The sequence below is a fragment of the Cenococcum geophilum genome, assembly GCF_001692895.1.
Source record: "Cenococcum geophilum 1.58 unplaced genomic scaffold K441scaffold_64, whole genome shotgun sequence".
Taxonomy (NCBI): domain Eukaryota; kingdom Fungi; phylum Ascomycota; class Dothideomycetes; order Gloniales; family Gloniaceae; genus Cenococcum; species Cenococcum geophilum.
The window spans coordinates 240477-384655 of NW_027137622.1; the positions used below are offsets into that span (position 1 = coordinate 240477).

General features: G+C 39.2%; 14 protein-coding genes across 14 annotated transcripts; 8 read left to right on the forward strand and 6 right to left on the reverse strand.

Annotated features, from left to right (window-relative positions):
• Positions 1–58565: 58565 nt before the first annotated feature.
• On the reverse strand, positions 58566–62728 carry K441DRAFT_708639 (nucleotide-diphospho-sugar transferase). Its single transcript, XM_067653792.1, has 6 exons — positions 62164–62728; positions 61122–62080; positions 59923–60774; positions 59269–59866; positions 59044–59180; positions 58566–58988 (listed from the first exon to the last, which is right to left on the reverse strand). The coding sequence occupies exons 1-6, from the start codon at positions 62489–62491 to the stop codon at positions 58917–58919; spliced, it is 2946 nt and encodes a 981-aa protein (XP_067498247.1). The 5' UTR covers positions 62492–62728; the 3' UTR covers positions 58566–58916.
• Positions 62729–62917: 189 nt separating this feature from the next.
• K441DRAFT_681579 (C6 transcription factor-like protein) lies at positions 62918–65678 on the forward strand (the record flags this gene model as incomplete). Its single annotated transcript, XM_067651489.1, has 3 exons — positions 62918–63257; positions 63389–64853; positions 64958–65678. 3 exons carry the CDS (start codon positions 62918–62920, stop codon positions 65676–65678), a joined length of 2526 nt encoding a protein of 841 aa, XP_067498248.1.
• A 195-nt stretch (positions 65679–65873) lies between these two features.
• On the reverse strand, positions 65874–69013 carry K441DRAFT_668582 (uncharacterized protein). Its single transcript, XM_067650018.1, has one exon. The coding sequence runs from the start codon at positions 68842–68844 to the stop codon at positions 66160–66162; it is 2685 nt and encodes an 894-aa protein (XP_067498249.1). The 5' UTR covers positions 68845–69013; the 3' UTR covers positions 65874–66159.
• A 925-nt stretch (positions 69014–69938) lies between these two features.
• K441DRAFT_690398 (uncharacterized protein) lies at positions 69939–70713 on the forward strand (the record flags this gene model as incomplete). Its single annotated transcript, XM_067652380.1, has 3 exons — positions 69939–70000; positions 70047–70503; positions 70537–70713. 3 exons carry the CDS (start codon positions 69939–69941, stop codon positions 70711–70713), a joined length of 696 nt encoding a protein of 231 aa, XP_067498250.1.
• A 2045-nt stretch (positions 70714–72758) lies between these two features.
• Positions 72759–74568, reverse strand: K441DRAFT_586965 (uncharacterized protein; the record flags this gene model as incomplete). The annotated part of the gene is made up of 4 exons (XM_067644655.1): positions 72759–73645; positions 73705–74114; positions 74162–74416; positions 74468–74568. The coding sequence occupies 4 exons, from the start codon at positions 74566–74568 to the stop codon at positions 72759–72761; spliced, it is 1653 nt and encodes a 550-aa protein (XP_067498251.1).
• Positions 74569–77232: 2664 nt separating this feature from the next.
• K441DRAFT_668585 (uncharacterized protein) lies at positions 77233–78392 on the forward strand. Its single transcript, XM_067650019.1, has 3 exons — positions 77233–77587; positions 77647–77963; positions 78017–78392. The coding sequence occupies exons 1-3, from the start codon at positions 77530–77532 to the stop codon at positions 78074–78076; spliced, it is 435 nt and encodes a 144-aa protein (XP_067498252.1). The 5' UTR covers positions 77233–77529; the 3' UTR covers positions 78077–78392.
• Positions 78393–79751: 1359 nt separating this feature from the next.
• K441DRAFT_587008 (ribosome assembly protein-like protein Noc2) lies at positions 79752–82171 on the reverse strand (the record flags this gene model as incomplete). Its single annotated transcript, XM_067644657.1, has 3 exons — positions 79752–81156; positions 81206–81299; positions 81349–82171. The coding sequence occupies 3 exons, from the start codon at positions 82169–82171 to the stop codon at positions 79752–79754; spliced, it is 2322 nt and encodes a 773-aa protein (XP_067498253.1).
• A 174-nt stretch (positions 82172–82345) lies between these two features.
• On the forward strand, positions 82346–83261 carry K441DRAFT_737662 (vacuolar protein sorting-associated protein 28; the record flags this gene model as incomplete). The annotated part of the gene is made up of 3 exons (XM_067654327.1): positions 82346–82429; positions 82491–82727; positions 82781–83261. The coding sequence occupies 3 exons, from the start codon at positions 82346–82348 to the stop codon at positions 83165–83167; spliced, it is 708 nt and encodes a 235-aa protein (XP_067498254.1). The 3' UTR covers positions 83168–83261.
• On the forward strand, positions 83262–84707 carry K441DRAFT_303420 (uncharacterized protein). The gene is made up of 2 exons (XM_067641050.1): positions 83262–83397; positions 83455–84707. The coding sequence occupies exons 1-2, from the start codon at positions 83355–83357 to the stop codon at positions 84522–84524; spliced, it is 1113 nt and encodes a 370-aa protein (XP_067498255.1). The 5' UTR covers positions 83262–83354; the 3' UTR covers positions 84525–84707.
• K441DRAFT_303421 (GroES-like protein) lies at positions 84708–86400 on the forward strand. The gene is made up of 4 exons (XM_067641051.1): positions 84708–84902; positions 85003–85125; positions 85195–85872; positions 85940–86400. Exons 1-4 carry the CDS (start codon positions 84891–84893, stop codon positions 86198–86200), a joined length of 1074 nt encoding a protein of 357 aa, XP_067498256.1. The 5' UTR covers positions 84708–84890; the 3' UTR covers positions 86201–86400.
• A 965-nt stretch (positions 86401–87365) lies between these two features.
• Positions 87366–89920, reverse strand: K441DRAFT_587262 (uncharacterized protein; the record flags this gene model as incomplete). Its single annotated transcript, XM_067644666.1, has 2 exons — positions 87366–87712; positions 87775–89920. The coding sequence occupies 2 exons, from the start codon at positions 89918–89920 to the stop codon at positions 87366–87368; spliced, it is 2493 nt and encodes an 830-aa protein (XP_067498257.1).
• A 1504-nt stretch (positions 89921–91424) lies between these two features.
• Positions 91425–93143, reverse strand: K441DRAFT_700299 (uncharacterized protein; the record flags this gene model as incomplete). Its single annotated transcript, XM_067653238.1, has 2 exons — positions 91425–92973; positions 93083–93143. 2 exons carry the CDS (start codon positions 93141–93143, stop codon positions 91553–91555), a joined length of 1482 nt encoding a protein of 493 aa, XP_067498258.1. The 3' UTR covers positions 91425–91552.
• A 1275-nt stretch (positions 93144–94418) lies between these two features.
• Positions 94419–95819, forward strand: K441DRAFT_586972 (FAD-binding domain-containing protein; the record flags this gene model as incomplete). The annotated part of the gene is made up of 1 exon (XM_067644656.1): positions 94419–95819. The coding sequence occupies one exon, from the start codon at positions 94419–94421 to the stop codon at positions 95817–95819; it is 1401 nt and encodes a 466-aa protein (XP_067498259.1).
• A 4130-nt stretch (positions 95820–99949) lies between these two features.
• Positions 99950–100275, forward strand: K441DRAFT_737670 (uncharacterized protein; the record flags this gene model as incomplete). Its single annotated transcript, XM_067654328.1, has 1 exon — positions 99950–100275. A coding segment is annotated over one exon (255 nt), but the record flags the coding sequence as incomplete, so codon positions are not given.
• Between the last annotated feature and the right edge of the window lie 43904 nt (positions 100276–144179).

Consider the following 144179-nt stretch of genomic DNA (forward strand, 5'->3'; position numbering starts at 1 on the left):
GCCTCCACTTTTCCCAACTATTAGCTGCTTAATCCTATTTGTACTTAGTCTAACTTTAGCCAATACTTAGTTCGCTTTTTATCTTTAATATGCTATAGACACGTGTTCTCTAGACATTCCTACCACTATTATCCGTCTAGGCATTCTTCCGTAAAGAATCTTTCTAGTTAAAGTATTAAGTTACCTAACTTCTAAACTTCTACTAGATACTAACCATGCATATACTTAGCATTTTGGTATTTCGCCTTATCCGTTATCCAATACAATCTTCTTAGATATTTATAATGTTTATCCTTTAGTGCTCTATATATATTATACGCATTATCTACGCACGCGATCCATGCCAATATATAGTATGCTTAGTGTCTTAGGTTAACTCTTAGCTTGTCTTTATCCTTAAGTTTAATCTAAGCGTTGCGACTTTATTTACAGGTACTAAGATTCGCCTTTCGCTTCTCTAGTCCTCTAATTACTCCTTTAGACCTTTTAATATTATAATTAAGGCTCCTTTAATATAAGTTATAGCCTTTTCTATAATCAGGTGGTCTTGGATAACCTTTTCGTCTAGCTATATATAGAAATCTTCCTACTTATCGTTGCGTCGTTGCCTATACCACTTTTAGTACAGCTGCTTAAGTATATATAGCGTATCCGTAAGGAAGTATCTTCTTATTACTGCATCGTGATAACCTTTAGTGTGTCGTTCCTTAAACCTAATTAAGATCCCTAGATCTTCTTCTTATTCTAGTTCGGTAAGCTACTTAGCTCTTAGTATGCCCATTTTAGGCCTATTAGTAATCCTTTATACTAGTGCTCTGTCTCGTATACGTCCCAATATGCTAGATCTCTTATCTAGTTTCTGTTCTTACCATAAGGTAATTCTCGCTCTAAATTCATTTATAGTTTCTTTCCTTTCGCGTCTTATAAGTAGATCCTTAAAGTCTTCTTGCTTCTTAATCTGTGTATTAGTCTTCCGATCTTTAAACTAAATACTATATTCCCCTAGTAAGTCCTCTAAGTCCATATACCTATTTCCTAATCTTATTACTATTTATGCCGTAGATTCTCTAATCTTATTAATAGTCCTTATTTATGTCTTAAAGTCTTAGTTCTATAGGATTCTTAATCCTAAGCTTGCTTCTAACTTAAGCTTAGCTCCAGCCTTAGTCTAACTAGGCTTGCTTAGTATTCTTATCTCGTCTTAAGAGTCTTATGCCTATAGGAAACTCTATCCTAAGCTTATTTGTATATCTTTAAACTAAGCTACTGCTCTACTCTAGCGGTTGCTGTCTGTTATAGGTCCTTAAGCTTGCCTTATCTCGTCTTGAGAATCTTAGTCATCTCTTATCTCGTCTTAAGAATTTTAAGCCTTTGGCCTTTTGCCTTTATTAAGTGCCAAAGTAGTTCACTATCCTACTTCTTTTGCGTCTTGCGAAGCGATAGATATCGTATTTAGTGGGGTCTTAATCCCAACTAATATTCCCTATTCTGTAGTGGAATTATCCTTTACCTTTTATATAACATTTTTAAGGTCTATATGCTTTTAGTAAGCTACCTTTATTGCCTTATTATTATTGTAACGGAGCCTTATAGCAGGAACTACGGTGGACTTGTTAATAGGCTAGGTATATAGGTGTGAGGGGATTTTGTAGACAGGGGGCTATAAGGACATAATTGGAATAGGATAGATTGGTAAAAGAGACGAATCCTTGAGGAGGTAAGGCCTCTGGGATTGTAGAGACTATATACTACGGGTACGTGCCTCTAGCACGTAACCGGCGACTATCCGAGGGGCGTCTAGGGGTTGTCCTAAGGGCAACCCAAGGTGTCCGCAATAATATCCCTTATATTACACCCCCCCTTCTTACGGTCGGCCCCTAATCGCTATTACCTTGCGGTAGGGAGATTATAAGGGCTCGTCCTAGAAGAGGTTCGGAGAGATATCGGAGAGGTGTTGGCATACCGCTGTATATCATCTATCTATCTAACCCCTGCTTTAAACTCCTAAAAAACCTCAATAAGAAAAAAACATAACTAGAGAAAAGACGTAAGGATTACTAGGAGACCCATTAGAAGCCTACTAGAAGTATGCTGGTAACTACCTAGGCTAACACAGGGATTTTTATATAACTCTACTTCTAAGCCTTTATGCCGGTCTGTAATTAATTACAAGTATTATAGACAATTTAGTGTTCCAGTATAGTTCCGTAAAACCTTTAGTATGGGATTTAACATATAGAGCCTTAGCTTGCCGTCGTCTTTAACTACTAAGATATAGTCTATAATCTTTTCTTATAATCCTTTTCTTATAATCCCCTACATCACTAACGCATTACTCCCGCATTTACCCTCAGGTTATTAAATACGGTTAGGGTATTAATTAGTTAGTTAAAAAGACTTATCTCTTAAGATTTGGTGTATATAGTTTTAAATCTAGTGGTCCTATGCCGTATATTTAGTATAGCTCTACTGCCTAGTAAATAGGGATATTTCGCGATAGCAATTATAGCTATTATACAATTATTAAGAACGTCTATAACGTTGTTCTTTAATACTATAGTATTATTTTAGGTCTAATTTAACGTCTTAATTACCTTCCCCTAGCCGCGTAGTTAGTTTTTATAAGGAAGTAATAGTTAAATAACTTATACGCGTGTTTCCTTCCTTCTAAATAGCGCTATTATAACGGAGTTATATCGGTAAGGTTGCGGTTATTCACTAAAAGGGTATTAAAAGGTAAAGTATAAAGACACCTTACTTATTAAGCTGCTCCTTTTCTTAAACACCTTACTTCTCGCCATTAACCGTTGTCTAATTTTAGACGTATCTTCAATATATTATTAAGATTTTCTTCTTTTTTATTAATAATTTAATATACCTCTTTATTATCCTACTAACTGCTCTTTTAAGTAAATTCTATAGCGTATCCTAGCCCTGCCTTTGCATATAGAACCCCAACCCCTACTAACCCGCAACTAGTGCTAGTCCTACCTAAATAATTTTGCTTATATATCTTTAAAAAACCAGAAATCTAATAATAGGATTCTGGAGGCTTATAATAAAACGCACTGCGTTAGATCTAATACCTTCAGTCCTTATAATTAATGCATGCGTACTAAAAGTGGCAGTTACATTAAGGTAAGTTTTTCTATCCTTAATAGATTTCCATTGCTGACCCTAAGCTTTAATAATAGCCTAGGCCTAAATAGCGACGTTTCTTTAATGTCCTTAACTACTACATCGCCCGGGCTCTCTCTTATTCCAGTGTAAATACTAAACAACTTAGCCAAATTTAAGACTATATCACAGCTATCTATACTGCCTATAATTCCTAATAAGCTAGCTAGCAACGCCTAATATAAAAGCAAGGTTAGTATACTAAGGATAGGGTAAGGGATAGGGGTAATAAAAAGAAGGTTGCCGTCTACTACAAAAAGGAGTTTGCGTATACGCGTTAAGTTTCAAAAGAGCATAACATAATGCGGTATTAGGTAGGTTACCCTTTAGGTACCTAGCGGATAGATAACTAACGGTTGCTATAGTAAGGTCTCGGTAGTTCTGGACTATACTAGCCAGCTAACATCTCTATTTATTCTAGGCTTAAGCGTATCTTTATTAATTATAAGCTTACGCCGCAAGAGCTTTATTAGTATTGGTTTGGACCTAATATTGGTATTAAGCGTTTAAGAGTCTCTACTCTAGCTACACCTCATTATCCTACCCCTGTTTTTATGCCTACTTATACGCCTACTAAGGCATCTAGATCCTATTCTTGTTAGCTATTACTTAGTAGCCCGATAGATACTAATCCTACTCCTAATAATAATGAGGCGTAGTGGCTTTTTAGATTGGGCATTTGTGGTTTAGATTTTTAGGATTCGTTCTTATACATAGTAGCAATTAAGGACCTCGATTAGGTGCTTAGGAAGGCCTTAAAAGGCTTTTAGAAAGGGCTTAAGAGCCCTAAAAACAATGTTCCTAGTATAGATTAATGAATAGGAATGCAATTCTAGCAAAATGCCCTATTAACTCTATACTATATACGTAAAAAGGCTAAGGACCTATCCTACCTTAGGCTATCTAGCCCTAATCCTTATAGTTTCCGGAGCTTGTCCGTTCTATATCCAATTTAACCTATTTACTCTTTTCGCAAGCTTTTTTTATAGGTCGCGATAACACTATAGTATTAGAGCGCTTTCTGCGATTTATAGATTGTAGACCTTAGTCCTAATATTCTTTTAGAATATCTTCGCAATAATTAAGGTAATCCTCTGGTTCCTATATAAAGTCCTTAGCAGGCTAGCCTAGCCATTTAACTTTAAATTAAAGCTTATTCTTAATAGACTTATAGCGTAGTATAGCTTTAACCTTATACCGCTCGCCTACTACCTTAGGGTGTTTAATTAGGCCTAGACGGAAGTTCTTTTCCGGCGGTAGTCTATGCCATAGCTTTAGTAGGTTTATATAAAACACTAGATATACACGGGCCATAGATAAGGGTAGCTAGAGACAATAGGCTAGCTTACTAATTCGTTCCTTAACTTAGAAGGGACCTAGGTATCTTATATTAAGCTTCTTTAATAGTTAATGGGTCTTAATATTCGTTAAACATAATAGAACCTTACCGCCTACTCTAAAATGCTTATTCTAGTGCTTGCGGTTATACTAAAGTCTCTACTGCTCTTAGGTATTTTATAGGCTCTGCTTTACATACTTCTATTACTCCTTCCATTTTTAAAGGTATCCTTATACTCTCTAGTAGATGTCCTTAGACTTCCCGGTAGGATCCTATAACTAATTATACGGCCTTAGCTAGTAATTGTTGGGTATACTATTAAACCTAAATAGTCGGACGCTATAGGCAATCTAGATTGGTGTATACTTATATAATATATATTACTTTAAATTGTAAGCATACTCCGCGTACAGAAGTAGCTCGCACTAGTTGTCTTGCTAGTAGTTTAAATACATCCGTAGGTAAGACTCTAGTTCCTAGTTCTAGCGTTCCGTTTACCTATCCGTCTATAAATAGAAAGCTATATTATAACGGTGGTCTATCTTTAAATAGAAGCATAGATCTAACTAGTACTAGCTTATAAAGACGCTGCCCCTATTAGTAATAATAGAGTGCGGCTAATCTACTTTAAGAAAGTATTTCTCCTTAATTAGGTTGGTAAGCTCTTATACGTTAATTGTCTTATTAACGGGAAGGTATTAGACATACTTTAAAACCCTATTAATAAGTACGAGAACCGAATTATATGTTCGTCCTTAGCTATCTTTAGATGGCGGGAGATCCGTAATAAAGTCTATAGCGTAATATTGCTATAGCTTACTAGTAGGGGGAACTAATTTAAGTAGACCCTATAGCTTATGCCTGCGGATCTTATATACTTAACACTTTTTATAATAGCTAATATACTCCTTTACTTCCTAATTAAGCCTTAGCCAATAGTATTTGCGCTAAAGTAATTCCACTATCTTTGCTTAACCATAATGGCCGCCTAAAGGATTATTATAATTCTTTATAAGAATCTTCTGTTATAGATTTACTTCTTATAGCACCCAAACCTTACCACCTCTATATAATAGGCCTATTAGGTCTAGTTCCTAATAGTGGCGCCTAGTAGCTTCCTTTCCATTACGTTTCTAGTCTACTTCCGTATTAAGAATGGCATAGAAAGCGTCCCTCTATTATACCTCACAAATGAGATCTATTAACCCTTCAGATAGTTCCTAGGTAAAAGCTATTTCGTCCCGTACTGCTTTAAGTATAAGACTAGATAGTACTATAGATCTTATAACTCTTTAATACGCGTACATTAGGAAGGCCGCTATAAGGTTAAAGTCCTTTAGTTATTATAGGGCTCCGAGTTCCGATTGCTTTATAGCTTCGCTATTAGTTTAAGGGGATAGCTTAGCAATTAGGGATGGTATATCACCAAGTTCTGAGAATGTATTAGGGACGTCCTATCTAGGTATATTTGGACCCTTATTAGTAACAGACTAGGTACTAGCCAAAACGTTAGTGGAAACCAATAGGGCTTACACCGCCTAAGACTTAGTGTATAGAGCTATAGGTGCTTAAACATCCTATACCTAGAGCTTGTTCTACAATATAGGGAGTAAGATATCTATTATTTGTTTTCCTTCTCCCGTTTTAAAGCTTTTAGTATAGTCTGGCCGTCATAACGGTCTATTAGCAGGGTTATTTTCCCCTAGCTTATATTTAATCTTAAAATTAAATCGTATAAGCTCCTCTACCTATTTAGCTTATTAAGGTATAAGCTCCTTTATAGTTATAAAGTAGCGTAAATTATGGTAATCTAAGAGTACACGAGTGGTATAGCTCGCGTACTTAAGGTAATATTACTACTGTTTAAAGCAGTTAACTATAGCTAGTAGTTCCTTATCGTGGGTATAATACCTAACTTTAGGTCCCTAGAATTTTCTACTATAAAATGCTACTGGTCTCTAATGGAGCTGGGTAGCGTCTGGATACCTATTAAGTTATAGTAGGATACCGGTAAGGGTAAAATTTAATATATTAGTGATTATTATTAATAGCTAATCTAGGTCGAAATGCTATAGCAATAGAGCTTTTATAAACTTTACGCGAAGTTCTTAAAAGGCCTCCTAAACCTTTCCGGGCCATAACTATAGCTTATACTATTTAGTTAATCCCTTCTTAGTTTTCTTCCTTACCGCCTTTAAGCTTTTTACTCCTTAAGTTAGGTCTTAGGAAGCTTCTATAATATAGTTAAATAGGTATTAGGCGACGTCCAAGTAGTTATAGATAAAGCGCCTATAGAAATTAGTAAAGCCTAGGAACACTTAAACATCCTAGTAGCTCTTTAGCTCTGGCTACTCCTAGATTATCTACACCCGTACTAGGTCTATAACTATACCTATAGGCGTCACAATATAACCTAGGAACTTAACCTACTTAGTGTTAAAGATATACTTTAACGCTTTAGCGTAGAAGCCCTAATTATCTAAACGTTCTAGCACTTCGTAGATATATTACTTGTGTTAATTCTTATCTTCTAAGTAGATTAAGATGTTATCTAAATAGATGACGTATATATAGTTAACTAGTCCCCCTAAGGCTCTATAAATATACAATTAAAATGTTATAGGCGCATTGGCTAGCCCAAAAGGCATCACTAGATACTTAAAGTGGCCGTATTAGGTCTTAAAAGTGGTCTTTTACTTATCCCCTTCTTTAATACGGAGCCTATAATAGGCGTCTCGTAAATTTAACTTTATAAAGATCTTCGCCCTAAATAGTTAATCCAGCATTTTACTAACTAGTAGTAGTAGGTAACGGTTCTTAATTATAATCTTATTAAGACCGTAATAGTCTATATATAGCCTTATAGTTCTATCTAGTTTTAGAATAAAGAGGATCAGCACGCTTAACGGCAACTTACTAGGCCGGATCTATCCCTTTTCTAATAAGCTATTAAGGTACTCCTATAGGATCTTAAGCTCTTTACGCAAGAGGTTATAGATAGAAAGATTTAGTGGTTATTTACCTTCTTCTAGATTAATTATGTGATTGTACTCCGAGTTCTATAGTAGGACTTTAGCTCTCCTACCCAAAAATACCCTTAGTAAGTCCCTTAGGCCTACTGGAATATTTAACAAATTGGGATTATATTTGTCCTCTACGTTATTATTAGGTAGGTCCCGGAGCTCCTTTAGGATACTTACGGGCAGTATTATACGCTATAATAGTTACTTATATATAGTTGCTACTGTATATTAAACCGTTTTATATAGTAGCTAATAGAGGGTAGGAAACTCCTTAACGTAGCGTTTAAGGTGCTGTAGTATACTCTCCGCATATTACTTAAGCTAGAGTAACCTATAGCGGTTAAAGTATCTTATAAGATCCTTAAGATCGCCGCCTCCCTATAATATCTCTACGACCTATCCGGTAGTTCCCTATAAGGTCTCCATTATAAAGGGGTTGTCACCTATACTAAACTCTATACCTATCTTGCTATTAAATAGGGGTTAAATCCGATACTCCTTTGGGTATAGAGCGTATACTATTTTACCTAGGGCTACATTCTCTAGGATATCCTTTAGGCTTATTAGTAATATACACCCTTCTAAATCTTTATTATTCCACCATTTAAAGGCTTCTGTCTTAAAGTATATCTTAGGATCTATTTCCGTAAGCCAAGGGTATCTAAGGATAAGGTTATAACCTACAAAGTTAGCCGCCCAAAGGGTTGCGGGCTAACCGCCTTAGTGCGGTTATACATATCGGCCACTAACACTATAAGCTTATAGGCACTATATAGCTTAATCCAATGCTTATCTAAGAAGCTTATAATAGGTTTCCGCCACCTTTATAATAGGATAAGTTTATACTCTTTTACCAAATCATATCGTATAAGATTGATTTCGGCGCCGCTGCTATATAGTGCTTAGAACTGTTATACCTTACCTATAGGGAGTATCATTTCTAGCTTAACAGCAATACGGAGAGTCTCTCCTTCTATATCTTACCCTAGTTATAGCCAGAAGAGGTCCGTGACTAGGGCTTTTCTTTTTTTAGATTATTAATGCGGTTATTACCCTGCTTATTTTTCCAATAAAATCTACCTCCGGAGTTTTCTCTTAACTTCTTAAAGTGTTTCTGTAAAGGTACCAAATAGGTATTGGGTTGGCCCTAGAAGTCTTTCCCGTTATTTAAGGTTCCTAACTTTAACCCTTTTAAAGTTCTCTTTAAGAACGGCTTCTTTAAAGGTTAGGTCTGCCCTATATTACTACTAAAGTGCCCGCGCTTCTAGTAACCCCCTAGCTTTCTACCGGAAGAGGTCTAATTCCTTACCGCGTCTTTAGCGTTTAGAACTGCTTATTTAAAATCCGTATATATGGTAATCCGCGATAGGGCTTCTACGCGCTTTATTTCGTTATAAATTACTAGCTTAATTCTAGCCCAGATAAACCTAATCTTCTCCTTTTTATAGATACTACCGTCCTTATTTTTAAAGGGCTCTAGATCCATTTATTAAGCATAAGTTTTTATAAAGTTTATAAACTGGCAGAAGTCGTGGCGGTCTAGCTATGTCCCATTCTAGAATAGCTCTGTATTATTATATTATACGATATACGGATCTTAAGTCCATTTCTTTAGAAAGGTTTACAGCTGTAGCTATATAGTAATTTACTCTTTATTAAGCTAATTAAGTGCAATCTAGTTTAGCAATCGGTTTTTAATCTTGCTAATAATCTAGCATATACGCTCTTTAGTATTATCTTATATTATCAGCATCTTAAAGAAGTTATCTACCTCACAAACCCAATCGTCTAACTGTTGGGCGTTAGGTCTATAGCGGAGTTCTAAACTACTAGAGGCCTTAGCCAGTTAGTCTATATCCTTTTTTTGTTTATAGTATAGATAACTCTCTAAGTCTTTTATACCTCCTTAGGTAGATACTAGGTAGCTTTTAAAAAGCCCTTAGCCTTAACCAGGTTATAAAAGAATTTACCTAGCTTAGATTAGACCCTACTAGATCTAAATTTGCCCTTAAAGGGTTCTAATATGTTTATTAGTAGCTTTCTCCCGCATAGCTTCCAAGAGCCTTGCGACAGCTTCCTAATATCCGTCTTAAAGGAGATTAGTATAGGGCTCTTAACCTTCTAAACTTAGGCCTAGGGAGGCTCTTGCTATAGAGGTAGTATTAGTACTAGTAGCTAGTATAGGCTTCCCAACGAGGCTCGGGTCCTAAGTTAGTAATTAGCTTAGATTACCTAAAGGGGTAGGCCTGCTTAGCTCGTAAGCAGTTTATGCACTACTACTATACCAATTATAGGCCGGTGGTCTTCCGGGAGGGTTCTAGTTAGTTCCCTAGTCAGACACATTAGTATATTCCTCTAGCATTTCTAGCTTAGGGGAAGATCTTAAAGTTGCCTCTAGCGCTTAATCTTCTAATTAGCCTAGGTGGGGCCGGAGGGGTTCTAGTTACTTTTTAGTAGCGTTGCGACCATTATAGAGGGTATCTGCGTTTTCCTTAGCGGTAACTATAGGTATATAAGAGTCTTCAAGCTCCTAGAGCATCTAGGTATTGGGGCTTATTCAGCCGTCTTACCTAGAGGGTTATATTATCGCAATCTCTTACTATCGGAGGGAACTTCCTGCCTTTGCGCGACGGCTTTCTATAAGGTATCCGTAGGGTTTCTATTTAGGTCATTACAAGATTTTTAAAGGAGGATAGTGGTTGTAAACAAAAGATATAAACAAACAATCTGGTCCTTAAAGCCAACTGCCCTTCTAAAAAAGAGTAGGAAGAATTTAAATATAAGGGGATCTTATAGATAGGGGGCTATAAGAACACAATTAAAACAGAATAGATTGGTAAGAGAGACGAATCCTTAAGGAGGTAAGGCCTTTAAGATTATAGAGACTATATACTACGGGCACGTGCCTCCAGCACGTAACCGGCGACTATCTAAGGGGCGTCCGGGGGTTGTCCTAAGGGCAACCTAAGGTGTCCGCAATAATATCCCTTATAGTAGGTATTGCAAGTAAGTTAACAATGTAATAATAACTAGTGGAGTGGTTGCCTAATAGATTAACTCTAATTATATTCTAAGAATTACTATAAAAAAGAAACTATCTAGGTAGGGATTAAGGGTCCTTAAATATACAACCGTACTCCTAAGAAAGTCGTTGCTTTATCTACTCTATCTACTCTATTTACTTTATTATAGATCTTATAGATTATATAGATTATACAGATCACATTATATAACTCTACTTACTATTCCTTATTATATAGTTTTATGGGTTCTATCCTAGACCGTGCTTATATTAACTAACTAGCTTTCTCTAACTCCTCTTTAAGTAGTTATAATATTGTACTTAAAGTGTTCGTAATACTATCTCCCTCCTCTCTATCTTTGTCCTTAAAGATACTTAGTATCTCTAAGTTGTTTACTAGAGGTGTAATATCTATCTAATTAATTTAGTTAATATTGTTACTTATAATACCTAAAGTACCTTTTTTTTCTTTAACTCTTTATTATACGCGTATAGTTTCTTCTATACTATTACTTAGTAAAGTAATACTATCTCTATGTTCTTATTGCGCGAAAAAGGGGTTAGTCTATATTACGTTAGCGAGTCCTTTATCTTAGCAACCCCTTTTTTATATAGAGTGCACTAAAGCAAACATTTAATTATCTTATAATGTTTACTTAATTTTTAATACTAAGTATACGCGTCTTATAACTCTTAATAGTCTCTAAGTTCCCTAAGTAATTTATTATAGGGTTTTATATTTAATCTACTGCTATAAAGCTTAATAGTAAGCTATCCTTAGCGCTGCTTACGGTCTAATATGCCTTAGAAGAGTCCGCATATGTTTTTAAAGCTTAGCGTCTAGCTTACGCCTATCTTTAGTATTTAGAACATATCCGTAAAAAGGTTTATTTAAAGGAGTAGAAACTTATAAAATAAGGTTTATAGGAACTTAGTAATAAAAGAATAGATTCTCTTCTAATAGAGAAGGAAACAACTCTAAGTAATTTAGCAGTCGCTCTTCCTAGGTCCCCCTTAGGTAACTTATTCTTTAGCGATTCCTCTTTATTAATATTACCTAACCTTTTCTCTTTTAATACTCCTATACCTTTCCTATAGCGTTTTTTAGGTTCTTTAATAGCTCTTAGGTAATCTTATTATAGCCTATTTACTTTACTTTATACTATATTTTATTATCTACATCCTTATAACTAATAATCTTTAAAACTTGCTATTTATTTTCCTCTTATCCTTTATACGTATCTGCTTTATAAACTAGTGACTTAATATTCCTATATACTGGCTTTAGTATTATAATATACTATATAGGGTAGATCTTTATTTTGGCTAGTAGGTTTAACTTAAATATAACTAATAAAATTTTTTATATAATTTTAAAAGGTCCTAGTCTAATATAGTCTAACTTCTTACTTAGTTATTAACTCTTAAAAATTCTGTATAGTAGCTATACTTTATCTCCCTCCTTAAGATCTAGTCCCTTAGATCTCTTAGTATTATAGTACTTTTTTATCCTTTACTATACTACCTTAGCTGTTTCTATAAGGTCTATATAAAGATTTATTAAACTCTTTATTCTTTATTTAGCTGTACTACTTATTTTTTTTACTTAACGTGGCGATAATAAGGTCCTTAGCTTATATCTGTAGTTTACCTTAAATAGTAACGTGCCCATTCCTTCTTATAGTATTATATTATATATAAACTATATAACTAGTAATAGCAATACCTAATTATTCTATATATAATTAATATAATGCCTTAGATACTATTCTAGTGTTTAATTTAATCTTTCCATCTAACTGTCTATCTGTAAATAATATACGGTAAAAGTTACTACTTAAACTTCTTACTCCGCTAAGAACACTTTTTAAAATGCTGCTATAAATCTTAGATCTCTATCTAATATAATTTTACTTAGTACTCTATATCTTATAAACACTTCTTTAATATAAATTCTAGNAATATCTTCCGCTAATATTTCTTTTAAACATGCTATAAAGTATCCCTACTTTATAAGCTTATCTACTATTACTAAGATTACGTTATAATCTTATCTGGTAATAGGATCTCTTAACTTTAGTAACTTAATAATAAAGTCCTGTAATATAACCTCCTATAGTCTCTTTAGTATTTTAATAGGTTATAGCTCTCTATATAGCTTATACCTTATTAGTTTATTCCTTTAGTAATTTAGATATTCTTTTATAACTTACCTAGCTAGTCCCTAGATTCCATTAATAATATACTTCTTTTAAAGTCTTAATACTAAGCCTATAGCTCCGTTATGTCCTTAAGTTAATCCTTTATAAAATAACTTAATAAACTCTTTTATAATAGATCTTAGTATATATATTACTTCTTAATTTTTATACTGCTTTAAGTCTAGATCCTTTATTTATATATTTAGGATTTTTTTATATCTAATTACTTTCTAGTAATTTATAGATCTTCTCTTCTTATATTACTATAATCTTTAGATAATTATACTTAATTAGTTTATCTATATCCCTTCGCAACAAAGCCCCTAATGGCTTTTTATTATTTTATAGTTTAGCTTTTCTGCTTAGAGTGTCTACTCGTGTATTCTCTATACCCTTAGTATACTAAATCTTAAAATGGTATTCTGTAAGTATATCCGCCTATCTAACCTGTCTATAATTAAGTTCTTTTATTATTAGGAACCCTATTAAGTTCTTATAATCCGTTTTAACTATAAATAGTTTCTCTATACCTTATAACTCCTTATTATAGATGTTATAGTTTAGTTCCGGTAGTATTATTTTCCAACTATAGTATGCTACTAGGTGCTATTTATCCTTATATTTCTATAGAAAGCACGCCCCTAGTATATAGTTTAATGCATCCGTTTTAACTACTATCTCTAACTATAGCTAATAGATTTTAAGAACTGGCTCCTAAGTAAACAACTGTTTAACTTTCTTAAATAGTTCCTTTTGTTTCTCTCCCTATGCCTATAGTTCTTCCTTCTTTATTAATTTTATAAATAGCTTAATATCCTTTAACTATTAAGCTATAAACCTTCTATAGTAGTTATAGAACCCTAGAAATAACCTTAACTGTGTTATATTTTCTAGTTCTTACCAATTTACTATAGCCTTAATCTTCTTTAAATCTATACTAAGTTAGCCTAGTTTAATAATAAATCTAATAAAATCTATTTTTTTGGTAAAGAATTTGTATTTTTTAATTACTACTAGCATCTATTCTTCTTATAGTCTCTTTAAGACCTATTTAATATATTCTCTATATTCTTCCTCATTTATTAAGTAGATAATAATATTATTAAGGTATACCATAATAAATTCATCTAAGTGTTCTCTTAATACATTGTTAATACGCTTTTAAAACGTTACTAGTGCGCTTATAAGCCTAAATTGTATAACTAGTAGTTTATATAGTCCTTCCTTTAACCTAAAGGCTACCTTTTATTTATTGCCTTCCTTAATTTTAATCTAATAGTATGCTTATTTTAAATCTATCTTTATAAAGATTTACGCGTTACTAATCCTGTCTTAGATTTCGCTAATTAAAGATAAAAGATACCTATCCTTTTTAGTAATACTGTTTAACTGTTTATAGTTAATATATAGCCTAAGTTTTCTATTCTTCTTTAGTACAAATAGTACTGGATATCCCGCTAATAACTGTAATGGTCTAATATATCCTTTTTAAAGATTTTTCTAGATAAACTTCTTAAGTGCCTATAACTCTTTTTCTATTAACTTATAAGTTGGGCAAAACCTTAGACTTATTTCTAGTTTTAACTCTATCTTATAGTCCTATACTATATAATCTAATAGCTTTTTACTTTCTNGTAACTATAGCCTCTTACTATACCTATGGTATCTCTTTAGTATATAACTTAATCCTTAATTAGTTTCCTTATATATTGCTCTAACTTAGTACTATACTAACTTAGTCTGTTATTATATCTTACATCGTCGTATATTTTTAATATTAACTTAACCTATAACCCAATTAATCTTTAGATTATATTCTTATAACTAAGGTATTCCTAATACTACCTTATTATTCCCTAATAGTAATATATTAAAAGACATCTTAACTTATTTCCCTTTAATAGTTATTTAAATAGGTCCTGTTTTAAGATTAATAATGCCTCCTCCGTAGGCTGTTAGATTTCTTAAAATTGTTACTAATAAATAAGGGTGCTCTTTTTGCCTATATAGTAGCCCTATCCTTTTAACTACTATTAGTAAGATATAGTTTTATATTGCTCCACTATCTACTAATACTTTAAATTATTAATCTTGCTAATTAACTTTTAAATTTAGGTATTATTCTTAAATTCCTTTAAGGGTCTAAAGCTCTACTACTAGCTCCCTCTAGTTTTATAGGCCTCTACTTTTCCTAACTATTAGCTGCTTAATCCTATTATACTTAGCTTACTCTTTAGCTAATACCTAGTTTGCTTTTTATTTTTAATATACTATAAATAGGTGTTCTCTAAACATTCCTACTATTATTATCTATCTAAGCATTCTTCTATAAGGAATCTTCCTAGTTAAAGTATTAAATTTCCTTCCTTTTAGACTTCTACTGGATGCCAGCTATATATATACTTAGTATTTCTATATTATTGTTTATCTATTATCTAGTATATCCTTATAAAGTATTTCTAGTTCTTTTCCTTTAGATTTTTATATATTTTATATATATCGTCTATATATACAATCTATAATAGTATATAGTGTACTAGGTGCTTTAGGTTAACTCTTAACTTATTTTTATCTTTAAGTTTAAACCTCTATTACACTAATCTAAATATTATAACTTTATTTATAGGTACTAAGACGCGTTTCTTACTTTTTTAGTCCTTTAATTGTTCCTCTAAATCCTTTAATATTATAATTAAGGCTCCCTTAATATAATTTATCGCTTTTTCCGTAATTAGGTGGTCTTAGATAACTTTTTTATCTAACCATATATAGAAATCTTCCTACTTATTATTATGTCGTTGCCTATACTACTTTTAGTATAGCTACTAGAGTGTATACAGTCTATCTATAAAGAAGTATCTTTTTATTACTATATTATAACAGCCCTTTATATATTATTCTTTAAACCTAGTAGGAATCCTTAGATCCTCTTTATTTTCTAATTTAGTAAGCCACTTAGCTCTTAGTGTGCCTATTCTTAGCCTATTAGTAATTCTTTATATAGGTGCTCTATCCCTTATATAACCTAGTATACTAAATCTTATATCTAGTTTCTTTTCTTGCTATGCAATAATTCTTGCTCTAAACTCGTCTATAGTTTTTTATTATTTACATCTTGTAATTAAATCTTCAAAGTTCTCTTACTTCTTAATCACTGTATTAACTTTTTGATCTTTAGGTTAAATACTACGTTTGCCTAGTAAGTCTTTTAGGTCTATATATCTATCTCTTAATCTAACTGCTATTTATACTATAGATTCCCTAATCTATAGTAAAGTCTTTTACTTCTTTTTTATGGGTGTCCTTATTTATACTCTAAATTCTTAACCCCTTAGATTCTTTAACCCTAAGCTTACTTCTTTCTTAAGCTGCGCTCTAGCCTTAGTCTAACTAGGCTTTATTAGTATTTTTATCTTATCTTAAAAGTCCTAGATCTCACTTATTTTGTCTTAAGAGTCTTATACCTTTAGAAGACTTTATCCTAAGCTTATTTATATATTACTAAACTAAGCTATTACTCTATCCTATTGGTTTTCGTTCGTTGTAGGTCCTTAAGCATACCTTATCTCATTTTAAGAATCTTAGTCGTCTCTTATCTCATCTTAAGAATCTTAAGCCTTTAGCCTTTTATCTTTATTAAGTAGTAAGCTAGCACTAGTAGTTATCTGCTTACTTAATCGTCTTTAAATATTACTCCTTCCGTCTTATAAAGTATTAGATGCCGTATTTAACGGTATTATAATACCCATTACTAAACCTTGCTCTATAGTGGTCTTAGTCTCTACTTCTATTACGTTATTAAGGTTTAGATACCCCTAATTAGTTCCTTTACTATCCTCGTTGCTATTAATTAATAAGTACTCCAACTCTATTATTATTATTACTAATTATTATTATTACTAATTATTATCCATATATTGCTATAATATCTTAATTTAGCTTATAGAGTCGATTGTATTCTCTATCTAACTCTTTAGTTCCTTTAAGTCCTTTTAACTCTAGCTCTTATAGCTAATAGCTTATACCATACTTAGCGTCTTTATAAATTTGGCATGCATTATTATAACAAAATATAAAACTTTTAATTAAACATTCTTTTGTTTTTCGCAGTATACTATTATCCCTTTATACGTATATATTATATACTACTAGTCTAGTTCCCTTTACTATATAATAACTCTAACTATTTCTATAGTCTCTAGCGAAATAACCCTGTTTTTTATAATTTATATAAGCTCTATTTTTAAACTATTACTTTTATTATAGAGTCCACTTAAACGTTTTCTACTGCTAAGATTCTTAGTTTAGCCTATGCTCCTTAGTCCTATAATTACTTAATCCTTAACCTTTAGGTTTCTATAGTTTCTTACTCTATCTCTTATAGGTTTCTTTAGTACTACTTAGGTCTATTAGCTCTACGCTATACCATATTTTCTAATTTAGCTTAGGTTATTATATACTCTATGTCTTATATAACTATAGAACTCTATCCTAGCCCTTCTTAGCCTATTCCCTTTAGTAGATCCTATTATTAATCTTTATTACTTAATCTATTAGTTCCCTTAGGGTATCCACATCTTTTATTAGGATAATTACGTTCTAGACTTTAACCTTAAGTCCCTATTTATACTGTGCCATAAGCGCCTTATTATTCCACTTAACTTATATTACTAGCGTTTAGAACTATATTATATACTTAATTACTAAAGTTTATTATATAATGTCTTAGAGTTTTCTTTCTGCTATAGTTATTGCCTCTAGGTCTCTAAATATTTACGTAAGTCGCTCTATAAATCCGCCCTAGCTTAAGAACATAAACCGTACCTTTTAGTTTATAGTTGTTATTCTATTTACTTATATCTTTATAAGGTAAGACTTAAACTATTTAAGTGCCCTTTCTAATAAGAATAATCCTGCATACGCTACTTAATCTATAGGTATTAGTAGCTTAGCTCCTTTTTATAAAACCTTAAAGTATATCTATATAAGGAATCCTTTAAACTTTAATCTTTCTCCTAAGAATCTTTTAATTAATAGTAGCTTAATCTTTACTGCTCCTATCCCGTTAATCCTATTTTTAAGTATTATATTATTTTCCGTTAGTTGGTTAACTATCTCTTATAACTATCCTACTGTTATAGGTTATTATAAGTTAGTATTTACTATACTAGTGTTATTACCTAATCTTAAAGTAGTTGCCGCTGTTAACGTCGTTATAGTGGCTGCTTTTAGTGGTATGTTGTTTAACTTATTAAAACCGTAACTGTAGTAGTAATTGTATAACGGAGCCTTATAGCAGGAACTACGGTAGACTCGTTAATGGGCTAGGTATATAGGTATTATAAGTAAGTTAACAACGTAATAATAACTGGTAGAGTAGTTGCCTAATAGATTAACTCTAATTGTATTCTAAGAATTACTATAAGGAAGGAACTATCTAGGTAGGGACTAAGGGTCCTTAAATATACAACCGTACTCCTATAAAATCCTCCTTATACGTAATATACGTGTTATATATATTATACATACGTTCCTCTTATACACTGCGTACACTGCGTATAATGTTATATAACCTTAGTTACCATCCTTCGTCATATAGCTCTATCGGCTCCATGCTGGACTATGCCTATATTAACTAACTAGCTTCTTCCGACTCCTCTCTAAGTAGTCGTAACATTGTACTTAAAGCGTTCGTAACAACTACAGAATAGGGAATATTAGTAGGGATCGAGACCCCACTAGATATAATGTCTATCGCTTTATAAGACGTAAGAGAAGTAGGACAGTAAACTACTTCGGCACTTAATAAAGGCAAAAGGCCAAAGGCTTAAGATTCTTAAGATAAGATAAGGTAAGCTTAAGGACCTATAACGGACAGAAACCGATAGATCAGAGCAGTAGCTTAGTTTAAAAACATACAAATAAGCTTAGGACAGAGTTTCCTACAGGCATAAGACTCTTAAGACGAGATAAGAATACCTAAGCCTAGTTAGACTAAGGCAGGAGCTAAGCTTAAGTTAGAAGCAAGCTTAGGATTAAGAATCCTATAGGACTAAGACTTTAAGATATAAATAAGGACTATTAAATAAACTAAAATTAAAAAGTAAGAAGACTTTAAGGATCTACTTGCAAGACGCGAAAGAAAAGAAACCATAGAAGAATTTAGAGCGTAAATTACCTTATAGTAAGAATAGAAACTAGATAAGAGATCTAGTATATTAGGATATATATAAGACAGAGCACTAGTATAAAGGATTACTAATAGGCCTAGAGCAGGCATACTAAGAGCTAAGTGGCTTACTAAACTGGAATAAGAAGAGGATCTAAGGATTCTAACTAGGTTCGAAGAACGATATATAAAGGGCTATTATAACGCAGTAATAAGAAGATACTTCCTTATGGATAAGCCGTATATACTTAAAGGGTTATACTAAAAGTGGTATAGATAACAACATAATAATAAGTAGGAAGATTTCTATATATAGTTAGATGAAAAAGTTGTCTAGGACCACCTAATTACAGAAAAGGCTATAACTTACATTAAAGGGGCCTTAATTATAACATCAAAAGATCTAGAGGAGTAATTAGAGGACTAGAGAAGCAAAAGACAAATCTTAGTACCTATAAATAAAGCTATAACGCTTAGATTAATATAAGGAAGGTTTAAACTTAAGGATAAAGATAAGCTAAGAGTTAACCTAAGACACTAAGTATATTATATATTGGTATAGATTGCGTGCGTGGATAATATATTTTTTTAAAATTTTTTTAATCCATTGTATTATACTACGTACAATACTGCGCATGCAGCCTTGGGCTATGGCGCTATAGTTCTATATATATAAATCCTTTCTAGGCAGCTTAATATGTACTAGTAGCTATGTCCTAGTAGTTTATAAAACTTCCTAAATTAGGAGTTTATAGTTTTCCTAGTAAAAATATTCTAAAGATACTACAACTTTACTAGGGAATGAGAAAAAAATGGTAAAAATAAACTATTAAGAAATATCTCTAACTCCCTGTCCCTGTTCCTTTTGCAAAAGTTTATTTCTGTCATTCTTTTGCTCTCTAAATTATCTTTTTAATGAGCCTAGTAGGAGTTACTCCCTTCTAGGAAATTCCTATCTGATTTATTCTTTCTTCTATAGAATCTCTTCTTCGCGCTTAACTAGTTTAGCAGCTTTAAGAGTCCTCGCAGTCTTTACTATTTAGCCAAAGTGTTTTTCTTTACAATTTAATGCAAATGAGGGTTTGGGTATTATGCTGGGCATCCACCATGGCCCTGCCTGTTATTATACATCCTCCTGTAAGAACAGGAATTAGTCTTTTCCCAGATAAATGTGCCAGCTGCACACCGCAGTATCTGCAATGTCCCTAGTAGAGCACCTATCTTTCCTATATGGCCAAATTTTTGGCAGCTCGTTACCACTGCATCTAAATAGGAAGACCTTCCGAGGTATTTTTACTACCTTGCAGTAAGCTGTAACCTGCCAATATAATATCTCTTTTTGCTTAAGGATTTCTTGTCTTTTTTCTTCGTTCTCTATAGTTAAAAACTATAGAGGCCAAAATCTAGTCTCGTAGATCGATGTCTTTTTATATACTAGAATAAGATCTATCTAGGGTATCCTTATAACCTTTATAGGATTAAATGGTCTTAAATTCTTCTTTTAGAAGCTTAGAGCCTCCTTCTCCTAGGAAAGGTAGAGTAGGAACCCCATAGGCTATAATTTGAACCCATGGTTCTAGTTTTTGTTCTCTTTAAAAGGTAAAGCAGTTATACCAGATTTCCTTATATTTAACTAGGAAATCCGCATTATACTCTTCTGTAGTCATAAGGAGGATATTTTGTTTTCCCTTAGTTCTAGCTATAGATGCTAAAATAGGTTTTTCTACTTGCAGTTTTGATGCAAATAGTTAATTGACTTTGTTTCGTATAGAGAAGGTATCTAGAGGTTGGTCCTTTTGGTCTGTAATTAGGACTAGCTATCTTTCTTATAGCCGCTTTTTTTTACTTCTAGTAGAAGTAGAAGGAGTAGGAAATGGTAGTGACGAGGAGGGTAGAGAGGACGAAGTAGGGAGGTCCTTCTTTAGCCTCTCTGCGTAGGTTTTTTTAGTAGGGGCTACCTCCTTATGGAGAGCTCTTACTTCTTCGACTAGTCCTTTTAGGATATCTTTTGTCTTTTCTTTTTCTTTTCCTTTTATAAAGGGGTTTTCTCCTACTAGGATACTCCTTGTATAGTCCTCTAGCTGTTTAACTTATTCTTTTTCTTTTTTTTCCTAGCCCTTTATATGCCTGGGTTAGGCTTTTTAGAGCTTTTTATAGGTGTTGTTCTGGAGAAAGGGGAGGAAAAGGTATAGGTGTACTAGGTGTGCCATCCGTANTAGTTATTNGTTTCTTTTTTGTANGTTTTTNGTTTTCTTTTTTAGGAGAAGTTTAAGGATGTTCTCTTTTCTCTCCCTTCTTAGATAAGCTAGGAGGAGAAAGAAAAGATGATGAAAATAGAAACTTATTATTATTTCTTTCTATAGGGGTTTCGCCTATAGACTCGTTGTCGTCACTTGTCTCTATAGGAGGTTTCTTTTTAGGCTTAGTAGGCCTTGGCATCTTGTAGGGGGAGTTTTCTAGTTTTTACTATCCTTATACCCTTTTTCCTTACTAATCCTACTAAAGGATTTCTGGGGAGATTAGGTTTAAAGGTAGTAGTAATACTAGACCCCTAGTATTGGTGGTGGTAGTAGTAGTAGTAGTTTTGGTGTTCCTGTCCGTGCCTCGCTTACAAGCTAGGACCACCCCTAAGAAGAATTTTCTGTTGGGGGAAAGGGGGTAAAACGACAATTAAATCCGCCTATAGCTCGCTAAGCAGTAGGAATTGGGTCTTGAAAGTTGGAAAATTGATTGTTTTTGGTGGTAAGATGGGTATACGTAAGTTTTGAAGTGCGGCGCTACCTTTTAGTAAGGTTGCATGTGTGGTAAAAGGTGTGGATAATATATATAATATACATAGAGCACTAAAAGATAAGAATCGCAAGTATTTAAAAAGAATGTATTAGATGTAGGATAAGGTAAAGTATAAAAACGCTAAGTATATATATAGTTGGCACCTAGTAAAAGTATAAAGCTAAGGGGACTTAATACTTTAATTAGGAAGATTCCTTATAGAAGAATACCTAGATAGATAATAGTAGTGGGAATACCTAGAGAATACGTATTTATAGTATATTAAAGATAAAAAGCGAACTAAGTATTAGCTAAAGTTAGACTAAGTATAAATAGGATTAAGCAGCTAATAGTTAGGAAAAGTAGAGGCCTATAGGACTAGAGGGAACTAGTAGTAGAGCCTTAGACCCTTAAAGGAATTTAAGGATAATACCTAAATTTATAAATTAAGTAGTAAGATTAATAGTTTAAGGCATTAATAGATAGTGAAGTAATAAGGAACTATATCTCGCTAATAGTAGTTAAAAGAATGGGGTTACTATATAGAAAAAAGGAGCACCCTTACCTATTAGTAATAATTTTAGGAGATCCAATAGCCTACGAAAGAGGCATTATTAATCTTAAAACAAGACCTATTTAGTTAACTATTAAAGGAAGATAAATTAAGATATCTTTTAATATATTACCATTAGAGAATAATAAGGCAGTACTAGGAATGCCTTAGTTACAGGAATATAATCTAAAGATTAATTAGATTACAGGTTAAGTTAATATTAGGGATACTTAATGCCGTAAGATATAATAACAAGCTAAGTTAGTATAGTACTAAGTAGGAGCAACTTATAAGGAAATAGAGAAAGGACTAAGTTACGTACTAAAGAGATACTATAAGTATAGTAAAAAGCTATAGTTACTAGAAAGTGAAAAGCTATTAAAGTATATAGCTTAGGACTATAAGATAGAATTAGAACTAGGAATAAGTTTAAGGTTTTTTCTAATTTATAAGCTTATTAAAGAAGAAAGTAAAGCATTAAAAGAATTTGTCTAGGAGAACTTATAAAAGGGATATATTAAACTATTGTAGTTATTAGTGGGTTATCTAGTACTATTTATACTAAAGAAAAACGGTAAATTAAGGCTGTGTATTAACAATAGATAGTTAAACAGCATTACTAGAAAGAATAGGTATCCTTTACTCTTAATTAGTAAAATCTAAGATAGGATAAGTAATGCGCAAATCTTTATAAAGATAGATCTAAGATAGGCGTACTATTAGATTAGGATTAAGGAAGGTAACGAATAAAAAGCAGCCTTTAGATTAAAGGAAGGACTATACAAACTATTAGTTATATAATTTGGGCTTATAAACACGCTAACGACGTTTTAAAAGCGTATTAACAATGTATTAGAAGAATACTTAGATAAGTTTATTATAGCATACCTTAACGATATTATTATCTACTTAATAAATAAGGAAGAATATAGAGAATACATTAAATAGGTCTTAAAGAGACTATAAGAAGAATAGATGCTAGTAGTAATTGAGAAATGCAAGTTCTTTACTAGGAAGACCGATTTCATTAGATTTATTATTAAACTAGGCTAACTTAATATAGATCTAAAGAAAATCGAGGCTATAGTGAATTAGTAAGAACTAGAGAATATTATACAGTTAAGATTATTTCTAGGGTTTTACAATTACTGTAGAAGGTTTATAGTATAATGGTTAAAGGACATTAAACCATTTACGCGATTAATAAAGAAAGAAGAACTATAGACATAAGGGAGGGAATAGTAAAAATTATTTAAATAAGTTAAAGAGTTGTTTACCTAGGAACCAGTTCTTAAGATCTATTAACTAGAACTAAAGACGTTATAAAAATAGATAGATTAGATTATATACTAGGGGTATACTTTATATAGAGATATTAAGACGAATAGCACCTAGTAGTATACTATAGTCGGAAGATAACACTACTAGAGTTAAACTATAACATCTATAATAAGGAGTTATTAGGTATAGTTATAGTACTAAAAAAATAGAGAGTATTCTTATAAGGTATAGAGAAACTATTTATAGTTAAGATGGATTATAAGAACCTAATAGGATTCTTAATAATAAAGGAACTTAACTAAAGATAGGTTAAATGGGTAGAGATGCTTATAGAATACTATTTTAAAATTTAGTATACTAAGGGTACAGACAACACATAAGTAGACGCTCTAAGTTAAAAGGCTAAACTATAGAATAATAAAAAGCTATTAGGGGCCTTACTGCGAAAAGATATAGACGGATTAATTAGGTATAATTATCCAAAAATTATAGCAACTTAAAAAGAACTAGAAAAAGTTTATAAGTTATTAGAAAGCTTTTAGGCATAAAGAATTTTAGAAATATAACTAAAAGATCTATAAGCGGATATATATAAACACTAAGAAGTAAAGTATATCCTAAGAAGCATAGTAGAACATTTTATAAGAGATTTCTATAAGGGATTAACTTAAGGGCATAACGGAGCAATAGGCTTAGTGTTAAGACTTTAAGAGGAGTACATTATTAACGGAATCTAAGGCTTAGCGTAAAAAGTTATAAAAGAATATCTAGATTACTAGAGAAATAAACTAATAAGGTATAAGCTATATAGAGGGCTATAACCTATTAAAATACTAGAGAGACTATAGGAGGTTATATTATGGGACTTTATTATTAAGTTACTAAAGTTAAAAGACCCTATTACTGGATAAGACTATAATATAATCTTAGTAATAGTAGATAAGCTTATAAAGTGGGGATACTTTATAGCGTATATAGAAGAAATATTAGTAGAAGATGTCGCTAGAATCTATATTAAAGAAGTATTTATAAGATATAGAGCACTAAGCAAGATTATATTAGATAGAGATTTAAGATTTATAATAGCATTTTAGGAGGTATTCTTAGCGGAGTAAGGAGTTAAAGCAGTAACTTCTACTGTATACTATCTATAGATAAACGGTTAAACGGAAAGACTAAATTAGATATTAGAGCAGTATCTAAAACACTATATTAATTATATATAGAACAATTGGGTATTATTGCTACTAGTTATATAGTTTGCATATAATGCAACACCTTAAGAAGGAATAGACATATTACTATTTAAGGCAAACTATAGATATAAGCTAAGGATATTATTATAGGATAAATAAATATTTACTTTAGTATATTTTAAGCAAGAGAATAGTTATTATAAAGATGGGTTCGCTAATGCAATATAAACTAACCCCTTTTTTAAGCAGCGAGAATATAGAGATAGTATAGTCTCACTAAGAGACAATATCACAGCGATAGTATGAGCACGACGAGCAGTTAAAGAAGAAAGAGCTTTAGGTATAATAAGTAATAATATTAACTAAATTAATTAGACGGATATTACACCTTTAGTAAATAACTTAGAGATGTTTTAAATCTTTAAGGACGAAGATAAAGAGGAGGGAGATGGTGTTACGAACGCTTTAAGTATAATATTACAACTACTAGGAGAGGAGTTAGAAGAAGCTAGTTGGTTAATATAAGCACGGTCTAGGATAGAGCCGATAGAGCTATATAACGAGGAATAGTAACTAAGATTATATAATATAATCTATATAATCTATATAATCTATAATAGAGTAAATAGAGTATGCGTATATTATATATAAGAAGGATTTTATAGGAGTATAGTTATATATTTAAGGACCCTTAGTCCCTACCTAAATAGTTCCTTCCTTATAGTAATTCTTAGAATACAATTAGAGTTAATCTATTAGGCAACCACTCCACCAGTTATTATTACATTGTTGACTTTAATTTGTATCACCTATATACCTAGCCTAATAACGAGCCTATCGTAGTTCCTGCTACAAGGTTCCGTTACAGGATGTCTTCTTTTTTCTTCTATCCTAACCAGGCCAGGAGAAGGAGAAGGGGGAGAAAAAGTAGATGTAGAATCTTTATCACTTATTTCTATAGGAGGTTTTTTTTTAGACCTATTAGGCCTTGGCATTTTGTATCTTATATAGGGGTTCCTAGTTTTTACTATCCTTATACCCTTTCTCCTTACTAATCCTACTAGAAGATTTCTAGGGAGATTAGGCTAAAAGGTAGTAGAAAGACTAGCCCCTATATATTTTTGGTATTAGTGGTAGTAGTAGTAGTTTTAGTGTTCCTATCTATGCCTCGCTTATAAGCTAGGACCACCCTTAGAGAAATTTTTTGTTAGGAAAAGGGGGGTAAAACGACAAATAAATCCACCTCTAGCTCGCTAGGCAGTAGGAATTAGGTCTTATAAGTTGGAAAATCGATTGTTTTTGATAGTAAGATGGGTATGCGTAAGTTTTAGAGTGTGGCGCTACCTTTTGGTAAGGTTGCATATGCAAGATAGAACTTAAACCTAGTATAACGTTAAAGTTTGGCCCGTTATATGGTATATCGCGAGAAGAGCTGCTTAAAATGCGATAATACCTTAAAGAGCACCTAGAGAAAGGATTTATTTGCCCTAGTTAATTACTATTCGCCTTACCTATACTATTTATTAAGAAACCTAAAGGAGGCTTAAGATTCTATGTTAATTATTAAGCCCTAAATATAATTATAATTTAAAACTAATATCTAATTCCTCTACTTTAAGAAATGTTTAACTGCTTAGTAAAAGTATAATACTTTATAAAGCTTAATATAGTTGCTGCCTTTAATCGAATCCGTATTTATAAAGGAGATAAGAAGTATACGGCTTTCCGTATATAATGGGGACTTTTTAAATACTTGGTAATGCCATTTAGTATAAAGAACGGTCCCAGTATATTTTAGCAATACGTTAATAATACGCTTCGCGAATTCCTTAATATATTTGTTATTGCGTATATTAATAATATCTTAATCTATTTATCTTTACTTTTTAAGTATTAGAAGCACGTCTAAATAGTCCTTAAACGCCTATAAGATGCGGGCTTATAATGCGACATTAAGAAATGCAAGTTCTATACGTCTAAAGTTATATACTTAGGCCTAATTATATCTCGCAACGGAATTAAAATAAACCCTAAAAAAATCGCTATAATTATAAACTAGGAAAGTCCTAGTAGTATATAAGACATCTAAGGATTTCTAGAATTTATAAATTTCTACCGTTAATTTATTAATTACTTCTTAAAAATTATTTAGCTATTAGTAAACTTAATAAGGAAGAATATAAGATTTAAATAGACTACTAAATATAAATAAGCTTTTAATAACCTAAAGTATTATTTTACGACTGCTTTAATTCTCGCCTACTTTAACCCGGACCTTAAATGCATTATTAAAATAGACTTATCTAATTATATACTAAAAGGAGTATTATTACAATATAATAAGAATAGTGAGCTACGTCTAGTAGCCTTTCTCTCTTGGAAACTTACCCCTGCTGAATTAAACTATAAGATATATAATAAGAAACTACTTACAATTATTAGATACTTTAAATAATAGCGTCCAGAACTTAAAGGATTATTATTCCTAATACGCGTATTAACAGACTATAAAAACCTATAGTACTTTATAACTATAAAGCAATTAACATAGCGCTAAATTTGTTAGGCTAAATACCTTTTATAATTTAACTTTAAGATTATATACTAACCTAGTAAACTTAATTAGAAGCCTAACTTATTAATATAATAATTATAGGACTTATTTATAAACGCCTTTAATAAACAGATTATAAATTAATTATAAATTCTACTACCCCCTAAACGCTTTAAGAAACTACGCCCTATATTTCTAAACGCGGAACTTAATAGGAATAAATTAGAAATTAATAAGTGGGATATAGAAATTAATAAATTAATAGAGCATAAATATAAGAATAACTTCTAGATAGTAGATATAATAAAAGCGATTTAAATAGGAAAATAGTAATATAAGGATATCACACTCGCTAAATGCGAAATCCGTAATAATCGGTTATACTATTAATAGAAAATAGTAGTCCCAAATTCCGAACCCTTACAATTTAAGATACTTAAATTCGTACACGATTCCCCTATAGTAGGGTATCTTAGCTATATAAAAACCTATAAGATTATCTAACAAGTGTATTACTGGCCTATAATGCATAACTATATATAAAAATACGTTTAAGTATATAGAATATACGTGTATGGGAAGACCTCTTATGTAAAGAAATAAGGAGTACTTTAATTGTTGCTAATTCTAATATAAAGATGGCGAGATATTTTAATTAACTTTATAGTCGACCTACCTAATAGTAATAGGTTTATGAATATTATAGTAGTTATTAACTGTTTTATAAAAATGTGATATATAATTCTTATAGACTTAATTAATATAATATTAGTAGCTGAATATTTTATTAAGTACGTCTTTAAGCTATATAGACTTCTTAATTTAATAATATCTAACTATAGAAGCTAGTTTGTTTTAGACTTCTAGTAAGCCCTGTATAAACAATTAAGTATATAAATATAACTCTTAACCGTATTTTATTTAGAGATAGATAGTTAAACTAAAATTGGAAACGCGATTATAGAATAATACCTATAAATATACTGCTCCTACCTACAAGATAACTAGGAAAAGTGGCTACCTTTAACTAAGTTTACTGCAAATAATATAAGAAATGAATTAACAGGCGTAACGCCATTTTACGTAACCTACGGATAAGACCCTTAACTTAGGTTTAAACTATAACCCAAAATTAATATAATAGGCCCTATAATTAAGAGGATTTAACTAATTAACGTATATAACTTTGCTAATTAAATAAAGCAGTTAACGGAACTATTACGAAGTAAATTAGCGTACGCTTAAATAGTATAGAAATGGTATATAAATAAAGGATAAGCTTCCGCGTAGGACTTTAAGGAAGGTAATATAGTTTACCTAAATATATAAAACCTAAAGACTTAATAACCCTTAAAGAAACCAGACTAGAAGTTTATGGGCCTATACTAAATTAAGAAGAAACTAAGCCTATACGCTTATAGGCTTAAACTGCTAACTAAGATAAAAATATATCTAATATTTTACGTAAACTTACTATAACCCTTAAAGGGTAAACCTATAACTTATAAAGTGCCACTACTACCTTTTATAATTGTTAATAACGGTAACAGTTTTTACTTTATTAACTTAATTAATAATATATAATGGAAAATATAATCTAAATAATTTAAACTCCTTATTAAATGAGAAGGATATAAAATATAAACTTAGGAAACCTATAACTAGATTAAGACCAACGCGCCTTTCCTAGTAAAAGAATTCCATAAAGACTATCCTTTGCGGCCTACTTTAGCTAAATAGATATAATATAAAAGTAAATAACTACTACTTAATATAAATATATAAAACATAATAGCAGAAAGCTTGAAATTAAAAGGAACTTAAAATACGTTATAACGTTTATAATACAATTACGTAATATATAAGATATTAAGAAACTTTAACCGCTAGTTAAAGTTATCTAATTAGTTAGATCCGCCTTGCTAAGACCTACTATAAAGATATTAGTTCTGCTTACCGCCTTAATTAAGCTAATAGTGATTTTCTATCCCGGGGATAGAAAATCCTAATTAGCCTATTTAACGATAGAATTGGTAAAACTCTATACTACCACTTAATGTGAAAACACGATACGCGATAAGTTATAAGTCTTAACTAAAATTAAATTATTTAGACCTTCGGCTAAAAGGGGGGGTACTATAACGGGACTAGCCTAGTTATAATAGGAATGTCTTAGTAAAACACTTAATATATAAATTCTAACGCTTTAACTAAATTCTGCCAGATTAATTAAATTTTACCGAAGTTTATTAAAGACCGTGCGTATATGCGCACGCATTAACTACTAAGCCCCTAACTATTTAATTATATAATTCTCTTATTATTCCTTTCTCTTTTTTACGTAACGTCTTGTCCTTAACAAGAACTATATACCCTTAGATTTAGATAGAATTTATATTATTCCTTTAAATCTTTCTAAAGTCTCTCCACGTCCTTACAGCAAAAGGGGCGCGTAAGCCTATATAATTAGATTGTCTATAAACGAGAATCTAAAGCTAGGGAAAGAAAAGGAGAAGGAGAGTAGCGCCGTTCGATGTTTTATAAGATCTTCGCGTCACGTGACCTCAATATGCGGCAATCTATAGCAACTTGCCAGTGCGAAGTTCTGCCAAGTTTTGTCAGTGCTATAATATCTAGTAATAAATATAAATAGTAAAAAAGTAAGTAAGTTAGCTATAAAGCGCTTTAGGATAAAGAATAGTATAGAGGTATATATAATAAGATAGCTTAAATAACTAAAGCCGCGCGGCTAGTACGTATTAGTAATTATTAAAGTAGCAATAAAAAAGAATATAAAGAAGCTATTTATATTAGACAACATATTATTTAGGGGAAGTATAATTATTATATTACTATTTAAGGAGCGACGTAACCCTATAGTATACTATAAATGTAAAAGGTTTAGATATAGGGCTAGAGACTATATATAGGCGGGGAGGCTATCTTTAGCATAAAACAGTTAATTTATACTATGTAAACTATTAGGGTCCTTACTAAGCCTTATACTATAAATACCTAGTATATAAAAAAGAGATAAATAGGATTCTTATATAATAGCGCTATAAATAGAGAACTTTAAATTATTTAGGCGAATATAAGGAAGTATAGGGAAGCGCAGTATGCGCTATATAACGATAAGGCGCTAGTAGACTTTTACTTTATTCTAGGCTAGGGACTATACTGCTTTCTCTTAAATAGGGAAGTAGTGCTAGTGGGCTTAAACCCCTAGTAGATAAGGGTTGTCCTAATAGGCAGAAAGTAGTAGTATTTTTTAGTTAGGTTATATATCTAGGCATCTAAAAAGCTAGCATCTATACAGCTGTAGGTAAATTTAGCAGATATTATAGTAGTAGTGGCGCACGTCGGCTAAATAAGACTTATAATTATATCGGTATATATCCTAGACAAATACTTAAGAAGAACTAAGGAAGAAAACCTAGAGAAGCTCTTTAGTAGGCTAGAGATAATTAACGGTCTAATTTAAGGTAAACTATTACGCGACCTATATACCAAGGTAGTAATTATAGGCAACTTTAATCGGTACAATCTACTATAGGGAGGAAGTTACGTTAGTACTATATTAACGTAGGAAAAAAGCGCGTTAATTATTAACTTTATAGCGGGCTAGTTACTTTAGAGCCTACTTCTAGTAAAAATACCTATATTTAAAAGCGACGCGGGGCGAATATTAATAATTAACCTTATACTTACAACTCTAGGCCTAGTAAGTAAACTAGTAAAGTGCGCTATTTAGAACTATAAGTACGGATTAGACTATAAAGCTATTTATACTAGCTTTTAGGTTAATATAGACACGCAGAAAAGCTAGGAGAGGTTACTTATTAAAAATATAAACTAGAATAATATTTAAAAAGATATAGAGCGATAGAAAGAAATAGGATTCCCTATAGAAGATATAGATAAAATAGTTAACTGCCTTAATAGGTAGGTTAATAAAGCCCTTAAAGCACACTGCTAGCGAGCTAATCCGTTGCTATATATAAAAAGATAGTAAAACAAAGATCTTATAACGCTAAGGAAGTTATATATATACTAGAGGAATAAGTATAATATAATATAAAAGCAAGGAAGGAATAACCCTAAGCTATATAATATTGTAGTAAGAGTAAAGAAGCTCTTTTATAGGACTATTTAGCGATATAAAAAGCTCTATTAGGACGAATTCCTTAGTAATAGTAATAATATATAGAAAGCGTCGAAATACCTTAGCCTGTAGGCTATATTTGCATTTACTAGAATACTATTAATTAAGAAGGCTAGAGAATAGAGAGAGGTTATTATAAAGAGCTATAATATTATAAGAGAACTACTCTAGGTATTCTTTCCGGTCCTGCCGCCATATAAATAAGAGGAGGACACTATAGCTAGCTATAACTAATTACTATAAAGCCTATCACTAAATATAAGGTTAAGGTAGCTATATTTAGGGCTAGCCTAAATAAGGCTTTAAAAAGGGACGGCCTACTAGCTAGGGTATAGTAAGAACTATAGCCTATACTAAGCGGTAAAATTATTACTTTCTTTACCAAATTACTTAAAATAGGAAAAGTACTATAGAAATAGAAGGTAGTAAAGATTGTATTGCTATAGAAGCTAAAGCGGGGGGACGATATAGTAGTAAATAACTATAGGCTAATCTCCCTCCTCCTAACGCTAGAAAAAGCACTTAAATTACTAGTAGTAGAGAGAATAGCATACCTAGTAGAAGAATATAGCCTACTACCTAAGATATACTTTAGAGCTAGGAAGCAAAGGTTAATAATATATACGCTATTATATCTTTATAAGGATATATTTAAAGTATAGAGAAAAAAGAAGACGCTACCCCTAGTACCTTCTAACACTAAGGGTGCGTATAACGATATAGCTATAGAGCTAGAAATTAGAAAATTACGGCAGCAATAAATACCTTAGACGATTATATAATAGGTATAGGACTTCTATATAAACTGTTAAGCCTATATTTTAGTTAATAGGTATATATTAGAGGTATAGGCGCTCCCATAGGCGGGTCTTCTATAGGGATTAGCACTAGCCCTAATGCTCTTTTTATTCTTTAATGCGGATCTTATATAAAGCATACCCAGAAATAGCAGCTCTATAGCCTTCGTTAATAACTACTTAGTATAGGTTATAGGCCCTATAGTAGAGAAAAATACATAAATTATACTAATGCTTAAGAAATGGGAGAGGACTAGTAGAGCTTAATTTAAAGCGAAGAAAACGTTATTTATTCACCTTACTAGATATAAAGAAGCGGGCAAAGATACTACTACGCCACTCTAATTTAAAGGAAAAGGAATCCCCCTAATACAAAATGTTAAAATCCTTAGGGTAATTCTTAATAAGAAGCTGCGGTTTAAGACACACCTAATAAATAAGGCAGGTAAAGCCACTAAGGTAGCGCTAGCATTACGTAAATAAAAGGGACTATAGTTTAAGAGCGTTAAATAGCTAGTTAAGAGCTTAGTCCTACTAGTTATAGATTACGCGTTACTAATATAGTACCTACTTATAATATAAGAGTTAATATAGCTCCTTTAGTAGGTGCAGAGAATTACAGTATAAGCTATTATTAGGGGATTCCGTACTATTACTCTATTAATAGCGGAGGTAAAAGCTAGCTTACTCCCTCTTAAGCAAAGGTTATGTAACTAGGCTATTATATTCTAGATATTAATCTATAAACTAGGTAAATTATATCCTTATTAGATAATTTAAAGATAGAGGCTCTATAGATAGCACTAATCGCCGCTTTAAAGGATAATAAAGATATATAAGGATGTCTAGGTAAATAGGGTGCTAGAGGTTAAACCGTATATATACCAGCGATAGGTAGCTAAGCCTAATATAGTAATATGTAAGAATGAAGAGTATACCTAAGCTATTATTAAAGACTATAAGCTAGGGTAGGTTAATATATACATTAATATATTAATTTATAATAGAAGGGCAGGAGTTAAAGTATATGCTATACTATCTAAAGTAACGCTTTTAAAAACGGTAATAAGCTTTAATTAGGCTGACGCCTACCTTATAGAGCTTTTAGTAATTAATAAGGCAGCTAACTAGCTATAAAACCCTATATGCACGGCTATTAACTAAGTAGGTTTTTGTTACGGCTTATATAAATACTATTAAACCAAAGCTTGCAGAATGCTGTATTACGAAGATACTAAGCTAAGGAAAAAGAAAAGGGGGTCGCTAGGACTAATGTAAACAAATATATAGGGTAAGCCGCTAAGGCGCTAGCTCTAGGCGAGCCAATCGCAGGTTAACAGAATATGGTAGAATTTGGCAGTAACGTGCGATAGCGCCATTACATCACCCCCCTCTTTAAAAGAAAGCCTACCCTTAGGCTTAGTTAGAAATAGAGTAGTACTAGGCTTATAAAACGTAAGACTATAAAATATAAGATAAAGAGAAATAAAAAGGGAATATAAGTGCGTCCTAACTAAGTATAAAAGACAATTATAGGTTAAGTAGAAGTACTAGGCTAGGAAGAGTAGCCGCTAAAAATCTTAGTAAGGATCTAGCTAATTAGACAACTTTAATTGCTGGTCAAAGTTCCTAGATATCTAAAGTTTTATAGTACTGGTAGAAAATGGCAGAATATAGTAGAATATAGTAGAATATACAGTCAAAACTCTTTATAACAATGCAGGTCGTATAGCCGACCGTATTGTAATACCAATAGTATTGTTATACATAGAGACACGTATTGGGTTAATAAGCAGAAAAAAGGAGGCTAAGGCGTGGCTAAGCATCCCAAAAGGGTATAGGGCATTTATTTCATGGGCTAAGTATAATCCCTCCCATACAAAATCTCTACTGGTTATAACGATTTTGGTAGAGAAAACTTAACGATATTGTAAATAGTCAGTATATCGTAATATTACACCAAAAAAATTTGGATTAAGGGGTGTAGATCGTAATATGGAGTATATCGTTATAATCAGATATTGTACTAAAGAGTTTCAACTGTAGCAGGATATAGCAGAATATGGCAGATAGCTATATTAGGGCTTTAGGGCGTTTTTATCTCAATATTCTTCCGGTAACTTATTATCTATTTGTCTAGGTACTTTAGGGGTCTAAGCGTATTAGGGTATTAGTTATAGAACTCTTTAAGCTTTTAGGGGTAGCCTATAAAGTTCTACGTAAGGTACTAGGTTAGGTTTAGATCATAGCCCTTTTATTAAATATAGTATTTTAACATTCCCTATACTATCTTATAGGCTAGTATTTTATTAACTTCCTATTTATTATTACCGTTTACTTAAACTAGTAGGGGAGGATTGTTCTTTTATCTAGGCAATAGGTTATTTATAGCTTTCTATAACTTATCTAGTAAGAAAATAAGGTAAACCCTAATTAAATCTAGGAGCTTTACCTTGTATAAGTTGCCTATTTTTTTAAGAATCTTATATAGTCCTACTATCTAGTAGTTTAGCTTATAGCTAGGTTGTTTAGTCTTCTAATTCCTTATTATAACCTAGACTATATCGCTAGGGGCAAAGTTAGGCTCTTAATGGTGTTTATTCGCCTGCTGTTCTATTAACCTTTAAGCTTTTTCTAAGTTTTTACGGGCTACCGTCTAAGCTTTCTCTAAGCGTTTAGTGTACTATTAGGCCTTAGTATAGAATAGCTTCTTTTATATAGTCTGGGGTTCTTCTAGCCTTTTTTAGTTAAAGCTTATATAGGGTAAGTATCCTATTTTTAGCTAAATCAGGGCAAACCCTATAGAGTTATAGAGTAGGGTTACTTAGGCGTAGTCTATTAAAGGTAGTAGTTTAGACTAGTTATTCTAGAAATAGTTAATAAAGGGCCTAAGCCTCTAGTCTAGGTACTAATTTACAATCTTTGTCTAACCGTCTGTTTAGGGGTAGTAAGCCGTAAAAAGCTTTAGCTTAATATCTAAGATCCGGGTAAACTTATTTTAAAAAGCCGATATAAACTATAGCTTATAATTAGATATAATAGTATCTAGTAGTTTATAGATTTAGTAAACGTTATAGATATATAGCTAGGCCGCCCCTTTAGTATTAATGTTCTTATAATAGGGAATTAAGAATAGGCGTTTACTAAAGTAGTTAACTATAACTATAACTATATTATATCCGTTACGGTCCCTAGGTAGTTTATAAAAGTCTATAAAAATATACTACTAAGGCCGCTCTAGTATTAGGTGTGGCTTAAGCAGTCCTAGGGTCTTATCCTATAAGATTATAGCTCTCTAGCAGTCTTTGTAGTTCCGTATATATTAATTAATATCTATAACTATTCTTGGCTAATAGTAGCGGTAGTTAATAATTTTACAAGTTTTGTTCTTACTAGGGTATACCGTAGAAACTTAGTAATAAGCTTCGCGGATTAGTTTAGTCCGTAAATTATTAACGTTAGAGACTATAAGCCGCTCCTAGTATAGGAGCAACCCTTCCTTTACTTTAAAATCGTGGTTTTTTTCCGTAGCTTAATCGCGAAGGGCCTTTAAGGCGTTAGCTATACGGTTTATAGTTAGGAGGCAGTTAATTAGCCCTATTAGTTTATCTAAGGTCTCCTCTATTAATACTAGCTCGTTTAGCTAAAAGTCTAGCTCCTTAAGAATCCGCGGGTTAAGCTATTTGGGATAGAGGAGGGCGTGCGTCTAATATTAGGTCTTTAGCCTATCCTAGGGTCCTACATCTTATTCTCTTTAGGTTAGGGTATTAACCTTAGAGTTTTGCTTGCTAAAACAATATATAATTATAAAGAAGAACTAAGAGAGTATCTTAGCCTACTAGGCTTATTATTTAGTAAGCTGCTTTATAGTTATAAAGTACTTTAGGGCTTTATGGTCTATATATATCTTAATCTAAAAGTTTATACCTTTAAGCTCTACACACTATTAGGAGAGTAATTAAATAATAGCTAGCATTTCTTTATTATATACTTTATAGTTATACTTAACTAAATCTATTATTTTTAAGAAGAAGGTAATAGGGTACTATTCGCCGTCTAAATATAACTATAATAGAATTCCTGCTATAACCCTATTAAAAGTATATGTTTTTAGTATTAATTTAAGATCTAGGTTATAGTAATAAAGGATTAGGGAAGAGATAAGCCGATCTTTTATCTCTTTAAAGACTTTTATACAGTTATTATTAAAGATAAAAGGCGTGTTCTTCCTAGTTAGTCGTATAAGAGGTTTTACTATAATTTTACAGCTGTAGATAAACTAGTAGTAGAAGTTATAAAAACTAAGAAAGGACTAGATTCCTTTTACTATATAAGGGGGCTTTTAGTTATAGATTGCCTTTACCTTCTTAGGGGTAACCTTAATTCCTTCTATAGTTATAATAAACCTAGGGTATTTAATACGTTTTACCCTAAACTTATATTTCTTAATATTAACTTATAAGCCCGCGTTCTGTAGTCTCTTTAGAACCTTTTTAATATAAACTTAATGCTTAAGTTCGTTATCTAAGTATATAAGAATATTATCTAAGTATGCTATATAGAATTTATTAACGTAATTAAAAAGAACGTTATTTATATACCTTTAGTATATAGCTAGTCCGTTTATTAGTCTAAAAGGAAAAACTTTATATTTATAGAAACTATAATAGGTACGGAATATTATTAAATCTTTAAATATAGGGTCTATCCTAATTCGGTAAAAAGCTTAGCGGATATTAAGTTTAGTAAAGATCTTTGCCTAGATTAGGCGTTTAAGGGTCTTATTAATTAAAAGAATAAAATATTGGTTCTTTTAAGTAATAGCGTTTAGCTTTTAATAGTTAATATAAAAATAAAGGCCTTTATTAGGCTTTTTTATAAATAAAATAGGGGAAGTAAAAGGGGCTTAACTTGGCTTAATAAACCCTTTATCTAGGTTATTAATTAAGTACTGCTTTATTACTTTTAGCTTATCCGTTAATTATTAGTAGAGGGGGCTATTGCCTAGCGAGTTATTAGCCTTTAATTAAATCTTATAATTATATATCTAGTAAGGGGGTAACTTATTTAAGGCTGCTTTTAAGAATATATCCTTGTAATCTATATAAATAGTAAAAAAAAGGCGTTTAACTAGTTCCTTATTAGTTTCCTTAGCCGGCTTTTCCTCCCTATTATTAATAATTTTGTTAATTTTATATAGGCTTATTATAAAGACCTTTTTTTAGTATATATTAAAGGAGAACACTATAGCGCTAATTATAGTAATATTTACTATACGGGGGTTATATAATAATAGGGGTATAACGTAATTGGTAAGTATCCTAGCTATATAAGTATCTTAGCCACCCTACCAAAAATCGCGAAATACGTAACGCGTTACTTAACTACTACCTCTATAGCCACGCTACGACAACAGGAAGCCCTTTTTTAAGAGGGTAGACTTAATCTAGCTATCTAAGCCTATAAGTAGGGCCAATTCTTAAGTTTCTAAGCCGCTATTAGTATATATAATATGCCCCAGAGCATAGCCTAGCTACATATTAAAGGCATTAAACTAAAACGCTATTCTATTAGACCAAATCGCCGTCTTATACTAGTATAAGAAGAGAGTCTTAAGTAGTAGATTTTATTAATAGATTAATGCGGTATACTACCTAGGATTGCTACCGTTCGGTAGATAGCTAGTCTCCTAGCTACCTAGTATACCAGATTAGCTACCCTATAACTAGTCGGCGAGAAATAGGCATATAATTTTATTAAGCGCTATAATAACCTATAGTTTAAATATAATCGTAAGTATAACTACTAGCGTGCTAAATTTAAGGATTTTATACTTATTCGGGCCTAGTTTAAACGCGTTTAAAATATAAAGATAAAATATAAAAATTCTTACCTGGAATTTTATTGAGACTGGCTTTTAAATAGGTGTTATTATAACTATAAAAGTTGTTATTAAAACTGACCGTACTGGCCGTCTTAAAATAGTATAGCTAGGCGATTAAGAATAGGTTATAATTATTAAAGCTGTTAATGCCCTAGGGGTTATAATTTCACTACTTATTATCTTTAAGGTAATAATATACTAGGCTGCCTAGTATAAGGACAATATTATACCATATAACTGGTTAATTGGTGTTAGTAATAACAGCTAGATAATAAATAAGATTGGCCTAACCTAGCTAATAGAGGTCTTTAATAAGCATATAAAGGTTTATATAGTTAGCATACATCAGCTACTAGTACTTAATAGCCATAACAGCCACGTATTGCCTAAATTTAATCAGTTCTACCTGGATTATTAAATAGTCGTCCTCTGTATACCAGCGTATTCGTTATATCTATTATAGCTACTAGATATAGGCTGTTTCTTAGTCCTTAAGAAATTATACGGACGCTTTATTTAATAGATTATAGGCTATAGTATTAATTATATTAATAAACGCGAATTTCTGCCACTATATAGATAGGCTAGGCAAATAGTACTACATCAGAATAATATATAGGTAGGATTTGCTGCTACTGGCCTAGTTCTATATAGCCCTAATTGCGTATTAGCACAGCTATATACTGAATATTAGACGCTATTACCCTAACGTCTACAATTAAATGCATCCTAGATAGCTGAGACACCCTATAATATTGCTAAACTATAACAGTAGACGGTCCTGCTAAAGCGTTATCTTAAATAGCGTATGTATAGCCTACTAAGTCTAATAGAACAAGCCCTTAGCTAGCTTGTTAAGGGGTGCAAAATGGCGATGTTAAGCGCTGTACTACTTGCAAGCGAAAATAAGAGGCTATATATAGAGAATTAGCGCCAAAAAAAGAAAAGGATATAGCGGCGCACGTATATAGCTAGGGGGGGTGTTCTATTAGGAGCGGAAGGGGCTTCTTATACACAAGCTGCCTAGGAGGGGGTAGTAGAGGCAGTGGCCGAGCGACCGTAATGGGTAATGCGCAAGTGTAGCATGTGTAAATTAACAGAACATAATGCACGTATGTGCCCTAGACGTCAAATAAATAGCTAGTAGATAGCTACACTAAATATAATTATTTGTGGTTAAGTAACGCGTCATGTATTTCGCGATTTTTGGTAGGGTGGCTAGGATACTTGCGTGGCCAGGATACTTACCGATTACGTTATATAACTTTAGGGGCTTCTAGGGTACTGGCGTTATTATTACTTCTTTTAGCTTCTATCGCATCTTTTAGAGGTTATCCCTTATATCCTATTAATACGTTCTTTTCTATACTAGTTAGATCTGCGCGATTTAGATATTATTTACGTTACTCTCTATCCTACTTTTATACGTAAAGTCCTCTTTAAATATAGTACTTTAGGAGAGTATCTTTACTAATATAGAGTTCTTTCTAGCTTTACGGCAGGCGTTTTTTTTTATAAAGGCTAGGTTATAGGCCCGGATATCCTACTAGTAGGTAGAGTTAGCCTTTATAGCTAGTGTCTTATAATTAGTTTAGATTTACTTAATAAATAAGGGTAGTTTCGGTCTATCCTCCGGTTAAATAAATTATCTTTATTATATATTTAGCCAAATATTAAAATAGGACATCCACTACTGGCTAAAAATTATATTGTAGGACCTTAGGTTTAGGATATAGAAAGGGATACCATATTAGTATTATCTATTAAGAGTAATATATAACTTTAAGACGTAGGTAACCAGCTAACCGGCTTAGCTATTATAGCCTTTTACTTAAATAGGCTTCTCTAATTAGGTGGCTTTTATATTTAGAAATTTAGCAATATTATTTATATAGGTAGTATTTATAAAAGTAAAGCTATTTACTCTAGTGTTAATAAAGGCGGTTATATTTACTCTATATTTATTTTATAATACTATATATAGAACAGTAAAATATTTTCCACCTATTAACTAACTAAGATTAATCTCTTTAAGATTAATAGGGTACCCTAGGGGGGAGTCTTTCCCTAGGGTTCTTCTTTTCCTAACTTATTAGACGTTTCTCCTTTCTTTATCTCCTTAATATCGCCTATATCCTTTAGCTCTAGGCAAGACAAGGTAAAGTAACCCTTTTTATTATAGTTATAGTATATAGCTAAGGTAGGGTTAATTAGGGTATTATAATAAGTACTAGTTAATGGTATAGTATATAGTTAGTTAGGCGAGGCTTACTAGTGCGTAGATATAACCACTTTTAGTATAAAAGCCGTTATAGCTTATCTTCCTACTCTAGCTCCTATAGGTGTAGTTAATAAGTTTTAACTACTATAAGCCTTTTTTTGTTAATTAGAATGGGTATTAATTTACTTTAGTTCTAAGTTAAGCAATAGATATTAGGCTGCAAGTTTTTAGTAGGTTGGTAGGTCGTTTAAGGCTACCACAATCTTCTCTTATAGTTAAACCATTAGCTTGTTATATAGGTCTAAATAATAATTCTTAAGGGGGACCTAGTATAAGGGTTATTTTGGCCCTTACTCGGCTGTATCGCCTAGGGGCTCTTAGGGGTCGCCAAGGCTAGCCTTCGGCTAGCCCTTGGCACCTCCTTATAAGCACCTTAGGCTTGCAGCCCTTCCCTCCTCATCGGTTCGTCTCTCTGTACTCAGGCTATTGCCTACCCTCATTACTATATCGTCCTCTTCCATCGACTCTCCTTGTAACTCATGCTCGGCTTGCCTACTCCCTACCATACACCCTAGCAATACTGCCTTACACCTAGCCTTTGCCTACTAGGTATAAGAATTAAATCTAGAACTTAGTAAAGGACTAGCTTAACTTTATTATTAAGCCATTATAGTTATAACGCGCGTTCCGTACTTTATTTAGATTTATATATATAGCGGCTAAATACTATAGTATCTTATTAATAGATATAAAGCGGATAAGGGAGTCGTCCTCGAATTTGGCTTAAAGGTAATATTAGGCATCTCCTATAGTTTAACTAAAGAGGTAAAGCATCTTAGCTTCTTCTAAGGGGAAGTAGTTGTGGTTAACGCGGAGTTTCCTTATACTTAGATCCTCTAATTCTTAAAGGTAGGGTCTATCCTATTAGATAGAGGTTAGGGGTTAAAGAGCTTAACAAACTTTAATTACTTTATTATTATATCTATACTCCCTAGTATATTATATTTAGTAGAGTAAATATATTAGCTAGGGCTTTAGGAAAGGGAAGCTAGGCTATTTTATAGAGCCGTAAGGCTTTCTAGGATCTCTTATAGGGTCATTTATATATTTCTTACTTTAAGATAATTGGCTTTTTAGCTAGCCGTAAGGGCGCGAATTTACTCGCGTATATCTATAATATTATTATTATCTTTAATTTCTAATCCTAATTAGATCTTGGGTTCCTCTTAGGTAAAGATAGCTCTTTTAAATAAGCTTACTTTAGGTGCTATTATTAGCTTCTTAGGGTTTATTAATATTATACGCTTTAGTTTTAATTCTGGGTATATAGGTCTAGTCCTATTTAGCTTATAAGGTAAGATATTATTAAGGCCTTCCCAGGTAATATAGAGTTATTTTAGTATTTAAGTATAGTGCGTTAACGTATTATTACAGACGAAGTTTTTTTTAGAGTAAGCTTAGTATAATATTACGGCTTATATAAATGCCTCTAAACTAAAGCCTGTAGAATGCTATATTATAAAGATACTAAGCTAAGGAGAAGGGAAAGGGGGTTACTAGGACCGATGTAAATAAATATATAGAGTAAGCCGCTAAGGCGCTAGCTCTGGGCGACCTAATTACAGGCTAGCAGAATATAGTAGAATTTGGCAGGTAATGTGTAATAGCGCCGTTACAGTTTTTTAATATCTGCCTTTAGTATAAGAATATTCTTTAACTTATAATTAGCGTTACTATTAGTATAGAGCTAAAGGGCTAAAGCCTACTAGGAAATAGTTACAAAGATTTTAAAAAAAGCTTTAGCTAAATAATATTACACTATACTAAATTTTAGGCTATTTAGAATTTATAGGAAATAAAAAGGCTAATAAGCTTACTAAAGTAGTAATAAGATTAGAGAGCGAGGAGCTACTATAAAGAGACGGCCTCTTATAGTACCTTATAAAGCAAGCCTTAAAAAAGCTATAATAATAATAAAACCGCTTTTAGTAGGAAGATCTAATACGGGTAAGTTTATAAGGAAGATTAATATAGCACTCTACCTTAAAAAGGCTGCAGGATTAACGTGTTTTATTACTTATCTAGTAATATTAGTCATTTAGTAGCCCCAAAAACCACTAAAAAGTAGAAAAACTGCACCCCAATACCCCGATAACGGCTTAATAATAAATTCCGAAATTTATAATTAGCCTTTTATACCTATTTTAAACCTCTTATTAGATTTATAAAATAATCTATTAAGCAGATCTAAAAATATCGCAATTTAGCTTAAAATTGGGGGCTAAAACCCAATATTTTAATAATGGCCAAGCTTATTACACTAGAACTTTATTAAAAGTCTTAATATAGGTATAAAAGGCCAATTATAAATTTTTGGAATTTATTATTAAGCCGATATCAAGATATTAAGGTGCAGTTTTTCTACCTTTTAGTAGTTTTTAGGGCTATTGGATGACTAATATTACTAGATAAGTAATAAAACACGTTATACTAGTAGCTAATTAGCTCTAAAGCTACTATCCTTACGCAGCTATAGACTAGTAAGTTATTTCTAAAGGAATATCTCTATAAAATTAATATATTAGAAACGGTGTTATATATTTATAGGCTTATAGAATTAATATAGCACTTCCTCTTCTCTTATAGGAGGTAGGTATAATAAAGGATTAAACTAAGAGAGTAGTATAGAGATCAATTTGGGGATCTATTATATACATTAGGAGGCTACTTACGTAGATAAAAAGGAGGTAGAAATATTAACGGCCTAATTAAGCGCTAAAAGCCAGATATTAGCGTAGTTAAGGCTATAATTAAATTTGTAAAGGAAACTAGATGTTTATACTTAAGTATATAAAACACAGGGGTTGAAAAACGTCTAAAAAAGGAGCTCTTGCTGCACCCGGCCCAAAAAAGACTAAAACCAACCAGAAGAACCCTGAGAAACACCTAGAGAATCCCCCTAAGATATATGCATCGCAGGGGAGGCACACGTCAAGCGACGGTGGTGCGTACCCGCGCGCGACCGTTAGACCCACGCCTAGCAATGGCCCTCCATAATAAAGATAGGCAAATACCACACTATAAAACGGATATACCTTTATTAAGAAGGCATCTAACAAAATATAAAGCCTATTAGACGCGTTTAGTATATAGAATTATAGGGGAGTAACTATTAGCTATAACGAACTTACGCAGCTAGTAGAATGGCTACGCTAGTCTAGTGGACCTTAGGCGCTCCTCTAGTAAACCCTTAATTAAATCCTCTAACGGCTAAGTAAAATTAAAAATAAATAAAACTTTCCCTTACTGGCGAACCGCACCTAGGTAGCTATAGCCGCGCTTTTATAATATAGGGAATCTACTCCCCTTAAGATAATAACCGGGTATATAATTACAATATAACCAAACATAGAAAAAGTAGAGGGGCTTAGGGGGCAATTAGAAATAGAAGTCCTTACGGAGATTTATAAAGAGGTCTATAACGCTATTATAGTCCAACACCTTAGAAGCGGAGATATTAGAGTTACCCTAAAGGACTAATAGGCAAAGGAACGAGCCGTAAGGGTAGGGGATAGGCTAGGAGAATGTATTAGCATAAAAGTGCTCTATAAAGATTACCTAGTTAAAGTCCTAGCGGTTCCTATAAGCTTTAGGGTAGAGAAGGAACACTAGGTAGACAATATAGTAACTATATAGAAGATAGTAAAACAAACGGAACGCCTTATACTAGGCCTTAAGATTACTTAAATCTAATAGCTTTAATAGGAAAATGTAAACTAAGTATATAATAAGAATAATAAGGGGATATAAGGGCCGCTAGAGACTTGCTAGGGAGACACCGGACGAATATATAGCTCCCTTATTATTAGTATATATATACTAGGGATGCAAAAACTTTTTATCTAAAAAGGAATAATTATAAATGGCCTTATATATAACACGAGGCTATATAACTATAGACTACGCCTAAAACGATGCTACCGCTATATATAATAGGGACATACCTAATCCACATATACTGTATAGGTGTGCTACGGCCACTATACAGGCCCCTATAATATAAGACACTGCTTAAACTAAGACTAAATAAAATGCGTAAACTGCTACAGAAGTATATATAAGGCGTATGAGAGAGAAAACTGCATTAAATATAGGAGATGAAAGGTAAGGGCTTAATAGCTGCGGGAATAACTATACGCTAGGTTATACGAATGGAAATAATAGGCGATAAGTTAGGGGGACGTAGGTGTCTTCCTAGCGTTTCCCACCTTTAATACTAGGGGGCTAGGCTAGCTATCCTAAGCCTTAACGGGCTAGAAGTAACGCCGCGTAATATTACTAGACTAAATAGGGATATAAGGGTTACAGGGAACATAAGGGAGAGGACGCCCTATAGGAAGACCTCTATAAACAGCTATAGTAAGCTTGAGACTAGGGCAATTAAGAATTAGACTTAACGCGGAAAATATAATATTTATAGCCGACCTATAAAGGGTATATAGCCGACTAGTAAGATTAGGGGAAGAACTAGAGATAATAATAAACTTAGATTTAGAAGGGCTAATAGGAATATAAAATATAGGAATGGAAAGCTCTACATAAAATAAGTAGTATTTAGGGTATAGACATAAGAGATAGAAATCCCAAATATCCTAGAGAAAGTAGAAATAGAAGAAGCGAGGAATAAAGGAAAGGCAAAGGACCCTCGCCGGGGGTCCGCCACCTATCCATTATATAGTATAACTGCGGCAATACAAACTACTGTCTTGTAAGGCCCCTCCTAGATAGTTTAGACCTAGAGAAATACTATATCCTTACTTTATAAGAGCCGTACTATAATTCCTATATATAATTAATATACTGCCCCTAAGGATTCTAGCTCCTATATAAACCAAAAGCAGCTATACGCATATGCTTTATAATTAGTAAGGCTATTAGCCTATCCTTATAGTTATAGCAGGCAGTTAACCTAGATATTGTAGTAGTAACAATCTAGATATATAGGGGACTGGTACAAATTATTAATATATATAACCCTAGCGTCGTAGGGGTCCTATAAACAGAGAATATTATATTAGTAATAAGCTTACTAAAAACCAAAGGCATAGAGTCTATCCTATTAGGAGATATAAACCTCTACCACCTACGGTAGGGGGGTATCTATATCACTGCTAATTAATAGGTAAACTATTTACTAAAAGCTATAGACATCTAGGGCCTTAAGCTAGCTACCCCCCTAGGAGCAATTATATGGCAATAAGGCACCGCTAGAAGTATAATTGACCTTATATTTATGGACGAAGGCCTACACTAGAGACTTAAAAGATATAACCCCAAAAAAGAATGGACACTCGCTTTAAACTATATCCCTATTTAAATATAATTAGACCTAGGTGTTAAGGCGCAACTAAATAGCAAAAGATACGCAATAAGGAAGCTTAAGACAGACAGTTTCCTTAATACAGTTAAATAATAACTTTAAGACCTAGAAGAAATCCACCTAATTTTAAATAAGCGAGGCTTAGTAGCTACCCCTAAGGAAATTAACCGAAGACTAAAAAGGATCTAGGTAGCGATTAAAGATAGGCTAAAAGAGTACTGCCCGATTTTAAAACTGGGCCTCTACGCGCAACACGCATAGTCCGTATAATACGCAGTCCTTATTACTAGCTAACGACGAGTAAGAAGGAAATATATAAGTAGCTATAACCCTAAAGATAAGAGATAATATAAAGACATAAGAAACCAGTTAAAGAATACCCTAAAAAAAGAAGTAAGGAATAACTGGAGACGGTTTATAAACAAGTATACTTTTAACCCAAGCCTCCCCTACAATAAGGGCCTTTGGGCTATAGCAAAATAGGTAAAGAAAAAGGCAGGGCGCCTAGTAGAAGACCTATATTTACCACCCCTATAAAGAGTAGGGGAGTTATAGGCCACTAATAACAATAATAAGAAGGCAAAGATCCTTATAGAAAGGTTCTTCCCCTAACTAGCTCCAGTAGACCTTAGTAATATTACAGGTAAAACACCAGTAACTCGCCTATAGATTAACAGCAATATAATAACAGAGGAAATAGCTAGAACTATTAGCCGCCTTTTAAATAATATAGCACTAGGACTAGATAGGATTCTAAATAAGGCCTTAAAGACCTATAGACCACTTATAGCACCTTAGCTTATAGATATAGCTAAAGCATACTTTACTATAGGCTACTACCCGCGACTTAGAAGATCTATAACGACGGTTATCCTACAAAAAGAAGGTAAAGTAGATTACTTAATCCTAGAAAGCTATCGCCCTATTGCCCTAGAAAACACCCTTATTAAAATCTTAGAAAAGGTAATAGCGGACCGTATAGTAGATATAGTAGAGGAATACGCCCTACTATTATAAAGCTAAATAGGAGTAAGAAAGAACCGCTTAACACTATTAGTACTTACGCTACTCGCTACCACTATTAAATCTACATGGGCGATGCGAAGGGACTTTATAGTATTAATACTTAGCCTAGATATTAGTGGCGCCTATAATAACATACCCTACAAGCGCCTCCTATATATCCTTAGGGCAAAGGGCTTCCCAGAATAGATTATTTAATTTATTTAAGGGTTTATAGGCTAAAAAGAAACATTACTAATCTTTAGCGGATACTAGAGCCCCCCTATTATAGTTACAATAGGAATACCATAAGGATTACCCCTCTTGCCTATACTCTTCCTTTTTTTTATAAGTAACCTACTTAGCGCCTTTAAGAAAGGGGCAACTTAGGGGATAGGCTTTATTAATAATATAAACCTAATTATATACGGGCTAACAGCCGAAAAGAATTGTAGAATACTAGAGAAAGCCTATAACACCTATATAGAATAGGCAAGATGGTATAAAGTCTAATTCTTACTAGAGAAATACTAGCTAATCTACTTTATAAGAAAATATAACTAATCTATAGACCTCCAACATACAATTTATATTTAAGGCTTTAGGGGCTAACTAGTTTAAGGCCTAAGGGTACTAGGAGTATAGGTAGACAGTAAGCTTTAGTAGAGCGTATATGCGTTATAAGTAGCCTATAAGGGCTAAGTATAGTATACTACAATATTTAGGATCGTTAATTCTATATAGGGTCCATACTTTTAAAGGTTACGCCTACTATATACAGCAGTTGTCTAGCTAACTATAATATATAAATCCAGTATTTGGGCTATAGGAGAATCTAAAAAGGGTCCCCCTAAATTACTTCTTAAACCACTCTAAAAGGTATAGACAGCCTATATCTAAAGTATTATAGGCGGGTATAAGCAAACGGCCACAGCACTACTTAAGAAGGAAGCTAATATCCCCCCCTATAATTATATATTAAAGCCGCTATAATATAAAGAGTATAAAAGGAGCGCAACTCTAACGTTATAAAGTACATTAAGACACGCCTAGAGAAACTATGGAGGGACCCTAGGGCGCCCTATAAGAGAGCAGCCTAACAACCTTAAAGTAGGGAAGATATATTAGAAAAACAGGTAGAGAAAGTAAAAGAAAAATAGTGCCGCGTTAGGGCCTAGGCTTATATAAAGGAGGAAGGGAGACATATAAGAGGTTAGTAAAGATAATAGTAAAAGAGAGATAGGAGCTAAAGTAAAGTATAAAAGAACACTAGGAAACTATCTACCGCGATATAATACTAGTTGGATTAACACTAGAGAGGTATATAGGAGTTAAAGGTACAGAAGTTAAATTAGGTAAGAGGAATATAAGCTATAGTATAATTAACGCTATAGGGGGTAAACACCTAAGGGCTCTAAGAAGGCCTAATAAAGGTAGAAAATATAATAGTAATACTCTTAAGAATAGGAATAATAGGACTAAAAGATTGGCTCTACTGGGTAGAGGTCCTAGTAGGTAGCCTAAGATACAAATATAGATAGCTAAGATAGACACTAAAGTATATAATACTACTCTGCCCCTTACGCACTAACCAAGAGGTAATACTCTTAGTAGTAGGCACAGAAAACTATAATACACTACTCTTAATATAAAAAGGTCTTAAGGCGGTTACTTAGTAGCTTATTAGCCAAAATATACTAAACCAGTTCTAGGTTATAAAAGAAATAGTAATAAAAGGCAGAGGGGTAAGTAATAGGTGCCCCCTAATAACTCTATAGTAGTAAAGTAAAGTTTATAATACTAGCGCGTCTATAGGCTTATTACGGCAGCAGTGGTTCCTAAGAAGGTTAAAAAGTAAGGTAGTAGAGCACTATAGGTAACTCGCAGGCGCCTCGCAGGCGCCTTATAGGCGAGTCCTTAAAGGCGGGGAGATGGATCACGGGTTTTTCTTAAATGGAGTTTTCTCCCCATATATAAATAAGGAGTAGTCTGCGTAGGCCTAATAGGGATCCGAATTAGACGTTAAGTAATAAATAATAATAATATATAAAATACAGAGAGTATAGAAGCTTATTAGGAAATTTTTTTTTTTAGGCGCGTTGTTGCAGCCAAAAATTGGGGTCTGCTTAACTCGCTTAAGTCGCAATTTTAGCAATTTGCGGCGATTTATAGCGATTTGCAGGCTACCTTATATAAATTGCTAAAATTGTGACTTAAGCGACTTAAGCAGACCCTAATTTTTGGCTGCAATAAAAATGTAATAAAAATTTTATAAAAATACTATAAAACTATATAAAGCGCTATACAAAGCTCTATACGAAGCTCTACGTATAGAGGCTCTATATAAGGCTCTACGCGAAGCTCTACGCATAGAGGCTCTACATAAAGCTCTATATTGGGTCCCCGCTATATTCCCAATAGCCTCTACACGTACCTCTGCTAAGTATACCCTCTATATACACCTAGGTAGCCACCTTATTTTTTACCCTTTCTTCCTTATATCCTCCCTACCTAAGGAGACACCAAAATGACAGCCAGCAGACGACCGTCGCCATCGCTAGACAACCGTCGTCAGAGCTAGACGTCTAGAGCTAGAGCTAGACGTCTAGAGCTAGAGCTAGACGGCCGGAGCTAGAGCCAAATAGCCGTCGCCAGAGCTAGACAACTGTTATTAGAGCTAGACAACCGTCGCCAGAGCTAGACAGCCAGAGCTAGAGCTAGATAACCATCGCTAGAGCTAGATAACCGCCGTTAGAGCTAAACGACCGGAGCTAGAGCTAGACGGCTAGAGCTAGAGCTAGAGCTAGATAACCATTACTAGAGCCAGATAACCGTCGCTAGAGCTATACGATCGCTGCTAGAGCCACATAACAACCGTTTAAACGACTAGCTAGCAAATACTAAACGATTTAATTAATTGATCAAATTAAGGTAATATAGACAGGTAGGTATAGGTAGGTAGGTATAGATAGGTAGGTAGGTAGGTAAGCAGGTAAGTAGGCAGGTAAGTAAGTAGGTAGGTAGGTAAGTAAGTAGGTAGGCAGATAGGCAGGTAGGTAGGTAGGTAGGTATATAAGTAGGTAGGTAGGTAGGCAGGTATATAGGCAGGCAGTTAAATAGCTTTATATTTTATATAGTTATAATATAAATATATTTAAAAGTATATTATAGCAATCTATAAAAATATATAATAATTTAGTTATTATATAATATAATAAAATTTTATATAGTTATAATTTGTACAGTTTATACAGTTTATATAGTTCGTATAGTTTATACAGTTCGTATAGTTTATACAGCTTATATAGTTTACACGCTATTTATTTATAGGATAGCAAAAAGCTAGCATTAGTTTAGTGGTTAAGCGTTTTACTACAATTTGCTAGCAGAAGCTGCAAATTTATTGCGAAATGCGCGGTTTGCGCGAATCGCTAACGACTATATACGACTGCCTAAATCGCAGTTTGCAGCAAATTGCCGCAATCTGCAACAACGCGCCCAAAAAAATCCTAATGCTAACGTTAATAAGCATAAACTCTTATAAATTTCTCCTCTAATTATCTAACTAAATATACTATAAGCCTCTATACGTGCCTCTACTAGTGCATCGCTAATTAAGAAGTATATAACGCTAGAATAGCCCTATGGACATAAGGTGTCGATAAGTACTTACTTAGGTTTGCCTTTAAACTCTAACTTTCTTCTAATAGTAACATATTTTTTTCTTTATTTCCTTAGTTAAGTATAGTATTAGGTAATAGATATATAGTTCTTATAGTTGGCTTCTAAACTAGAGTATGCATATTAATAGCAGAAAGTATTTAGTTAGCGCCCTATAATGGCTTATACCCTAGATAATATATGGCTATAATAGAATATATATATTGTTATGGCACTTTATATACAGTCTTATGCATAACCAACTTCCCCCTTTAGTAAGCACTCCAAATTTTTAAATTCGGTACGCGCATCCAATTTCGCTTAATCGTCACCAACTCTACGCGGTAATTGTAGCGAACGGCTATAGCTACACGCAAGGGCCTTTTTAGTTGTCCTGGAGAATCGCCTTAGTTAGCCAGAAGAATCGAATTAAAGTAATAAAGAGGTTACCTAACGTTCACTTCCTCCTCTCCCCTTTTCTACTTACGCCTCTATTATGGCCGCCAAAACTTAAATACAATGCTATTTCTACAGAGAGGTCGATAAAATTTGGTAATATCGTATAGGGTAAAAACCTCACGATATTTAACAAAGATCGCGACACTACGAAACTGCGGAGGAAGGTCGATCGCGAATAGAGGCGTTCGCTTATATAGAAATTATAGACGTAAAACTTTATGCAGTCTATAGGGCTTTAAAATATCTAAAATAATAAAGATTAGAAGAGAAACAAATCTATATCTTTATAGATAGCTAAGCAGCTATTAAAAGATTACAGCTTAATTATCTTATAGGGGGGTAAGAACTAGTCTTTAAAATTACGCAAAGCTACTCCTATTTAGCTAGTAAGAATATCCCTATTAACTTCTACTAGGTTCCTAGCTACTTAGAAATCTATAGAAACGAAATAGTAGATAAGCTAGCTAAAAAGGGCTTTTTTAAAAAAAATATATAATCTTTTTATATATCCCTAACCTATATAAGGAGAGCAGTAAGAGAAAAGATACTGGAATAGTAGAAAAATAATTAGCAATAGAATAAAAATAAAGGAAAACACTATACTAGAATCTCTAGAGGAAACTACTCCTTTTCTCTTAAAGCCCCTAAGGATAAATATCCTAAAAGGCTATAATTAGCTTTCTTTTAACTAAAACTAAAAAAAGGCTTCTTTAAATCCTTTTTTAAGACAATAGCAAAGAATAAAAAAGGTAGGTGCTTTATGGACTATAGCGCTATATAGACTCCTAAGTACCTATTACTAGAATATAGACTATACTAGGAAGAAAGAAAAGAAATACAAAGACAACTAAGCTTTTCTTTTACCCTAGAGAAGTTTTTTCATATAGAGAAAAGAAGAAAGGCGCTTTTTCTATTTTTAAGTAGGATAAAAATAGCTACTAAAAAGTGGCTAATGGAAGTAAGACCTTTAGAAGGAGGTAACTTTTACTAAACTTCTAGTAAATAGATAGTAGTAAGTAAAAGGATAGAAATAAACTATAAAAAGTATAAAGGCAGGCGTTAGAATTCTTTTACTATTTTCTTTACTGTTTTCCTACTGTTTTAATTCTACCTAATAGTTGTTATAACCTAGTATTTTACTAAGGAGCGGTAAATCTCTAGTTTAGAAGTTTATAAACTATTAGGCTATAGCTATTAGTATATATTAAACTACCTAGAAAGGATTTATATATATAAAACTATAGCGCTATAACCTAGAGGCTATATGCGTAGTATTATATATAGTATAATACAATAAATATATATATAAATTTTTAATAAAATCTCTAAGAAATATTTATACTTAACTTCCTATTAGGAATCTATTAGGAGGTCGCCTAAACTACTAAAACTACTAGGACTTTTAGGACCTCTAGCACTATTAGAACTATTAGGACCATTAGGACTATTAAAACTATTAAAACAATTAGAATTTAAAAAATATATATTTAAAATTTTAGTATATTAATGCTCTAGTATTTATAACTAACTAATAAATATAAAAACTAGTTTAAATAGTTTAAATTAATCCTTTTAGTCTACTACCTGTATTTATGTCTATATTTATAGTAGGAGCCCTACATTATTTTAAGGGGATAATCGCTTAGGTATTAAGCGATTAATTAAGAGAAAAGCCTTTATAGAGGTTCTAAATTGTTAACTAGCGGTGTTTCTAATAATTTGCCAGTTATATACTAATTTCCTAACTAGGCCTAGTACCTACTTATTTACCTACTTACCTATCTACCTACCTTTATACCTGCCTACGTTGCGATTAATTAAGGAGATAAGGGGGAAGGTTCTCGTAGAGGCTCTAAATTATCAACCAGCGGTATTCCTAATAATCTGCTAATTATATACTAATTTCCTAACTAGGCCTAGTGCCTGCCTACCTATCTACCTACTTATCTATCTATCTGTCTATCTATCTATCTATCTGTCTATCTATCTATCTATCTATCTATATACCTACCTATCTATACCTACCTATTTATACCTACCTATTTATACCTACCTATTAGTGCCTACCTGTTTAATATAGTTGGCAAGCTAATAGGCTATATAAGCCTCTGGGCTACCCTATTAAACTACTAAGGGCAAATATAGTAAATTACTTAACTATAAACGATTGTATTTGGTATAGCTATTTACTAGCTACTTATTTAACGTCTAAGGCACGTATATGCATTGTGTTCTATTAATTTGCATATGCTATACTTACGTACTACCCGTTACGGTCGCTCAGCCGCTACCTCTACTGCCCCCTCTGCTGCCCTTTCCTAGACAGCTTGTGTATAAGATAGGCCTTCTACTCCTAATAGAATACCCCCCTTAGCTATATACGTGCGCCGCTATACTTTCTTTTGTTTTTAGCGCTAGTTTTCTATATATAGCTTCTTATTTTTACTTATAAGCAGGATAGCGCTTAATATTGCTATTTTGCACCCCTTAATAAGCTGGCTAAGGGCTTATTCTATTAGACTTAATAGGCTATATATACGCCGCCTAAAATAGCGCCTTAGTAGGGCCGTCTGCTATTATAGCTTAGTAATATTATAGGGTGTTTTAGCTACCTAAGATATATTTAACTGCGGACGGCGTTAGGGTAATAGCGTCTAATATTTAGTATGCAGCTGTGCTAGTACGCGATTAGGGCTATATAGAACTAGGCCAGTAGCTATAAATCCTGCTAGTATATTGTTTTAATGTAGTGCTATAGGCCTAGCCTGCCTATATAGTGGTAGGAATTTGTATTTATTAATATAGTTAATACTATAGCCTATAAGCTGTTTAATAAGGCGTTTATATAATTGCTTAAGGATTAAGAAATAGCCTATATCTAGTAGCTATAGTAAATGCGACGAATGCGCTAGTATATAGAGGACAACTATCTGATGATCTAGGCAGTACCGATTAAATTTAGGCGATATGTAACTGTTGTGGCTATCTAGTACTAGTAGCCGATATATGCTAACCGTATAATCCTTTATATGCTTATTAAAAACCTCTATTAACTAGGTTAGGCTAATCTTATTTATCGTCTAGCTATTATTACTAACACTAATTAATTAGTTGTGTGGGATAATATCGTTTTTATACTAAGTAGCTTAGTATATTACTATCTTAAAAATAATAAGTGGTGGAATTGTAACCCCTAGGGCATTAATATATTTAATAATTATAACCCATTCTTAATTGCCTAGCTATACTATTCTAGGCCGGCCAGCCCTATTAGTTTTAGTAATAACTTTTATAGTTGCAATAATACCCATCTAGTAGCCAGTTTTATTAAAATTCCAAATATCCTCATTAAGAATCCTATATTAAAATTTTATATCTTAGACGTGTTTAAACTAGGCCTAAATAAGTATATAATCCTCGCATTTAGCACACTAGTAGTCGTACTTACGATTCCATTTAGATTATAGGTTATTATAGCGCTTAATAAAGTTATGTACCCAACTAGTTATAATTTGGTATGCTAGATAGCTAAAAGGCTAGCTATCTGCCGTACGGTAGTAACCCTAGGTAGTATACCACGTTAATCTATTAATAGAATCCACTGCTTAAGGTTCTCTTCTTATACTAGTGTAAGAAGGCGATTTAGGGCAGTAGAACCGCGTTTTAGTTTAATGCCTTTATTACGTTGCTGGGCTATTATTCAGGGTACATCGTATGTCTTTACGGCAGATCGGAAACTTGAGAATTGGCCTTGCTTATAGGCATTAAGAGGTAGAATAAGTCTACCCTCTTGAAAAAGGGGCTTTTCTTATTGTGGTGTAGCCATTGAAGTAATAGTTGAGTAACGCGTCGCGTCTTTCGCGATTTTGATGGGATGGCCCGGAGGCTTGCATGGCCCATTGGCTTGCCGACTACGTTATATCTATAATTTAGGGAAGAGGCCGGCCCAATTAAAGACTCTGCCTAATTTAATTAATCGATTAATTATATTAATTTAAATCGTTCTCTATAGGTATTCGCTAGCTATATATTTAAGGCCACTGCTAGCTATACACCCCTAAATAATACGCGTACACCCCCCAATTGATACGCATACACCCCCTACCCTATTTAGTTTAGACGCTCCATTATTAAGTTAGATGCTTCCTCATTAAGTTAGAATATCACGTACGTTTAACTTGTTTGCGCCTATATTATAAAAATTAAAGTGCGAGCCTATAGTATTTCGCTTAAATACTAAGGACTCTACAAGTAGATCTGTTAACGTAATTGGCAATTATAGAGCTAGTTGTAGAGTTAACTGCCCGACCGCCGCGACGCTCCGCAATTATAGGCTCTTGGGTGCGAAGCAGAGGTGTTTAATTTGGGTCTTACCGGGCGCAGGCGCGGGCGCGGGCGTGGGCGCGGGCGCGGTGCGACGCAGAGCTAGCAGCACCTAAATCAGTTTGCGCGACGCCTTAAAGTACTGCGTAATCTAATTAATCGACTTATACGCGATCCAAATTTAGACTCTACTACTTATACTATAACTAAAATCAAGACTTGATCGTAATGTTGCAGTCATAAAACTTACATGGCGCGTACTTTAATTTTCGCGATACAGGCGCAAACAAGTCAAACGCACGTAATATTCTAACTTAATGAGGAAGCATCTAACTTAATAAGGGAGCGTCTAAACTAAATAGGGTAGGGGGTGTATGCGTATCAATTAGGGGGTGTACGCGTATTATTTAGGGGGTGTATGGCTAGCAGTGGCCATATTTAAACGGTAGTTACTTAGGGTGCCTCCCTAAAAGGCCTTAATTTAGTTTGGCGACGGCTAATATTAAAGCTCTAGTTTAATTCGATTAATTAATTAATTAAATTCATTATAGTGTTTGCTCGCTAGTTATTTAAAAGGTTATTATCTAGTTCTAGTAATGGTTATCTAGTTTTAGTAACGGTTATCTAGTTTTAGCGACGGTTATTTAGTTCTAGCGATAGTTATCTAATTTTAGTAGCGGTTGTCTAGTCCTGGCGACAGCCCTTTACTAGCTGCTATTATTATGCCTTTTAAGGTAGAGAGGATATAAGAAAAGAAAGGGTAAGAAAATTAGGTAGCTATATAGGGATACTTAGTAGAGGTATATATAGGCTATTAGGAATATAGCGGGGACCTAATAGTACGTCAGGAAAACGGGAGGGTGGTAGGGGCTAGCCAGGGGCTAGCCCGGGGCTGGCCCGGGGNCATTTCAGCTGGATCCGCTGATCTGCTTATGTACACTTATTTACGCTAGCCCGGGGCTAGCCCGGGGCCATATTAGCAACATTAGCAACATTAGCATGTTTTATACGTTTTGTGCGTTTCGTACGTTTTATACATTTTATATATTTTATACATTTTATACATTTTATATAATATTTCCTATAGCTGCAATATTTATAATTATAAAATAAATAATAAAATTTAAAATTTAAAATTAATGGTAGCTATAAGGGATATCTCTCGNAGACTCCAAATCGTCAATTGGCGGCGTTCCCGATGATCCGCCGGCTATGTACTGATTTCCTAACTAGGCCTAGTGCCTGCGTGCCTGCGTGCCTGCCCTGCCTGCCCTGCCTGCCCTAACCTGCCCTACCTGCCCTGCCTGTCCTGCCTGTCCTGCCTGTCCTGCCTATCCTGCCTGTCCTGCCTGTCCTGCCTATCCTGCCTGTCCTGCCTGTCTGACTGTCCTACTTGTTTGTGCCTACCTGTCTGTGCCTGCCTGTCGTGCCTACTTGTCTATACCTACCTATCTGTATCTGTAATTCGGGATAGAGGTCGGCCCGATCGAAGGCTCTGCTTAATTGATTGCGATTGATTGTTTAATTCGAATCGTTCTCTATGGCGTTCGCTGGCTGTACGTTTGAACGGTGGTCGTCTGGGGTGCCTCCCCTAAGAGCCTTGATTCGATTCGATTTGATTTGGTAATAGGGTGATATTAAGGCTCTGGTTCAATTCGATCGACCCGATTGAATTAATCGTGGTGTTCACTGGCTGGTCGTTCAAACGATTATCGTCTGGCTCCGGCGACGGTCATGGTTCTGGCGACGGTCCTACCTGCCTACCTACCTGTCTGCTTACCTACTTACCTACCTACCTACCTGCCTGCCTGCGCCTGCCTGCCTGCCTGCCTGCCTGCCATGTCAGTACCTGATTTAATTTAGGGAAGGGATCGCCCCCGATTGAAGGCTCTAATTGATTCGAATCGATCGTTCTCTACAGGCGTTTCGCCGGCTGTACATTCGAACGGTGGTTATCTGGGGTGCTGCTCTCTTAGGACGGCCTCCTTGCGATTCTCGAATTCGATTTGGTGACGGCGTTGATATCGAGGCCTCTAGTTCGATTCGATCGATCGATCGAATCGCATCGTGGTGTTCGCTGGCTGGTCGTTGACGACCGTCGTCTGGTTCTGACGACCGTCGTCTGGTTCTGACGACCGTCGTCTGGTTCTGACGACCGTCGTCTGGTTCTGACGACCGTCGTCTAGTTCTGGTCACAGTCCTCTGCTGGCTGCCGTTCTGGTGCCTCCCTAGGTAAGGAGGGTGAAGAAAGGTTAAAAAATAAGGTGGTATTTAGGTGTATAAGGGGTATGTAAAGGCACGTGTAGAGGCTGTCGGGAATAGAATGGGGACCCGATGGTACTGTTATGTAGGACGATTTAAATAATTAGGAAAATTAAAGTCCTGCTAAGAGCCTGCTAAAAAGCCTNCTAGGAGCCTANAGNAGGCCTTTAGAATTTTAATACCCTAATAGCAATAAATGCAATAATAGTAATAATATTTATTTTATAGCCAGAAGCTGGCGTATAGCCCTAGGGTTTAGCTAATATGGCGAAAAGCCAGCGTACAGCCCCAGGGTTTAGCTAATATGGCGAAAAGCCAGCGTATAGCCCCAGGGTTTGGCTAATATGGCGAAAAGCCAGCGTATAGCCCTAGGGTTTGGCTAATATGGCGAAAAGCTAGCGTATAGCCCCAGGGTTTGGCTAATATGGCGGAAAGCTAGCCCTGGGCCCCAAAAGTACTTTTAGCGAAACCAAATTTCCTGCGCCACTCCCCGTTTTCCTGACGTACTATATGTCAGACGCTGAGCAGGCTGATGGAAATGATACATATGATACTCTATGAGGAAGAATCTCAGGGGTTCGAAGGCCCCGAGAAGGTATCTACACGATGGCCCGCGCGCTGTCACGTGACACGTCGCCGAGCTCAAAGAGACTGCCCAAGTACCCCCCCCCCCTACCAACACTATATACCGCATATATGCAGAGGGGTATCACTTAGAGAGGGGGTGTTACTTAAGGGGGGTATCGCTTAAGAGGAGTATTACAGGGGGCCTTTAGAGTCTCCCGATCATCACTGGAATTGCTTAGAATGGTCTTTATGATTGTCTCGCGTTCTAGCAAGCCACATAGACGTCTGGAAAAACGCCAACCATTAATAACAAGAATTCATAACTCTATACTCCTAACCGTGAGCATGAACCCATTTAGGAAGGTATATACCAATTTGTTATTGTATCGTATTTGTGAGATGAAGATCTGAATTCTTGAATCATGAAGGCAGAGTCGCAAGGAAATAACTAATTTTGGCTTTGTGGGGAAAGTGTTGATGCGAGGAACGAAAACGCTGAGTCTGGGCAGCTGGGAGGCTCGTCGAGATCACAAGAGTATTGTAAAACCTCTATAAATTGCAGTTATGGTATCGTTTTGAAGTTGTGTTAAAGTTTGGGTTCGAACAGCTGGCTCTTGTGATTGAAGCAGCCGGCATGCAAGGAATACATTTTTGGCGTTTGTGAAGATTTATTAGAATTGCAGAGCATTTATCAAAGGTGCACAGCAAATCGCTCTAGAAGTGAATGTCTTTGAGCCACACTATCTGGCCTTTTATTCTAGAGTTAACTCAATTCGAGCCACTGTATTCCGACCTTCAAAAATCAAAGAGGTCTATTTCATGCACCAGTTTTATTTTCATCGGACCACAAGTATTCATAAGGTCGGAGCCAAAAAAATTCGTGCATGGCATATGACGGCTGAGGCACCTTTACTCCTCCTTCTCGATGACGGCCGGTGCCTTGATTGTGCGGTCCTTTAAGAAGTCGAGTCCCTCGCCACCCTGAATCAATATTAGCACAACTACGCTTGAGTAGATACCTAGAGAGTTGACTTACATAGCTGATCAGAGGTGACACTTCGACACCGGTCTCCTCGCCCTCGCTTACCACGACACCGCCCGCAGCTTGAACCCATTTTGCGCCTTGTGTCATGATATCATTTTTGCTGGTATCTGGATCGTCCTCTCCAGTTCCTATAGAATGTTAGTCGGGAAAGGTGATTCTTGATAGTATTAGGTGATAAAGAGTCTTGAATCCTGACGGATATGTATCTGATCTTACCTCTGGCATTCTTCAGTGGTGAGAACTCATCTTCACGTCTCACCTCCATGCAGGCAAACTTGTCCATTGACAAGAAGGGGAAGCAATCGAATACAAACTGCTCGAGCTTGATGCCATTTGGTTTCTCAGGCTTGACGGTTTCGCCCTTTTCGATATCAACGTACGGAATCTTCTTACGAGCAACATGGTGAGGGAGACGACGGGCCCATTCAGGGATACTTTCAAGAAAGCGGTACGAATAATAATGGTTGACGATATTGGCCGCTCTGAACTTGAGAAGGTCAGGTTTGCTGTGATCCTTTGCTTCGGCCGTAGCAGCATTGATCTCGGAGTACTCAACGACGTCGGGCTTGCCATTCTTTTGCAGAATAAGACCGACAGATTCTTTGGCATTACGCTTGCGCACAACCTTGGTTGCAATATCCACGTCCTTTGAGGCCGCAAATCCGACAAACACAGGATCTGCCACCTTAACTAGGCAGTTATCGACACAGTATGCGTGAATATGCTGGATGCCTCGCTTGCCCATATCCGAAACAACGCCAGAGGAGATGAGAGCTTGGTAAAGACCGCCATTACCGTCTGGTGCGACAGCAACCTTGAGATTTACATTAGTAGAGTATACTCATACGGTCAAAAGGCGTTAATGCAAACCTTGGACTTGCTCTCCAAAAGGATCTTGCCGTCATTGGAGATGCAAGGCAGTACTCCCTGCTCAAAAATGACCACGTTCTCCTTATTCAGTCCAAAATAATGGTGCTCCTCAAAGAAATTTTCCGTTGGCCCTCTCGTAGGTCCACTGGTCATGACATACCACGGAACAATGACTTCGTCTTTACCGTACTTCTTCATCGCAAGATGCTGGACCTTACAGATCCTCTCCGCCTGAAGTTGGAATAGCGACTTCTTGCTTGGCAATCCGATATCGAAGCAGCCCTTTGGGGCAGAGCTACCTAGGCGCGTGCCCTGACCTCCTGCCATCAATACCACTGCAACCTTGTTCTCCGCGATAAGTTCCAGCCCTGACGTATACCATTTGGTGAGATCCTCATCTTTCGAGTCGAGGACTGAAGAGGTTGCACTGTCTGGCAGAGGCTCGAGGGACGGTTCGGTGTCTTTTGTTTCGGGTTTGGGGGGGTGTAAAGCTTTGTCGGCGATCTCGTTGATGTAGGTGGGGTCAAATTTAGACAACTGATCGAAGAGAGCAGCCTTCTGTGCCGTGTCTAGCTGATCGTAGAATGCGAAGACTTGGCCTTGCTCTGCCTTTTCATACTTCTCTCGAAGTCCTTTGAGCTTCTCTTCGCTTGGCTCTTTGGGCGGCACAGCTGGTGCACCAGAACCAGTGATGTGGAGTTTCTCGAGCAAAGTATTCATGGTGTCTTTAACAGCGGCAGCCATGGTGTAAGCGGGTGGGACAATTGGGGAAACAGGTAAATTTGGAGACAGGGGTACAGAAAAGAAGTAAGTATAACAATTGAGTAAGAAGGAGGATCTGGTGAGGATTTCCTTCCCAGCTTGCTTTTATGGTAGCATCGACAGCTGAGACAACAAAGCCCAGCTTCAGCCACTCACTTGCCCCACGCTGGCCCTCATCGTCCCCTGCATCGCGACAGCGTCAGCAACGCCAAAAAGGCTAAAAGCGCATCATCTCTAAAATAGGCATGAGAGTTGCAGATCATTGGCTAGGAGTACATCTGATCATGAATGAACCATGTATATTCCTATCTATAAAAAAATTAAATTTCCAGCTTCGCGGTTGCAGTCCAGCTTCGCTCGGCCACCAAAGACTCCAGTCCAACGCTCATTGCAATACACCGAACAAACCAGTACACTTAAGCGGAATGGCCATTGACTTCGCCATCAACCGGCTCCGGTTGATGCTCGATAACTGGCTTTAGAGGCTTTGACGGCGCTGGATTTAAGATGTTGCTTGCATCGATTAACCGCGCAGCAGGATTGAGCTCTAGCCCAAATCCAGGCTTGTCAAGTTCCGACACGTCTAAATATCCCTTCGTTGGAATTGGCTCATTGATAAATAGATCGCCGAACACTGGCAGCACCGACTTGCCGTCTGGTGAGTTCGCAAGATATTCTTGGAACGGCGAATTCGCCTGGGAGACCACAAAGTGATAGCTGTAGGGTCCGCTTGCATGAGGAACGACAGGAATGTCATAAGCAGATGCCATTGCAGCAACCTTGAGGAGCTCCGTCATGCCGCCAACCCACATCACATCTGGTTGCAATATATCCAAATTCCGACCCTCGATTAACTTCCGGAAGCCATATCTCGAGTACTCATGCTCTCCAGTGGTGAACTTCATGGTAGGGTGAGCACGCTTGATCTGCTCAAAGCCATCCGAATCGTCTGGAGACAAACACTCCTCCCACCAGTTTAGGTTAAGATCCTCGCAAGCTTTGACAACCTCAATCGTGTAAGGAACATTTAGGCTCATGTAGCAATCAACCATGATCGGGAAATCCGGGCCAACACTTTCCCGGTGTTTCCGGAGGAACTCGACATTTTTCTTTAAGCCCTCGGCACCCTCCCCGGGGCCATAAGGCAGAGGAACTTTAGCACCAAAAAATCCCATAGCTTTTGCAGCTGCGGGTTCTGGGCCAGTGCAGTAAAAGCTTAGTCTTTCCCGGGTCGTTCCGCCAATCATCTTATATACGGGCTCATTTCTGATCTTGCCTAGAAGGTCCCAGATTGCTAGATCTATGGCTGAGATCACAGCCACGGGAAGGCCTTTTCGTCCGTAAAACATGGACGCTCGATACATCTGCTCAAACAAGTGATTGGTATCTCTGGGGTCTGCAAGGCGTTAGGCGTAAGAGAAGGACTTTAATTATACCAAACTTTGAGAAATGGAGGTGAAGACAACATGAGGAACCCACCTGCACCAATGAGAAATCTTTCGAGATGCTCAGCAACTAGCCAACAGGCAGGCGGACCACCAAAGCCAGTAGCGAATCCTTTCGTCCCATCCGTCGCCTCAATTTCTACGCAGAAGGAGCCAAGGACATTGATTCCCCAACTTGTCCGCGACTTGCGATATTTCTCATATTGCGACATGGGAGTGGAGATTTTGGAGTCTATCAGCCAGTGTCCTTCTTTGACATTGTGATAATCTCCGCCAGAGCCAGGCCCTTGGGTGATGAAGGTCCTAACTTCTCTGATTTTCGGAAAGCCGCGTACAGCACTGGCCTGCGTGGTGGACGGCATGGCAAATTATGGAAACGCGCGAGAATTATGTTTGAAATGACAGGAAGAGTCTTGCGTGAGGAGCACGGCCGGAGAGCGTAGACGCAAAGGTTGAAACGAAGAACATGATGTTCGTTGTAGGTACTTTGGAGGATGGGCGATCCCATATCTTATATCGGCAGTATTCTTTCATTCTACCCGCTGCTCGGTCAATCTCGCTGCGCGGCAGAGAGCAGCAATACTGTGGAGCAATGGAGGAATCAGATTCAGCCGTTGACGAGATCTTTCTATAGTCCCTTGTCTGGCCTCGCTCGATGGGGAGGGTATGGGGATTGGTGTGTGAGAGTCTTGGCTGTTTTCCCCACTTGTAGCGGATTTGCTTCGGGTCAACACCGCCCGTCGATGCTATCAACCCTCCCAAAAAGTGAACGAAACAACAGCCTGACCATGGACTTGACTACCGCGACCGGCGCCGGGCAGGCATACGTTAGTCCAGATTCCAACCCGAAGCACTTCCAGCAGTCCCCGGCCGACGATGACCAGAATAATTGGAGCGGTGCCGATGCCTCGAGTCCAGAAGGTGCGGAAGACGGCCACAATGGCTCCTCCAAGCGCAAGCGCCCCATGAGCGTCTCGTGTGAGCTCTGTAAGCAACGAAAGGTCAAATGTGATCGTGGACAGCCAAGCTGCGGATGGTGCGTCAAAAATAGTCATGTGTGCGAATACAAGGAGCGAAAGAAGCCAGGCTTGAGGGCTGGCTATGGTCGCGAGCTCGAGGCTCGTCTTGGTGAGTTGATCAAACGCTTCCACCAGACCTGAACTCACCCCATTATCCACGACGGATTAAATGCGCGATGGGACGGGGGGGCTTTGTCGTGCGCGTCAACGCATGAAATTTCTATGAATACGTAAATTAAGCTCATACAACTTATCCGGTTGCCTACTTGACCAGGCTGTGCACGCTACACAAAGGCCGGACGGAAGCTAATTACATGAACATAGACAAGCTGGAGGAGATCATCCAACGACAGCAGAATCAGATTAGCCAGCTTTCCAATAACAGCGGCTCGCCCTCTGATCCATCCCCTCACCAAGACGGACCAGTCTTTAGGAGCCCTCTCATGCAAACGACTCATATCCCTCGACCAGAAACGGCTCTTTTTCTACAAAAGCCTTCAACCTTTCAATCTCCATCTTCGATACAACCAGATTTCGTGGGAGGACTAGGCGGGAGACAAACACCGGCACTTGGCCCGGCAAATGGATTTTCGGCATCTATTCCATCCGATGAAATTCACCCTTCTCTCCGCAACTTAGGAACAGCAAGGGACATATATGCTCCTGTAGCTTCGCCCCAATATGAGTCTGGTCGTCTCGGATTGGCTGCGGCTTCGATTCCTCAATCAATCGCTCAGCAACCGATTTGCCAGCAGGATAATGATTTTCCTCCTTACGATCTTTTATATAGCCTCGCGGACCTCTTCTTCAAGCATATTAATCCTTGGTGTCCGATATTGCATCGTCAAAGCACCCTAAATTCTTTGTTTGGACCTTCGAGTCTAGATGACGCAGATCGCATTCTTCTGCATGCTATTGTCGCAACTACTTTGCGGTTCTCAACTGATGCGCGCCTTACTGGCAAGAGTCGTGAGCGCTATCACCAGACTTCTAAGGAGAAGGTTTTACTGTACGGGCTAGAGAATAGCTCAGTGAAGTCACTCCAAGCGCTAGTTATCCTAGCTCTAGATCTTGTCGGCTGCTCAAATGGCCCTCCAGGATGGAATCTGTTGGCCCTCATCACGCGATCTGTCGTGCAGCTTGGCTTGGCGACAGAAACATATTCTACAATGGTTACTCCCCAGTATCCGTCCATTTACACGTTGCGAGCGATAGTCCTCCTAGAACCCAAGGACTGGATCGAAGAAGAGAGTAGACGCCGTCTATTCTGGGTAATCTATATCCTGGATCGGTATGCCACTGTAGCTACCGCTTTCGAGTTTGCGCTAGACGAAAAGGAAATTGACCGTAGGCTGCCATGCCGTGAGGATCTATTTGGCCGTAATGTGCCGGTCGAAACGAGGTGGTTCAAAACGTCAATTAAAACAGACTATACCGTGGACAAGCCGGAAAATCTTGGATCCTTTTCATACTACGTTGAGATCATTGGGTTGCTTTCACGTATCCATAATTTTTTGAAGAAGCCTGTCGATATTGGTTCGCTGTCAGATGTTGAGAAATGGCAAAGGGAATATCGCACTCTCGACAATGTTCTTGAGGCTTGGAAATATAATCTGCCTAACGAGTATGGGAACATGTCGCGTATATTTGGTGGGAACAAGAACGTCAACAGTGGTTGGGTGATGTTGCATGCTGCTTATCAGACGTAAGATACTCTTTCTCCTTGGTATTGAATTTGCTTGTGAAACCAGCTCCATCCATTATCTTACAGAGACATTTTAAAGGGTCATTTGACTAATTTTGATGTAGCACTGTCATCAGGCTCCATTCATCCGCTGCCTATCCAACTACTCGATCACCAATCTTTACTCCGTCGTTCAGCGCCAGCCAGCGATGTCTCAGCGCTGTCGAAAACATCACCACCATTTGCAGTTATGTTAAAGACAACAGCCTATTAACCAAACTAGGGCCGCCCTTCACCTTCTCACTTTGGGTAGCAGCTCGGGTGCTGCTCGTCCACGGCTCGACCATCGATCACCAAGTCGACTCATCCATCAACCTCCTCGTCAGCACACTCCACGAGATGGGTCAATACTGGCCAATCGGCACGCGCTACAGTGATCTGCTCTCGCGCGTGCTGACCGAATACCAAGAATCGCAATGCGCGCCCGCCGGCGCCAACGGCGAGCGGGCCACACCCTCGACCGTCAAGATCCTCGCCGATATGCGGCGCTGCGCCTTCGACCTGGACCTCCTGATCTCGCGCCAGCCAAAGCACCACTCGACGCGCCCGGCGTCCGTCACGCCCGGCCGCACTCCGGCCCCCAACGAGCTCGAGTATCTCGACGTCTTCGACTTCTTCAACATGCCCCGGCTGCCCGTCTCGCTGGATGGCCCGATAGGGTTCGCCGCCACCGCCACCGCCAACGATCAGATGCAGATCCATGATGGGGCGACGAGCAACGAGTTTAATATTACGAATTTTATGGTCGATGCTAGTTCAGATTGGTTCATGAAGAACACGACCTGAAGCTGACATCAAACAACAAACAAAAAAAGCGAATATTCCCTGGTTTTGAAATTCAGCTGGTGGGAGTCCTGTCACTTTTCGTTTATGCTTTCTTAAAATGGCGCACGCGATAGATACCCCGTTAGACCTATGACTTATTTGGACTTCACAAAATGGAGTATGTGATAGGAGCGTACTTATAAAGTGATAAGAGATTGTCTGAGAGAAGAGTTCGGTTTTCCTGATTGTTGTGGTGCAGTGATGTAAGGCCGATTAGGCTTACTCCTATGTAGTCTGTAGTAAAGAGGTCTGCCGGTTAAAGAACGTCTTTGCCCCCCAACTATACTGATGACTAGGACGACTTGGTGTAAATCTACAGGATGTAAAGCGGCTCTCGTCCGCGCATCAACACCCCGGCTACCGAGCCCAACCCTATGAAAACAAAACCCAGAAGTACTTCAGAAACGCCGCATCTCACATTATCAAACTCCAGCCTCCCCCCTCAATCCCCCAAATTCTCAACAACAACCCAAACCATCTCGGCCTCGGCTTCAGCCTCAGCCTCAGCCACCTCACCCCTCCCACACTTCCCCCGCCCCTTCATCTCCCGCCTCATCTCCTTCCACTGCCGCTTAGACGCCTTCTTCGCCTCGCGCCGCTCGCGCTTCCCCTCCCTCTTCAGTGTCCTAACCTCGCGCTTGACGTCGCGCGCCCCGCCACGCCCCGCCGCCTTGATCCCGCGCTTCTGGACCCGCGCCTCCTTCTTCAGCTCGCGCTTCTGGGCGCGCAACTCCCACTTGAGCGCGCGCTTCTCCTTCTTCTGCGTGAATTTCAGCTCCGCGGCGAGCCTCTCGGCCTGGGCGGTTGCGATGGCGGCGTCGCGCTCGGAGGCGATGGTCGCGGGGGACTTTTTGCCTTTTGCGGTGGCGGCGGCGGCCTGGGCGTTGATGGCGCGGACTTTGTGCGTGAAGAGGGTGGAGGGGGTGTCGTCCTCGTCTTCGTCCGAGGAGTCGGAATCAGAGGAGCTGGAGCTGGAGCTGGAATTGGAGCTGGAGATGGAGGCGCTGTCGTCGTCGTCATCGTCATCGTACACCTCCGTCAATCCCATGTTCTCTGCCGCGCTGTCTACGCCTGCTCCAGCTCCGACACCTGCTCCAACGCCTGCTCCAACGCCTGCTCCAACGCCTGCACCAGCTCCAGCACCAGCACCAGCACCAGCAGCCCCACCCCTCACCCCCTCCCCAGTAAACCTCCTTTCAACCCCCTCGCCCCACTCCTCGGCTCTCCTCCCAACACCCTCGCCCCACTCTTCGGCCCTCTTCCCAAACTGCTCCCCCCACTCCTCCGCGCGCTTCCCAAACGACTCGCCCAACCCTTGCATGCGCTTCCCGAACTCCTCGCCCCACGCCGCCCACGACTGTCCAACACCAGGACCGGTGCTGAAACGGCCAGGCGCGGGCGCGCCGAATGGGAAGGTCGGGCCTCCACTGCTGCTGCTACCGCGGCGGCCGCAAAAGCGGCCGCGCGGGGCGAAGGGGAAGCTAGGGCCGCGATGGCTGCCGAAGGGGCCGCCGAGGGGGTGAGCGTGGTGCGCTGGATGTGGATGCGGATGCGGATGCGGATGCGGATGCGGGTGTGGATGCGGATGCGGGTGCGGATACGGATGATATGCGTGTCCCCACGGCGCGTTCCAGCCCCAGCCCCAGCCCCTCCCCCTCGCGGGCGCCGTCGCGCTCCTGCCCAGCGGCGGCTTGGCATCGGCGTCGCCAGAATCCTCCCAGGCGTCGTCGGCGGCGCGTCGCGGCGATGCGGCGGCGGTGGCGGAAGCGGACGCAGAAGCTGGCGCGGAGCTGGTGGCGCGGAGCCGCGTCCCCATTTCGCGCAGCGCAGTTATGTGAGCGCTGGGCGCGGGGACGTCGAGATCCAGGCGCTCGGCCCACGGGTGCAGCGCGTTGCAGCGCTGGGAGTCGCTGGCGTTGGGATCGAGGGCGGTTGCGGCCGCAGCCGCGCGCTGGCCACGGTCGGTGGGGATCGCGAGGGAGGTTAGGAGGGCGTTGAGGGAGTGGATGGAGACGCGGAGGCCGCGCGGAGCGAAGAAGTCGGAGTTGGAGGTGTCGAGGTAGGTTTGGATAATATCGGAGGAGCCCGGGTGGGTGGATGTGGAAGGGGGAGATAGGGGTAGCAGGGTGGATGGCGTTGCGGAGGTGGCGTGGCAGAGGATGTTGAGGCCGTCGAGGAATGCGGCGAATTCGGCAGGGCGGATCGAGTGCGTGTGTAGGGCTTTGGCGTAGGCGCGGATGAATTCGACTGGGATCAACTCGGAGGGAGAGCGGTTGTGTTCTGGATTATAAGTATCATCGTGGTGGCCGTCATGGTCGTGATCATGGCGACCACGCCCACCGCGACCGCGACCATGACCATGACGACCGTGATCATGGCGATCGTGATCATGACGACCGCGATGGCCTCGATGACTGTGGCGTCCACGCTGTGCCCATGGCGGAAAACCCGCGCTTTCACCAAAGGGTGGGAAAGAATGGCGAGGTGGTCTGCGGCTGCTAGAGCAGCTCCGACCACGGGTGTTGGAATTAGAATTTACTGGCAGAGAGAGCTTCTGTGGAATAGCAATCTTACGCGTCAACCGCGGTGCATATCTGGTGTCTGCGTCCGGGCCATGGTGGGTAAAATCTAGCACCCGATCCAAAAGGAGTTTTGTAGGATCCGAGGGAGAGCTAGGGATTTGATGGACCGGGATGTCTGTGCTGTTGGGGAGTTCAGTGACAGGGACGGTAGTCCCTAACCCTTCTGCATTCCTAAGTGGTTGAGCATTGGTCTCTTGCTGGGGGACTGGAGATGGAATGGTTGAATCTGGACTTAGAACTAATCGATGGACTTGTAAATCGTTTGGATCTGGGTTTTGATAGCCCGCTCGAGCTTGTTCAGCGGCTTCTGCTTGAGCTTGTTCATAAGAGGGCGGCAGATCATCATAGTGAGGTCCTCCTGGGCTGTGAGCTGGAGTTGGTTCGAGTATATCGAATTCGGAATCAGAATCATCTGGAAAGGTGGAAGAGCGAGGACTGAATACTCGATTGGAGCGGGAATTGGTTGGTGTAGTTGGTGGTGGCGAATGTGCAAAAGATGAAGGATTTGGCTCATCGATGAGCGATGGCGGGTCTTGTTGGACCATTTTCAAGGTAGGAAAGGGTAGACTCAGATGTGAAGGTATGAAGTTGTGCAGAAGAGGATAGTTCCTTTAATTGTAGCTTCAGAAGCAGAGAGGGGCTTTGCAGAAGACAAGATGGAGCAGGTCAGTGTCGATGGGGTAATAAAATGTATATATGTTTGTCGAACTACACATTGGCCCCCAGCCGCATACGTTGTTGCCTAACTATCTGCTTTACCAGTGAGTGCAGCACGACCGCGTCAGCCCCTCGCTTTTCGTGCGAATCCCTGAACTTTCTCGCTCTCTTGCAACCACCGAGGTGACGAGCGCTATCCTCATCGAACACCAACGAACCAGCTCGAATACTACTTTGCCGCAGTGATACTGCTGTTACATTGCAGGTCGGGCATCAGCTCTGCCTATTCGCAATATTGAGCACACAGATGCAGTCTCCAGGTGGTTATGGAAGGGTGGCCTGAGGCATTTGTCCTTCAATGTTCCACCAAGTGCGGGGAATGAGTTACGCCACACGCGCGTCCTGCATCTTGGCCTCTCTCGAATGGACATGACTCTCTTATCCAGCATCCATAGTCGACTTATAGCAAGTCGGACTCTGAAAGAAAGCGTACTGCAAGCCTACGTCTCGCCATCTGGTGGTACTCTGCATCACACCGCTTTAGGATCACACTGGTGACTCTTAGGCAGATTCGCTGTCGCGACCTCGCAATGTCATCTTGGCCAGATAGTTCGTACAAGGACACATCCGAGTATGTATTTTAAGCATAAATATTAGGTTTGACTGAGATTTTGGATAGTTTTCATACTAATATTCCGAACATCTGTTAATATTTACGGGGTTGAAATGTTTTTAGAAAGGTTCATTCTTATCCCTTAACACGTCACTTCGTGTCCATCTGCCATCGATAAGAACTAGCCAATTATGTTAGACGCCGACGTGTTAAGGGATAACTCGTATATTCATTTCCTCACCGGGCAGGGCCTCTGATACTAAAATATCCCACCATCCCAACGTGCGCTCAACCCTAAGTGAGACTATCGCTGAGAGTAGTGGCCTTAACGCTTTGAGTCCGTACCTTATTCTACAGGGCCTAGACAACATGTCGAGTACTAATCCCGAGGAGAGAATTGCTGATACGCCATTCCAAGGCTTTGCAACTTCGTAGGTGACTCGAAATATTTACTGTTGGTTCTTACTAATATGATAGCCACCTCCCGCTGTACTCGGGTCCTCGAGTCACGATTCGCATTGGGTCTACAAACCGCAAATACAAGCTCTTGAAGACCCTCATCTGCAAGCAGTCCCCATATTTCGCAGCTGCATTTGAAGGGGGTTTTCGGGAAGGAGAAGAGCAGTCAATAACCTTGACCGAGATAGATGACGTCGTTTCAATCCGAAGTTTCGAACTACTGGTACAATGGCTGTACCTTGGGCGAGTTATCTTTGGCAAGTTAACACCAACGGAAACAATCACTGCTGCCATCGAATTCGTCAGAATTGCGGACATGTGTGGTGTTACTGGCATGGAGACTCTGATGGCCGAGCATATCAGGGCTATTATTATAGCTAATCCCGCTCCAGGCCCAAGAGGGTCGGATACCAACACCTATTGTCTCATATCAAAGCATATTATTTCAGCGGCGTCTCTACCTGAAGAGCATCCAGTGCGGAGTATATTAGCTGCTACTGCAGTTAAGGCATATCTCCTAGACGATAATTACAGGTTTCAAAAAGAGACTCAAGAGGTCCCCAACTTTTCAGCTGATCTTCTGAAAGCGGTGAAGGCTACACTCAAGAGTTTAGCAATTACCTATAGTTCTATTACTGTCAAAGATCCCGTTAGTGGAGGGAATGTGTATCTTGGGAAAAATTAGAATTGAAGGGTCCACTTCGCTTTAATTAAGATTTAATGCTTCTTCTTGGGTCAAACCTTGGTCGAACATGATCAGGGAGATAGGTAATTTGGTGGATGCGGGTTTAATAATAGATCCTCGTAGTTTGATACTATTCTAAGTGTGCACTAAAATAAATCTCCCCAAAAACTAATCACCTCAACAGAACAACTCTTAACTCCGCCGTCGCCTGTAAAACACCTCGCTGATCACCTCACTTTGCTCGTGAAGGCGAACAGCCCGGGTAACAGAGTAAGGAAGGTACAAATGATAATTAGCGCAGAGCCGCTGGTGGAAGTAGGGGTGTCCGTGACTGCAGGTGTTAAGGGTACGAAAAGTGCATTAGTCCATAGACCTGTAATGTTTTGAAGTGCACGCACAGGCTTTCAGCGGGGCTGAAGGCACTAAGGCATCAAGATTATAAACTGTAAAGTTGGATGAATAACACGCTTACTGTGGCACAGCTAACTACCTAACCATCCAACTTACCTAACCCCGCTAGCCGCCTTAAGCGGATTATCTCGGACCCAGACCTTCTTCCGGCGTTTAACCTTCGTTCCGGGGTCCCTAACAAAAGTTCTTACACCTTCCTAATTAGGAAAATTTGATATTGACGTACGCGCAAGCACAGGTGCGTATTTTACAGCCTATGTGGCGTATACTAGTCTACCCGGCGTATATTAAGGCACGCAAACTTTAAAGATTAATTCACTTGCTTAATACTATATATAGTAAATCTTTCTTAGTAGATTTAATTTATACTTTGTAAGATAATATAAAATATAAAAAGCAGTAATAAGTATTATTATTCCTAAAACTTCCTAAATTGGGAAGGCGCAAGAACTTTCACGAGCAAATTAGGCCAAAATACGCCTTTCTGCTCCCAAATATATCAACTACCACAACACTTAAAGTTATTCGTAATAGCTAGAATAACTAAATCAACAAGATCAACAAGACTGCATCGTTAGATTTCCTAAATTCGCGTTCGTTGTTGCGTCGCTGCATACGTTATAAAACTACAGCCTTTATTCTGCACAAGCACTGCACGAGGCTCTGCACGAAGTCTCCACGCACGAAGGCTCTGCGTGCGAAGGTTCTGCGTATCAAGGCTTTACGTAGAGAGGCTCTGTGCAGAGCTTTCGTGCGTAGAGACTTCGTGTAGAGCCTCGTGCAGAGCCTTACGCCAGAGCATCGTACGCAACCCCAAATCCTGCAACAACTACCTGGCCAAATTAGATTGTTTTTGCTGCGTTCGGTTTGCCTTATCCAGTTCTACAACGTGACGTTGGCCGTTAGTTTGTGTAGGCGTTGGCTGGTGGAGATGTTATTGTACTTTTCAAACAAATCGCCGCTCGCTTCTACTATTTTTCCGAGCGGCATCCAAGCTGATGTAAGCGTTATTATAAGTAGATTGTGATTGGATGATCGTCTTGGACCGAGGGCAAACGTCGAACATGGGCGCCTGGGCAACGGTTTCCTCCTGGGCAGGGCTGCGGCACCCTGCAGCAGCTTTCCTGTCTCGGCGCCTCCTCACGCCCCTCGATTCGCACAGGATGCACGGAAAGAGACGGGATCGTCCGACTCACGATGATACTCCCGGAGTCACAGCAAGCGCTTCATGCACCTTCCAGCCACCAACACTGCCACATTTCCGCCCCCCGTCAGCTCGTTATGCGCGCATCTGATAACGCAGCTTCAACTCCACCGCAGCGCTTCGCCAAACCAACAGGGCAAAACCATGGATAAGACGGTTGAGGAAATCTGATTCGATAGGGATATATCCGTGATACCAATCGTTTGCTACAGCTACAACACAGAACGCCACAACGCTGAATGTGATCAACCAACCGAAAAAAACATACACTCGTAGACCCCTACCCTCGTCCCCTTCCGCTCTCCGCCCCCAATTTTACCCCTCCCTCTCCTCCCCTCCCCTCCCCCCTCCCCTCCCATCCTAACCTGAAAACGGGAACAACACGTAGATGTAGATGTAGACAGCCGTAACCAAACCCAAACGCAACAGTCTAAAAATGCTCCTTCCAGAACTTGAAATTGACCTCCTGGCACGTCGCCTTCTTACACGCCTTCTTGATATCGCGCGCCGCGACGTTGGGGCCGCAGAAATACACCCCGACATCCGTGCGCAGCGAGCTCTCCAAGCCGCTCATGTAGCTGCGATCCATGATGCCGTCGCGCATGCCACACAGCAGCCTGGCGAAATCGGGCCGCCCGAAATTCGTGCGGCTCTTCAGCTCCGTCAGCGGATCCTTGTCCGTGCCGACCGAGTTGAGGACGATGTTGTTCGCCGTGTTGACGTCGACGCGCTGGGTGAGGTAGGTGTGGATGCGCAGGAAGTCGGCGCCGTCGGCGCTGGGCTCGCCCATGCTCTGGGCTTCGAGCGATGACAGCAGGGACTGGAACCACTCGAAGGAGTTGGTGTCCTTGCAGACCCAGATGAACTCGACGCGGCGCAGCCGCCTGGGCGGGTTGGGCGACTGCCGCAGGTGATAGATGTTCTTGAGGATGGACGCCCACGGTGTCACGCCGATGCCCGTGCCTATCAGCACCGCGATCTCGTTCTCGAACACGTCTTCGGCGGGAGCGCCGTAGGGGCCGTCGATGCGGAGCCGTGGCATCTCTTGCCCGTGCTGCAGCGCCACTTCGTACATGCCCATCGGGTCCAGCTCGTCGTACATCTTGGCTTGCGACTGTCCGGCTCCCAGGGCGTCGGCGAGGGCTCGTGTGAAGTCGCCGACTTGCCGCACGTGCACGCTGATGTACGGGTCGTAGGGGCAGGAGGTGATGGTGAAGGGGTGCCACTGGTGGTAGGAGACGTCCGGGCAGTTGAGGAAGAGCCACTGGCCCGCCTTGTACTTCATTGATGGTTTGCTGAACTGGATCTCCACGGCGTCTGTCTTGCATTAGCTTTCGCTGCCTCGGGGCCGCTCTCGTTGCGGGGCCTATACGTACCGTATGGATGGCGGACCACCCTGGTGATGGCCGTCTCTCGGCGTGATCTGACTTCTCTGTAGACTCTTTCGATTAGGTAGAACCCACCGCCGATCAATTCCCATCGCCAGCCTTCGTAACCGATGCAGTGGTTCCAGAAGGGCGAACCCGCAAAAGGAGAGTAGGGATTAGTAGTGTCGCGCACAAAGCAGCCGGTTGCGTGAGTATACGTGCCCAGTAAGAATGGGATGAAAAGGTGGTGCGTGTACCAAAACGTCTCAAATGACTGCTGTCGTATCCTGTGGTGAGCGGTCGTGTACATCAGGAGCATGCAGAGAAGCATGATATGTCCAGTAATTCCGCCAGCTTGCGTGTAATGGATCTGTACCGCGGTTTCTGGGCGGACTTGAGTCTTTTCGACGTTGAAGAAGCTGCCTTGATTAGTACGTACTCGAGGACTGGAGATAGAGCGACTTACTTGACGTAGTGGGCAGCCGTATGGATGCAGCTGAATAGTAGCAACGAATAGGCTACTTGTCTGTGGAACCACTGGGACTCGTCTAATGGTAGCCATCGGATCTTTGGTCGAATGATTCGGAGGATGTTTCTGCACATGGGAAGGAGGATCATCAGGACGTCTACCGATAACACTAGACCAGCACCTCGAGAGATCCAGACGGAGAACTTCAGCCCATTCAGCGCTGCCAAGCGTATGTCGCCTGCTTGTTTGTACCTGACTTTGTTAGCATGTTGTGGTTTGTTGTTTTCACGGTTATTTTCTTACCATCCATAAGCGAAAAGTCCCCATTGCATTCCCCAGAACAGGAAGTAGAAGATACACTTCCTAATGGAAAACCACCGCATCCACTGGTTTTGTGTAACCATGGTGGTATTTTTCCAGTAGAGAAAAGAAAATTCCAATCACAAGTAGATTAGGAAACACTCAATATCCCAGTATGAGGTCCAAAAGTATGAAAGGAAGGACCGCCGGTCAACGGGAGAACCGCTGCTATTAGAGTATTAAAGGACGTAACTTGGAAGAGTAGTTTCTCTGCAAAAGAGCAGCACCAGAAAAGAGAGTCAAGTGCAGAGTTGAACCCGGCCAGCCAGATAACGAAATGAACGTAAGTGCCGAAGGAACGGAGGGAGAAAGGCGGTGTTGACAGCTAAGCTTTCCAGGAATGCGAGGGATAATGAGGGAGGCCTCCAGCCGGACTATGTGATTTCGAGGTAGATCAGGTGGAACTCGGACGTGCCGTGAGAGAATTTTGTGATCGGCAGGTAAATGATGAAACCGATGGTCGAAAAAGTGGCTCAAACGGATGGTCTGGAATTCTGCCGTATCCGGTATTATGTGAAGGGGAAGAGATAATCTTTGATTTCGGAGAGAACGGGAAGAAAAGGCCAAGATTTGGGGATCAGGCAATCTTGAAGCACGGAGGCGGCTAGAATTGGGCAATCTGATATCTAGGGGGTGTCTTGACAGATTATATTTGGCTGCCGGACAAGCGTCTCAGATCTGTAGCGGCAATCGATGTACCATTTCTGAATCTGCTAGTTTTGAAGTCAAGCTTTGACTGATGGCTGTCCTAGGCTGATCTTATCACAAGAGCCTCTTTCCGCAAGGACTGGTTCTTATGCGTTAAGACTATGCGCCTGTAGAGGTCCGTAGCTGGGGCAGTGTTGCGGCACAGACTCAGTCGCTGGCGGTTGAGGGCTCGTGATCACACAACAAAACTCGTTCGAATGGCTCAGAGAAGCCGAATTGGGTTGTCCGCACCTGACGGGGCAGAGTGGCAGTGCGCGCTGGCAGGAGGAGTTCAAGATTTGACGATGGGGGGTCGTCAAAGGGTGAAGATGGGTTTCAATGCGCCTGGAAATTGCCAAAATCTGATACGGCAGGGATTGTGTAGACACGCCAGACACTACGTGTTTAGGCCAACACAGTCGTAACACACACAGTTCGGCTCGAGGGAAAACAGGGGTCGCAAGGTCGGGCTTTTAGAGGTGAGCAGATGCAATTGAGAGAGATGGTGTCGAAGAGTTGTTGAACGGCACTGATTAGGGTTGTGGTTCGGGAAGTTGGTCACAGACGGCCGACGGTGGTGATGAATTGCGATGGCACGCAGGTGGCTGCTGTGCTTCCGAGTGACCAAGACTATTCCTGGGAGCTTTCCGCTGCAGCTGTAGGGTTATCACGCTCCTTGGGCCCGATCAAGGCTGGGCAGCCGCCGGGGGCTTGGTCGGGAGGGGCACGACGCAGGTGGTTGGAGGCTCGGGCCAGCGAATTCGCAAAAAGCAAAGGCTGCCAACATCACCGAGCATCGCTCAGCACCCCAACATCAGCCGAGCCAATCTTCCCCGCCCTCGAAGCGCTGACAGCCCGCTTAACCAGGCCAAGACCTCCGCTGAGTCGTGCTCCTGCCCAAGTCTTTCCACCGCCTGTGGCTTACTATTTCTGGCAACGCGATCTGCACTTTCTAAACTATGCACGCCCAGCCATCACCGGACTCACTTTAGTGACCTTCGAATGAGATGCTTGAGGTTGTTCCGAGACTATTGCCGGCTCGTCAGCCTCAACCCCTTCGAAGATTAAGCAAATCCATCTGCATCTAATCTGCCACCAACATTTGATCGAAGCAGAGTTCCTGCGTGAAACCTCAAGCCGCCGTGCTTCCCAGAGACAGGCGCTTAGTGGTACATTCTTTCGGAGACAAAAGGACAAGAGTTGCTAAGCCTTCAGCCGAGCCTTGTCGAATAATTGTCGAATAAAAGTCCACGAGGTCATGCTCGAATGGGTGCATGTTCTTATCAAGGTTCTTGCTGTGATTCTTGGATCTGGCAGACATGAGGCAGGGCGTTGCTGTGTGATATCACATCCGAGCTAAGCACAAGACTGGGTAGCGAAGCGGGGGCCCTTGTTCAGTTTTCGAGATGACCGAAAATCCAAAAATCCGAAAATGTACCCATAACGCACCTCCCAAGAGACACCTCTCCCTTGGCTTGCATAGCATAGCGGAGGAAGAGGAAAACTCGGGCTGGGAGGCTAATGACGAAAGCACATTGAATTCTGGCTTCAATCCTTCAGTGAAAACTAGCGAATGCCGAGAAAAGCCGTTTGTCAAAAGAAAATACTTGAACTGGGAGAGCCTCGCCGTGGGAGAGAGACGGGCGCTCAACGCCATCAGGAGCTTGGTAGGTTACGCCACGGCGATTGGATGCATGATGATGCATGGGTGACGCATGGGGGATGCATGGGCAGACAAATTCACCGATGCGGCCAAAAGAAGGAATAGCTAGAGGGCGGTAGTCTGGCACAGAGCATGCATCAGGATGCACTCGGTTGTTAGCGATGGCTGGAGGCGCCAATCACCATGTGTATCACTTGTGCCTTTGGTGTGACAGGCATGGCTGGTCTGTGCGGATTACGGGCGCGGGAGGCGATCTTGCGAGTGATTCGTCCCGAGATGCCAGGGCGGTTAATCTCTGGTCCCTCATGCAAAGACGCTCTGGCACCACCACATTCGCGGGGCGCCAGCAACCGCCTCTATCCGAAAAGGCCGCATGAACCAAAAGCCCTTCATGCCTTCCGCTGACACGGATCAGGTTCGATATCCACCGTCCTGATACTTGAACACCCTCACCCTCGTCCCACTACCACTACCCACAGACTCCCAGCCTCCGCTGCGATTTGTATAACAAAACACAGCCGCCATCCCAGAAGCATGCGCCTTCATAACTTCTGGTAGCTCGATTGTGCCAAATCTACAATCGTTGAACATCTTCATTGATCAACCGCCTAGTCGGTAAATCGTCCTCTCGCTCAACTCTACAAATCAATACACGATGGGAAAGCTCATTAAGAACCACTGGGCACGCCTGATCATCCTCACCGCCGCAACTTGTAAGCTCTCACCGCTACCACCAACCCCGCTCCAATTGTGCTAATATCCAACTCTTCAGACCAAGTCGCCGCAGCCATTGAAGGCTTCTTCTGGCCCAAGATATTCTGGGACTTTCTCACGAAGAACCTCGACGGCGCTGTCAAACCTGTACCCGTCCTCCAAGTCATCAACCTTCTCCTCGGTCTCTTTGGAATCGCATTCGAATGGCCATTGAAGTTTATTGCCGGCACCTCAGTCCACCGATCCATCGAAGCACGCCTGATCGTGTTCCCTCTTAGCGCGCTCGCAGCGGTACTCCAATACCAGGCAACCAACGCGGCATTGTACTATATAATTGGCATGGGTGTATATTTTTGGGCATACAGCGAAGGCGAGGTAGGTTCCGCTTAACACTAGTTACTAAGAACTGTTGCTGATACTATATACAGATTGTCTGCAAAGAACCATGGACATTGCCGAAGCGGGGAGGGAGATCGATGGGAGTCTGATGCGCATATTTTTGTCTTTCAAGTTTCTTGGTGTAAACCTTCCAGTTTTGTGAATGCTACTTGGATAAGCATTATGATATCACAACCATCTAAAGCATAGCGGGGGGCGTCTGGATATCTTCCACCTATTAAATCATGACCTTAAGCTCATGTACCAACACAAAACAATATTAGTCAGGTAGTGCAAAATCAATTTATTCTACCATGACAAAAGTGCACGAGGATTGCTTTTATAGTGTTTACGGGTAGATGCGCAATGCTTCGACTAGGTAAAGTAATGCACATTTGGTTAAACCCAATGAGATCCCTTTTCCGCCTGGTTAAAGTTATATCACAAGAAATATTCGGTCTTAGTGTGGCTTAAGACCCTCTGAATCAATCTTGCATAGCCGGATATTGAGGTTATTCTATGTATGCCTTTCCTTCACAATTTATGTGGTGAGTTCCGTCTTCAACTGCTGCGCATCGGTTCAGAGCACTCAACGAATCCTGCTCCAAGACCAATCAATCCAGGCCGAGCAGCCAATATAAGCAGACCAGCAACTTTGAAAGAAGAAGTTGAAGATACTCCAACTCCAAGTTTCTGTCCGCACGAGAAGCGACAAAACCATCCGCCCCCAGTGTAAGTCACAAGAGACCATCACACCCTTTCCTCAAATAACAAAACGCATTCCATCCCGATCATCCAGCTTACCCTACCAACAGCTCTACCTTCCACCACAGCGAACTCATCACCATCCTTGTCGGCCCCGAAGCCCGCAAATTCCAAGTCCACAAAGGGCTTCTCTGCCACTACTCAGACTACTTCCCGGCCTCTTCCGCAACCCCGGCTTCCACGGCAGCGACAAAGGCACCGCAGCTCTTGCCCCCTCCTCCCCAGCCACCTACGAGATCTCCCACAGCTGGCTCTACACGAAGCGCTTCTTCGACGCCAGCGCCATCGGGCACAGCATCCCGCTCGACTCCCAGCAGCTGCTGGACCTATGGCTCCTAGCCGACTACCTCGTCGCGCCCGTCGTGAAGAACGCCGCCATGGACCTGCTGCGCCTGAAGGTCGGGTAGGAGTGGACGCGCTGCTGCGGGCGGATCCCGTTTATCTACGATAACACGCACGCCGGATCGCTGCTGCGGGGATTCGCTGTGGACATGGTGTTCGCGATGACGAGGTCGGAGGCGCTGCAGGACGGCTGGATCCGCGAGCTTGCGCAGCTGGATGACTGTCCGTTTGTGTCTGTGGCTGATTTGGTGCTGGGGTGCTTGAAGTTGAGGGGGCTGAAGAGTGGATTCATGCGGCGGGAGGGGTGGATACTGGCTGATAAGTGAGTATCATGATCATCTGGATGCCTGTTCGTCTGCGGATAGCAAGTAGATTGGTTGCTTGAGGCGTCTAGGATGTCTGAGACTTGGTATGACCCGATGAACGATCCCGGGAGGTAGGTCGGTGAAGCACGTTTGCAGGGGGCATCTCTCCCTTTGTCTGCCTAAAGTATTAGGGAATTTGATGAACTTCTTCGCGATGTCTTCGTTAATTCTAAAACTTTAGGGCCAGCAAGGCTTTACCAAAGCAGTTCACTTCCCGAATGGTCAGATTGAAATTTGAGACACATTTCGGATAAGAGGCACGCAGCCTCAATTGGGGAATAGTCTTTTGATATCATGACAAGGCGCCGGCTACCTACTCGTCCTCAGAACCTACCTCGTCTGCCTCTTCTTCGTCTTCTTCGTCATCCTCCTCACTGCCTGATTCCCCGAAGTCTTCAACCATCTCTCTATCCTTTTCTTCCCTTTCTTCTTTTCGCTTCTGTTCTTCCGCCTTTCTGCCCTCTTCCACCAACTCCGCCTTCTGGTCCCTAGCCTTCCTCTGCCCAACCACGAACGCGCCGAGAGGGCTCTTTTCCCACTCGACATCTTTCAGAAACCCCTCAACGCCCGCGCGATTATTCGGCGCAAAATTAACCTTCGTCCGCTTCTCCTCCACCCACCTCGAATTAGCTTCGAGTTTCTGGACCAGCAGCGCGATCGCCGAGTTGACCTTGCCGTTCTTGTTCCCGCTGTTCTTCTTCGACGCCTCCTTAACCCAGCGCTTGAGCATGGCCAGGACGGGAAGCGCCAGCTCGGGGAACGCGATGCTCTTGGCCCACAGGACGAAGAACTCGGACAGTAGCTCTGCGACCTGCTCGCCCACGCCGTCCTGGTAGACCCGCGTGCGCAGATACGACTTGGCGGCGCGGATCGAGGTGGTGAAGTCCAGCGCCTTGAGCGTACTGGGTTTGGGCGGTTTCTTCATCTCTGCGGAGTTGAGGACTTCGTACAGTGCTGGCGCGAGGGGGATGTAGGTCGAGGTGGCCAATGAGATACGGAGGAGTGACCGGATGAGCTGGAAGCGGAGTGGGTAGTACTGCGCTGTGGGTATTAGGCGTAGAGCACCGAGGGTGACTTGGACGACCGGATAGATCAACGGCCGAAGGGGCGATTCTTTGCCGGACTCTGCTTCGCGGAGCGATTCGCAGTGGGCGGAGACGACTCTAGACCAGAAATCGAGAGAGTGAACATACTGCCAGTTGTAAACTGTCTTATATGATTCTTTTGACTTGTTCGTAATGCTTGACCGGAGATGGATTGCAAGTTGTCGAATGAAAGTGAATCCAGTCGTATATCCGATATTAGGATCTAGACCCCAAAGTTCGGCCGCAGTATTCTTCATGAGGTTGACTCCTTGAATCGTGTGAATAGTAGTACTTCGAGCCCCTTTTACGAGGCCTTGATAGGCGGCTTTCAGAACAGCCTCCTTGATGCCTGGGTCGCCTATCACGACTAGCCTGCGTAATACCAAGAACGCCGACACCCTCGTGGCTTCAGTGTTTGCTGAGTCTGACCACACCCCAACGACTGTCCTCGCTACATCTCTTACTAGCTTTTTGAATGAGAGTATGTAAGGAAGGAGGGCGAGTAAGGAGTCTAAGGTAAGCCGCAAGGTAGCAGCATCCGAGAGGTTTTCGAGGAGATGGTGGACCGAGGTGATGTGTGATTTAAGAAGTGGTGTTAGAGTGCGATATTTCTTGGAGTCCGTACCTAGTCGGCTAAATGTATGTTAGCAGCTATAGGCTGTGAGAGTAGAACCAGACGTACATCTTTCCGGAAGCTGTGTCTTTTACTGGTAGATGATGTTGGAGGACTTTGGGGATATTTTGAAGCGCTATAAGCAGCAATTCATGATATACTACTCTTATTAGCAAATACTTGTCCATAGGGAAGAGCAAGATATGACCAACCATCCGAGTCAGAAACTGAGTACTTGTAGTTCTTGCCATTATCTTCGTTGAGATGGGCTGCAGCACGGAATGCGAGAACCACTTCCTTCATTGCCCGAAGAGAGTAGCTTTCAGCCGTTGCAGAGCCCCATTTTTTAGTCATAGCCTTCGTAAGCTCATTACCATCCTCCCTATCACTCTCATCCGACTCAGCCTGGGCCTTCGTCGCCTGTTTGCTCTTTTTCTGCTTCTTCCTGGGAGTTTCCTCGTCTTCGCTAGCACTTAATGCAATCTCAGCAAGATCAGCATCCTCAGCAAAGTCGAGGAGCTCGGCGTCATTTTCTCTCAGGTATTTGTAGAATTCCGGGTCCTTGCTTGCAAGAGCAGCTAGCTGTTCTTTATGCGCTTCTACTCCATCTTGTGAGTCCGCTTCGGGGTCAGATTCGTCCACAACTGGATTTTGTTCAACGGATTCGTTAGATGAAGTGTCGTCCTCAGTCAGCTCTGTACGCTTTCTTTTGCCTGTCGTGGTGGTGACTCCCCTGGTTTTGGTCTTCGATTGCTTGGTCTTCTTAGGCTTCTCTGGAATATCAAAACCACCCTGGAAGAAGTCATCCACACTCATATCCCCAAATGGATTCCTATTGGTGTCATCCTTGCTAGGTTTGTTGCTGCTAGCCTGTGGTTCGACGTCGTCTGCACGCTCGTTGTCCTTTGCATTCCTCTCTTTCCTCTTAGCCTTGATCTGTTGCTTTTGCTTTATTTTCGCAAATTCTTTACGCCGCTTAATTGTGTCCTTTAAGTGATTCTTTTCGAACTTCTTAGTCGCTTTGGTCTGCGCCATGGATGAGGTATGAACGCGTCGTGGGGTTGAGGTTGGCTTGCAGAGATCGTAGGAAATTTTGTGACTAGCGGAGCACGTAAAGCTCGCTTCACCGCCTGCCAAGACTATACCCTACATTCGAGGAGACCAGGAAGCCATTATCAACTCCGCATTCTACGCACATCGGCTCTCACAATGTATGCCCAACGACAGCTACCTTACGCGCCGACGACATATATCCCCCGGCCCGCTTTAGCTGCTACTATCAATTTCGATGAGGTGAGCCCCTGTCGCCTGAACAGTGAAGTACGGCTCCCTTTGCTCATCACAAGACTATCAGGAAGTCAAGCTATCTACGACAGTCGCAGAGAGGGATCTATACGACTCTTTGGCTGAGATCTATAGCATCATAATCACACTTGATGCCTTAGAAAAGGCTTACCTCAAAGATTCTATCCCTGAAAGCGAGTATACCGAGACATGCAGCCGGTTACTGAAGCAGTACAAGTCCAATCTTGCAGACGAAACTGTGGCTAAAGCATTTGGAGATCTTGACACATTTAAGAGGGAATGGGATGTCGGTAACCCTTATGAGGACCTGGTTAAGCAACGCTAATACATCCCGTAAAGATGGAATGCCCACGCGCAACAGAGCGCCTGCGTGTTGGACTACCAGCCACTATTGAGCAACCATCACACAAACCAGCAGCACAGGGATCAGATGCTGATGCAACTCTAGTAGTGGCAGCTACAGAGAATTTCATCACCCTTCTCGATGCCATCAAAATTGGCTTGGTGGAGAAAGACACACTGCATCCTCTCCTGGTTGATATCATACAGGCAGTGAATAAGGTCACAGACACTGATTTCGACAATAAGGGCAAGATTGTGCAATGGCTAATCACGCTGAATGCAATGAGGGCAGCAGAAAGATTGCCAGACGATCAGGCTAGAGAGTTACAGTTCGACATGGAGCAGGCATATCATGGCTTTAAAGCAACATTAAAGAGAGAGTAAAGAGGGTTCCGATAGGTATCGTTGTATACAAATCGCGGGGACCAATTGTTGGGCTTTTCTGGAACACTTCCAGAAGTACGACCGTCTTCCGCTAACGCACTGGCCACACCTAAATTTTTTGGAAGTTCTGACACGCGAAGAGAATCTTAAGGGTCTTCAATACAGAGCCCTGGCTCAAAGACTAGACATGGAAGCTTCAGCCCCTGAGGATGAGACGGAAATATTGCACGGTATGGGGCTAATACTCTTGCACAAGTGGTGAATAATTGCTGACGCTAATGTTCCAGTTTTCGATTTCCCCCAAATTTATACTAAGCCCTCCGCACAAGCGCTTCTCAATACCTTGACTCTCCTTACTTCTGCTCCACCGTCTTGGGAGTGCAGCGACTCAGAACAACGGTTGGAAAAGCCGGCAGGGCGGAGTAAGCGTCGAAGTCGCAAAGTTACCAAGACTGCAGCAGTGCGCGTCAACCCCGAGGGCTTGGCAAGATACCTTACACAATTGATTGGATGTGACTTCCGATGGATCGATAACGACGCTGTTAAGGAAGAGATCTGGGAGCAAGCCAGTCTCCGACTAAGCGAACGTTCAGGACGGTCAGCAATGCCTGCCATCTCCCGCAGCTTTGGCATTCCCACCCCATCGGCTTTATTTGATATTGTCATCCACGAACCGGCTCTTACTGCAGATAATCTTGGGTTGAAAACTTGGGCTGCCTCATACCTACTGGCGAAGCGTCTCCATACGCTCCATCTTCCCCAGCTAGGGTCCGCGACACTTGATATACTTGAGCTAGGAGCTGGGACTGGCCTGGTTGGAATAGCTGCCGCTGCAGTGTTCGGAGCCTCTGTTCTTCTTACTGACCTCCCTGAAATTGCACCAAATTTGTCACGAAATGTGGAAACCAATCGTGAAGCTATTGAAAGCCACAACGGCTCCGCTAGGACTGCCGTTCTCGACTGGTCCAACCCGCATGTTTGCCAATTTTACCCAGACGTTGAACAGGGCGAAGTTAAAAGCTTTTCTACGAAGCAAGCAAAGCAGCCGGATCCGTTTCCTGTTATTCTTGCTGCGGATTCGCTTTATTCACCTGAACATCCGCGACTCCTCGTTCAGACAATTGACTGCTGGCTCTCCTTAGAGAGCAACGCAAGAGTCATGGTTGAGTTTCCTTTACGGGAAGCATACACGCCAGAGCTCAATAACTTCCGACAATGCATGGCTGGCATTGGCCTGCACATGACAGAGGAAGGTGAAGAGTTTGGCTACGATGATTGGGGGTGGGATGGCGGAGAGCCCACCAGAGGTCGCGGTGAAGTAAAGTGTTGGTGGTCTGTTTGGAGACGGAAGACCTAAATGGGTACGCCGGATCAGCTGCAACCCCTCCTCGACGCCTCTACGTATTTTTACCTTTCTTTACTGTTTCCATGCATATATCACGTTCTGCTCCGGTAGAAAGAAGATAGAGAAATAGAGGTTCGGCTAAACACGCGGTTAAATTCGCTCTTCTATGCAAAAGATCCACCGACGCTAAACCATCGCGGCGCGTTCGCCCAAGAAAGCATGTCATCGTGATGCTTCCGGATACAAAACAGACTCAGCTTTCTTGTTTTCTATCTCCATCTCTACTCTGAAATTTCTCCGTTACCTCTCCTATCTAATTCCTCAATCTCACACCATTCAATTCCAACTCCCTCTACACCTCTCTTCCAGGCTCTTACAATGACGCAAAAGGTAACAAACACTCCAAACAGCCCCACCACCTCTCTTCAGGCTTCCTTCTAACCCATCCGCGCGCACTTCTTCTCACAGGACTGACAACAATTCAACACAGAATCCCTCCTTCGTTCTCCACTCCCCTGGAAATGTTCAATATGAAGACCGCCCAGTGCCTGAGCTCAAATCGCCCTACGACGTGCTCGTGCAGCCCCGCTGGACAGGAATATGCGGCAGCGACGTACTTCTTCCTCCCAACCCCCTCAACTACCTCCCCTCCCACCACACACTCTAACACGCTCCCGCTCAGGTCCACTTCTGGGTCGATGGGCGCATTGGACACTTCATCGTCGGAGCGCCTATGGTGCTCGGCCACGAATCCGCCGGCACCGTCGCCGCAATCGGATCATCCGTCAAAACCCTCAAAGTCGGCGACCGCGTCGCCATGGAGCCGGGGGTGCCATGCCGGCGCTGCGTGCGCTGCAAGGAAGGGAAATACAACCTCTGCGCCGACATGGCGTTCGCGGCGACCCCGCCCTGCGACGGTACGCTGGCGCGCTACTATGCGCTGCCCGAGGACTACTGCTACATCCTCCCCGCCCACATGAGCCTCGAGGAGGGCGCGCTGATCGAGCCGACGGCCGTCGCCGTGCATATCTGCAAGCAGGGCGCCGTCAGGCCCGGGGATGGCGTCGTGGTGTTCGGGGCCGGGCCCGTGGGACTGCTGTGCTGTGCCGTGGCGAGGGCGTTTGGGGCGACCAAGGTCGTGAGCGTCGATATCAATGAGGAGAGGTTGCAGTTCGCGCTGAAGTATGCGGCGACGGCGGCGTTTCGCAGCCGGAAGGAGAGTCCGGAGGAGAGCGCACGTAGGATGGTGGTGGAGTGCGAGTTTGGGCCGGGCGCGGATGTCATTATCGATGCGACCGGCGCTGAAGTGTGCATTCAGACGGCGATCCATGCGCTTAGGATGGGTGGGACGTTTGTGCAGGTTAGTTTTTGCGCTTTGCCAGCTGCGGTGTTGGTGAGGGCTGCTTAGGGTTGCTGACGCTGCGTAGGGCGGTATGGGCAAGCCGGAGATTACGTGGCCGATCATGGCGATGTGCACGAAGGAGCTGAATGTTAAGGGCAGCTTTAGGTATGGTAGTGGAGACTACAAGACTGCGGTCGATATGGTGGCGATGGGGAGGGTTAGTGTTAAGGAGTTGGTGACGGGGAAGGTCAAGTTTGGGGAGGCGGAGAGCGCGTTCAGGGATGTTAAGGCTGGGAAGGGGATTAAGGTCTTAATTGAAGGCCCTAGCGAGCAAGGAGTTGAGTAATTGGTCGTTCTGGTGAAGGTAGAGAAGCTAGATGCTTCTGGGGGTTAATACTTGGATACTCGGTGACAGTGTATTCGCAACTCAATATCGTTGCTGTAGGCTGATCTAATTGCAGGCCAACTTTCATCCGTGCTATGTTGGCCGTATCTTAGGATACTTTCCTTAACCAGACACAAATGCGAAGAGAAGTGTTCAAGACGTAGGTCTATTTATGAACGGCAATATCGAAAGCAAACTTCGGATCATATATAGGCGTGTTGAGCAGAGAAAGGAATATATACATGAGCCTAAGATAGCATCAAATTCCGTTCATATGGCAGGGAAATCAAGTTGACTCCTAGTATTCTATCCAACTCGAGTAACTGAGGCAGTACCGGTATCGTGCAGACCCTAAAAGTTTTAAATGGTCTTGAATATCTCTTTATCGATTGAAAATTTGTTTTGCCAATCCAATATGGCGGGTTTTCCCAGGTCGAAGCAAGAAGTTGAGTTAGTTTTCATGATGGACGAAAATGTATAGTACCTCACCAAAATCAATTCCTCAGTACTAGGACTAAGCCCTTCTGAACAAAACTGAGAGATAGACTCTATTGTATGCTGGTTCGTTTGTCTATAATATACGGAAAGATATATGCAAGACTGTGAAAGGATTGCTTCCCTAACAGCCAACATGCCCACTTTACACTGCAACAGCTACCAGTGCAGGCCCCTAACTCAAAATCCTTCACAGCCGTGATTCTTGTTGCCACAGAGAAGGTTTTGATAGCTAGTCCTGGTATCTCCTAATCACCAACATTGCCAAAGATGTCGCAGCGGGGCCAAAAGTTGTCGGAATATAGACCAGCTTACTAGACTCAAAAAGAGGTGTAAGGCGCTTCGCTCAGCATAACTGCACCTTCTGCGTGTACGGTGGTGCTTGTCGAGGTTGCCCGGCCACCTGCGCAACGTTCTGAGCATCAAGGCTGGTGGCTTGACCTGAGACTGTAGTAGCTGCACCAGCAACGAAGGAGTATTTGGAGCCGCTTAAAGAGATTATCATCCCTTCAATGACGTGCGTGGGATCCGTCTGAGTGAGGAAATCATAACGCTTTAGAACCTTACCAAATATAGCTCTCGCGTTAATCTAACCGAAATAATGGCCGGCGTTTAGACGCTCTCCGAGTGGCTAATTGGAGTCTTCGGTGTTGGAAGTCTCACCAGCGGGCGTTGTCGTAGGAGATATTGTGTCGTCGTTCATTGAACTCTGTGAGTACGCTGGTGGTGGCAATTCCTCTCCGGATTCGATCCACACTTTATTCAGCTCATCTTCAATCTCCTGCCTTCTCTTCTTCCATTCCTCAACCTTTGCTAGGCGCTCGCGTAATTCGTGGAGTTCCTTCTCTACGGACGACTTTTCGCTCTCCGTACCGATTCGTTGAAACTCCCATTCCTCGCCTGTTTCTCCACTGCCTAAGGTTAATGTGTAGGTGTGATAGCGTTTCAAAGATGCGCGTGTCGAGATCGTAATGAGGGCTGAGGATGTAGTCAGTATCATAGTACAAATAACAAATGGAGGGTGGGAATTGATGACTTACTTATTCCTTTAGCTTTGGCTGTTTCATAGAGCAGTCCCTCCACATCGCTACTAACAGCACTGGTACCTTCATCGATGAACGCGTAGCGTGGTTCATGATATAGTAACCTCGCAATACCCATTCGCTGCTTTTCACCTCCACTTAGGACGTCTTTCCAGTCCTTTCTCGTGTCCCATCCGCCCTCACGGTCAGGTAGATATCCTAAGCGAGCTTCCTCGAGTACCTGGCTAAGCTCGAAGTCGCGTCTCCCTGCATCTTTCATATCAATCTCAGTGTGAGGGTAGATGACCTGATCGCGTAACGTCCCAGTGCTGAGATAAGGTCGTTGCGGCAGGAACATAATGCCGTCGGTACCTATAGAACGAGGTCGGCTTACAAGTCCACGGTATGTGGGCCAGAGGCCCGCTACAATCCGAGAAACAGCACTCTTGCCGACGCCGTTGGGGCCAGTAATGAGAAGATGTTCGCCAGAGTGTACGATGAAAGATAGAGACTCTATGAGTTCATCGCCTCCCATAGGATAAAGGCTAGGAGCAACGACAGGGACGTGTTCCAGTCGGACTCCATCGAAGCCTTTGTGAACAGTGCCTTGCACATCCGATAGGGAGTAAATCTCAGGGCGAGTGCCTGGAGGAGGGAAGTACGCGTCTGCGTGGGCACGATGAAGGGTGCTAATCAGAGTGTACACTCGAGAAGTGTAACCAGCCAACTCAGATAGATCTTTTATCGAATACATCATACGCCCACCGGCATCAGCTGAAGAGAGCATAAGGCGCTTGTTAGTAATGAAATCCTTCATCCTGCTCCTTTCACGGCTTTGCCTCTCTACAGTTTCCGAGAGCTCCGGTATGCCGCCGAGACCGCCCCACGCAGGCAAAAATACCGGAAGAGACGTTATCAAGTAGCCGAAAGCTGACCACGAGTACTTCAATACGAAATCCTCTAGCATATTGTAGCGGATTTTCAAGCTGTAGATACCCTCCATCCAGTGTTTAAGATCTTTGAATCCTTTGTCTAGGAAATGTCTTTCCATTTGATCTCCGCCATAGAAGGCAACTTCCTCTGCATTTGCTATCAGACGCGAATGCAATGCTCGGAAATCGCCTTCGCGACGACCCTCCACAGCCTTCAACTTCCCAAAAGGTGGTGAAAGCCTCCGGAGGATAGTTGCTGTCAGGAAATAGTTGGCCAGAAGTCCGCTTAGAGCGAGTGGGCCCAACGAGTAGAAAAGTTGGTAACTAAATACACAAAGGTCGACGAATGGCTTCCCGAGCGAGGAATAGAGCGAAGCTGCAGAGGCACAGAAGAGCGTAAGGTCCTGTGTGATGAACTGGTCTGCACCCTGGCCAACCCCACAATCCAGATTGGACAGCCTGTAATAGTTAAGATGGTCGTTTAAGTAAAGATCATGGATATAGCGTGTGAGCCTTGTCCGGAACGCGATCGACACCTTTGACTGCAAAAACTTTATCATGGCATTTGTGTAAGATGCAAAGCTGCCAATTCCGCACCATTTCACAATTCCCCAAAGGAATGCTTTCCCATTGCCTGCTACCAGGTCTCGAACAATCTCGCCATCAAGGCGCGCGACCACTACTGAGAGATACGTCCGGAGAATGAGGAAGACGCCATGGCTCAGTAGCAAACCAGTCTCCTTACTACCCCATCGTGGTATCATAATATTGAGAAGGCTCAGGAATTGGTGGAGAAAGGCGAGGTTGAGGCCAGACTTCGTTTGGGGCGGCGGTACTTGAGGCGAGGTGCCATCACTAAGTCCAGCAGCACGCGGAGGCTCTAGGAACAGGCGACGGTGTGCATCGAAGGTGGTAGGCTTCGTCGGGTGGATTGTAACTTTGGAGGTGGCGTCACGGTACAGTACGTAGATAGTTCGAGAGCCGTCTTTGCCTCTCAGGCCTGAATTCCGTCGCAGTAGTCGTCGACCAGTCTCCTTTTCTGCCCGTCGTTGACGCCACCAGTAAACACCTCCATATCCGGCGCCAATTATTGATACAAGCAGAGCGAGAGTAGAGAGAAGCTTAGTAACCCTCGAGGTCTGCCGCACACGAGAGCGAAGGCCGGAGGCATAGCGGGTATATAGAGCAAGCAGAGGGTCTTCGCTATGGCGAAGAGTAGATTGAGCGGCCATGATTGCACATGATTGAGGTAGGGAGGGTCCGTGAAGGCAGGATGGGTTGATGGTGTTGCATTACCTCGTTGAAGAATCGTGAGGTCAGTTTGGAGCTTTGCTTGCGAAAGGAACCTCGGCCATGATATATCATGTGAAAGTAAGCCAAACTAAGGCGTCCACTACAATTATTTTAAAACAAGACTCTTAGGTTAAAATTTTTTCACATAATTGCTTTATATTTCTCATATTATACTTAATTACCTCCAGATATCCCAGAGACGGTGATTATCCTAAATACAAACTGCCGGTTTTGCCACCTCAAATGAATTTAGTGACGCAAAAGTGCTGTAAAAATTCCTTAGTATATTTGGTTCTAGGGTTCTTCGGGGGCCCGTTGAAGCGTATGTGAGCTCGCGAAGGCTTAAACGAATAGCTGGTCGTGCGAACGATTCTATTGAGACACTTAGGATAGTGATTGGGTGGCATGACATTCCTGAATTCTACATTCCGACTCATGCTTCGGAGACCGACATAGCATGGAAGTAAAATACAAATTTGTGGTAATTGCGCATGTTTTATTAATACAGTCTATCCACGAGTACGATACAAGAACATAATTTAAAGGCGACTCTTGCGTCCCTCTATCAACGAAGCCGTCCCCATGACCCTTTCCTAGCTGCTCTCAAATCATCTACATTCAACAGGCCTACCCCTTCCTCCACCAGAGCTTCCCAGACGCGATCTCTCAGTCCCCTCGGTCATCGCGGTGTACCCCAATATCGCGGGAGGAGCCCTTGTTCTCGAGCTTGACCTATTTGTTTCCGGGTTAAGGGATAGCAACGGATAAAGCTTGGGCTAGTGAATATTAAGAGAATTAAGTGCTTAAAGTTATAGATTTATACAGGGCTAGTGGCAGGATAGAGAAAGGAGCTTATAATAAGGCTTAATATACAAAAAGCGCAGGAAGACTTAAGAAGTTAATTAAAAAAGCGAGCTTAGGATGAAGATTAAATAAAACACTATGCTTAAGAGTCGTGATAAACGCTTTGTAAGCATCTTATAAATAAATGAATATTTGGTACGCTTATGAATATGAATTGAATATAAGGTCCATATTCATTCATGCGACCACTGGACTCAGTACGCCGTTGAGCCTCAGCAACCCATGCTGTAACCATCCAAGCTGTCAGACTTTTTCCAAGGAATAGGTAGAAGTGATTTCTCGACGACTCTAGTTCTTGCAATCTACGGGAGTTGACGATAGCTAAATACACAAACAGTAGGTGCAAGTCTCCAGATTAACCCCTATCCAGCTGAGACACAAGGGTCTGAGACGAAGATTCAAGCTGAACCGAACAATCTTGAGCTAAAGTATCCAAACAAGCAATCAATCAAACAAACGTTGTGATCCTAGAGCTAGATTTCAGCTAATATCTTCATCTCAGATGAAGACATGCGATCCTAATGAGTGGCTGAGGACTGAACATCATCGTCCGAGACATGCCTGTCCAGTTTCCTCATGTTGGCGGATTATGACGTCATCGTTTAAGACGAAGATACTCAGGTCTTGGCGACTAGCTGAAGCTACGCATTTATTTCTCGGAGTGAGACACCTGCCCCGAAACCTGCAGCATGTACGTCCGCCATCCCTTAGGCTGGCCGTCTAACGGCTTTCATGTACGTGCAATAATTCTGATAAGTTTGTGATGGATAACGCGGTGGTTGTTCTGGATCCGGAATGACACCAGCAGACGTCCCGATAATGACGTTCTTCCCAATGTTAGAGTCAGGCACGGTGTAATTGTACACTTCGTTGTAGACAGCGGCTTGCGGTGAATTGTTCTTGCCCGGATCGGGTATCACCCTGTCCACTGGGTTGAAGAGGATCGCGTACGCAGTCTCGTTAAGATTCTTAAACCAGGCTATCGGAACAGAGAAGATTTTCCCACCCGGAAGGTAACTGAGGATGTGGGCGTACATGTCCCCAGTACCCTTGCTTCCCGAAGTAATGTGTTCTTTGATGTCGGATATCGCTGTAGTGATGTTGCGCTCGTTACCAGCCATGTCATGTTGGATGATTGCTCCACCTCCTACACTGTTGATGCTTTCCAGCATCCATAGCAGGACAAGATCCGCAAGTTGCTTATTCGGAGAGACCGTTTTGCTGAACTTGTTGAGTATTGGAAAGAGGAGTTTTTCCAGTGTATTGCCTCCTTCCCGAAGAAACTGGAACTCCTGCCTTGCGAGATCGTAATGACATCCCGGGAACCACTTTTGGTGGATCTTGAGGTCTTTTCTCTTGTCGTGTTTGGGATCCCTCGATGCTAGACATGGTTGAAATGCCCAAAACCGATCGTGAGTTGCAACCGCATGATAGACATTCTCTACCTCGCTCGACACCTCGGTGTCGTAAAACTCGGGCCACTCGAATCCAGTTCCAGTGTGGTAGTTCAGCTTTGGTACGCCTCGACTTCCGACGGTGTCGAATATTCCCATGAATCTGATTTGAGGTTTCGACACACGATGGCTAGCTTTGTCTCTGAACTCGATCATCTCCGCTGACCACGGTTCATGAACGGTATGTGGGCTTCGGTAGAGGTCGTAGACTTGATTGATCAAGTCCTCTTTTGTTTTGTCTTCAATGATTCCGCAGTTATTGATCATGCCGGCGACGGATCTGACTATGTAGGCTCCTCTGCTGATCCCGAACATCCACACTTCCGTATGCACCTGCGGGCCCCAAGCGAAATTCTCCACTATGAACTTGTAAACTTCAGTACACTCTCTCTTCGCCTGAGTCGCAAATGCGCCGTTCCAGAGGTAGCTTATAAAGTCCCCACCCAAGCCAACTCCGTCGAAATATCTGGCATGGACATTCTCCGTCGGCGATGCGTATACCGCGGGATTCCTACAAAGATTGACTCCGATCATTTTTGCAAGGAAATGGATATTGCTTTTGGTGTTCGTTTCTCGACCGCACCAGGTTCCGTCGCAGAGCACGATAACCCTTCTAGTTGTTACCATTTTGACTCGGCCTTGTGTAGATGTGAAAATCTCAGTGGAGAGAAGGGCTGTATTGGAGTTATGAGGCCGGGCTGAACCAAAGGAATATGGAAGGCTGTGCTGCTGCTCATCACATGTCTTCTTCTCATGGAACTTTCCGCCGTTCAGGCTGCATACGATCGTTCTTGGAGCAGAGCTGAGAGGCAGCTGAAAGACCGACGCTTGGCTTGGCCTCCATTGTGGGGCAGAGCAGCCCCAGCCATTGCAGTTGCCCAGACTAAAAGAACGCACCTGATGTTTCGCAAGGCTTTCTTGAATCTTAGCATAATTAGCGTCAGCTGCATAGGGGATTCGGGGCGTAAAGGTTTAACGGGGGAGTAGTTGGGCACCCTACAATGAGGGTGTAGTTCTTACGGAAACAGCGTTGTGCATAATGCTGCATTGGGCTAGGCGCCCAGTGGCATTACATTTAATTTTGTCACTATTCTTTCATCGTCTATCAACTCCCTGTCCTTTTCCCGGCCTCCTTTACTTTTTTATCTATCATATTTGGTCGAACGGAATGCTGCACTGGTCACTTAGCTTGTCGTATGGTCGAACCCCCGGTTTCAGAAGCAAAGTAGTGTGATTTCCAAACACCGCGTGGTGCTGATGCGTGAAGTCAATGTCCAGATGCAGTGCTATACAGACAGTAAGCAAGCTGATACATCCTGGTTCCCAGCCTTACGCCTTACGCCCTTTGCCTTGTTGCATGTGATAACGGGCCGAAGTCGTACTACATGGCTAACAAAACCTGCTCTCTTCGCAATGCCTCAGTGCAGGCGCCATGTTGTGTCGCACCGTGTCGATGCGATTTCCATTTTACTGTTATCAAGCAAATGTCGAATTATACCACAACTCACGTTTTGATGCTACGACCACCGCTGAGGTTGTGTCGATCCAGATCGGATTTTGCCGATTACCCCGTTTCTGTTTCTGATGCCTACTACCCTACTGCATATTACCCTATGACTCACACTGTTTCTGTTGCCCGTACCCCCCTTACACCCCTCCCTTTGTTGCTTACACCTTCCTCATGTATATATAGCTTCTTTTCTTCATAGTTTGAATGGACAGAGTCTTCCTCATCTTCTTCTGATCTGCATCGGATCGACAGGTTGAGACATAGCTACACAGCCTCCCTGGAACTTAGATATGCTTGGCTGACATCATGGAACAACGACATCGACCTCTCAGATGGGCGCCGCGACAGGCATGCAGCTCCCTCTATCCGGATACCGGTACTTGTCTTATCACCCAGGGCCTCTATAGTCTTAACATCCGAAGGCATCCGCTGCTGCCATCGCCTTTGTCTTCTTCATCTTAAGATTTCTGCCTCCCCCTCCTCCCAGCAGGGGGTTCAAAGTTCTTGTCTGGTTCACCAATTTGAATTCCGGACAGGTTCACTTTTCTCTTTCTTTCACTCGAGAGGAATCAACTTTCAGGAAAGTGGATTCCCGACCGATCCCTGAACATGCCGACCTTGACCAACTGGAATGATACGATCCGTTGGGACGTTCCCGATGACCAATTCAAGACACCGAAACAAATCTCAGACGTTCAGGCTATCGTCAAGCAAGCCTTCGAGCGGAATCAACCGGTTACAGTGGTTGGGGCCCTCCATTCGACAACTGAATGCATGGTGGGCACCGGCATCGTCATTTCGATGAAGAACATGAACGAACTCCTGTCCGTGGATCGACGAGATCCGGAACGGTTGACCGTCACAGTGCAGGCTGGCATGAGTCTGCACCAGCTGTGTTCCCACCTCAAAGAAAAGGGCCTGCAGCCTCCCGTTATCTTGGAGTTCGGAAATTTTCAGATTGGCGCCGTCAGCGGCACGCACGCCAACGACACTTCAATAACACGAGAAGCGCAGTTCTCTTCGTTCATTCTCAGCGTAAAGCTGGTCACGCCGACCGCCGATGTAATGGAAATCTCGGAAACACAGAATACGGAATACCTGCCCGCCATTCGCTCCCATTTTGGCATGTTCGGCGTGGTATGCGAGGTCACGTTGCGCGTCTTCGAGAGCCAGCTGTTGCGGGTCAGTGTCCATACGACTGAAGTCGACACGTTCCTTGACGGTTTCGAGGGGAAGCTGGAGACTCTGAAGGCAGACCACGACCAGGTGTTCGGAATGCTGTTTCCGCACACTGGTAAACTGTTCTGGCAGTGCCGAAAGTTCGTGGAGCCGGGGACGCCAGGCCCGAGCCCCCCGGTGAGCTGGATGGATCGGATTGAAAGCAAAGGCGTCAATCTGTACAAGGATGTCTTGCTCCCGCTGGTGAAGGCAGGCACGTCGGTAAACAAGTCGGCAGCCGTTGCCGAGTTGCTGAGCACTGCTGTTATCGAGCTGCCGATGGGCATCTTCAGCCACGGTTCGTATGTCATCAATCCCTGCGATCGTGGCATTATTTACAGCGAACGTGATCCTGGTTTTGATTTCTACGATTGGGTGTTTCCCGAGCAGCACTGGGGTGACATGGTGCGGGGGTTTCTGCAGCTGAGCGACCATTTTCGGCGGGAGCGCGACTTTGCTCTGCCGTTGCCCGCCCTGATCTACTTCATCAGGAAGGACGAGGCGTCCCTTCTGTCGCGATCGCGCGGTGCCAACATGATGGCCATTGACCCGACGTACCAAGACCCGGAGGACCCCGGGTGGAAGGCGTTTCGTCTTGCATTCAACGAGATTGCTGTGCAACAGGGGGGTATCCCGCATATCAACAAGACGCGTGACGGCGCGATAAGCCATTTTGTGAGGACCCAAGATCCGGAGGTCATCCAACTCTACCTTCAGAAACGCAAGGAGCTCGACCCCAAGGACCTGTTCCTCAACGATTTCTTCAGGACCATGTTCGCCGAATATATCTAAAATGCATAGGAACGTTCTTCTTAGGTGCTGGTTGAACTTCTTTACCCTGCTCCCTCAATCTTTTGTGCACTCTCGATTTCTTAACTTAAATTTGAAACCCCTGGAAACAACCATAGGAAGAGGACTTCCTGTTCATCAATAGTCTGAATAGCATGATGGAAGAATTGTCACGTTTCCGATGACCTTAGTTTGCTTATATGGCTATGGAGTTATGGCGCATTTGCCAGGGGATTTCTGTTGCGAGGGTTCCCATGCGCTGTGGCTGTGTCCCTGAAGCAGATCCAGAACATCCTCTAATTAAGGCAGCCGCTCATGTGCCACCTTCCACTGCACCATTGCAGGTGGACCTGTAACGGACATCGCATCGACGTTCCGCTGAAATGAATTGCTTAAAGCCTGCTTCTGGTAATATCGCAAAAGCATCAATAGGGGTAGAAACCGTCCCATTTTTCATTCACCTCCATCTCATCCTATTCCAGATGCTTTCTCTCTCCTTTTTATTTTAATGTGTTTCCATTTTTCGAGCTGCTCTCGATGGTAAATGTAAAGTTGAAAAACCTCATAAATCCCCGCGCCTTGTACCATGGCTTGAAATTGAGCATCGCTGACATTCCTTATCTCCTTCTTTTGGTTAGCGCCGTCCCGTCCTTTATGTAAGCTGCGTGACTCTCGGCTCAATTTCGGCTCACCCTCGATCACTTTTGCACAGCCACTGCTCAGGGTGCTCACCATTAGGGGGGTTTCGATGGAACGATATATTCGTTCGATATGATCAACGTACTAAATATTTAGCGCTTACTTGACGTTAACTTCGTTAAATATTAATTTGTCATTTAGGGGTTTTGAGACAGATTATTTACCTTAGAAGCTCAGACTAAGAAATCGATTGCGGATATAGGAATATCCGCACCGTCCGCTAAGCTGATTTAGGACGGTAATCGTTGTTCTTAGTCTGAGGCCCTTTGGCGAGATTTGTAGAAAACCTAAACACGGTTTATATAAGAAGACCTCATTAACTTTAACAAAATTAATCTACCCTCCCATAATACCTGTCAACATAAAAATTACACCAAATTATAGAGAAAAGCCTACTCTATAAGTTATGAGATCTTCAGCTCCTTATACACGCGCGACGTTAAGAGGAATTCGTCGCCGTAGAGGCCCCAATTCTACCTCTGCACTGCTGAGCCGCGCAGTAAACACCAACGCTGAACGCTTACGCCTACGCCGCCAGCCCTCTCCATAGCCAGCGGATATTCTAGCGGATATTCCAGCGGATATTTTATCTATTAGTTGGACAAAGATATTAAAGGAAGAGAAGGTTTAACCTTGTTAAGGACCTTCTACGTTAATAGGGCTGGTCTTTTTATAGGCTAGTCTTTAAGTACTTAGAAAGTGAGAACGGGTATAGAGGTAATAGGAAGAAGAAAGTAGGGGACCTACTTATTTATTTACTAGAGGATAAGGAAATATAAGAAGAACTTATTAATAGGGCTAATATTTATATAACGCTAATAACCTATACTATCCGCTATATCCAGAAAGAGCTTCGCCAACTATAATTATAACGCGGCCCCTTTAATATATGGACTCTAGATATAGAGTTTTAGGATATTAACCTTAAGAATGCGGCCAAGTTTATTTAGTAGTATAGTCCGCTGCTGTTCTAGCTTATTAAGGGGATATCTGTACTAAATAAAGAGGAACGTAGTTAAGATCCGTATGGCGGACGTATAGTTATAGTTGCCTTTATATTTCTTCTAAGGTTCGCCTAGAACTCTATAAATAGTTTCGCCCGTCTACTTAGTCTATATCTTTAGGCACTTAGTATAAAGCGCCGTATACTATTTTTTCTATATAGCCTTAGTCTAATTAATAGTTATAAAGCTCTTAACGCTAAAAAGCTTAGGCTAGCTAAACGTTTTAAGGAAGGTTTTATTAATTCTACTAGCCCTTCTAGCGCTAATAACCTTTAAAAAACTAATTAAGTCTCTATCTATTTATAATAATATCTATATTATCTATAATAACTTTAACTATTACTAAAAGACTTAATATTAGGTTATTGGTAAAATTAGTAAGTTTACTTTATATACTACGGAAAAGATTTTACGCGGAGTATATATTCCTAAAGGGGGCCTTAAGCAGTTAATATTAAACAACACCCGTTAACTTAAGCTAGATAAGGTTATTAATACAGCTAGGAATAGGTTTAATAACCTCTAAAAATAGATATTTATAAGTTTTATTACGGACGCCATTTAATACGCGTATCTTACTACGGTTAATAGTATATTCGACTCTAACGCGGATATTAAATATCTACGTATACTAGCGGTTAATATTCTCCCTTATAAAAGGATAGAGTATATAACTCTAGGACCTATTCTAAATAGTAAGGCTTCTATTAACGGCAACTATTGTTACGGCACTGGCAGAACCTAGTAGAACTTGGCAGAACTTAGCAGAACTTCGCAGTCACGTGACTAGAAGACCGCATAAAAAGAACCCTACTTTAACCAGCGCTGCTCTTCTTCTCCTTTCCTTTCTCTAGCTTTAGATCCTCGTTTATAGACTACCAATTATACAGGCTTGCGCGCCCCTCTTGCCGTGCTCGTGCCTTGATTAACTAAGTCGCTAACATTATCTAAAGCTTAACTACCCTTTCTTCCTAAGAAGGAACTTAAATATATCTACGGACTATAAACCAGAATAGAATACAGAATTAGACCTAAAGAATATTACTAGAACTAGAAGAATAGAAAAGAATAATAAGACCTATAGAATACGCACAGACCAGAACCCCTGCAGAATCCTACCGGAGGTTACCCTAATAACTATACCACGATGCCAAGAAATACAGCAGCCGGTAAAGCAGCCATAGGACCCTTAAATACCTCTAACGGTAAAACAGCAACTAACTTAAACTCCTAAGTAGAGCTTATAGTAGCTAATGCCGAAATTAAATAACTTTAAGAGCTGCTTAAAGCTAGAGAACCCCCTACGCCTAGTAAGGAATTATTAGACACCTAGAGACTTACTATAGTCCTTAAGGCTCTAGCCCAACGTATAGTATTAGCATTGTCGTAGTCCATAAAGGTTGCGGACCCCCTATTGCTTACAGACGGAACCGACCCTATATTTAATAATTAGAAGCTTTAATTATAGGACAAGCTCAAAGTTAATATGGACCACTTCCCTACCACTTAGGCTAAAATGGCCTACGTCTTCGGCCGTACCAGTAGGGACGCATAGACGCACCTACGTCCGCGGTACGCATAGGACTTAGCAAAGCCCTTTCTCTCTAAAGAAGAGATAATCGTCTACCTGTCTTCTATTTATAAGGACCCCTTTAAAGTATAGAACGCCCGACTTAATTATAAAAGCCTAAACATAAAAATGATAGAGACTTTCTCGGCCTTTTAGACCCGCTTTCTGTACCTAGCTAGCTAGGCTCGAATTCCCTAGGAAGATCTAATACTAGACCTATTTAACAAGCTTACCCTAGACCTGCAGCGAGCCGTACTGCTAGTTTTTACTACTGTATAGACGCTAAAGGAACTTATGGACTAGTGCTTGGCTATTAACTAAGGCCTCTGCTGAATTAAGGCACGCGCCGAACGGTATAAAGCTAGAAACCCTTTAAATTAGACTATAAGCAATATAAGAACGGCCCGCAATGCCCCGGCACGATTAGCAACCCCCGTAGCACTACCCGTACAGCCCACCACCAATTCAGCAGCTAGCCGTGCGGCTAGCCCTGCTATAGGTCTGGCGAATGCTCGGCCTACGTACAGCAACCCCTATATATAGGCCCTTAGTGATTAAGGAGCTTGCTTCTCTTGTGGATAGAAAGGTTACTATGTAAAGGATTGCCTAATAAACGCGAAAGTGGATAAGGTTCTATTAATCTAGGAGGATAGCGCGGAGTCGGAAAAAGAGGAACCCTAGAGGAAGACTCCTCTCTAGGGTTAAAAGGGATTAATATGTTAGATGTTAATCTGGGTCGGCTAATTAGTAAAAGAAGCTGCACTATCCCTTATACTTTATTCCGCAATAGATACTAAGTTTTAACCTCTGCTTTAGCTAACTTTGGAGTAAATACCTTTACCTTAATAGACACCTAGTGTGCTGTAAAGCTGGCTGACTTTCTAAATATACCTATTAAAGAACTGCCCAAACCAATTTCTATCCGCGGGTACAATGGGCGGATAGGACCACCTATTGCGACTATCTTGCGGATTTACCTCCGTGTTAATGGACGAAGGCAGTATAACGCCCCCTTCCTTATTATAGACCTAGGTAGCTACAATATAATCTTAGGGCGAAAATGGCTAGCCTATTTAGGCTTACAGCTCGACGTACGGAGTAGACGGCTTACCTAGCCCAAAACCCTACCCCCGACCCCTTTCTTTATAAAAGAAATCAGCATTACAATAGAAAACCTCGTATAGCCCTAGATTAATACTATTTACCAGGCCAATGCTATACGTAGGGACTAGGCCTTTAAGAAAGATATATAGCTTAATTTGCAACGGATCCGTATATTACGTCGCCCCCAGACTACCTATGTCACGCCACCCGCATTAAAGACCTAGGAAGTCAGTAGTGACCCAGAAAAGCCCCCTATAGAGAGCTTAGGCCCTATACAGCCATAAAGAACAGTAAGAGACATTAGACGTTATACTAAACTAATAGATTGGAGGGATAACCTACGGAAGATAGAATAGGAGCTAAGAAAGATTATAAACCCTAGACCGCAAAATACGGTCCGGAAAACGGCTGTAAGGAAACCAGCGGACCTCCCACTAGTTAATGTCTACTATATTAGTGCCGTAGGATTCTACTAGAACTTGGTTCAGCCTAATACCGTTACCTTTACGACAAGCTTATACAAAATTAATCGAATAATTAAGGAAAAGGGAAATAAGCTTAGTGGACAAGAAAGCGAGCTTATGGATAAGGAACTAGTAGAACAAAAGCTGCCTTATTAACACTAGAAATTTAAGGACGTATTCTCTAAAGCAGCGTCTAATATACTTCTACCTTACCGACTATATAACTACAAAATTAAGATTAAGCAGGGCAAAGAAAACACCCTTAGCTTTAGCCCCCTCTATAAGCAGTCTATTACCAAATTATAGGCCACGAAGTAGTATCTCATTAATAACCTAAATAAGGGCTTTATTAAGCCTAGCTAAGCCCCTTTCGCCTCGCCTATTCTCTTTATTAAAAAGCTAAATAAAGGACTCCGCTTCTATATCGATTACCATAAGCTAAATAATATAACCCGCAAGGATCGCTATCCGCTGCCCCTACTTAATGAGACTCTAGCCCAAATAAATAGAGCTAAGGTCTTTATAAAGCTTAATATCCGCTAGGCCTTCCACCAAATTAGGATAAACCCCAGGTCTAAAGATCTTACTACGTTTTAGACCCGTTACAGAACGTATAAATATAAAGTGCTCCCTTTTAGACTAACTAACGGACTAGCTACGTACTAGCGGTATATAAACAATATACTCTTTAACTACCTTAACAATTTCTATACGGCCTATTTAGATAATATTATAATCTACTCTGAGAACGAGCTAGAACACAAGGAGCACGTCTATAAAGTCCTACAACGGCTCCACAAGGCTGGCCTCTAGGTTAACATTAAGAAGTCAAAGTTTAGTGTTAAGCGTATAAAGTACCTAGGTTTTATTATTAGTACGGACGGAATTAAAACTAACCCAGAGAAAACGGCCGTAATTAATTAGTGGATACCCCCACGGACCATAAAGGGGGTATAATCCTTTTTAGGGTTTTATAACTTCTACCGACGCTTTATTAAGAACTACAGCAAGATTGCCCGGCCTCTTAACCGTCTTACTAGAAAAGACCAGCCCTTCTACTTTAACGCTATATGTAGGCAGGCCTTTAATAAGCTTAAGAAACGGCTGGTATCGGCTCCCCTACTTGCCTATTTTAACCCAAAACGGCCCTTAATACTAGAAACTAATGCCTTAGACGGCGCGATAGCTGGTGTTTTTTTCTAAAAGCAACCGGACAGAGAGTGGCACCCTATTGCATACTATTCGAAGACTATAATAGATGCCGAGCTAAATTACTACATCCATAACAAAGAAATGCTGGCTATTATCTCTAGCTTTTAGCACTAGCGTGTATAGCTAGAGGGGACCCCTAAGCCGATTAAGGTAGTTTTAGATTATAAGGCCCTAGAATACTTTATAACAACTAAGGCCCTTACGGCCCGGTAGGCACGCTAGGCGGATACCCTATCTTAGTTTAACTTCTTAATTATATATAGACTAGGCGCTATAAACCGTGCGGACGCTCTTATAAGGCGTAAATAAGACCTAGATAACTAGACGGCTATAAAGATCTTACTATAGACCTAAACGCTACTATAACTAGAACACCTTAACCCCTAAATATAGGCAGAACTAAGCACAGACTCTTTAGGCGCCAAGATATGTCCTATTAACTCCTCTAAACTTGACCTTATTAATAAACTACTACAGGCCAACCAAACGACCCCCTCTTTATAGGAATACCGTAAAAAGGCAAAGAACATTGCCAGCCTATAGTCCCTTAAAAACGGACTACTTAAGCACTAGGAACGGCTAGTAGTAGCTAAGAAACAGAACTTACGGACCTGGCTTATTGCCGAAGCTTATACCTAGGTCTCTACAGCCTACCTTAGAAAAAATAAGACCCGTAAGATTATTGGTGACCGCTACTACTGGCCCGGAATAATTATAGATATTAACCGTTATATACGGAACTGCAACAGCTGCTATAGATCTATAATTCCACGAGATAAGACCCCAGGACTATTAAAACCTCTCCTAATACCCGACCGCCCCTAGCAGCATATCTCTATAGACTTCCATAAGCTACTAATAGACCGCGACGGATATAATATGGTTATAATTCTAGTTAACCGCTTTAGCAAGCGCCCATTCTTAATTCCCTATTATAAGAATATTAATGCTAAGGAGGCGGCCCGACTATATATCCACTACGTCTACTACATTTACGGACCACCAGATACTATTATATCCAATTACAGCCCGCAATTTATATCGGCCTTCTAGAACGAGTTTACCCGGATCCTAGGTATTAGGCTAAAGCTCTTTACAGTATACTACCCCCAGATAGACGGCTAGACGGAGATTGTGAATTAATATTTAGATCAGAGACTCCGGCCTTTTATTAACTACTTTTAGGACAACTAGGGCGAACTACTACCCCTAATAGACTACGCCCAGGCGACCCTACCCTATAACTCTACGGGATTTGCACCTATCTAACTAGAAATGGGGTATTTACCCTAAATAAGCTTTAACTGGGATAGACTAAAAGGACCACGGACCGTACGCGAGAAACTGTCTTATAAGGAAGCCTAGCAGTACGCTAAGCGCTTAGAGGAAGCCTAGACAGTAGCCCGTATAAATATAGAAAAGGCCCAGAAATTAATGGAACAGCAGGCAAATAAGTATAGGCGCGAACCTAACTTTACCGTAGGCGATATGGTCTGGGTTACGATAAAGAACTAGAAGACGGAACGGCCTAGCCGTAAGCTAGACTATTAGATAGCGGGACCGTATAAGGTCCTTAAGAAGATAGGTAACTTATACAAAGTAAAGCTCCCAGATTTAATTAAGGTTCACCCTATTTTCTTACCGGATAAGCTACGGAAAGCTATAAACGACCTATTGCCTAGACAAAAGAACAAACCTCCCCTACTAATTTAAGTCAATAGCGACAACGAATGGAAAATTAAAGAAGTACTAGCCTATAAACTAGTAAGGAAAACGCTAAAGTACCGCGTTAGTTGGAAAGGCTATAACCTAGATCCTACCTGGTACCCTATATAGAACTTTATTAGTAGTCCCTATAAGCTTTAAGAATTTTATAACTACTACCCTAATAAACCAGGACCCCCAAAGTACCTAGATAAGTAGATGGAGTGCTAGCATAGCGAAGATAATAAGCTACCGGAAGAATATAAAGATAAGAACGCCCTATAAGCATAATACGGACTACAAAGCCTAAGGGCAGGCTTTTGCGGAGGGGGGGGTAATATTACGGCACTGGTAGAACCTAGCAGAACTTGGCAGAACTTAGTAGAACTTCACGGTCACGTAACTAGAAGACCGCATAAAAAGAACCCTACTTTAACTAGCGCTGCTCTTCTTCTCCTTTCCTTTCTCTAGCTTTAGATCCTCGTTTATAAACTACCAATCGTATAGGCTTACGCGCCCCTCTTGCCGTGCTCGTGCCTCGATTAACTAAGTCGCTAACAACTATCGCATAATAGAGAATATCTTCTTAGAATAACTGTAGTATAATTATAAAACCGCTTTTAATAACTGGCTTTTTCTAGTATATAGAGATTAGAAAACCGCAAAGCTTATCTAATTATATAAAGAGGAGCGGGTTAAGGCGGAAGGTGCGTATAATAGCTATAAGTAGGTATTGCCTATTCTAGGGCTATAGCATATACAATTAAACTTCCTATATATAGTTATGCGTACGTTCTATAGGGGTAAGGAAGCCACGTAGTAGTTTTTAGCGCTTTACACCTATATAAACCACTTAAAACGGCGCAATATTCCTAGGGAAAAAGCTTTATTTTATTATATAGAAGAGCTAATCCTCTAAAGCTTTAACGCTTATATTATTGCGTTATTTCTACTTTATATCCGTAATAAGTACAATATTAAGGCAAATAGTAAGGCTGAGCAATATATACGAAACCTATCTCTACAGCAATTTCTAGAGCATATTAAGGATATCCGCATAGCGGCTTTTTTAAGAGATGTATGCCGCGATGCAAATTAGCGCACGTTTAATTATTTAGAGCTATTTACCAACGTACGTTAGCTAATAGTAACGTCGTCCTTTACGGATACATTAAGCTCTGCCGCTAATAACCATAATATAGAGTTCTTTAATTATATCCGGTTTCTATAGGTTATTAATACTTATAAGCTTCTAAAATACGCTATTAAGCATATAGATATCGGACTACTAAAGTATATAATCCCCTGCCTTTGCTTATACTTTGCTAGAAGCTTATTAAAGAACTATATATATAATATACTAATCCTATAGCAACTAGTTAAAATAAGTGCTTATAATCTAGTGCTTTAATAGGCTATCCTTACTAATAGTTTAGTTAACCTCTAAGGGTAGCCTAGATAGCTTCTTTAAGACAAATCGCCCTTAATAAACTACTAAATCTTTAACTTAAGGAGTTAATCTAGACGCGTAGGAAATTCGACTTTGTAGTATAGACGAGCTTATTTAAGTAGAGTAATTCTTTATAATAAAGTTACACTAGTATTACTCCGCAATATTTTTAAGCGGTATATTTAGCGAGCGTATAAACAAGCAAATATACGACTAAGTTCTCTAGCGCTAGATATCCGCTATTTTATAAATAAGATTAGGAAGGATTTAATTATATATAATATATACGGGCGCCTTAGCGGATTTTAAGGCTCCTTTGCTTTTATAGGCGCGGATATAAGAAACTTATAAAGGACGGCCGTAAATATATTTTAACGCCTTTCTAATTAACTGCAGCCGGTTTTGCCATTTAATCCCCTTATATACACAGCTTTAGTAACGCTAACCGAGAATATAAAGGGTACTAGGAGGAAGCTGCTAAATATATTTACATAGTTTTATTGTCCTAATATTACACCTATACCTCTACTGATATGTATAATAGTTAGTATAATAAGTTGCTTAATAAATGCTAAGAGTAATAGTAATGTATTTGTTATGGGACGGGGGCAGTAGCTATAAAGTGTATGTATTTAAGGAGTCTATAAGACGTTAACGCGATCGATCGTAAGGCTTAAGGGCGTAAGGAGGTAATATACATCGGCAAAATATGGTACCCTTTCAATGGCCTCATTGTTGGGTGGTTGACGCAATTGGCGCGCAGTTGAGGGCATTTGGCAACTCGACCGACTAGCCTATGTCGTGTTTTTTTGACACGCAGCCTGCGCCGCAACCCTGCCAGTAATCTGCGCATTTGGCAACCATAAATTATATTTACCTCCTTTTATACTAATAATATATTTTAAATAAATAAAAGCTATTTTAAAGCTATTTATAAGGCTAGCAAAATAAATATTATTATTTTAGATAATTTAATATTAATACAGCGATGGTTCTCTTCTACCTATCTACCTATTGACTTACCTACCTGGCTGCATCGCCTACCTATTTGCATCGCCTACCTACCTATCTACATTCTACCTGTCTACCTTCTGCACCTCCTACCTATCTACATCCGGCCTACCTATCTATATTTACCTTACCGTTAGCATCTTACTTACCTATCCTGCATCTGCTTACCTGTCTGCATCTACCTACCTATTTATATACTATACTTGTCTGCATCTGCCTATCTACTCTCTACTCCTATCTGGCCTACCCGTCCAGCATCTACGCTACCTGCCTATCTACATCTGCTTGCTTGATCTAGTCAATCTACCATCTACTTCTCCTATTGTCTGCATCTCCTGCCTGATATCGTATCTATATCTGCTTACCTTTTCCTGCATCAGCCTCACCTGTCTAGCATCTATCCTACGTCCCGTCAGCGTAGATCTACCTGTTTTATGCCTACCTGTCTGTGCTACCTTAATCGATCGATCGATCGAATCGTTTATAGTGTTGGCTGGCTAGTCGTTGTCTGTTGCTCTGGCGACGGTTGTCTGGTTTCTGGCGACGGTTCGTCTGGTTCTGGCGACGGTCGTCTGGCTCTGGCAACGGTCGGTCTAGTTCTGGTAACGGTCGTCTGGTTCTGGCGACGGTCGTCTGGTTTCTGGTAACGGTCGTGTCTGGCTGGCGACGGTCTCTGGTTCTGGCGACGGTCTGTCTGGTTCTGGTAACGGTCGTTCTGGCTGGCGGACGGTCGTCTTCTAGGTTGGTTCTGGTAACGGTCGTCTGGCTGGCGACGTGTCGTCTGTTCTGGCGACAGTCGTCTGGTTCTGGTAACGGTCGTCTGGGCTGGCGACGGTCGTCTGGTTCTGGTAACGGTCGTCTGGCTGGCGACGGTCGTCTGGTTCTGGCGACGATCGTCTGGCTCTGGCAACGGTCGTCTGGTTTCTGGTAACTGTCGTCCTGGCTGGCGACGGTCGTCTGGTTCTGGCGACGGTCGTCTGGTTCTGTGACACGTCGTCCTGGTTCTAGCGGACGGTCGTCTGGCTCTGGCAAGCGAACAGTCGTTCTTGGTTCTTTGTTGAACGGTCGTCTGGCTGGCGACGGTCGTCTGTGTGTCTGGCGAGCGACGTGCGTCGTGCTGTTCTGGTAACGGTCGTCCTGGCTGTGGCGACGGTCGTCTGGTTCTCTGGTAACGGTCGTGCTGGCTGGCGACGGCTCCGTCTGGTTCTGGGCGACAGTCCGTCTGGTTCTGGATAACGGTCGTCTTGCTTGCGACGGTCGTCTGGTTCTGTGTAACGGTCGTTCTGGCTGGCGACGGTTCGTCTGGTTCTGGCGACGATCGTCTGGCTCTGGCAACGGTCGTCTGGTTCTGGTAAACCGGTCGCGTCTGGCTGGCGGACGGTCGTCTGGTTCTGGCGACGGTCGTCTGTTTCTGGTGACAGTCGTCTGGTTCTAGCGGACGGTCGTTCTGGCTCTCGGCAACCGGTCGTCTGGTTTCTGGTAACGGTCGTCTGGCTGGCGACGGTCGTCTGGTTCTGGCGAACGATCGTCTGGCTCTGGCAACGGTCCGTCTGGTTCTGGCGGACGGTCATCTGGCTGGCGATGGTCGGTCCTGGTTCTGGTAACGGTCCATCTGGTTCTGGCGACGGTCGTCTAGTTCTAGCAACGGTCCCCTGCTGGCTGGCGTTCTTGGTGCCTCCCTAGGTAGGGAGGATATAAAGAAGGAAGGAAGGGTAAAAAATAAGGTAGCTACATAGGGTAGAGGCACGTGTAGCGGCTATCGGGGATATAGCGGGGACCCGATGCAGGGCCCGTGTGTAAGAGCCTCTCTGTACGCAGAGCTTCTCGCAGAGCCTCGTGCAGAGGCCTCTGTACGTCAGAGCTCTTCTCGCAGGACCCTCGTTGCAGAGCCTCTGTACGCAGTGCTTCGCGCAGACCCTCGCGCAGGAGCACCTCGCGCAGACCCTCGTTGAGAGCTTCGTGCGAGAGCTCTTCGTGCAGAGCCTCTTGTACGCAGAGCTTCGTGTAGAGCCTCGTGTAGAGCCTTATGCGAAGCTTCGTGCAGAGCTTTGTGCAGAGCCTCTATGCGCAGAGCTTCGTGCAGAGCCTCTGTACGCAGAGCTTCGTGTAGAGCTTCGTGTAGAGCCTCATGCAGAGCCTCTAAGTAATAAGACTGATAAGAATTATATGAGATTGTATAAAGATTGTATAAGATTATATATAATAGTTAAATATATAGTATATAACTTTACTTAATCGCACGTCAAGAAAATATACAGGTTAGCTTTTAAAGTTATTAAGTAGTGTTAACTGCATATTAAGTTAGTTAAATTGTATATTAAGGTAGGTCAACTACGTGTTAAGTTAGTTAAATTACATGTTAAGTAGGTTAACTGCGTATTAAGTTAGTTAAATTAACATGTTAAGTAGGTTAACTACGTGTTATAGTTAGTTAAATTATATATTAAGTAGGTCAACTGCATGTTAAGTTAGTTAAATTGCATATTAAGTAGGTCAACTGCGTATTAAGTTAGTTAAATTGCATGTTAAGTAGGTCAACTGCGTGTTAAGTTAGTTAAATTGCATGTTAAGTAGGTCAACTACGTGTTAAGTTAGTTAAATTGCATGTTAAGTAGGTCAACTACGTGTCAAATTAGTTAATTGCGTGTCGAGTTGGTTAAATTGTATGTCAATTACGCGAAACGCGAAAACCAAAGTCTACTTGAATCTCATCCTGCGAATATTTTCCCGATGTACCTACGCGTAGCTGATATAAGCTGTATGTAAGGTGTACGCAAGAGCACGGGGCTCTCCTATAGAGGCCCCTACGGTAGGGTTCTATAACACTACCCCCCCTCTTATAGAGGCGGAGCTCCGGCGACGCTGTGGTTACTATATATATATAAAAGAGATACTTAAGGTATAGAAAAGAAGAAAAGGGGGGTATTACTAAAGGCTTAAAATAACATTATGTAATAGGGCTTGGTATTTAAGAATCCAACTAATTAGATAACTTTAACCGCCGGTTAAAGTTCCTAGATATCTTAACAATATTCCGGTTATATAATCGCACTTTACCGCAATCTAACGGTAATTTAACGGCAATTTGCCCTTACGTAGTAATGTATAATGGTTTAACTCTATAAGGGCTCCTATAGAGGATTAAGTATAAAGTCTCTACTTAGGCCCAGTTTCTATAGGTTCGCGTAGTAAAAGTTGCTAATTAGATCCTTTGTATTTTTAAAGTCTTTCTATAGTTACCATTCTGGCTAATCTATATTGAATCCTATGTATATAGCTCTGTAGTAGAGCCGTCGTCCTTTGCCTTTGCTAAAGTATTTAGAGTTAATAATTCGTTTAATGGTCCACTTCTTATAGTTCTTGTCTTTGTTCTCGTCTTAGATTAGTACTAGTAGGGGTTTAGGCTGTATCTGCCCTAGTAAGGGGTTAGGCTAATGGAGGTATAGTAGCTATAGGTAAAATACGGGCTATATCCCGCGGGTAGCTAGGGTAAGTAGGAGTTTTAGCTTATATACGGCTCCCCTATTAATAACTTATTTAATTAAATAGGGGCTAAGGTTCTTATAATTAAGTGACTTTATAGGCCTCTGTGTAGAGATATTATATATATTTAGCTATACCTAGTCGCTAACACGCATTTCCGGTGGTGGCGTTTTATAATAGTTAGCGAAGTAAACCTATTTTACTTAAGCCTAGGCCATTTCTCCCTTATAGTAGTTGAGTAGATTTTTTATACGGTCTATATGCTAGTCGGTAAGTAGCATCTTAAGGTGTTTTTTATATAGTAGTTTCTTATTAATAGGTTCTGGTAGCTCTATGCCGGATTGGGGGTGATAACCCTTATTCGCGAAGAATAGGGTAAGTCCTGTAGTGGTTAAGATGTAGTTATTCGCTGCGAATTTACCTAGTGGGAGGTGATATATTTAGTTATCTTAACTATAGGCAACTACCTATTGTAGGTACGCTTTTATGCTAGTATTAGCGTTTTCCGGTTACCTAGTAGTTTTATAGTAAAAGGATATAGATATCTTAATAAAGATACTAAGGCGTTAGTAGATTTGTCTTTATATATTAAAGTTAAATTATATGCCTTAGTTGGACGTAATCGAGTTAGGTAACCTATGTAGTTAGTAAACTTTATAGAGGAAGGCGTTAGTAACGTTGCTAACGGCTACGCCTTTGGTTAGGACGTAGTGGCGCTCTTTTATAAGTCGGTATATTATTATAAGGATGTTCTTATAGGTACGGCCGTGTTATTTATAGGGTGGTAGGTTAATAACGAAATCTATGGCGATATCTGCCTATCGTTATATAGGTACTAGTAGAGGGTATAGTAGTCCTTAGTACTTTATATTGAAGGCCTTAGCGCGCTTATAACCGTAGCAGGCGCCTATAAAGCGTTTAACTAAGTCTATTATTTTTGGCTAGAAGTAGTATCGGCTAAGAAGCTTATAGGTTCCTCTTTTACCTAGGTGGCCGCTTAATTAGAGGTTATAGGCCATTTAGATTAGTTACTGTTGTAGATTTTTTAAGTTAGGGATAAATAGGCGGCCTCTATAATAGAGCCTATTCTCTTTTACTTTTAAGGCTGCTATATTAATCTAGCCTAAGCTTTAGAGGTTAGTAGGTAGCGTATAGGCGCTAGCGGTCTTTATAGTAATAAGTTAATATAGTAATAGGTTAATAGAGGCGTTATATGCCGTAGTAATAAGCTTATTAATTTTGGGAGGTAACTCTAGTTCTATAGTATAAAGCTGGGGTATAGTTAGCTCTATTATAGGTAGTATGCCTAGGGCTAAATTTTATACTTTTAAGATTATTTATTGTTGGAACTAATTATAGGAGTTATCTTTAGACTAAGAAAGGTCTTACAAGCAGCATGTTAGGCTATTAGGTTTAGTACCTTATACTCCTAGTCTATATACAATTTTAAAGTTAAAACTAGAGAGGAACTCGTTCTAATATACTTAGCGTTAGTTTAGCTGCTTTATAGTTATAAAGTACTTAAGGTTACGATGGTCTGTAAGGACTTTAGTTGGCTAGTTAGGCTCTATTAAGGAAAGTTCTAGTTAAAAATTTTTAAACGCTTATATAATTATAAGGAGTTCTTTATTATAGATTTTATAGTTATACTTTTATAGTATAAGCTTAGACGAGTAGAATGTGACTAGGTAAAGGAGACCGTTATTACTTATCTAGAAGAGGACGCCTACGTTAACGTGGTTTGAGGAGTTAGTTTTAAGGTAGAGTTATTATCCTAGTGTAAAGTAAGCTAGGATAAGTGCTTTAGTAAAGGCATTTTTAAGGTCTTAGAACGCCTTCTTGTATTTAGGCGTCTAGGTAAAGCATAGATGCGTTTTTCTTCCTTTTATAGAAAGGCCCTTTATTTATATTATTGCTATAAGTAGTACTACTACGCCTGAGAAGTTGTATATAAATTTTTAATAGAAGTTAGTAAAACTAAGGAAGGCTTATACATCCTTAATGCAGTTAGGGGCTTACTATTTAGTAATTATATATACCTTCTTGGGGTCTATATAGACACCCTTAGTAGTAATAATTAGTTTAAGGTATTTTACTTCTATAACTAAGAATTTGCATTTCTTTAAATTAATATAAAGTCCTGCGTCCCTAAGGCGCTATAGGACCTTTTAAACGTGTTCGGTATACTTAGAGGGGTTATTACTATAAATAAGTATATTATCCAGGTACGCAGAGTAGAAGTCGTTAAGGTAGTCTTATAAGGCGTTATTAATATAGCTTTAAAAGGTGCCTAGGCTGTTATATACACTAAAGGGTATAATAGTATATTTAAATTGGCTAAAGCGCGATGCAAATGCGGTTTTCTATTTATTACCTTTCTGTATTTAGAGATAGTTAAAGGCAGTAATAATGTCGAGCTTAGTATAGATTTTGGCTTAACTAAGCCGCTTAAGGGTCTTACGTATAAGCGGTACTAGGTATTAGTTTTTAATTGTAATAGCATTAAGTCCTCTATAGTTAACGTAGAATTAAATACCTTCTCTTAGCTTCTTAGCGAGAAGGATAGGGGTGGCTACTAGTAATATACTGGGATAAATAAATCCTTTATTAAGGTGCTTGTTAATATACTTTTTTATAACTAAAAGCTCGTCTGTAAGGGTTATTTTGGCCCTTACTCGGCTACATCCCGGGAGCTCTTGGGGGCTGCCAAGGCTAGCCTTCGGCTAGGCCTTGGCCACCCCTTATAAGCTCCTCGGGCTTGCAGCCTCCTTCCTCCCCCATCGGTTCGTCTTAGTACGAGGCTATTGCCTACCCTTATTACCATATCGTCCTCTTCCATCGACTCCCTATGTGACTTATGCTCGGCTTGCCTGCTCCCTACCGTATACCTTGGTAATACTGCCTTATATTCGAACCGATCCTATACCCTTGTGGGTGGTAGCCTGTAGCAAGTCGAGGGCTTCGCCCTTGAGTATTTCATGATTCTCTATTTTTACCTAGGACGACCGCGTACGCTGTAGAGCAGCTATACTAGCAAGACGCCTGGCAGATCGCATCCGTATAACGGTGTTGGAATACGGATTAGGTCCTTTACCTACCTAGGATAATCGCGTATGCTGCAAACCAGCTACACTAGTAAGACGTCTGGTAGATCGCATCCGCTTACGGTAGTAGATACGGATTAGGAGATAAGGGAGACGGTAGCTACCTGGCTAAGGGTTAGGGGCTATCCGGATCGTACGCGATTATCTCTTGACGCGATTGGTATACCCGCATACGATTGATAGTGTAGCGGTGCAGCTCTGCCCCAACGGCAACCCGAAGGTGATTTGATTGCTATCTAAAGGCTTTCTGGTAGGAGTTAAGGGGGATCGTGCGCGATTAAGCTTGTAATACTCTATAGGCCAACCACGGTTTACTTGCGCAGGGCAGTGCCACTAATAGAGCTTGGAAGGTTGAACGTCCTTAAAGAGATGTAGCTACCCTAGAGGCTATCCGATTGCTATTTAATGGCTATCCGAAGAACTAATGGCTAGTTTTTAAAGCTATAGCTACTACCCTTTCTTCTAGATTAAATGTAATTAAGGGCTACGGCCTAATTAGCCAAAGGGCTGCCGAGACTAAACCGTAGGCGGTTGTCTCTTATTAAGCTACGGCTTACCTTAAGAAGCTTTGGCTTAGAGATCTTACGTGATCTTATAAGCTACTGCTTGCTCTAAGAGCTATAGCTTGCCTAAGAGAATGGCGGCGGCTTAAAGATTGTACGTAATTATCTTTCTGTAAGGCTTTGGTCGCTCTAAGAGCTCTAGCTTGCATTAAGAGCTATGGCTTGTCTAAGGGCTACGGCCCAACCCGGAGACTCTCCGGTTGTTAGCCTAAGGGCTACTAAGACTAAATCGTACGTGATTATCTCTTCTAAAGTTATAAGCTTAGCTTATAAGATCCTATTACGGTTAAATACCATTCTTAAGCCCTATAGCTATAGCTTTAAGAGCTACGGCTTAAAGATCCTACGCGATTATCTCTATAAGGCTTTAGTCGCTCTAAGAGCTCTAGCTTGTATTAAGAGCTACAGCTTATCTAAGAGAATGGCAGCAGCTTAAAGATCCTACGCGATTATCTTTATAAAGCTTTGGTTGCTTTAAGAGCTCCAGCTTACTTTAAAAGCTTATAAGACCCGATATCTCTCCGAACCCCTTCCGGGACGAGCCCTCTATAATCTCCCGCTACCGTAAGGTAATGGAGGGGGTTAACCGTAAGAAGGGGGGGGGAATGTAAGGGATATTCTTGTGATTAAGCCGGCTCCAAGTAAAGACTATCTGGCTATCAGCTATAGAGCTGTCAAGACTTAATCGTAGGCGATTGTCTCTAAGACTGATCGTATATAATTAAGTCTTACCCACTAGCAGACACTCTTTTCCTACCTAAAATAGGCCCTTTTTCCTACTGGGTTTTGGCCATAGGTTAAGGTTTTTATTGAGGCTGCTTAGCTAGTCCTTTTCCCCTATTTCTTTACTCCCCTATACAAGTAAGGCTTCTGTACTGCTTACCTTTCTATATATAGAATTAATCTATTAGGATACGGGCTGGGGGCCAGCCCTAACTAAGGGGGGGGGCAATGTAAGGGTACTTTTGGTCCCTTACTCGGCTATATCCCGGGAGCTCTTAGGGGCTGCCAAGGCTAGCCTTCGGCTAGGCCTTGGCCACCCCTTATAAGCTCCTCGGGCTTGCAGCCTCCTTCCTCCCCTATCGGTTTGTCTCCGTACGAGGCTATTGCCTACCCTCATTACCATATCGTCCTCTTCTATTGACTCCCTATGTAACTTATGCTCGGCTTACCTGCTCCCTACCGTACACCCTAGCAATACTGCCTTATAGTTAGTAAGTCCTTTTTTAAGCTTTATAACCTTTTTAAAGTCTAAAGGTAAAAGTTTGTAGAGTTTCATAGGGGCATCGTCTTCTAAAAGGTTAACTATATCTATTCTGTTACTATAGAGGACGTAGTCCTATTCTTTATTAAGCTTATATAGTTATAATTAGGAAGCTATAGTAACGGTCTAGCCTTTTTTACGTGCTATGCGGTAAAAGGCTAGGGCACTTACGTAGTGGTAGTTAGTTATAGGTGGGGTAATAAGGGGTTCCTTAGGTTAATATCCTGGGGAGTAAATAAAGGTAGCTAGGCTATGCCCTAGGCAAGTCTCTCTGCAGTATTTAGAGTTAAAGGTTACTTCTCTCTTCTTCTAGTTAATGGTGGGGTTATATTATTTAAGCTAGTTTATTCTAAGGATAATAGGGTAGTTAGTAAGTAGTGTTATATAGGCCTAGAGTTCTTCTTAGTGCCTATTTATATCTAGGTGGAGTTGTGCTATATAGGTAATCTTCTATATAGTATAATTACCGTTAGCGAGTTATAGGGCGCGGGCTTTAGTAAGGGGTAAGGTAGGTAGGTTATAAGTACGTATAAATTAGGTATTTATAAATTTATTAGTAGCTCCGCAATTAATTATAGAACGGCTTTTATATTATTTTTTAGCAGTAGTTCCTATTATAGGTAAAACTATTTATTTCCGTCTATTTATCTTTATAAAGTTATCTATTAAGTAAGCCGATATATAGATCCCTCTATTATTAGGGCGTCCTAACCCACGACTTAGGGCTAGGACTTGGCGTTTTCCGTTTCCGTATCTAACTTTACCGCTATTACTACGTCTTTATCTTATACGGTAGTAGTATATAGCGACGTATTTAGTATTTGGGGTATTAGGTTAAGTATTAGGCAGCGGCTACTAAACCTAGCTATTAGGCAGTTTAGGTTATTACAATAATAGCCTTTTTAATAGCATCTATAGCAGCGTCCTAGTTTTTAGAGTAGCTTGCGCTCTCTATCTAGGAGTTTCTATAGGAAGGTTAGTATAGAGAAATTAATATTAGTTCCGGTAGTACTTAAGGTAGTAGGTGTTAGTGGCTTAGTATATATAGGTTTAGTAGGCCTAGAGGGCTTCTATAGAGAGGTCTTTAGGTAAGGGTTAGTAGTAGTAATCTAATTTAGTTATTATTTAATCTTCTATAGAGCTGCTACTATATTATAAATATTGTTATAGTTGTAGCTAGTGGCTGCGTAACTAAGGCGATAAGTAACTTTTTTAAGGAGGTCCTTTTGGTCTTTAGTATCGTCTTAGGTAAGGGCTCTAGTGTATTTCTAGAATTTAATATAGAATTTATTAAATAATTTAATAGGGCTTATCTTTAGGGTACGTAGTTTAGCTTAGTTAGTAGCTAGTAGGTTATAGTTGCGGTATATTAGGTTAAGATTATTAAGGACTTTTTAGTAAGACTGCTACTTTTAGGGGCTACTAGTCTTTTATTAGGCGAAGAGTCTATTAAACGGTGTACCCTTTATTCGCCTAATAATATAGCTAATCTTAGTGTCTTCTATAGGAAAAAGGCAGGCGCTTTAAGTTAGTTTCTCGCGGATTTGCATCTTCTAGTAGCTATATTCCTTATGGTCTCCCTAAAAGACTAGGGGATTAGGGTAGCGTATATTAAACCCTATAGTGGCAGTTTAAGTCTAATTATTATAGCTTTTATTATTGCTACTTTAGTAGGGGTTTTTATTAGGTGAAGCTGCTTAGCGCTAGCCCTCTATTAAGTGTTAAGTAGGTAAAGTTGCCGGGGGTATAGAGACTTAGGTGGCGTTATATATAGTAAAGAGGTATCTAGCGTTATTATAAATATGCTTATTAAGCTAAAATTATAGGTATTTAATTGTGCCTTCTCTTTTAGTAACTGTAGCAATTAGTATAATCTTAGCCTTCTTTAACTGTTAGACGTCGCGTTTAGATATACGGAGGTTGTCTTTAGTTTCTTAATATATGTTATTAGCGAGCGCCTTACGAGCTTATAGGTCTTGGATAATATTGTAATCTTAAGCAGTACGCATTTCGGCTTATATAAGCTTTAGGTAATAGTTCTATAGAAGGCGGTAGTATTTATTAGGGTCTCGTGCTACTATTTTTATAAACGTCTTAGCGTCTTATATTTCGATTTTAATAGGTATAGCCCTTCTATTTACTTGTCCGTAGTTATATAGTTAATAAAAAATAAGATATTATTAGTGTCCGTTTTCTTAGGGGTTAAGGCTAAGGTTAATAAATTAAATTCTCCTAGAATTGATTGGCGTTGTAGGTTAGGTATAGGTATTGGATTGTTTTTTAGGTTTAATATAGTAGCTAGTAAGGGATATTATCTTACTATTATGGGTTCCTTAGAAGTATAAAGTAAGGTAATTCGTAGATATACTGCTTCTAGTAGCGCCTACAGTATTATAAAGATATAGAATTAGTTGTAGGCTAAGCGTTAGTGGTAAAAAAGGCGTAACGTAATGTTATGGGACAGGGGCAGTGGCTATAAAGCGTATGTATTCGAGGAGTCTACAAGACGTTGCGCGATCGATTGTAAGGGTCAAGGGCGTAAGGAGGTGATATACCTACGTATAGCTGATATAAGCTATACGCGAGGTGTACGTAAGAGCACGGGGCTCTCCTATAGAGGCCCCTGCGGTGGGGTTCCGTGATAGTATTATTTTAATTGCGGATATACTTCTATTGTACGTCAGCGTATATAGAATATTAGGTTTAAGGCACCTACTATTCTTTAACTTAGATTAGAGCGGCTCTTATAGGGTAGTATTACTGATTTTAATATACGGATGTTTTATATTAGCGGTTTACTATATAACCCTTATAAGGACGGATTTAATAAGGCTACGGATAATATGCCAGAAGACTTTTAAATGCTTAGGCTTATAGTACGTTTCTGTCTTAATATATTAAGCGAGTTCTTTTTATTAATATTAATTCTAGCTGGCGTATAATCTTCTTAGTGCGTAGTATATAACGTAGCAGTTAGCTGTTTTGTAGTGCGGATATATAAATATCTTTATCTTAGCTTATATAGATATTATAATATTAATTAAGTATATCTATTAAATGTAAGGCAGAGACTTAATTCCTATATATATAGTAGCAAAAAGGTAAGAGCTACTATTTTATTATTATAAACCCGTAATAGTAGCCAACTTATAGCAATAGCTAACTTATATCTACTTATTCGATATTTAGTAGCCTAGTATTACGTATAAATATAATAATACCACGCCTTAGGAACGCAAGCTTATCCTTTATCTTACTTAGAGAATCTCTAAACTTATTTAACTGGCGGTCTATAGCTTAAACATCTTTTGCTATATTAGTTACCCGTTTATAAATTATATTAATACACGCAGAAATAGTAATTACTAAATATACCCTAATAGTCCTAATACTAGCGGAAGCGGTAGCAGTAATAGCAGCACCCGGCGTGCTAGCAATTGGTAAAAGAGTTAGAGGAGCAGTGGTAGAGCGGGTGCCTTTACGGCCGTGCGTACTACTATAAGTAGGAGTCTTAATAAGGGGGGAGGCCTTAGTAGGGGGAGGCGTAGTAGTGTAGGCGGGGATGGTATAAGAACAAAGCTATGCGGATATTAGTAATATCCGTATTATTAACACGTGGATACCATACCTTCTTAGTAGGCGTTTTAGCTAGATTACTAGTAGAAGCTAATTTCGCACGTTTTCTGCTCTAAGGTATAATTAGCTTTAGATTTAGTAAACTTTCCTATACGCGTATTAGCTAATAGAATAATAATATACTATTAGCACGTACCTTTCCGTACAACCTACTACCTATATAATATCTTAAGCACACACCCCTAAAATAAGGCCTAGAGTCCTTCTTATAAACGTGATATTTATAGCTATACTTCTCGTATAGAGTATATAGCGGATTACATAGCTTACTAAAGCTACTTTTAATATTCTAGACGTGTGTTAATATCCGCTAGCGACTTTCCTTTATATTTTCCTAAATACTAGCTTTTAGAGTGTACTATTTATTCGCTAGCGGTACTTAGATAAGAAGGCGCTTATTTATATTCGTGGTACTATAGAGATTAGGAGGGCTGTGGAGATTAGGAAGGCTGCGGAGATTATAAGAGTTAGCGTTATTAAGGTCTTTATTCTTATCGCTATTTAAAGATTCGCTATCCGAAGGAACCTTATATATAGTGTTTAGGTTACTATAAGAGGTAAATTAGTAGATAAAACGCTAAAACAGTATAACTAATATATACGATTTAATAGCTATCTTAAGCTTTATATTTATATCAGCGGCCTTTTTAGCCTGCTTTCTAAGAAAAGAAAATAAACGACCCTTGGTAAGCCTCTTTTTAGAAGTATTAGGCAGCGGTAGTAGGGAGGTAGATAGTAAAGTAGCGGATAGCAAGGTAGCCTATGGTAAAGATATAGGCAGCGGAAAGGTATCTAGTGAAAAGGTAAGCGGGTTTTTAGCGGATTTCGCTCTATCCTTATTATTGTCGTCTACTAAACCCTATAAAGAGCGCTTTAGTATATATTTGCTAAAATCATATTAGCTATAGGCATAATTTAGTATTAGAAAGCTTACTCTTTAGAAATAGAATCTAAAGGCTTGGTAAGAGCGGCCATAGCGTACTTAATAGTATTAGACTCCTTATTGTTAACGTTACGTATATTAAGTTCCTTAACCGCCTAGTTACTGTTGTTTATATTAATATCGTTTATAGATATAAATATAGATATTATAGATAGTAGTATTTTAAAGGACAGTATATAAAATAATAATAATAAAGTTTATAGTGCGGTACTATAAGGTAGAAGGTTAGTAGAGGAAGAAGAGGTATAGAGGTTAATTAAAGGTAAATATCTACGCTACCGATTTTATTAAATTAGCTCACTAATAAATAATCGCTGCTATAGTGACTTACCTTAGTAAATATTAACGGTGCGCGGATATAAATATCTTTATCTTAGCTTATGCAGATATTATTATCTTAGCTTATACGGATATTATAATATTAATTAAGTATATCTATTAAATATAAGGCAGAGACTTAATTCCTACATACGTAGTAGTAGAGAGGTAAGAGTTACTATTTTATTACTCTAAACCTATAATAATAGCCAACCTATAGTAACAGCTAACCTATATCTACTTAAGTTCTATATCTAGTAACCTAGCGTTATATATAAGTATAGTAATACTACGCCTTATAAACGCAAGCTTATCCTTTATCCCACTTAGAGAACCTTTAAACTTACTTAACCAATAATCTATAGCCCGAATATCTTTTACTATCTTAGCCACCCGTTTATAAACTATATTAACACGCGCGAAAACAGCAATTGCTAAATATACCCTAACATTTTCTATGCTAGTAGGAGTGATAGTAGTACCAGAAGCAATACTAGGTGTGCTAGGAATTAGTAAAAGAGTAAAAGGAGCAGCGATAGAGTGGGTGCCTTTACGGCTGCGTATATCGCTGCAAGTAGGAGTCTTAGGGGGAGGGGAAGTCTTTAAAGGGGGGATAGTGTGGGTATAAAGCTATACGGATATCAGCAATATCCATATTGTTAAAATGCGGATATTATACCTTCTTAGTAGGCGTTCCAGCTAAACTACTAGTAAAAGCTAATTGCGTACGTTTTTTACGCTAAGGTATAACCGGCTCCGATCTTAACAAACTATTCTATATACGTGTTAGCTGATAAGATAGTAGTATACTATTAGCATATACCTTTTCGCACAACCTACTACTTAAGCGACATCTTAAGTATGTACCTCTAAAATAAGGCCTAGAGTTCTACTTATAAACGTGATATTTATAGCTTTGCTTAATATATAAAGCGTATAGCGGATCGCGCAGTATACTAGAGTTACCCTTAATATTCTGGACGTAGGTATATATTCGCTAATAAGCTTCTTTTATATTTTCCTAAGCACCAGTTTTTAGGGTGTACTATTTATTTACTAACGGCACTTAAATAGAAAGGCGCTCGTTTGTGTTAATATCTAATATTATAGCTTAGGCCGTGTGGAGCTTATAAAGGCTACGGAGATTATAAGAGAATAGAGGAGAGCTTTTGGAAAAGTCGGCGTTATTAAGATTACTCTTTTTATTATCATCTAAAATCTCTAATATTTCTATTGGGTTACTATAAGAGGTAAATTAATAGATAAGACACTAAAATAGTATAGCTAATACATACGATTTAAAGGCTATCTTATACTTAATATTTTGCGTAGCAATTCTATTAGCCTACCTCTTAAGAGAAGCAGAAGCACAACAATAATTAAGCTTTTTAGAAGCAGCAGGTGGAGAAATAAGCGGCTTAAAGGTAGGCGGCAAAGAGGTAGGCGGTAAAGAGGTAGGCAGTAAAGAGGTAGGCAGTAAAGAGGTAAGCGGATTTCCAGCGGATTTTGTAATAGCATTATTACGGTGCTCTGCTATATCCGATAAAGAGTACTTTAGTATATATTTCCTAAAATTATATTAGCTATAGGCATAATTTAGTATTAGAAAGCTTACTCTTTAGGCAAAGATCCTAAAGGATTAGTAAAAGAAAGAGCGTCGTTAAAAGCGTCCTTAATTATTTTATCGTCAACGTCGCGTATATTAAGTTCCTTAACTAAATAGCTGTTAGACGTATTTAGAGGTGTAAATAAAGGTATTATAGATAGTAGCATGCTAATAGATAGTAGATAAAATAACAACGGTAAAGTTTACGGTGCGGTGCTATAAGGTAAAAGGTTAGTGGAAGAAGAGGTGCGGAGGTTAATTAAAGGTAAATATCCGCGCTGCTAATTTTATTAAGTTAGCTCGCTAACGAATAATCGCTGCTATAATTTACGTTAGTAAACATCAACCACCTTATATATACTTATTTGTAATACGCAAATCTTTTATAGTTAAGTTACTACTAATTAAAGTAAGTAGGTGCCGTCTAGTTAACTTACAAAGTGATATTAATATAGAATCGCCGCTTAATTGAGGTGCTAGAGAAGGGTTGTAAGCGGATATTAAGTTTACTTAGTAAGTAGATTTCTTACTTTTAAAGTGCGCAGATACGTTAAGAATCTAATAAACTATTTAAATGCGTATATAGAGATCGACACTTAACACCTAGATATTGATTAGAGCTCTGCCCTAGTCTTAGTTAAGTTAATAAATAAGTGGAACGCTAAGGAATATTAAATACTAACCTACTAAAGCTGCGTTATATCCAAACCTGAGGACGGAGATTAAGCACTAGGCTGCAGGTTCTGAGCTGCGCTTAGTTTAGAGAGTGGAGATCGAATATTAGGCTGTAAATTCTAAGCCGCACCCAATTTAGAAGGCGGGGATCGAGTATTAGCACGCGAATTCTAAACTGCGCCTAGTTTAGAGGGCGGAGATTAAGCATTAGCCTAAAAACCCTAAGCCTTAGAGTTTCCTAGGAGCTAAGATCTAGTATCGCAACTTAAATCCTAAGCCTTAGGATTTTCTAGGAGCGGAGATCTAATACTACGTTACGAATTTTAAATTTCTAGATTTCCTACTACCTGGGAACTGGTGCTACGCCGCAGATATTAAACTTTAGAATTTCTTATAATCGGAGATCTAGTGCTATATTGCGAATATTAAACCTTAGGCTTATCTAAAAGTTAAGACTTAGTATTATACTATAAGCTCTAACACCTAGGCTACCCTAAGGATTTAGATTTATTACTACGCTATAAGCCCTAATATCCGGATTGCTCTAAGGGCTAAGACCTAATACTACGCTATAAGCTCTAATATCCAGCGCTTTGGCTACGGCCCATTTATACTTATATTACCACTAATATTAGTAAATAGACGTCTCCGCGTCTTTTTTAAGGTTATACTGCTAGCTAGTATAGTACTAGAGGGGAGGATTAGCTAAAGAGACTGGCTTAAAGCCGTATTGGCACTAGCTATATAAGTAGAGATAGTACTTCTTACTTAAGTAGAGTAGCGGAAAGTGCTAGATTTACCTCTAGTTAATTCTACCGGCTAAAAGGGAGCTAACTCTATAGTGGCTAATATATTGGCCCAGGGGTTGGGTTTAGGGTACTACGGATATATACTAGACGATTTTTAAGTAGGTAGCCGTATATCTAGAGTATACGGATATTAAACATCTAGCTATTAAGATAACTGCGATAAAGTGGCATGCGTAGTCTAGGACTAGTTTGCCCGTAAGTCCTAAGTTAATATAAGCTAAGATATTTAAGACTTAGTTATATCCGTTTGCGAGCTAAATGCTAATAATAGCTATAAGGGCGGTAATGCTTCGGTTTGCAACGGTTAATTAAGGTAAGTACTTATAGTTAGTGCACTAATAGGTCCCTATTAACCCACTAATAGTAAAGGCGTTTGTAACGAGCTTCTAGATATAGCAAAATGTCTACTAGATTGCGACGCAACCTATAAAACACTAGTACTAGAGTATCGCGTTTCTTCCTTATGGATAAAGCGGATAAGCGCGTCCACTTTATCTCCTAGGAAGCTGTAATCCTATTTAGGTAATATCCGCTTAAGGCCCTTATAGGTTAGTAGTGGTTAGATATAGAGTATACGGATTTAATTATTAGATATAATATAACTGGAGATTAGATTTTAAACTATATCCTAGTATATTATATTAAGCCATCCTTTAATCCACTTCTTAATACTTATAAATAGATCCTTTAAGTACTTACTCTTCGCAATATTCCTACTATATAGTGTAATAATATTATACTCCTTATAAGCCTATAACGAATTATCGCAATTAGAGCAATAGCGTAGACCTCTAAATAATAGACTCGTCTCTTTATACGGCTTAAGTAGAATATTGCGTAAATATTTAGTAGCTTTATTCGCAAGCTCATACAATATATCTAAAAGTACCGCCCGTTTCTCTATATTAGTTTTCGCTCTCTTTTATTTTTCTATATACTTAATCAGTAGGGCTAATAATATTATATTCTTACTAAGTATTTAATCCTCCTCTTCCCAAGCAGATACCTGCGAGATAATATTACTATTAATTATAACAAATAAAGCTAGATCGCTGGCGAAATCTACTGCCCTATCCTCCTATATCGCCATCCTTATAGCAATAAAGTTACGGCCGAGTCGGGTAGATAAAGGGGCTATAGGTTTTTAAGACTTTTGCTTTAGCGGTGCAATATCCGCAAGAGCGCCCTTATACTAGTCTTTAATAAGGATAATTATATATCCAGTAACACTATTATGTTAGGTAGCCCGTTTAAATCGCTATAGTATTATATTTAGGCTTTTATCGGGATAATAACCATATATAATAGAACGGATAATATCTGGAATATCTATACTATGGGCTAGGGCGTCTAACATAATAAGAATATAGGTAGGTAAGTCTTCTGCATAGAAATTTTAATACTCCCTACTCTTATTACGTTTAGATAATATCGCATAATAACTCCACACTACTATTTTAGCCTGTTTAATAGTATAGCCCTTAGTTATAAGCCACGAATAAATAGTATTTATATACCTACGGATATAATTTTTGGCATAAAGAAAGATAATTATCTTAGGAATTAATTTGGGACTTAGAACCTTTTATCCCTTTAGCTATACAGCACCTCCTACCGGATTTTAGATCCGCCCGACTAATTAATAAATAGAGGTAGCGGATATTTAACTAGAAGATGCGGATATCCTACTAAGCGCTGCGAGCGCTTAACTAGATAATACGGATATCTTACTAAACCCTATAAATATCTAGCCAAGGGTTACGGATATATAATCCTCCTCTACTACTACCTCCTTAAATGCCTCTTTAATAACAAAGAATAGTGCCTTATAATTATTCTTATCCCTCCTCTTAATATAGCCCCTAATAATGGATAGGTTAGGCCGATTAATATCTATTTATTTAAGATCCGTTATACTCTAATAAAACCCTACTAGCTTTATTACCTTTATATACGTCTCCTTATTAAGTATTATAGTACATATAAACTACGGCACTATTAGACTAAGTAGTGATCAGACCTTAAAGAGCTGTACGTAATAGGGCCGGAAGCTCTTACCCTAGTTAGCAACTAGATAACACTTATTAATTATAACTAAGGAAATATATAAGCAAAAAGCGGGCTAAGTAAGGATATAGTGGAACCGTTTACTTAATAGTAACTCTAGCGATACTAGAATATATATAAACTAACCCGCCTTAATATGTTTTAGGATATCCGTATATGCTTTTATTACCTCCGCATATATAAATACGGGATTTGCTTTTAGAATGGCCTATATCTTTAATAGCTACTCCTCTCTAATTGCGTTTAGAGGAAATATAATAATAGTAACGGAAGCTTAAATTAGTAATAGAGTCGCCTATATTATTATGCTCTTACCCTATAATATCTTAGCCGCTAGGAATAAGTCCTTCCGCTTATATATTACCCGTCTTAACACCTTAATTTAACTAGGTTATCCGCTGTACGGATATAGAAGCTTAATAGCTCTATCTATCGAGCTTAACTATTTATCCTTACTTGCCTCCCGTAAGGCCAGAAGCTTATATTACACGTCCTATAACTGCCTCTCTGCTAGGGACGTAAGATCCTCCCATATACAATTATCTAGCTCCTATAAGCTCTGCGAAACCTACTAGCGTTCCTATTTAACTATAGTCTTCTAACCCTAACAACTAGTGCTTTTCTTTCAAGCTATAGTGGGTTTTCTATGCGGATATAACGCCTAGTAATAGTAGAGGTAGTCTAGGCCAAGGGAGGATATTTTTAAGGAAGGACCTAACTATAATACCTACTAGGTGTTGCAATAGCTTTAAGTAGTAGATATCTATGTATCTATATAGTTTTATCTATATTAGTAGACTATTTAATAAGATATAATATGTGCTTACGGTTTTAATAACGCGTTTTTTAACTTTAATGAAATTAATGTTAGGACTAAGCGATAGCTATATTATAAAATTTATACTATTTAGAAGCCCTAAGTCTTAAAAATATTGTATTAACTTTTAGTAATAATAACGCGTTATATAAATAAATAAATGAGATATCTGCAATATCTATTTTGCGGATTTTGCTTACGGTTTTAACAAATCTCGCTAAAGGCTCTTAGACGTGATTTTGCAATTCGGAAGACGGCGTAGGTTATTCTAACGCTAGCTAAAAAATTACGTTTAAGCTCGCTGAGGTAAACAGATTATTTAATAAGTAGTTATTACTAAAAATAGACCCTATTTCTTACTAAAATCTTTAACGCTAAAAGTCGTAATATCCTTATAGACGAGCTTAAGTACTAGGCATTCTTTACTGCTGTCTTTTAGCTAATCCAAATAAACAGCAGCAACGCCTTAGCAGTTATAATCGCCCTTTATAGCGACGACGATCTAATTTAGCCTTAGAAGCTGTATAAGCGACTTAGTTTTATTCGTAAACTAATTAATATTTAAAAACTAGAGGATAAAGGAGGCCTTAGCGACTACTTATTTAAGTTCTTTATAAAATTTACTAAAGATAAAGTTAGAAAGCTTGTATATAAGCTTAATTTACCCACTAAATTTATAATAGATCTACGCTCTAGCTAGCTAAACGCGTTAATAAGTTCGCCTAATAAATCCTTACTTATCTTCCTCTAGCGCTTAGCTTATTCTCTTCCTCTTAACTATATAATATTCTTCTTTAGTTATAGCCGACCTTAGCTATTACGAGTTTAAAATAGTGTTCTATAGGATATATCCCTTAACCCGTCAACTTAGGCACGTAGGTTATCAATAAAAGTCCACCAATTAGATTAGTAGGATTTGGTAGCCGTGCTTAGGAATATATAATTTGGGGAGTGGGCAAGGCTTCTGGGGGGTTTTTTTCGCCGTCTTATTTAGGGGAATCTTATACTAAGTCTTCTAAACAAGATCTATATCAATTTTAGCGTGATTAGAAGGTATAGTGGTGGTATATTTAATGGTTTAATTCTACGCGTTATTCTAATTCTGGTGTTCGCGCACGGGCCTTTTACTCTGCTCGCCCTAATGGGTCAAGGAATAGAATAAGTTTAGAGTAAGGATTTAGCTTAATAAGCCTATAATAACACCGGAAGGATTAAGTAGTATATAACGGCTATTAGCAGTTCATTAGGGGACGATTTAATATTTAGCTTTATTAATGGTATAGAAGTTTATATCTATTATCTAGGTAAAGAAAATTAAAAGCTTTTTTATAGCGGCTACTATAAATAGTATACCTATAGGTACCTAGCAATTATTCTTCTAAATGGTTTATTTAGTGTAATCTTTACTAGCTTACCTACTACTAGTAGTAATATTACGCTCTATATCTAGGTTTATCTTAGTAAAAGGTTAAAGGACTTATTTAGCTACTGTTACGGGATAGGGGTAGTGGCTATAAAGCGTATATATTTGAGGAGTCTATAAGACGTTACGCGATTAATCGTAAGGGTTAAGGGCGTAAGGAGGTAATATACCTACGCGTAGCTAATATAAGCTATACGTAAGGTGTATATAAGAGCACGGGGCTTTCCTATAGAGGCCCCTACGGTAGGGTTTTATAATACTACCCCCCCTCTTATAAAGGCGGAGCTCTAGCGACGCTGTGGTTACTATATATATATAAAAGGGACACTTAAGGTATAGAAAAGAAGAAAAGGGGGGTATTGCTAAAGGCTTAAAATAATGTTATATAATAGGGCTTAGCATCTAAAAATCCGACTAATTAGATAACTTTAACCGCTATATTAGGATTTTTTTTTTTGGGTACGTTGTTGCAAGCGAAAATCGGGGTCTGTAAAACCTACGTAAGTCGCGATTTTGGCAATTTGCGGCGATTTGCAGCAATTTGCTATAAATGTATAAGTAGCCTATGCAAATTGCTGCAAATTGCCACAAATTGCCAAAATCGCGACTTAAGCCAGTTAAGCAGACCCTAATTTTTAACTGCTATAACGTGCTTAAAAAAAATCCTAATAGTAGAGGCTTTTGATATAGAGGCTTTTGGGTTAAACGCTTTTAATATAGCTTTTATAGTTTATAATTAAAGATTACGTTAGTTACGAATCTAGTATATAGTTAGACTGCAGAGCTTTAATATAAAGACCTCTGCTTAAGATCTAACGGAGTAGTTAATTGTAATTTTAATTAGAAGCATTATATATTAAAAATTTTTAGTTACCTAATAACTAAGTTCCCGTAGCGTAGTGGTATTAAAGATAGTAGAATTAAAGCAAGTACCCTACCCTAATTTGATATGATATGCGCGCAGGAAGAAAACATATATAGACGCCGAGACCTCCCCTTAGAGCCTCCCCTCTGGGGGGGGTGTCCTAGGGGAGGTAGTATAGGCATAGTAGTAACGTCTCTAACGCGTCGTCCTGGCCACGTCGTTAATTACCTAGCTTAGACGACATAAAGGCTAACGAGTGCAAATTACGTAGGAACTAAAATCGATCTTTTTTTAATATTATAGAGCTTAATTAGAAATAATTTTTAATGCAAGAATAAATATCGTGCGATACGTCGTCGTAGAGCTATAATTTTTTAAAGCTATGGGAACGGGGTGGTCGATTTGGTTAAAGACGACAATCGCGATTGCCCGGTAACAATATAATGGCTTAGCGATAATATAATGGCTTGGTAATAACGCAATGGCTTAGTAATAACGTAATGGCTTAGCGATAATATAATAAGGCTCAGCACTAAGCATTAAAAGGGAGGAGAGGAATAAGAGGACTTTAGGATTGCTCGGCCGTTGCGAGAAAGTAGTAATACTCGCGTGGTGTTAAGTTTAAAAATCCTATCTTAGGAGCTTAATTAACAGCCCCTATGTAGAATGTTAATAACATTTAATTTTAAAGACTTAAATTAGTAGATCTTTTAGGAGTACCTATTACAAAGAGCTCTAAGTGCAAGATCTAGAATATTTAGTAGTAGTGTGGGTATAAGGGTGGGTATTAATTTGCGTTCCTAGACGTTGTTATATAATGCGATTTTCTGGTATAAATTACCAAGGTTATCTAAAGATAGATTATTTTTAATAGATTAGTTATAAAGGAAGCGGGTAGCGCTAAAGTCTTGCTCTCTTATAATCCGATTAAATATATAGTAGTAAAATAAAGAGTGGCGGCCAAATTGTCCATCCTTATACTTAAGTATATGCTTAGCGTACGTAACTAGGGTAACCATACAGCTTTATAGCGTATTAAAATCGGCCCTACTATAAGGAAATAAAGTAGGAAAGGCACCTCGCATAATATAATTAGCTAATTACTCTAAGAGAGGTGTTTACCGTATAGTAGGAACCTCTAAGCCTACCTATAGGCATTGCTAATAATAAACTTCGCGACTTAAAAGGTCTAATTTATTAAGATTAGGCACTAGATCGGGAACTAAAGTATCTAGTATATTGTCGTTAAATTCGCTATCTAATATACTATTACTAAGCCTAACAGGCTAAGGATTAATAGCACGAGTAGGATTGCCTATAGGAGCTAAAGTAGCTTATAATCTAGGAGGAAGGTAAGCCCTTAGGTTACTAAAGTTAGACTCTAAGTCGTTAATATAGGGCAGCTAATCCAATATAGAGCTATTTTTGGGTAAGTTGGTAAGCCGGCTACTATATATTTTAACGTCGCGATAATCCGGATGATTAATTTTTAGAAAGTAAAGTCACTGCTCTATAGTAGAGCGCCTTATAGTATACTGCTTATAAAACCGCCAACTTAGGTATTTACTACCCTCTACTAAAGTAGGCCTTACGATTAGCATACCGAGTTTAGTAGGTAACTATAGTAGTTGTCTTTAAGTCTTTAGTATATTCTGACTAAAGTAGAGACGTGCCCGGTATAGCGATATTGCTAGCCGTGTACACGCACGACTTGTAGATAAACGTGTACGCGCGCTATTAGAAGCTCCTCTATAGCGGTAAGTATAGGTAAGAAGCTAGAAATAGGCCCTAGATTAAGCTCGTTGCTTTTACTAAATAGAGAGGGAAGTACTAAATCTTTAAGGCTTCGGCGTCCTTAATATAGGCTTTATATATACCTATACTATTACCCTCCGTAGCTAGGCCTATTTGAAACTACCGCTCCTTGTAATGACTACATGTCTCTATATATTTAGCCTATAGCGTACTCCTAAACTTCTTAATTCGTTTTTAATTAATAGCTAAAATAAGGCGTAGTATAGCCGGTGCTGGAGCTTACCGCAAAAAAGGTGGTACTAGTACTAGAGTAGGTATTAGCGCTAGAGTAGGTATTGGAGCTAGTTCTGGTAAGGACGTATTTAGGCTCTCTTAAATACCCCTTTTACTATATAGAGCTTTATCTATATATAGCGGAGGAGTTAGTAAGTAAGCTTTATCCTACCGATTAAGAATGCGGTGCCCCTATTATATTGTCCTAATTGCCTTCTACCGCTAAGCTATTTTAGGGGTATCTTAACTATTCCGGCCGCGAGGTAAGAAGGCATTCTCGGTATTAGTTTTAGATGGAGCGTTTCGCTAGCGCTTTACAGGACAAGTCTTAGTAGTAGAACCTAGCTCTACCTAAGCTTTTCACTTATTTAAATCATATTTGGAGGCCTAGAAGAGTAAGCAGAAGTATAATAATATATAGGGAAAACGCGCCTTTAATTAACATAACTGGTAGAGCTTTAAAAGCTTCTTTAAAGGGCCGTCTCTAATAATATTAAGGCGGGGCTTGCATATATAACACTTACTATATTTAATTATAGTAGGTTCCGCCACGTTTATAACGTATATAGTGGTGTTAATAGAAATATCAATAAAAAGGAATGGTGTAATATTAAAATATTTTAAGGTTCGTTATGTGGATTCTGCTATAACTTACCGCGCGTAAGTTTTTTTAAGCCAATTAGAATCCTTAGTAAAGTTTAAAAATCTAAAGACTACTTATAAACTTAGGTCAATAACTAATATATAGGAAGTGTGACCGTAGGGTTAGGCTAGTAAACCTCTCTTATTAAATACGAAATTGCCGTATATACTAGGTATACTGCCTAGTTCTTTAAGCGGCAAGTTAGCAGACTTCGTTATTAAGCATAAAATTGCCGCATATTGCCTAGCATATTGCCCAGTTCCTTAAGCGGTAAGCCAGCAGACTTCTATTACTAAGTAAGAGATTGCCGTATATTGTCTGGTATATTACCCAGTTCCTTAAGCGGTAAGCTAATAGACTTCTATTACTAAGCAAGAGATTACCGTATATTGCCTGGTATATTGCCTAGTTCCTTAAGCGGCAAGCTAGTAAACTTCTATTACTAAGCGCGAGATTGCCGTATATTGCCTAGTATATTGCCCAATTCTTTAAGCGGTAAGCTAGCAGACTTCTATCACTAAGCGAGAGATTGCCGCATATTGCCTGGCATATTGCCCAGTTCCTTAAGCGGCAAGTTAGTAGACTTCTATTACTAAGCGTGAAATTGCTATACATTGCCTAGTATATTGCCTAGTTCCTTAAGCGGCAAGCTAGTAGACTTCTATTACTAAGTATGAAATTGCCGTATATTACTAGGTATATTGCCTAATTCTTTAAATTGCAAGCTGGCAGGCGTTGCCTATTAGTAAAGCATTCCGATATATTAGTTCGTATATTGCCCGGTTCCTCCATTATAAGCTAGTAGACTTATTATATATCGCCTAGTGCATTACTTAAGTCCTTAAATAGTAAACTAGTAGGTGTCGCTTATTAATAGAGTATTGTAATATATCCGGTCGCTTATTGCCCGGTTCCTATATGGCAAGCTAGTAGGCGTCGCTTATTAACGAAGCACTATGATATATTAGCTCGTATATTACCCGGTTCCTTAAATAGTAAGATAGTAAACTTTTCTCATTAATGAAATAATTGCGGCATATTGCCGACATACCGCCCTATTTTATAAAAAACAATCTAGTATATGCCTTTTATTAACCGTAAGACTATAGCACATCGCTAAGAACATTACTTATTCCACTAAAAAAAACCCTAGTATATTCCTTCCATTAGCTATAAAACTACGGCATACTGCCCACTATATTACCCAATTCTTAAAATAACAGCCTAGTATACTTCTTTTACCTAATAAGACTTTACGGTAAATTGCTTAGTATATTGCCCAATTCTGCGCCAAATATATTAGAAATACTTCGCTACTACAATCTAGAACATTTCCATTGGCAGCTCCTTTAAACTCCCTAGCTTATTTATATCTATATCTAGTATCTTATTTACAGCGGCCTTCTTAAACTTAAACTTATTTAGAATTCTAACCTTAATATAGGAAGCCGTGTTATACAAAATATATGCTTTTATAAGAGGATTTTCTTGGCTAATTCGGTAGATGCGGTATATAAATTGTTGCTATTTACTAAAGGATGGATTAAGTTCTATAAGCACAATAAAATATACCTTATTAAGGGTAATACCCTCTATAATAGCCTTTAGAGATAATAAAAGAATCTATGGTCTGTTTGGCTGCTTCTATAAGTTATAGATTATACTATTCTTTTTCTTTAGTGGTGTTCCTCTAGGGAGATATATAACGGCATCCTCGCTATATTTAGCAATTAAGGCCTAAAAAAAGTGTTAGCTTAGAGTTCTAGTTAAGTATACTGCTATTAAGAGGTAAAAATATTAAGTGTTTTATTACTTACTGCTATATATACCGCTCTAATAGTTAGGAAATCAGTGCCAATAACAACCTTGCTATAATACCCCCCGACGTTTTTTAATTATATAACTTCTTCGTAGATAACTAAAAGCGCCTTAAACTTTGCGTCGCCGCAAAGAATTTCCTCCTTATTCTTATCTAAGGTGCTTCCAATAGGAGACTTAATTAATTTTGCGTGAAATTTCGCTTATATATTAATTTTATTATTGTCTAGCAGATCCTTATTATATCTATCCTTCTATAAAAGCAACTTAGGCGTTATTGCTGCAATACGGCACGTAAAGTAGGTGCTTAAGGAGGTGCTAGCCATTCGTACTAGTTGTTTCCCCTTAGGAGAATCGTCTTCTTTCCATTTAAACATTTTTTGCTAAAATACCTCTTCTATTTCTAATGCTATTACACCTTTTATACCCTATAGCAATTTAATTTCTTTAGTTCTATACTTATAGTTTAGGTGGCAAGTTTAGAGCTCGCTTAAAACAACTTTTAATTTTTTTCCGTTAAAGCCGATGGTATTTAAGGTACGGCGAATTTTAAAGTTTATAAGTATTTCTTTACTAACCTAAACTGACTCTTTATATGCCGTAGACTGTAAGACCCCTTTAGGGTTACTCTTTCCTTATTTTAAAAAGTCACTCTATAGCCTCGCTATTTTTTTAATTTTAACGGATATATATTTTTTAAGAATGCTATTACCTTAAGCAATTGCCCAATCTAGATCTGTAAGGCCACTTATAATAAACCAATATATATCTATAACACCATTCTCTATTAGAGTCCCTAATATAGCCTAGGCAAAGAATTTAAGGTACCTTAGTATAGTACTTTTATAGTAACGAAGAAATTGGTTAACTGTAGTCTTTTTATTCTTCTTGTTATAAAACTTATTCTATAAAACCCTACCAAAAAACGTAGTCTTAACCGACTACTGATTTTTTTCTTCTTGCCTACCGCTAGATAAGAAGTGATAGACTCTTCTAGTGATTATAAAGTTGTTAAGAACACGCTGTTTTAGGTATTTAGATATTATAATTATAATAAATCTTACTGCTAAGGCAGCCGGGGTACTAACTAAAGGATTACCCTTTCTAAGTAGTAGGACACTGTTGGAGAACTAAGGGTAAGGAGTCTTTGCTTTATCTATAAGAGTTTAATTAGCATTTAAAGCATTATAGGCGGTCTAGTCTCCTTACGTTCCCATTTCTAGCCACTTATTTAAAGTTGGTCGCTCCATACCCGGAGAAACATCCGCCGTTAAATAGTATATTGTAACTCTTAGTAGTGCCTACGCTTACGTTATAAGTGGTAAGTCTTTAAATAATAAGATATAATTATCTCTCTAGGCAGTAATGATATATAGAACTACGATCACTAGGCTAGCACTATACTATTTACGCATTATAGATATAGCATTACGATTTACGCATAAGTATGGTAGAGGCACTTTATCCTAGCTGGGATACTTAGCGTTATTAGCCTGGTGGTCCTTTGGTAGATATTAAGTAGTATTTCTAGCCGCTTAATTAGTAGCCACTTTGTTTAGGTTTATAGTATAATAGTAATTAAGGACAATAGTTAAGTATGCGGTTACTGTTTTATTAGTCCCTATACTATCTATAAGAACCCCACTATTTAGCTCTATACATTCCTGGTGGAATATCTTAGATATACTATACAGCTAATACGGGAACGCCCTAAACTTTAGATTTAGACCCTATTTGCGGGAAATGGGGACTATATTATTCCCTAGGAGGGCCCCCTTAGAAACCCCCTACAGCTTAGCTAAGCGTTTATACATCCACTGCTCTATTCTCTTAACCTTGCCGCCTACTTTTGCTATAGCGGCTTTTTAAAATCTAAAAAAAGCTAACGTTAGTCTAATTTAAGATATACTCTATATGCTTATATGCCCATACCTTTACTTAATATAGTTGGCAGCCTCTACCTCCCTATTGGCTTTATTTATTATATTTTTAAGGGCCTCTTCTTCTAGGTTATTGTCTTCTACAGAAACCTGTATTATATTACTAGTTAGATCGTCTATGGTTACACTCTATAGTTAAGCTAGTTTAGGATCTGGAGCGGTTGCGCTTTAGGGGACATTGTGGTTGTCTTCGTTCTCCTTTATACTGTTAGGCCCCCCTATAGGCTAGGTAGCTAGACCACCGCGACCACCCTTAATAGCTTACCGCAATCTACCTTTAGATACCCTAGTAGGTTGCTCCCTTTTATAACTACGTTTCTTCGGGCTTAATAGACTTGGAATGCTGCTATATACTAATAAGGTTAATAAAGCATCGCTCCTACTTTTGCCGTCTTTATTAATAAACTTATTATCTAAGTACTCTAAGTACTTGCGGGTCTGCTTAGACGTAGTCTTCCGCCGTTTCTTATATGCGGGCTTACTACGCGAAGACTAGTGAATTTGGGTATTGGTAGTGCTGGGAGGGTTTATACTCTACTTTCGCGGTACTTAATACGGTGTTTCTGTAATTAAATGCTTAGCTATAATTGTTAGTATATAGATAGCCAGATGTTATCTAAAGAACTTATAGTTGGTAGTCTTAAGTAGAAATTCTACTTTGCTTCTGTGGTATAGTATATATCGCTAAAATACGGCTTATAATACTCCTTGCCAGGCAATATAAGCTTCCTTTTTAGATTTAATGTTGAGCCATATAATTTAACCTTTATTTAAGTTGAAGCCTACTAATATTATAACCTCTTAAAATAGCGAGAAACGGATTTCTTTAACTATTAGAGTTTCTATATTAGCTTTTATAATGTTATAGATTATATAAAGCTCTATAGTGTCTTAGGCGGTTAAGTTAATCTATTAAAATTGGAAGGTTATATTTTTAAGTAAAAGCGGCTTACCTAATAGTGTAGGACCTGGTGATTCTGAGATTTGTTTAGGAGTAAATATAGGTGCTGGCGTTACTATAGGTTCTAATTAGGTGGGAGTCTAACTTCTAAGTTTAGACTTTGCCTTTTTTTACCGTTTTATGGCATTAGTTCTCTAGGATGTTATTAAAGTAATAATAGCATCCTTGGACCAACTGTCTGAAATACCTTTTGCCTTAGGTAAGCTGCTAAGAATCTTTTAAATATACTTATCGCGTAGCAGTTTATCTCTAGTAGTATAAAACATAACTTTCTTAAGCCTGGCCTTTATTATACTATTTAAGACTATATTCTTAATTTCCTTAAGGCGACGAGTATTAATATCCTATCCCTTTATAATATCTAAGTCCTTTATAGTAATGCGTAAAGATGCTAAGATAGAATAAAGGAGTAGAGCGTTACTATATAAGAGCGGAAGAATCTAGTTAGTGTTTAGTAAAGGTGCAAGTCTAAAGTAGGTAGGGAAGACAAACTAATTATAAGAGTTAATTAACTAGGCAGATTGCCGCAGTTTTGGGAAGTAAGTCACAGCTTAAAGTAGCAATTAGTGGTTAAACTAATTAATTAACTGATTAATGTCGCGTAGAGGTGCCATGTAAGAGTTAGTTAAGGTAGTAAAGGTAAAGAGTGTAAGGTAAAGTAATAGTAAAGTTAGGAAGATTGCCGCCATCTAATGCTTATTAATGGCAAGGTAAATTAAGAAGTTCCGGTAAATACGTAGAATGCTAAGTCTAGCGGCATTTTGCAGTAGATTGCCTTAGGTAGTATAAGTCTTATATAGTTATAATCTTTAGGATTTAAGAACTAAACCAACTTATTAGTTTATTAAACTTTGTAAATCCTGCTTAGACTACTAATATAAAAAGGTAATAACTTAGCTAAGTATAGAATGCACGTATTGTTTTTAATTATTTTATAATAGGAGACTAGGTATAGCTAATTAAGCCTTTACTATAGCCTTCTTTAAGCCCTTCTCTACCGCCCTTAATTAATCCTCTATATTAAACAGCCGCTGGTTAAACCGTTTAACCGCTTATAACACTTAATACACCTTATTTAGTATATAGTACGTCCTCCCTTATAACCTTAAGCTAATCCTTTACCGAAAGCTCTTAAAACATTACCTTTCTTTAATTTATATCATTATGTGCTCTAGTTAGTTGCGAATATAGTTTTATAACCTTAGAGATGGTTTTACTTTATTACTTAGGCGTCCTAGATTAGATTAGCGATAGATATATTTTGAGCCTTCTTAGCTTTTTAAAGTTCCTTAATTTCCGTCTTTAAACTCTTAATATTCTGGCGATTAGCGGCTAACGCAGTCTATAAAGTATTCTACCCCTCCTTTATACTATTAATTGTTTAACTTATAATATTAGAGAGGTCCCTCTTTTATAGTCTTCTAGTTTCCATAACAGCTATCTCCGCGGCGCTATTTTTATTTAACTTAGTTCTCTTTAGACTATATACGGCGGCATTTCTAGCGACTAATAGGATAGAATGGGTTAGCGAAGGCTTCTTAATAGGTAGCTGGGCTATTTTTGTAGCTTTAGCTACCTTACTATTCTTCTTCTACTTAATTAGAAATCCTTTAATCTCCTTTTAGTAACTATCCGCCGTCTTCTTCTTTCGCGGCTTTAGACCTAGCTTAGTGGTCCTATCTCCGTTCTTTAGTGACGCCTTTTTAATATAGGGACGCTTAGTGCGCTTAGCTGGGGTAGCTATATACCTAGGGTTTTTATTTATCTATAATAACCGATTAGCGTAAGATATCTATAACTCCTTACTGGCATATATACTATTGTGACGTTTACTTTAAAAATAGGTTAAGTTAAGGGGAAATTGGTTTTAATGTAGAGAGTAGGTAATAAATAGATGGATAGTGTTTAGCAGTAAGATCTAAGAGGGAAGCTTATCCTTATTAACGTTAAGAACGCGTATAAAGTGGATAGGTAGTAGTAATTTAGGCGAGGACTCCGATAGAGGATTTTCCTATATAATTGGCAGCTGGTTAATAGAGGAAGGGCAGAAACCTATAGTTATGATATTATATATTATAACTTTTTGCCTAACTTCCTTAAATATATTTATATATATAGGTGGTGGCCTTCTATAGCATTTTATCGGCATCGCAATATTAACGTGTTTTGGTAAGGCTTGCTAATAAAATTACGCTAGCTAGGGTACCCGCAGTATGCTAACCTAGGTAGGAGCGCCTAAAGCGCCTAATATGAAAAGTCTCTTTTACTAGATAAAGGGATATGGAGCTTAAAGCTCCTTATTTAAACCTAAAGGGACTATTTAGTTATAAATCGCCTCTATTATAACTGTTTAATCTATGCGCCTTTTAGTGTCACCTATTTTATAATTAGTAGCGGCTACTATAGCTCATTTAAATCTATAATGGAGTTAATTATTTAGTAAGGCTCTAGAATAAGGCTTTAGATTTGACTTTATATATTAATACGTAATTAACTAATATCGGTAAGCGATTTAAATAAGCCCCTCTCTACCACTAGGCCTCTATCGCAACTCCCTACTTTGGTATAGTAATAGAGTCCTCCTCGGCCAACGTCCTCTCTGCGATTAGCGTTTCCTATATCTTTGCCTACCTCCTGTATAAGCCCCCCCCGGAAATAGGCTTATCGCGATTACGAAGGTTAAGATAATAACATTATATAAGGCATATAAATGTGACTGCAGTATCGCGATCGGGGTATGTGGAGTCGCCATATTATAAGAAGTTGTCACTTTGGCGTGTATGCGAGAGCTCTAGATTAAAATGGAATATGGAATAGGAGCTTAAAGCTATATATTAAAATGGTGCTAAGAATCTTATTTTAACTACTATAATCTGGAATAAGCTGTGTATTGGTATAAAGAGAATAGCAGTAGAATGAGTGGGTGTTCTAGATTCTATGGCTAATGCGCCCCTTAATAGACACCGAGTTAGTAGTAGAGCTCTAGGAGTTACTGATTGGCCTTATATTAAGTATAGAGTTATAAGTAATCTATTCTTCCTTAGCCGCATTTTAAATTAGGTATAGATCTAGAGCTCTAAGAGCTATATTAACTTTATATTTACTCTGCTCTACTAATTAAATGGTTAGATCTAAAGTTTATATCAATTTTAACTCCGGCTAGGAGCTCTAATTTAAACAAGATTACTGCCTTAAAGAGTAAGCTAGTAGCTTTAATTACTAAGCGCGAAATTGCTATATATTGCCTAGCATACGCCTAGTTCCTTAAGCGGTAAGCTAGTAGACTTTTATTACTGAGCGAGAGATTGCTGTATATTGCCTGGCATATTGCCTAGTTCCTTAAGCGGTAAGCTAGCAGACTTCTATTATTAAGTAAGAGATTGCCGTATATTACCTGGCACATTACCTAGTTCCTTAAGCGGTAAGCTAGCAGACTTCTATTACTAAGCGTAAGATTGCCGTATATTGCCTAGCATATTACCTAGTTCCTTAAGCGGTAAGCTAGTAGACTTCTATTACTAAGCGAGAGATTACTGTATATTGCCTGGCATATTGCCTAGTTCCTTAAGCGGCAAGCTAGCAGACTTCTATTACTAAGTAAGAGATTGCCGTATATTGCCTGGCATATTGCCTAGTTCCTTAAGTGGTAAGCTAATAGACTTCTATTACTAAGCGCGAGATTGCTGTACATTGCCTAGTATATTGCCTAGTTCCTTAAGTGGTAAGCTAGCAGACTTTTATTACTAAGCGAGAGATTGCTATATATTGCCTAGTATATTGCCTAGTTCCTTAAGTAATAAGCTAGTAGACTTCTATTACTAAGCGCGAAATTGCCGTATATTGCCTGGCACACCGCCTAGTTCCTTAAGCGGTAAACTAGTAGACTTCTATTACTAAGTACAAAGTTGCTGTATATTGCTAGGTACATTGCCTAATTTTTTAAATTGCAAGCTAGCAGGCGTTGCCTATTAGTAGAGTATTCTAATATATTAGCTTATATATTGCCCGGTTCCTATATTATAAGCTAGTAGACTTGCTATATTAATAGAGCACCATAATACATCGCCTAGCGCATTACTTGGGTCCTTAAATAGCAAGCTAGTAGGCGTCTCTCATTAATAGAGCACTGCAATATATCCGATTATACATTGCCCGGTTCTTGTATTATAAGCTAATAAGCTTTTCTTACAAGTAGAGTATTCCGAATATTGGCTCGTATATTACCCGGTTCCCGCGTTATAAGCTAGCGGCTTCTTTTATTAACGGAGTACTGTGATATATTACTTACGCATTGCCCTCCTTAAATAGTAAGATAGATACTTCTCTTATTAATGAAAGAATTGCGGCATATTAGCGATATATTGCCTAGTTCCACAAAAAACAACTTAGTATATGCCTTCCATTAGCCGTAGGACTGCGGTATATCACCGAGTACATTGCTTAATTCTATAAAAAAAACAATCCAGCATTTATCTTTTACTAACTGTAAGACTGCGGAATACTGCCTACTATATTGCCTAATTCTGAAAACAATAGTCTGTTATACTTCTTCTACTAGAGAAGAATTTACGGTAAACTACCTAGTATATTGCCTAATTCCGCGCTAAAAGGATTAAAAACACATTACTACTATAATCTATAACATTTGCGTTAGCTGCTTCTTTAAATTTTCCGGCTTATTTGTGTCTACGTCTAGTCTCTTATTAGCGGCGTTTTTTTTGAACTTAAGCTTATCTAGAATTCTACTTTTAATATAGGAAGCCGTTAATAGTAATACCCTCCGCAATAGCCTTTAGAAATAATAAGAGAATTTATGGTCTATTTGGCTGCTTCTACGAGTTATAGATTATATAGTCTTTTGCTTTAGTAGTGTTCCTTTAGGGAGGCATATAATAGTATCCTTACTATATTTAGCAACCAAGGCCTAAAATAAGTGTTAGCTTAGAGTTCTAGTTAAACGTACTGCTATTAAGAGGTAAAAAGACAGAGTGTTTTGCTACTTACTGCTATATATACCGCCCTAATAATTAAAAAATTAGTACTAATAATAAATTTGCTACGATAGCCTTTAATATATAGTACTACTATAACTTCTTTATAGATAGCTAAAAGCGTCTTAAAACTTCGCGTTGTTATAAAGAATTTCCTCCTTATTCTGATCTAAGATACTTTTAATAGGATTTTTAACTGCGTTGGTGTGGTATTAGAGTAGACGTTAATTTTTTTATTGTCTAGAAGATCCTTATTAAATCTATCCTTCTATAAAAGTAACCTGGGCGTCGTTACTGTATTATAGTACGTAAAGTAGCTGCTTAAGGAGCTGCTGGTTATTTGTACTAGTTTTTTCCTAGTAGGAGAACTATCTTCTCTCTATTTGACCATTTTCTGCTAAAATGCCTCTTCTATTTCTAACACTATTGCACCTTCTATACTATATAGGAATTTAAGTTCTTTAGTTTTATAATTACACTTTATGTGTTAAATTTGGAGGTTGCTTAGGACAGCTTTTAGTTTTTAGTTACTAAAGCTAATAGTATTCCGGTTGCGGCGAATAAGAAAATTTATAAGAATTAGGCCACTAACCTTAATTAATTCTTTATATGTCGTAGACTGCGAGGCACTTTTAGGGTTACTCCTTCCCTACTTTAAAAAATTGGGTCTAGAGTTTAGCTATTTTATTGACTTTTATAGACGTGTATTTTCTAAGAATGCTAGGGTAGGGTTAGCTTAAGCGGTTGCCCAATCTATATCTTTAAGGGCGCTTATAATAAACCAGCATATGTCTATAACAACATTCTCCATTACTATACTAGTAATAGCCTAGGTAAAGAACCTTAGGTAGTAGTACTACTTTTTTTTTAAGAATAAAGGAATTAGTTAATATAAGTTTCTTGATTTTTTTTATTATGGAACTTATCCTATAAGATTCTGCTAAAGAGCGTAGTTGCGACAGTCTATGTACCTCTATAGGGGGCCGTTAGAAAACTATAAGTAGGGTGTTTTCTTTTTACCTATAAGAGTCCGATTATTATTTATCGCATTGTAATTTAACTAGTCCCCTAAAGTCCCCGTTTAAAGCTATTCCTAAAGGTTTGGTTATGCCATTTCTTTAAATATACCTTCTATCTTATGGCATATTGCAAACTGTAGTGGCGTCTGCTCTTCTATTATAAGCGTAAAGTCCTTAAACAATAAGATATAATTGTCTCTCTAGCTAGTAATTATACTTGGAAATATAATGACTAGATTTGCACTATGCTGTCTTCGTATTATAGATATGGCGTTTCGATTTATATATAAGTATAGAAAAGGCATCTTGTTCTAGCTAGGACACTTAGCGTCTTTAGCCTAGTTGTTCTCCTATAAATGCTAATTTACATTTTTAGCTACTTAATTAGTAGCCACTTTGTCTAGGTTTATGGCATAGTAGTAACTAAGGATAATAGTTAAGTACGCGGTTACGATTTTTCCGGTTCCTACACCATTAGCAAAAACCCCACTATTTAGTTGGTGCGCTTTTAGTGGAATATCTTAGATGCGCTATATAGCTAGTATGGGAATGATTTAAACCTTGGATTTAGACCCCATTTACTAGGAATAGGGACTAGGTTCTTTGTTAAGACGGCCTTTTTAGGAACTCTGTATAGCTTAGCCGAACGTTTATATATTTATTGCTCTATTCGTTAAACCTTACCTTCTGCTTTAGCTATGGCGGCCTCTTAAAATCTAAAAAGAGCTAATGTTAGTCTAATTTAAGATGTACTCTATATGACTATATGCTTATACCTTTACGCAATAGGCATTATAGCCTATATCTCCTTAGCTTGGGTTATATTATCCTTAAGCGCATTTTTACCTAAGGTATCTTTAATTATATTAGTTTCTATAGTTTTACTAAGGAAAGCTTTTATAGGTATAGAGTTTAATTATTATATAGAGTCTGAGCTGATTAGGGATATAAAGTAGTTTTGCTCTTAGGAGTATCGTGATTATCCTTACCATGCTCTGTATTGTTAGGATTATCCATAGGCTAGATAACTAGATTATTGCGGCTATTCCTAGTAACTTGCCGTAGTTTGCCGTAGTTTGCCCGTGGATACCTCTAGTAGGTTACTCCCTTTTATAATTACGTTTTTTCGGACTTATTAGACTTAGAATGCCGCTGTGTGTTAATAAGATAGATAAAGCATTGCTCTTATTCTCGCTGCCTTTATTAATAAACTTAATATCTAAGTGCTTGCGGATCGGCTTAGGCGTAATCTTCTACCGTTTCTTAAGTGCGCCTTAGTGCGTAAATACTGGTAGGTTAGAGTATCAGCAATTCTGGAAGGGTTTATGCCCCACTTATTTAGTAATTAGTACGGTACTTTTACAATTAAATGCTTGGCTGTAATTATTAGTATATAGATAGCTAGATATTGTTAAAGGGATTTACAATCCGTACTCTTAAGTAGAAATTCTACTCTGCTCTTATTATATAGCATATACTACTAAAATACGACTTATAGTGGCCCTCGCTAGGTAATATAAACCTCTTTATTAGTAACCACGTTAAGCTAGGTAATTTTATCCTTATCTAAGATAAAACCTACTAATACTACAACCTCTTAAAATAGCGAGAAACTAATTTCTTTAACTGTTAGAGTTTCTATATTACCTTTTAAAATTTATAGACTTTATAAAGCTCTATTGTGCTTTAGGTAATTGGGTTTATTCTTTAAAACTAGAAGGTTATATTTTTAAGTAAGAATGGCTTATTTAGTGATATAAAACCGTATAATTTGGAGATTGGGCTTGGAAGTAAATATATATACTAGCGTTATTATGGGTTTAAATTAGGTTTAACTCTAACTTTTAGGTTCTAACTTTATATTGCTCTGCCGTTTAGTGGTATTAGTATTTTAGAATAATATAAAAGGAATAATAGCCTATCTAGACTAGCTGTTTAAAGCACGTTCCTTCTTAGGTAAGTTACTAAGAACCTTCTAAATAAACTAATTACGTAGCACTTTATCTTTGGCAGTATAAAACGTAGATTTTTTAAGCTTGGCCTCTTATATGTTATCTAGGATTATATCTCTTAATTTCCTTAAGGCGGCGAGCATTAATATCCTATCTCTTTGTAATATCCGAGTTCTTTATAATGTGTAAAGATACTAAGACGGAATAAAGGAGTGGAGCGTTGCTATATAAAAGTAGAAGAATTTAGTTAGTATTTGGTAAAGGTGTAAGTCTAAAGTAGGTAAGTGAGATAAACCGATTGTAAGAGTTAATCTACTAGGCAGATTGCCGTAGTTTTAGGGAAAAAGTCGCAGCTTAAAGTAGCAATTGGCGGTTAAACTAATTAATTAACTAATTAATATCGCGTAGAGGCGCCGTGCGAGAGTTAGTTAAGGTAGTAGAGGTAAAGAGTATAAAGTAAAGTGGATAAGCCTAAGGCAAATGCTCTTACTAATGGAATGTAACGCGCGTGTTAAAGGGCAATTTGCTATAGCAGATTGCCGTTAAATACGCTTCCTCTAGTTATAGAAAATATTCTTTATAAATAACTAGCATAATGGGCGGAGTTAGAAGTATATTAGAATATATAACCTAAGAACGAGGGTTAATACGCCTAGGACGTTTTGCCTGCCTAGGATTGATATTTTAGCTTAATTAAGACCGCTTTAATATACCCTTTTAAGTAGGGCTCCTAGTGAATAATTAAGACTCTAAATAGTATTAGATTTAAAGCTATAAGGACTGCTACTATATACTGCGTATATTCGCAACCGCGAAAACAATTATATCCTTAGAGGCTTTAAGCGTTTGTTATATTATATACTTTAAAAGTCCCACATTCCGAACTGGCATAATTATTAGTGTATCTGCCTATAACTCCTCCGTCTCTAGGTTAACTCTAGCGTCCTAGGTAATATTAAGAAATTTAGGGAAATCTAAAAGACTCGTCTACCCTTTTACCGAGTTAGTTTAAAGTAGACTAGTACCTAAGTCCATATAAATTATAGACTGTGGTATATTCTTTAGATCTTAATATATACAGATTATAAGACCCTAAACGTTATATTTATTAATATGTTTAGGTAAAAGAGATTAATATATGTTCTAAGGCTCTATATAAGGGTACCCTATAATAGAATTTGTAGCTCTATGCCGAAGTCCTAATTTAGTACTGGCCCGGC

Excerpts from the sequence above, each read along its gene's own strand:
- K441DRAFT_708639 (XM_067653792.1), bottom strand. The coding sequence starts at position 62,491 with ATGCCGTCCACCACGCAGGCCAGTGCTGTACGCGGCTTTCCGAAAATC. Across the intron at positions 62,081-62,163 it reads AAGATTTCTCATTGGTGCAG|ACCCCAGAGATACCAATCAC; the intron begins GTGGGTTCCTCA and ends AACGCCTTGCAG. Across the intron at positions 59,181-59,268 it reads ACCACTGAAGAATGCCAGAG|GAACTGGAGAGGACGATCCA; the intron begins GTAAGATCAGAT and ends AACATTCTATAG.
- K441DRAFT_668582 (XM_067650018.1), bottom strand. The coding sequence starts at position 68,844 with ATGGTCCAACAAGACCCGCCATCGCTCATCGATGAGCCAAATCCTTCA.
- K441DRAFT_668585 (XM_067650019.1), top strand. The coding sequence starts at position 77,530 with ATGGGAAAGCTCATTAAGAACCACTGGGCACGCCTGATCATCCTCACC. Across the intron at positions 77,588-77,646 it reads CATCCTCACCGCCGCAACTT|ACCAAGTCGCCGCAGCCATT; the intron begins GTAAGCTCTCAC and ends CCAACTCTTCAG. Across the intron at positions 77,964-78,016 it reads GGGCATACAGCGAAGGCGAG|ATTGTCTGCAAAGAACCATG; the intron begins GTAGGTTCCGCT and ends TACTATATACAG.
- K441DRAFT_303420 (XM_067641050.1), top strand. The coding sequence starts at position 83,355 with ATGGAAGCTTCAGCCCCTGAGGATGAGACGGAAATATTGCACG. Across the intron at positions 83,398-83,454 it reads TGAGACGGAAATATTGCACG|TTTTCGATTTCCCCCAAATT; the intron begins GTATGGGGCTAA and ends CTAATGTTCCAG.
- K441DRAFT_303421 (XM_067641051.1), top strand. Across the intron at positions 85,126-85,194 it reads CAGGAATATGCGGCAGCGAC|GTCCACTTCTGGGTCGATGG; the intron begins GTACTTCTTCCT and ends GCTCCCGCTCAG. Across the intron at positions 85,873-85,939 it reads TGGGTGGGACGTTTGTGCAG|GGCGGTATGGGCAAGCCGGA; the intron begins GTTAGTTTTTGC and ends GACGCTGCGTAG.